Below are 127432 nucleotides of genomic sequence, written 5' to 3' on the forward strand. Positions count from 1 at the left end.
AACTGATTGGCTCAAACGCATTAAGACGGAAAGAAATTCCACAAATTAAATTTTAACAAGGCACACCTGTTAACTGAAATACATTCCAGGTGACTACCTCATGAAGCTGGTTGAGAGAATGCCAAAAGTGTGCAAAGCTGTCATCAAGGCAAAAGGTGGCAACTTTTTGAATCTCAAATATAAAATATATTTTGATTTGTTTATCACTTTTTTGGTTATTACATGATGCCATATGTGTTATTTCATAGTTTTGATGTCTTCACTATTATTAGACATTATAGAAAATAGTCAAATAAAGAAAAACCCTTGAATGAGAACGTGTCCCCAAACTTTTGACTGGTACTGTATATATACACTACCGTTCAAAAGTTTGGGGTCACTTAGAAATGTCCTTGTTTTTTAAAGAAAAGCAAATTTTTTGTCCATTAAAATAACATGAAATTGATCAGAAGTACAGTGTAGACATGGTTAATGTTGTAAATGACTATTGTAGCTGGAGACGGCTTGTTTGGGTGTTTGTATTCTGTCTGTGTTAGAGCCAGGCTGACAAGCAGCAGCATCACTGGTTAGGTCAGCCATGACAGCTTGAACCAATTATGACAGCTGAGTCCGAGGCGCTGAGCATCTACAAAAGGCGGACGTCTGCAGTTTATGTTCACTTTGACAATAATAGACATTATGTGATTAATAACTGCCCCAACTAGTTCTTATATTTTATGCTGTTTTCACCACTTACTGTTTTTCTCAGTGACACTTGGTCGCTTGCTCATATTTGACTCAGTCAATCTATATTAGCTGCAAAAAAATATAGAGTTTGCAATATAAAAGTTTAAGGAATAAATATAGTTATTTATTTTATGTTGAAGACGTGAAGTATCTGGTATTAAAATTCAGGAACACAGTAGGTCAAAATAACTAATTGGATGCATCTTTGGGGCTGTTTCAGTGAAAAGTGCATGCATCTTTGGGGCTGTTTCAGTGAAGAGTGCATGCATCTATCTAATGGTTATAATCATTTCAACCTCCTCCAAAATATGCCAGTGACTCAAGGTGAACTTGTTTCTGTAGGCTTTGTGAGAACAAGTAAGGATTTCTTTAGCCAGAAGAATGACTGCCTTGTGTCTTGCTAGGAGTGGTTGACAGCACAGGAAAACTGAGGGAGGGAGAATGAGAGAGATGGAGGGGGGGGGCAGACCGTGTCAGCAGAGCAGAGCACAAGACACATTGCTTTGTCACTCTTTTTGTCATGACAGTGTGATGTTAGAGAGTGTGTTTAGGACAGGGAGAGCCTCTCAAACATCGGAGCGACTGACCACAAAAAAAAAACTCCTGCTGCACCTCTCGCTCTCCCCCTTTTGGATTCCATCCAGGCTTTTTTGTTTGGGTTTTGCTGTACATGAAGAAGACCGACAGTGGTGCCCTCTTTGTGACAAGCTGTGTGTTTGCTCAGTCCTGCCATTTTTCTCTCATTGTTACTGGAAACTTGCCCTCAGGTAAAGTAAACTTCCATTATGCTTTGTTACAAGGGTTGACTTTTTCAGACTGACAATCAGCTGGGAGAGTAGTGGTGTCTGAAAGACTCCAGGTGAGACACAATACTCACTTTGTGTTGGCTGCATGTGTACATCTGTCATTGTTCTAAAGGTTCCTTGACGAGAGTTGGTCTATTGGCATGTTATTCAATATAGTTTATTCTTTATTTGCTGTTGCTGGTTTAAAAGAAGGAGAATCATGAATGAATGAACAAATTAGTGGATCATATGCTTGTTTATCTTGGGATACTTTATTATTGAATTATAAAGGGTTTAAACAAACTTAACTAAATCTATAACAAAATGTTGTAATTCATAGAGATTGTGGGGGAATTTGTATAGTCACTCTTGGTTGGATATCATTGTTCCTTATTTGGACACCATCTGGTTGTTTGTGTCAATGCCAACCTCCAGGAGTGGGTCCTCTGACTGTCCTTGGTTTATCAGAGCCCCAGACAGACACAATACAAGCCTAGGTTGTCCTCCCCTGAGTCTGCACACTGGAAGCTGAGATCTACAGGGCAGATTAACTAGGTAATGCTTTGCTAGTTGGCTACGATGGAGACCAACAGACAATGATCATGTCTGTGTACCTCTGCCTCTTCTAACTGTTCTCTCATAGTCTCTTTGCAGCTTCTCTTTTCAGAGTGGGGAGAAGGAGAGGAGGATAGAGGGAGGTGGAGAGAGAAAGACAGAGAGAGGGAGACATGGGATAGAGACAGGGAGAGAAAGAGAGGGAGAGGGCAGGCACAAACCCGTTACAGAGGCAACAGTCATTGCCACGTTTAGTCCCTTCTTCTTCCCACTCCTTAAACAGTGGATGCTATTGAGAGAAATAGAGAGAGGGAGGGAGTGAGAGAATTGTTTTGCAGTGGGTCAGACACATTGTGGGGGCCTTGCAGAGAGAGAAATGCTCCCTAGAAACGGACTTAAACTGCAATAATAACTCCTTTGTTATGAAAGCTTGTTCTGTTCTGTTCTCACAGAAATCAGGGCCATGTTGTAATCACTCAGCCAGTCTTTCAGTGTGTCCTCTGTACTGTGTCAAATGTTACTGTGTTGTTCCACCAGTCCCACTTCTGCTGTGGGTACTGTGCACTGGCCTGTTAATTACTGCTGCTGGCTACCTTGAATGGGATCATACACTCAGAGTTTCCTGGAAAGAACCTTTTTGATACTCAATATTGGTCTAATAAGATGCATGATCCCCTTTACACCGTTAGAGAAATGCACAGTATTGACAGAACAGAAATAAGTGGTCTACTATGGTGTGCTCAAGCGGTTCATGGCGCTTCCTTCAGGGCATATGTATGCTGGTGTTGGTGTGAGGTCAAATCTGGCCAATGCCCTTCTAACACAGTAACACACTTTCTCCTCCTTACGTCCATGTCTTTCCTCACTGTCTCTTAAATAAACATGAAATGGGAAGTACATAAACCAGATGAAATAGGTAATTTTTTTACATATATATCTTATATATTGTATACAATAGAGCACTAGCTGTCATATACACTGAACAAAAATATAAACACAACATGCATCATTTTACAAAGATTTTACTGAGTTACAGTCAATTGAAATACATTCATTAGCCCCTAATCTATGGATTTCACATGACTGGGAATACCATTAAAAAAAGGTAGAGGCATGGATAAAGAAAATCTGTCAGTATCTGGTGTGACCCCCATTTGCCTCATGCAGCGCAACACATCTCCTTCGCACAGAGTTGATCAGGCTGTTGATTGTGGGCTGTGGAACGTTGTCCCACTCCTCTTCAATGGCTGTACGAAGTTGCTGTATATTGGCCGGAACTGGAACACACTGTCGTACACGTCGATCCAGAGCATCCCAAACATGCTCAGTGGGTGACATGTCTGGTGAGTACGCAGGCCATGGAAGAACATTTTCAGCTTCCAGGAATTGTGTCCAGATCCTTGCGACATGGGGCTGTGAATTATCATGCTGAAACATGAGGTGATGGCAGCGGATGAATGGCACAACAATGGGCCTCAGGATCTCGTCACGGTATCTCTGCACATTTAAATTGTCATTGATAAAATGCAATTGTGTCCGTTGTCCATAGATTATGCCTGCCCATACCATAACTCCACCATGGGGCACTCTGTTCACAACATTGACATCAGCAAACCGCTCGCCCACACTACGCCGTACACGCTGTCTGCCATCTGCCCAGTACAGTTGAAACCGGGATTCATCCATGAAGAGCACACTTCTCCAGCGTGCGAGGAGCCATCGAAGGTGAGCATTTGCTCACTGAAGTCGGTTATGCCACCGAACTGCAGTCAGGTCAAGACCCTGGTGAGGATGACGAGCACTCAGATGAGCTTCCCTGAGACGGTTTCTGACAGTTTGTGCAGAAATTATTTGGTTGTGCAGACCCACAGTTTTATTAGCTGTCCGGTGGCTGGTCTCAGACCACCACGCAGATGAAGGAGCCGGATGTGGAGGTCTTGAGCTGGCGTGGTTCCGCGTGGACTGTGGATGTGAAGCCGGTTGGACGTACTGCCAAATTCTCTGAAACGGCTTATGGTAGAGAAATTAACATTAAAGTCTAGCAAAAGTTCTGGTGGACATTCCTGAAGTCAGCATACCGATTCCATACTCCCTCAAAACATCTGTGGCATTGTGTTGTGTGAAATAACTGCACATTTTAGAGTGGCATTTTATTGTCCCTAGCACAAGGTGCACCTGTGTAATGATCGTGCCGTAATTAGCTTCTTGATATGCCACGTCTATCAGGTGGATGGATTGTCTTGGCAATGGAGAAATGCTAACTAACAGGGATGTAAGCAAATTTGTGCACAACATTTGAGAGAAATAAGCTAATTAATTTTATCCCCTTTTCTCCCCAATTTTCGTGGTATCCAATCGCTAGTAATTACTATCTTGTCTCATCGCTACAACTCCCGTACGGGCTCGGGAGAGACGAAGGTCGAAAGCCATGCGTCCTCCGAAGCACAACCCAACCAAGCCGCACTGCTTCTTTAACACAGCGCGCCTCCAACCCGGAAGCCAGCCGCACCAATGTGTCGGAGGAAACACCGTGCACCTGGCCCCCTTGGTTAGCGCGCACTGCGCCCGGCCCGCCACAGGAGTCGCTGGAGCGCGATGAGACAAGGATATCCCTACCGGCCAAACCCACCCTAACCCGGACGACGCTAGCCCAATTGTGCGTCGCCCCACGGACCTCCCGGTCGCGGCCGGCTGCGACAGAGCCTGGGCGCGAACCCAGAGACTCTGGTGGCGCAGTTAGCACTGCGATGCAGTGCCCTAGACCACTGCGCCACCCGGGAGGCCCTAGAAATAAGCTTTTTGTGCCTATGAAATATTTCTGGGATCTTTTATTTCACCTCATGAAACACGGGACCGACACTTTACATGTTGCGTTTATATTTTTGTTCAGTATAGTATATTTGTCTTCCTTTTATCTAATGAGTAGTTTCCCAAGCTGTGAGGATACCTGTCTGTGAGAGAGTGTTATTGTTATAAACAGCTGTGTGTTCCGGGGACCTCAGGCCTTTCCAACAGCTGCAACATCTGGGCTTCACACACTACCAGGCGATATCTATCTGTATAGATACTGCAGACTGGATGACCTTTCCTGAAGGTCTTTCCTCATGTGATTTCCTTTCCTCAGTCTTGGTCTTTTTTTCCTCGCCTCGAGGCAAGCCCTTCATCCAAAACAAAGACATTCTCAGTTTCAGACTGAATCGTCCTTTGAAATCTTTTTTCTATTTCATAGTCGGTTATTTCCTTTTTTGCAAGGACTTGGGAAGTGAGCTGATCTTAAGTCTTCACAACGATATCTTCGAATTGGTGGTTCCAATGGGTCAGAGGGGTAGAGGATGGGGCTAGCAACACCAGGGTTGTGGGTTCCATTCCTTCTTGGTCCAGATATACACACACTGTCAAAATTGACAGTTATATAAGTTGCTTTAGATAAAAGCCTCTGCTAACCATATTAAGATTCACAGATTTGTTTGGTGGTAGTTAGTTCACAATCAATGAAACCCAACATTAGCTGGTCATCATTATTACTGGTGCAATATCTGAGAACACGCAAGACTGATCGTTGGGGTGTTTTCCAGATGTGTTGTCACGGTAACACATGGTTGGCGGTCCAAACGAGATGTCATCATGTAAGTCACTGGTAACATTTACCGCAGTTGAACAGGGAACCTGTTGTCACTTTGTCCAAAGAAACCACTCTCTCTCTGGCTACTTGTCTGGAAAATGTCTCATTATAGGCCACATCATTTGACTACATATGAACACAAGATGCTTGTCCAAAACAAGAGCTAGAGTACTTTGATATATTGCAGCCTTTCAATTCATATTCACCAGGTTGGAATCTGTGATTTCACTCTGCATGTTGTCTGAACATGAACAATTCAAAATTGTAATGAATACTCAGGGAGAAAAGGGTGTAGAGTCACACACAGAGCATGGCAGATGTTTATTAAGCCTTCGCAGAAGGCAGGAATCGTGGTCGCAGGCAAACAATGGTCAAACACAGGTAGGCAGTCAAAAACAAACAATACCTCACAACCATACAAACAGAAAGAACTGAACTAAATATGGAGCTGATGAGACCAGGTGAGAAACAAACACAGGTGAAATCAATTAACAAAAATGAAAGACAGGGCTACGTTCCAGAACACAAAGAAACAGGGCTACGTTCAAGAACACAAAGAAAAAGAAGACATGGTTGACTGAGAAAAGAAAAGAACAACCTTACAGAAATAGAGTTGTTTTGGGAAGGAGATTCTTGAATGTAGTGGAGGGGGAGAAGAGGATGGCTGTCCGTCCATCCAGAGGAGCAGTTTCCATTACTCAAAGGGATATATCCCACACCGTCGTTTCCTCCCCCCACCCTGCTTCCACCTCTTCCTTGTTACTCCGTCTTCTCATAGTGCTGTCCTTAGCAACAACAACAGCCAACACTTTTCCCCTTTTCCTTTATAGACCAGACTGGGTTTCTGAACTAATTTGTGAAGACCTCTCTCTTGTAACTGACTGACATTTGCCACTTGATGATGAGGAGGACAAAGTGAGAGTCAAAGGGAGAGAGGGGAGGGTGGGTCTGTGACACTCTTGACAAGCAGCATATTGTGTGAAAGGGCTGCCTTTCAACTCCAAAAAGGAGGGAGGGTGGCTGCTGTTTTGTTGCCCTGACACACAGGGCCTTGTGTACTTGTTACTCAGCTTATTCTGGCAACACCACATTCAAATTCCTGGCTCGCCACACCTCTTTGTCTGTTTTTATTTCTTAAGAGGGACTGCAAGATTAATGAATAGACCAATACGTCAGTCAAAATACTGTTGGAGAGGCACAGCCTGGTACCAAAGAGTTTGGCAGCGGTTGGCACTCCAGCCAAACGTCACCTGGCTGGTATCGAGTTACAGACTTTTGACTCACTTAGAGAGAGGAAAGTGCTACATTTGCCTGCTGTCGTTTCCATTTGGAGAATTTTCAGTTGAAGAAAGAGGAACTCTGTGTACACCGAGCAAGTCCTGGGACAGCCTGTTTTGAGGATCCAGAAAGCCATGGCACTGGTGTTTCTGCCCACTGACCAGCTGAGGACACTGACCTGAGAGATGGAGCATTATCTCTGTCCAGCTAACATTGGGGTCAGAGTACTCCTGGCGTCAAAGCTCCATACTAAAATCCAGGTTGTACCAAAGGTAAGAGGGAGCATAGAGCTGTAAACATGGAAATGTATAGATGGATAAAAGAGTTAAGAAAGAATTGGATACTTTAGTGAGATTCATAGTTGGCATGTTGTAAGACATGCTCAGAAGCTTAGATTAAAGTAGTGTAACTGATTGTCATTTTATTTCTCATTGTATAACAAAAACAGTTGGGGGCCTCCCGAGTGGTGCAGTGGTCTAAGGCACTGCATCACAGTGCTAGAGGCGTCTGAGTTTCGATCCCAGGCTGTATCACAACCGGCTGTGATTGGGAGTCCCATAGGGCGGCGCACAATTGGCCCAGCGTTGTCCGGGTTAGGGGAGGGTTTGGCTGGGGGGCTTTACTTACGCCCTAGCAACTCCATGTGGCGGGCCGGGTGCTTGCAGGCGGATCTCGGTTGTCACTTGAACGATGTTTCCTCCGACCCATTGGTGCGGCTGGCTTCCGGGGTTAAGCTGGCTGGTGTTAAGAAGCGTGGTTTGGCGGGTCATGGTTCGGAGAACGCATGACTCTACCTTTGCCTACCGAGCCCGTTGGGGAGTTGCAGCGATGAGACAAGACCAAAATTGGGGAGAAAAATAAAAAAAGGTTTAAAGAAGGTTTAAGGAAAAAAATAATTCATTAAAACATAATTCTTTACAAAAACAGTTGGACTGTGGAAATGGAAAGTAGAAATTTTACATTTGGAGACCAGCTATGTATACTAATCAACATGGTTTCCCCTCACTCTATCTCTCTCGATTATTCTCTATTTACATCATGTGGCTAGGATATCTGTTTCCCAAAGGCTGTCGGTCAGCTCTGTTCTCACACACATTGTCCAATAATTCCCTGGGGGTTTCCCTGGCCATGTGCTGTCTGTATCAGCATGTGTGGTGGGGCAACGGTGTGGGACGGCTGGGCCCTGTAACCTAGTGGAGTGGAGGAGGGTCCAGTCGCCTAGTCCATTCCCTCTCTCCTCTGGGGGATTATGGACATTGAAAATAGCTTTTTGTGCCGACCAGCACTGAAATTCCTGTAGAGCTCTGTGTCTTTGGGAAACAAACAGCCAAAATCAACGGAACTTTTGAGCAATGACCCGCATTTGGAGTACCATGGTACCACTCTAACTCTCAAACTCCCCCTGCCCTATCCCCTAATGGTAGTAAGGAAATATCGGAGCCGGAGAAAGAATGACTCACTCCCTAACGGTTGACCTGGCATCTAAGCCAGGGGTTTAGTTTTAGTCAACCTTGCCTTGCTGGTCGTGCATGTATTAGATAGCGCTTTGTGTTTTGCATGTGAAGGACATATTTTTGTATGGAAACGTTAATCCAATAATTATAGCGTTCCTCTTCTATCCACTGAGCTACATCACTGTAGTTCCAGTATTTGCTGGTATGAGTTGTTCAGTGATGTCAGTGCAGTGGTGAGGAATCAGTCACACAGCATAACATATCCCATATCGTAATGACCAACAGGGATTATGAAGAGGCTATAATGCATTGTAAGACTTGTCATAAGAATGTATGACCCATTATACAGTCTTATCATCGCATAATGATCACAATTAACTGAATAATGGCCATTTTAAATCAATTGAAAATGTATAAATAAGTTATAAAGCATTATGACACATGTATGCGTCTTTCACAAAGGGTATGACGATCTGTGAGTCTGTGTTCTGTAGCTCTGCTGTTCCCCACAGTGGAGCAGGTGGTGTGTTTAGCCTGCAGCAGAGAGTGGCTGTGGTCCAAAACGGATAGCTCTGGGCCAAGGCCCTGAGCCTGTGTGTTTTGAGCACACCATCAGCTGAGGAAGGAATGACAAAAACTCTTCCAGGTCATGCAGACCATGTCAATATTGATATCATTGCTTTATCTTCGTTTTGACCAGTGTTTTTATTTCTGCTGCTTGCGGAACATGTGGTCGGTTGGTTTGACACTCCTATTATTCCTACAGAATGATTCATTGTAAATCAGAAATAGTTGCACTTGTAACATCAGCATCAGAAGCGTAAGTGACCATTTAGTTGAGAGATCATTGTACATATCAAATCTCTAATTTAATGTTTAAAACATCTGCATCTGTTCTTAGTAAATGTTAAAAGTCCCGTTTGCATTTTAGTCAGTTGCATCCTGATCTTTTGGACGGGTTTCCCGAACTACACACAAAGATCATTGTGCTGTCCCTTATATCCTTCGGTTCCTTATATGAAAGTGACAGAGGCCACTATCGGACCCTGGCCTTGGCCTCAGCCCTACAGGAAATGCTTCCTCTGTCGGCCACACAGGATGTCCACATATAGTGACACTCAGAACCGTCGTGGTCAACCTCTTCTAGCTGTCCTTCTTTGTTTGTCATCTTTTTCCTCTTGCTGTCACTCTGTCTTTCCGGAATCCTTCCATGAAGAGATGCAGTCTCTTATATGGTTCACAGTTCACACAACACGTCCATCTGTTGACTTTCTCAAGCCCTATTTTCCTCAAGCTTGTTTTAAAATCAGACAATAACTTTTCATAGGTGCTTTTGCTTATGTTATTTGGAGAGTTTGATGAGAAAGTACCATCGTACTAGCCCGTTTTAGCTGTACATGTCAACCATAACTTTAGTTAAATAAACAACACTTTTAGCCATGTGCAAAAACAAAAGTGGAAACCTTTTATTCTGTCTGGGAGGCCACATCCATTGGCTGTATCCCATTTACCAATGCTGTTCATTAATCTATTCTTAAATTTCTGTTATGATTTGAAAGCTTTGAATGGTTTTTACAATGATTCGTGAAAATTCTAAATAAATCCAAACTTGTGGGGCCAGTTATCTAGTTAAGTAGATAATCTCAGTTTAGACAAATTAAATGTACTGTTTCTCATTCTCTTTGTTACTAGGTTAGACTGACCAACCTCAACCACTGACCCTGACTGTCATTGTACCCTGCCTATTGCAGATTCCCTTTGTTCTATGTGGCCTATAATAAACAGTCATATATCTCACTGGTGTTAGAGAGAAGGAGAGTAGGGAGGGAAGCCTTTGATGCTGCTCACTGTTTAGCCCCCTGTACGGTGTACATGTTAGGACATATACCCCTCCTGCTTGTCCCAGGTACAAATGTTTTGACGTTTTGAAATGGAGAGGTACTTACCTGAGTTTGTCCAATGAAAACTGTGTGTTCTACTGAACATGACCCAGATGGAAACAATGACAATCATATTTTGTGATTATCAATGGAACTATTTGCATTAAAGGAAAACAGCCGGTATGATGCATTTTACATCATATGAGGCTGTGTTTTGCATCATATGAGGCTGCGTTTTGCATCATATGATGCAAATGCATCATACCGGATGTATTTAAGTATTTTGAAAGTTATATATCTTGAAAACTTGATTGCTGACATGCATAACACTTTAGGACTATATCAACAACTATTTAAATATATTGCTCTCTCTTCAGAGACAGATTTTAAATGAACCCTTCAACATGCTTTATGTTGTATGTTATTAAGAGTTTACCAGCAGTTTACTAGTCCACCGAGTGGAAACCAGACCAAGTTAAACAGCCACGTGCAGCAGGACTTTTCATCGCATGTTGTAACTGTGGAAATGATTTGTGTTGTATTCTTATCATTGGCGACGGGTTGTGTCTCAACTCCTAGATCTGTAGTATCACTTTGTTTCAGTAGGTTGTGTGCTTTCTTGTGATGCAATGGCTGTAGTAACCCTCAATATATCACTTGGTTCTATCACATAAAGAAGTATGTCAATCAATCAATACAATTTATTTATAAAGACCTTTTAACATCAGCAGATGTCACAACGTGCTTATACAGACACCCAGCCTAAAACCCCAAACAGCAAGCAATGCAGATGTAGAAGCACGGTGGGTAGGAAAAACTCCCTAGAAAGGCAGGAACCTAAGAAGAAACCTAGAGAGGAACCAGGCTCTGGGGGGTGGCCAGTCCTCTTCTGGCTGTGCAGGTTGAAGATTATGAGAGTTGTTCAAATGTTCATAGATGACCTGAAGGGTCAAATAATGAGAGAGAGAGAGACTTAAAGATGTTGATGTCATCATTCTGCAGGAGACATGGTGTCACTCACTGTCTCATAGGCTACAGAGATGTAATTGTGCCATCACAGAAACACAGCTCTGTCAATAGAGGCAGAGACTCTGGAGGACTGATCATTTGGTACAAATCCGAAATACAAAATCTAAATGATCCCCTCAAATTTGGTAAATATCACATTTGGTTAAAACTGAAAAAAGAACTTGTACTGACAGAAAAATATATGTTCCTTTGCGCAAAATATCCAAACACTCTTAGATAACTTTCTGAATAGCACATTCACTCAAAGTAAAGAAGGCATCAATCTAGCAGTAAAAAACATCAACTATATATTCAGGCAAATGGCAAAAGAAGCACAAATGAAATTGATAAAAAACTAAACAAAAAAGACCACAGATGACAACTGGTTTGATGCAGATTGTAAAATTATAAGGAAAAAAATTAGAACACTATCCAACCAAAAGCACAGAGACCCAAATAATAGTGAATTACGCCTTCATTACTGTGAGACTTTAAAACTCTATAAACGTACACTCAGAACCAAACAAGCACAGTACAACAGCAAGCAGCTGACACTATTTGAGGAGTCCATAAACACAAAAAACTTCTGGCAAAATTGGAGAAAAAAAAATAGAAACAAGAGGAATTAGCAATAAAAAATGGTGACATATGGACAACCCATTTTAAAACACTCTACAACACCGTTCAAATTGACACAAATGCAGAACAATGCAAAATTCATGAGAAGTTTAATGGATTAGAAAAAGTTATAAAGGACAATCAAAATCCATTGGACTCCCCAATTACTGACCAGGAGCTCTATAAGAAACTTCAGTCCCTCAAATTTAAAAAAGCATGCAGACCTGATGGCATCCTAATTGAGATGCTCAAACTCACGAGTGCAAAATTTTAATTGGCTATATCAAAACTGTTTAATTTGGTCGTGCGTGTAGGTTATTTCCATGACATCTGGAATCAAGGACTCATAAGCCCAATCTTTAACAACGGAGACAAATTTGACCCTAACAATTACAGAGGCATTTGTGTGAACAGTAACCTGGGGAAGGTTTTCTGTAGTATTATAAATGTAAGAGTTCTAAACTTCCTTAATAAGCACAATGTCTTGAGTAAAAGCCAAATTGGATTTATACCAAAACATCGCACGACTGATCATATTACACCTTACACACCCTGATAGATAAACATGTACACCAAAATAATACCGAAATATGCGCTTGCTTTATCGACTTCCAAAAAGCATTTGATTCTATTTGGCATACAGGACTGTTCTACAAAGTTATTGAAAGTGGTGTAGGGGGTAAAACATATGACATAATTAAATCAATGTATACTGGCAATATGTGCAGCATTAAAATTGGCAAGAAAATAACATAATTCTTTAACCAGGTGCGGGGCCTTTGCCAGGGTTGCAATCTGAGCCCTGTACTCTTCAATATTTACTTCAACGAATTGGCCACTATTCTAGAAAAATCCTCAGCCCCTGGTGTTAGGCTCCACAATTCAGAGGTTAAATGCCTACTTTTCGCAGATGATACCCACAGCACATGGCCTACAGCAGAGCCTGGACCTGCTAGAGCAATACTGCCAGACCTGGGCCCTGTCAGTAAACCACAAAAAAACGAAAATAATGATTTTCCAGAGAATATTCAGATCTCTGGGAATTAGACCAAAGTTCTAATTTGGTACAAAATATATAGAGTACTGCACACACTACAATTATTTAGGTTTAAAAATAAGCTCAACTGGACACCTTAATGGGGCAGTGAATGAACTGAGAGAGAAAGCACGCAGGGCATTCTACGCCATTAAAAAAACGAATTCAAATTGAAATACCTAATTGAATGGGTCATTGAACCAATTGCACTTTATGGCAGCGAGGTGTGGAGTCCACTTGTAAAACAAGATTTCAGCAAATGGGACAAACACCACATTGAAACCCTGCATGCAGAGTTCTGTAAGATTCTCCTACATGTCCAGAGGAAAACTACAAACAATGCATGCAGGGCAGAATTAGGCCAATATCCACTAATAATAAAAACTCCAAAAAGAGCAATTAAGTTTTGGAAACATCTAAAATACAGTGACCCCCTCTCATATCATTACCAAGCCCTGCAATGCCAAGAGCTGAGCAAAGAAAAAAGTCCCCTCATCCAGCTGGTCCTGGGGCTGAGTTCACAAACCTGTTCTACTAACACACTGAAGCCCCAGGACCAGAACATCCAATCAATCAGAATAAACCAAATTACAACACAATCAAAACAAAACTACATTGCTTATTGGGAAACACAAGCACAAGCAAAATGCAGTGCTATCTGGCCCTAAATTGACAGTACACCATAGCAAACTATTTGACCATGGTTGTAACGGTCGTCGTAATCCTCCTCCTCGGACGAGGAGGAGAGGCGAGAAGGATCAGACCAATATGCGGAGTGGTTTGTGTCCATGATTATTTATTAACAAAAATAACCGGAACACTAATGAAACAAAATGACAAAAGAGAAACGAACCGACAAACAGTCCCGTGTGGCACGAATACAGACACGAGATACAAACACCCACAAAACACACGTGAATCACAGGCTGCCTAAGTATGATTCTCAATCAGGGACAACGATTGACAGCTGTCTCTGATTGAGAATCATACCCGGCCGAACACAGAAAATAACACATCGACAACCCACCCCAACTCACGCCCTGACCAACTAAATAAATACAAGAAAAAGGAAAAACAGGTCAGGAACGTGACATAACCCCCCCCTTAAGGTGCGAACTCCGGGCGCACCAGCATAAAGTCTAGGGGAGGGTCTGGGTGGGCGTCTGTCCACGGTGGCGGCTCTGGCGCTTGTCGTGGTCCCCACCCCACCATAGTCAAACCCCGCTTCCTTGGCCTCCTCCCAATGGCCACCCTCCAAATTAACCCCACCGGACTGAGGGGCAACACCGGAATGAGGGGCAACACCGGAATGAGGGGCAACACCGGAATGAGGGGCGGATCCTGGCTGGCTGGCTCTGGCGGATCCTGGCTGGCTGGCTCTGGCGGATCCTGGCTGGCTGGCTCTGGCGGATCCTGGCTGGCTGGCTCTGGTGGATCCTGGCTGGCTGGCTCTGGCGGATCCTGGCTGGCTGGCTCTGGCAGCTCCTGACTGGCTGGCTCTGGCAGCTCCTGACTGGCTGGCTCTGGCAGCTCCTGACTGGCTGGCTCTGGCAGCTCCTGGCTGGACGGCTCTGGCTGGTCCTGGCTGGACGGCTCTGGCTGGTCCTGGCTGAACGGCTCTGGCTGGTCCTGGCTGGACGGCTCTGGCTGGTCCTGGCTGGACGGCTCTGGCTGGTCCTGGCTGGACGGCTCTGGCTGGTCCTGGCTGGACGGCTCTGGCTGATCCTGGCTGGACGGCTCTGAAGGCTCAGTACAGACGGGCAGCTCTGACGGCTCGGAACAGACGGACAGCGCTGGGAAGGCAGGCAGTTCAGACAGCGCTGGGAAGCCAGGCAGTTCAGACAGCGCTGGGAAGCCAGGCAGTTCAGACACTGGCTGCGCTGGAGAGGAGGAAGGCTCTGACAGCGCTGGACAGGTGGGAGCAGCTGGAGAGAGAACCCGGAGAGACAGCCTGGTGCGGGGGGCTGCCACCGGTGGACTGGTACGTGGAGGTGGCACCGGGTATACCGGACCGTGAAGGAGGATACGTGCTCTTGAGCACCGAGCCTCCCCAACCCTACCAGGTTGAATGGTCCCCGTAGCCCTGCCAGTGCGGCGAGGTGGAATAGCCCGCACTGGGCTATGCTGGCGAACCGGGGACACCATCTGTAAGGCTGGTGCCATGTATGCCGGCCCGAGGAGACGTACTGGAGGCCAGATGCGTTGGGCCGGCTTCATGACATCCGGCTCGATGCCCAACCTAGCCCTACCAGTGCGGCGAGGTGGAATAGCCCGCACTGGACTAAGCACGCGTACTGGGGACACCGTGCGCTTTACCGCATAACACGGTGTCTGACCAGTACGACGCCCTCTCACTCCACAGTAAGCACGGGGAGTTGGCTCAGGTATCCTACCCGGCTTTGCCACACTCCTCGTGTGCCCCCCCCCAAGAAATTTTTGGGTCTGACTCTCGGGCTCCCAACCGCGTCGCCGCGCTGCCTCCTCATACCAGCGCCTCTCTGCCTTCGCTGCCTCCAGCTCCGCCTTGGGACGGCGATATTCCCCTGGCTGAGCCCAGGGTCCTTTGCCGTCCAGGATCTCCTCCCAAGTCCACGAGTCCTGTGTTTTCTTCCACTGCTGTTGCCGCCCTTCTCCACTCCGCTTGGTCCTTTGGTGGTGGGTGTTTCTGTAACGGTCGTCGTAATCCTCCTCCTCGGACGAGGAGGAGAGGCGAGAAGGATCAGACCAATATGCGGAGTGGTTTGTGTCCATGATTATTTATTGACAAAAATAACCGGAACACTAATGAAACAAAATGACAAAAGAGAAACGGACCGACAAACAGTCCCGTGTGGCACGAATACAGACACGAGATACAAACACCCACAAAACACACGTGAATCACAGGCTGCCTAAGTATGATTCTCAATCAGGGACAACGATTGACAGCTGTCTCTGATTGAGAATCATACCCGGCCGAACACAGAAAATAACACATCGACAACCCACCCCAACTCACGCCCTGACCAACTAAATAAATACAAGAAAAAGGAAAAACAGGTCAGGAACGTGACAATGGTTACTGATCAAAACCTTAGAAAAACATTGACAAAGTACAAGCTCAGTGAGCACAGCCTTGCCATTGAGACGGGTAGACACAGGAAAACCTGGCTCCCTGTAGAGGAAAGGCTGCACAACCACTGCACAACAGCAGAACCTGAGACGGAGCTGCATTTCCTGACAAAATGTCAAAAATATAAAACAATTAGAGACTGTCATTTCCCCAAATTTGAAACCCTCATTCAAGGTTTCAAAGACCTCTCTGATGAGAGTAGGCTACCCATCCTGTTGGGGGAGGACGCAGAGAGCTGTGGGTTGGCAGCGCACTACATTGCTGCCTGCCATAAGATGAGGGACAGTGTCTGACAGACCAATCAACCTGCACATGTCCTCTACTGTATGCTTATTGTTATTGTTCAATGTATGGTTATTTTTGACCCTTGGTTATTGTTGTTACTGTTGTCCTGCTGACAATTTTGATTCTTATTATTTTCATATTGTAAATATCAAAAGTAAGCTTTGGCAATATGTACATTGTTACGTCATGCCAATAAAGCAAATTGAATTGAATTTTTAAAAAATTGAAAGAGAGAGAGACAAACACAGCAGGTCAGGGACAAGGTAGCACATCTGGTGAACAGGTAATGGTTCCATATGTAAGGGGTGAGTAACTGGTGGCAGTGAAGTCAAACGCAGGAGAGCAGAACTTGGTAAATAGCCGGAGCCGTTTAATTAACATAACTACCGGCATACAAAAAACAACAAACGCATGGGCACAAAACCCGTATCGCACCTGGTACACAATGCACACGTACTTACAATAAACAGTTCCCGACGAGGACATGGGGGAAACAGAGGGAACATATACAACATGTAATTAGGGAATTGAATTGAGTGTGAAAACAAGACAAAACAAATGGAACATGAAAAATGGATCGGCGATGGCTAGAAGACCGGTGACGTCGACCGCCGAACACCGCCCGAACAAGGAGAGGAACCGACTTCGGCAGAAGTCGTGACACCATAGCCACAGGCAGAACAGTTGAAATTGGAGCACGACCAGGTGGACTGGGTCCAGACAGGAATCATCAGGCCAGGTAGTCCTGAGGCATGGTCCTAGGGTTCAGATCCATCCGGGAGGGGAGGGAGAGAGAGAGAATTTTAGGGAGCATACTTCCACACAGGACACCAGATAAGACAGAAGAATTATACTGGATATAACAAACTGACCCTAGCTCCTCGGTACGTAGACTATTGCAACTTCTTGACTGTCCCCCACAATGAAATCGGGGAGGGGCCTGTGGCTCTGTCTCCACGCGTTAGTAAGTGCATATGTTCATCACATCACATATGTCAGACAGCACTGGCCTGATTTTGACTAAACTTGGGTGAATGATGCGTCTTGCCATAGAGATCTGGCGTTTACAAAAATACACTGATTGGCCAGATGGCGATTGAAAATGCAAACTTTTAAAGGTCATGCCCCTAACCCCGCTATTGACCAATAAACATTCACATGGGCGTGGTATGGCACATAAATGCATATAAATCAGTCAAGTATATTCGTATTGTAACAACATTTGGTACACATGTTGCAAACACTGTCAAGACTCAACATATGCAAGAACATTCATATCGACCACACAGTGGAGTTATAACAGGTAGATGTTCATATCTCTTGATCTGTTTGACTCGGAGTGCATCATTCATAGGGGACGACATTTTTACCTTTGCCTTCTTGAATTGAATTGTTGTAGGCATATCCTTGCATTGTGGATATTGCGCAAGTATCATGAATCTTCTTTATATCATCTGATTTAAGGTATCTGGTAAAGGCTGCCTAAAAGATACATGCTGAAACTCTTCCCATGGTAGTTTGCTACATTTCTGTGGCCTCGCTCTAAAAACAGAAGGTGCTGTTTGGCTGTAGCCACATCCAGTTGTGAAGCGCTAAGGGACATTGCAGAGTACAATTGTTGCCATAAATATATGTTCCCTGAAATGCCAAGTATTTATGTGCAGCCACTTGGTTTCCTATAGTAGGCTGTACATGGTGCCTACTACTAGAACTACTGTCCTGTCCTCTCTACCCTGTTCCCTGACATGTAGGCTACGTTCCAATGTCCATACTAACATACCACTTAGCTAGAATATGTGCCCAATACATTGCTTCATTCTAGGTAGTATGCTAGTGTGAATATTAGAACAGATGATTACTCTGTTTTCTCAGAGTGAAACATCTCCGGGTGAGAAACACATCAGGTCTCAGGCAGAGACTGCTTACATTTTATGGAGAGAGTGAATATTTTATTACAAGAATCATAAACTACAAGGAGTAGGATGCTATAGTAAATCTGTCATGTGAGCAGATATGGCATTTGTAAGAGAATTGATGGATTGTTCAGCAACACCAGGGTATTTGTGTGTGTGTCTTTTTGTCTCTCTTTCTCTCTCCAGCCCACCTCAGTTCTAATGCCAGTTTTGAGTAATCCTCTGGGTAGGAAGGAACAGGCAGCCAATCATTACCTTACTCCATACGAGACTATTCATTTCTATTCTAATTGCTATTTATTTCCGACGCATTAGCATTTTGGAAGCGTACCAAGCGTCTCTTCATTGGAAATTCATGCCCATGGGTAGAGAATCTGTGGAGAATATTGTGTTTTCATATGCATGATGAAACCTCCAAATGGTATGTTTGGACAGTAGTGAGATTATATTTTTACATAAGCTACCATAGGATGTCTACGGAGGTAATATCTTGTTGTTGTGTCAAGGAAGTTTGTACTACACTACAGCTGATGTTTAGGAGTTTCTCTGTCTTGACTAGGGGAAGAAAATAGGGAAGAAATTCCCAAATTCACCAATTCTCCCAGATTGTCATCAACGTGTTTGAGTGACGGATTTGTTTGTCTCCTGGGACAGTCGTGGGACTTCGGGTTTGGAAACAATATGCCCCGCTATTGCCCATACTCGCATGCCTTCAGCAAGCCACAAGCTCCCTCCCTCCCTCCAACATTTCTGCTATTCAACTCGATGGCTCCCCTCCCATATCCCCATCAAAAAAGATTCCTTCATGTGTGAGGGAAAGATCCATGCATGCTCGATGGAACACAATGCCTGCCTTTATAGCAGCCACTCCAGTTTGAAAAAAAAGAAAAGTGCCATGCTTTGCATTGTTTCTCCTTTAATCTCTGTGTGTGTAGTTAGCAGTGGGCTGGTTCTGTAGAGCGCATCTTTAGAGAAAAGGTTGTCAACAGTTTTGAGAGAGAGAGAGAGAGAGGGAGAGAGAGAGAGAGAGAGAGAGAGAGAGAGAGAGAGAGAGAGAGAGAGAGAGAGAGAGAGAGAGAGAGAGAGAGAGAGAGAGAGAGAAAGAGAGAGAGAGAGAGAGAGAGAGAGAGAGAGAGAGAGAGATGAGGCTTTGATGAATGTGATGGCATGTGGTGGGAACTGGCTGAGAATAGGGGCTGGAATCAGATCAAACCAGACTAGATCACAGAGATATATTGGATTAGACAGAGTTTGATGATGGCCTATTGTATGTTCTTTATCCAGCTCTCCAGATGACCTACATTGCCTTCATGCAGTTACACTCTCTGAGTTATTGCATGTTTATATTTCCCTAATAGTGTTAATAATACCGTATAATCACTCTAAAGGCTATTTCTACCCCTCACCTCTCACCCTCTCTCAATTTTCTCTTCCTTTTTTGTCTCTGTCCTTCTCTCCATCCCTCTCTCCTTCTGTTATCAGGGCTTGTGGCTGCCAGGCAAGATTGCGGGCTTAGTTCAGCGTAGCAAGCACAGACAGGTCCGTGCAGTGAATGGGAGCATGTAACAAATCAGGGGTGATTGTTGAGGTAGGTGATACCTCAACAATAGGTAGAGCTGCTGGCAAGTAGCAGGTACTGTAGCAGCTTTGAAGGAAGCTCTAATTTGCTCACTCTGTAGTTGAGAGTAAGAATCTTTTTGCAATGGAGGCCATATAATTGCTGTACAACTGGTGAAAGGTAATTACCGGAGAGCCCTACAACTGCACTGTAAGATATGACAAGGGACGTGATGGCTATATCATGAGGTTACTCGGTCTCACACACACAGTAGTTTCTTAGTAGGTATAGTCATGTGAAATATAACTTTGATTGAAGTGTTTTGTTCTGATCATAGTGTTTTTTTAACTGTTTGTTGACATATCCATTTTTGTCATTTCTATAGGTAATATCAGACATTTTAGTGCATTTTTTGGCAGAGTTCTATCACGTTAACAGGATAAACTTGATGATAAAGAACATTTGAATCTATGTTGTGGATTGGGATACATCAGAAACATACACTATGTGGAGACCTGCTCGTCGAACATCTCTTTACAAAATCATGGGCATAAATATGGAGTTGGTCCCCCCCTTTGCAGCTATAACGGCCTCCACTCTTCTTTGAAGGCTTTCCACTAGATGTTGGAAAGTTGCTGCAGGGACTTGCTTCCATTCAGCCACAAGAGCATTAGTGAGATCGGGGACTGATGTTGGGCGATTAGGCCTGGCTCGCAGTCGGCGTTCCAATTCATCCAGAAGGTGTTCGATGGGGTTGAGGTCAGGGCTCTGTGCAGGCCAGTCAAATTCTTCCACACCGATCTCGACAAACCATTTCTGTATGGAACTCGCTTTGTGCATGGGGGCATTGTCATGCTGAAACAGGAAAGTGCCTTCCCCAAACTGATGCCACAAAGTTGGAAGCATAGAATCGTCTAGAATATCTTTGTATGCTGTAGCGCTAAGATTTCCCTTCATGGGAACTAAGGGGCATAGCCTGAACCATGAAAAACATTATTCGTCCTCCACTAAACTTTACAGTTGGCACTATGCATTCGGGCAGGTAGTGTTTTCCTGGCATCCGACAAACCCAGATTAGTCCGTCGGACTGCCAGATGGTGAGGTATGATTCATCACTGCAGAGAACGTATTTCCACTGCTCCAGAGTCCAATGGCGGCAAGCTTTACACAACTCCAGCCAATGCTTGGCATTGCGCATGGTGATCTTAGGCTTGCTCAGTCATCGAGACCCATTTCATGAAGCTCCCGACGAACAGTTCTTGTGTTGACGTTGCTTCCAGAGGTAGTTTGGAACTTGGTAGTAAATATTGCAATCGAGTACAGACAATTTTTACGTGCTACGCACTTCAGCACTCGAAGGTCCCGTTCTGTGAGCTTTTGTGGCCTACCACTTCACAGCCGAGCCGTTGTTGCTCCTAGATGTTTCCACTTCACAATAACAGCACTTAGTTGATTGGGGCACCTCTAGTAGGGCAGAAATTTGATGAACTGACTTGTTGGAAAGGTGGCATCCTATGACGGTGCCACGTTGAAAGTCACTGAGCTCTTCAGTAAGGCCATTCTACTGCCAACGTTTGTCTATGGAGATTGCATGGCGGTGTGCTCGATTTTATAAACCTGTCAGTAACGGGTGTGGCTGAAATAGCCTAATCCACTAATTTGAAGGGGCGTCCACATACCTTTGGCCATGTAGTGTATTTACCAACCCTGCACATCATTTTAGTGGTCCAAGGCACTTAAATGTACAAAGATGACTATAATTTTGTGTTGGATAACCTTACTTGTGGTTTTCTTAACTTAATTTTCCCACAATGGGTGCATAAGTATTGTCTTAGTCTCACATACGCTCACTCTCAAATCTGGTCATTTATGACACGTACAAATACAGACCTGGAAAAGTATGTATAGCAATCTGTTCTGGGCTGACTCGGTGGAAAAGCCAAAAATAAATGAATAAGAGAGAAGGAATTTGTGGGATAAGGGGAGTGGGGGAGAGGGTGGGTGCAGTAGAGACTAAGGGGAGGGCAGACAGACAGACGCAAGAAGGCTGCAATGCATTCCTGTGTTAGGTCTCAGGGGAGATCACCCTGTGTCTCTGTCTGTTGGCTCAGTGAGGTAATATGGGATATCAGCAGAATCTGTACACTGTCTGTCTCCCTGTGTGTGGTGTATTCTCATCTAATGAATCACATTACTGACTCATCCTGGCTGAGAGGGGCTGAAGGGGGAATCCCAATCAGCAGGGTCTGCCTTTCTCTGAGAGTACTCATTGATCACTTGTAAGGTCTGACATTTCACAGTCCCTTTGGCCATGGCTAGTTAACACATTCTGGACCATTCTCTTTCACCTGTAATGTATAGACCCATGTGAATGACCGTGCATGTACAGTATAAACGCCACATAAGACGAGACTAAAGACAGAGACACAAAAAGTAGATTAAAAAGTATGATTCATGTTGCCTTTTGTAAACAGCAGGAGTCAGTAACGGCAGAAGGCCTTTGAATCCTTCACAATCCTTTCTTCTCTGTTTGTTAGATGATCCTCTCACAGGTGTGTTGTGTTTTGTTCCATAGGATCTTCATGTGTCAGAGGGGGTGATTGACAACGCAGTAGATATGGACAGTCTGAACAGGAACCTGCCTGAGTGTGGAAGGCAAACCCATCAGGTGTTACAGGTGAGTGTGTGTGTGTGTGTGTGTGTGTGTGTTTATGGGGCGGTGCATGTGTGTGTGTGTGTGTGTGTGTGTGTGTGTGTGTGTGTGTGTGTGTGTGTGTGTGTGTGTGTGTGTGTGTGTGTGTGTGTGTGTGTGTGTGTGTGTGTGTGTGTGTGTGTGTATGCACTGAGTGTACAAAGCATTAAAAACACCTGCTCTTTCCATGACATAGCCTGACCAGGTGAAAGCTATGATACCTTATTGATTTCACTTGATAAATCCACTTCAATCATTTGAGGGGACAGGTTAAATAATTTTTAAGCGTTTAGACAACTGAGACATGGATTGTGTATGTGTGCCATTCAGAGGGTGAATGGGCATGACAAAAGATGTAAGTGTCTTTGAATTAGGTATGGTAGTAGGTGCCAGGCGCACCGGTTTGTGCCAAGAACTGCAACACTGCTGGATTTTTCACGCTGGTCCACCACCCAAAGGACATCCAGCTAACGTGACACAACCGTGAGAAGCATTGGAGTCAACATGGGCCAGCATCCCTGTGGAACGCTTTCGACACCTTGTAGAGTCCATGCCCCGCTAATTGAGGCCAAATTGGGTGCAACTTAATATTAGGAAGTTGTTCCTAACATTTGGTATACTCAGTGTGTGTGTGTGTGTGTGTGTGTGTGTGTGTGTGTGTGTGTGTGTGTGTGTGTGTGTGTGTGTGTGTGTGTGTGTGTGTGTGTGTGTGTGTGTGTGTGTGTGTGTGTGTGTGTGTGTGTGTGTGTATTCTGCAGTCCCATCTCTCTAACCACAGCCTGCCCTTCACTACCACTCTGTGAGGAGTGTTCTCTTAATGGGGAGGGGTACTTGGACTGTGAGGCCATTGTGTGAGTGATGCTAAAAACTTGGCAAGCAACGTTGGAAATTTCAAATTTTGTTGAATTTTCCCAATGTCAAACCATACCCGCGGCATTTTCTCCTCTCCTCTTGATTACTGTATCCACTGACGTGACATGTCAAGGCTCCCTGAAGACTATCTAGATAGGAGAACAATGGGTCTGTAACAACAAGCTGCCTCTGTAGCCACCTGGGGTTGGTATGGCTCTGTATTGTTGAAACCTGGGTTCAAATACTATTTTAAATCATTTAAAATAATTTAGCTGGGCTTGATTGAGCTTGCCTGGCGCAATGGAACCAATAGAATAGTCAAAAAGTGCAAACTCCGCCCATCTGGCACTCCAAGCAGGCTAAAGCAAACGCTTAAGGTATTTGAAAGATGTAAAATAGTCAGTGACTTGGACTTGGACTGAAATAGGTGGCGATACTTATTTTTGATCCCGGTACCGTTTATATTTAGGTGCAGGAACTCCTCAAAACTTTTGAGCTAATATTTTAAAGAAGGTGCAGAAACTCAAGAAGAAGAACATTTTAGGTGGCGGTACTCAGTTCCAGTGAGCTCCTGCCCATGTCAAGTACTGCTAATAGTATTTGAATCCAGGTGTGATATGATGCAGTGTATCTACAGATCACTGCTTTTTAAAAGTAGACATCAAAGTCTGAGTCTCCTAATGTGTGTTACAACTTTATAGCACAATGGGCTGGTAGTCTTCTCCTGAAAACCCCTGCTATAGATAAATATAGATTGAAACAACCTACCAATCAAGGTAAAGGTGAAGGAACAGCTATAATGGGCATGGAGAGCAAATGGCAGCGCTTGGCAAACTGCCAGACATTTGGGTTTGTAATTAAAGGGACACTGACATTGAATGTCTTCTTCCTGTCTGGGTAATATAGTCCTACACCAGCTGTACATCAAGTCAGGTGGTCCACAATGCAATTTGCAATTTGTAGTTTGAAAGGGGGGAGGGAGGGGGAGGGAAGAGAGAGGAGAGAGGAGAGAGGAAAGAGGAGAGAGAGAGAGAGCAGGGAGGGAGGAAGATAATAGAAACGTGAAGTAGGAGAAAGATGAGGTGGAGAGAGGGAGAGGGGCTGGAGAGTTAGAGAGGGATGAATATAGAGAGGGAGCGGGAGGCAGGAGGATAGGCTCAGGGCTTAAAGCAGTAGACAGAGTTTCAGAGCTCTGGAGTGCCACAGGGGAGCAGTAGCACACAGGAAACTGCAGCTGGCTGCCACTAATACAGTAACCTATACTGACATGCAGAGAGAGACAATGACTAAACCAGCATAAGAGATCAAAGTGAAAAATATCAAAGGGAGGCTGATAGAAGAGATTGAACTTGTTACAGTAGGCCTTTGGCCTATCAAGCAGGAAACACTTGTTTTTTTCAGAGACGTCTCAGTAAGGTTTAATGAGGATTTTTTGGGGTTGTGTTCAGTAGGGCACACTGTAGCAAAAACAAATTGGCAATGGAATATGGTTATTTCTATTGGACAGGTTTGGGTAGCATCTCTGTTTCACTCCGTTTTAAAACATTTTGTGCCTACTGAACACCACCCTGATGAGAGCCAGTAGACAGTGACAAAGAGGCCATGTGGGATTTCAACATTTCATCACCTACTACAAAATGGGGGCATCGTGATTAGGCCTATTACTAGTCCAAAATGTGATTACGCTATCTCCCACAGCACTCCTAGGCCCTCATCTACTGCATCTGGTCACTACTGCTAGCTGGCCTACGCGTTAAAGCTATTATCATCTATCACCCCAATCCTCTTCACCCGGGCCCAGCTTTAACTGATCGATCTAATTGAAAGTAGATCATCCTATTTGGACAGCCATGGGTGGCCACCCAACAGTGAGGCTGACTTCATGTACTGTCACACCGCTGCTTGCTGTGCACGGGTTGATTGGAAAGCGGGTGAACGAGAAAGATTATCAGCAAGGATATGCAACAGACTCAAAGTAGCATGCCATACATTGGGCTAATGATAACTGGGCTCAACCATTTTACTCCCTCTAGTCTTCTGCAGTACAATGTTAGAGTAGCCTAGGCATCAAATGAATTAATTTGGACTAAAATTAAATGCAAACCCCACGTGTGCTATACATTCAGAGAGATGTTATGATGATGATGACAAAGAGGTTCTTCACAACTTAGCTCATATGAAATGTCTTCCAGGAAGTAATGTCTCTTAATTGCAGCTCTCAGTGCTTCAGCGGTTTCCAGTGAGTGCTGTTACCATGACAACTCCTCCTTCTCCCAAAGCACAAAACCCCATGCTGGTGTTTTTGCTCTGCGGGCATAACTAGGCTCCCTCACAGCTCACACTCTCTCTGTATAAAGCGATATGTAAACAGCACCAGCAGTCAGCTAGAGCAATGCCACCACACAGAGGAGACATTCATACAGGCTGGATGTCCCTGGGCTATGAAATGAACCGTAATGTAGGCCTGTGATCCAGTGTAGCTGCTAAAACAGTGTTGAAACATATTGTGCTTATGAATAGAGAAATAATGAAAGGGATCATTCTGAATAGCCAACATGGTCATATAATGTCGTGTTATGTCCTGACTGTTTGTCTGGGTAGTGAACATGTATTGTGTGACTGTCTTTTGCAGTGTAAGGGAGCATCCGTCCATTGGGGTGCGTTAATGGTTAGTCAAAAGGCCAACTGTAGCTTGAGGGTAGTTGTCTAAAGGTCTATTCTCTATCCCATTTAGCTTTTCCAAAATATTTGATGATATTAAGTCTGCTTCCAATCATTAACATACAACTTAATCCCTTCCCTTTTCCACATTTTGTTATGTTACAGTCTTATTCTAAAATGGATTTAAAAAAGAGTTGTCCTCATAAATCTACACACAATACCCCATAACGACAAAGCAAAAACAGTTTTTTAGAAATTTTTGCAAGTGTATTAAAAATAGAAAACAGAAATACATTATTGACATAAGTATTCAGACCCTTTGCTATGAGACTCGAAATTGAGCTCAGGTGCATCCTGTTTCCATTGATCATCCTTGAGATGTTTCTACAACTTGATTGGAGTCCACCTGTAGTAAATTCAATTGATTGGACATGATTTGGAAAGGCACACACCTGTCTATATAAGGTCCCACAGTTGACAGTGCATGTCACAGCAAAAACCAAGCCATGAGGTCGAAAGAATTGTCTGTACAGCTCCGAGACAGGATTGTGTCGAGGCAAAGATCTGGGGAAGGATACCAAAAAATGTCTGCAGCATTGAAGATCCCCAAGAACACAGAGCCCTCTATCATTCTTTAATTGAAAAAGTTACACCAAGACTCTTCCTAGAGCTGGCCCGGCCAAACCGAGCAATCGGGAAAGAAGGGCCTTGGTCAGGGAGGTGACCACTCTGACAGAGCTCCAGAGTTCCTCTGGGGAGATGGGAGAACCTTCCAGAAGGACAACCATCTCTGCAGCACTCCACCAATCAGGCCTTTATGGTTGAGTGGCCAGACGGAAGCCACTCCTCAGTAAAAGGCACATGACAGCCCGTTTGGAGTTTGCCAAAAGGCACCTAAAGGACTCTCAGACCATGATAAACAAGATTCTCTGGTCTGACGAAACCAAGATTGAACTATTTGGCCTGAATGCCAAGCGTCACATGTGGAGGAAACCAGGCACCATTCCTACGGTGGAGCATTGTGGTGGCAGCATCATGCTGTGGGGATGTTTTTCAGAGGCAGGGACTGGGAGACTAGTCAGGATCAAGAAAAAGATGAAGGGAGCAAAGTAAATAGAGATCCTTGATGAAAACCTGCTCCAGAGCGCGCAGAACCTCTGACTGGGGCGAAGGTTCACCTTCCAACAGGACAACGACCCTAAGCACACACCCAAGACAACGCAGAAGTGGCTTCGGGACAAGTCTCTGAATGTCCTTGAGTGGCCCAGCCAGAGCCCGGACTTGAACCTGATCGAACATCTCTGGAGAGACCTGAAAATAGCTGTGCAGCGACGCTCCCCATCCAACCTGACAGAGCTTGAGAGGATCTGCAGAGAAAAATGGGAGAAACTCCCCAAATACAGGTGTGCCAAGCTTGTGCTTTGTTATTATGGGGTATTGTGTGTAGATTGAAGAAAAAAAACTATTTAATCAATTTTAGAATAAGGCTGTAACGTAACAAAATGTGGAAAAAGTCAAGGGGTCTGAATACTTTCCGAATGCACTGTAGACTGCCATGTGAGGCCAAATGGAGTTAATAGACTGATAATTGAGTCTGTGACCTTTCTGTTCATAGAGCACACCACTGGATCTGTTTGAGAGCGGCAAGGGGCTGAAGGTCCAGGCAGAGCGCCCCCATCTGGTCAGTCTGGGCAGTGGCCGTCTCAGTACGGCCATCACACTGCTGCCCCTTCCTGAAGGTGAGCTAATATTTCTTCTATCCAAATGTCAATAGTGAAATGTAAAGGAATTGAGTTACTCTGAGGCGTGAGCATTTGGTTGGTTCTTATACTTCTTTTGATCTTTCATGTGTGCTTTTGAATAGTGAGGATTTGCGTGCACACACTTAATGGAGCGTATAATACAGGAACATGCATATGCTCACACATCAGCCCCAGGATCGTAAAACTGACAGTGGCCTGTCCTTCACCCTGCAGTGTTGACTTCAGTACCACTATAACCTCTATTGGCTATACCCCACACACACACACACACACACACACACACACACACACACACACACACACACACACACACACACACACACACACACACACACACACACACACACACACACACACACACACACACACACACACACACACACACACACACACCTCAGTCCCAGCAGGATTGAATAGGCTGTGCTCTGACCCTGTTGTCACCTCTATTTCGGAACCATGTGACAGCAGGGGGAGGGGGCAGCACTCTGAAAGCCCCCACCATAACCCCTCAACCCATAGGTGAAATTGCCCGAAGGCAGAACAGGTTGATTCGTCCCCCCCAATAATTAATTTTAAAAAATGGGGGCGCCCCCAGATATCATACGTCATAAGCAATGGCAAAATGTGTAGAATTGCAGGAAATGTTCTTTAATTGTCGACTTTGGGCACAAAAAACTGTCCAATTCCTCCTCTTTCTCAATTTTCAAACAGAAATGGGGTGTGCCCTTGGAGGTTTATCGATGTGTCATTCTGGTCATGCACACCGCAACCGATGTAGCTTGGTCATTAGCTAAGCTAGCCACTTGTAGGTAGCCAGTAACTTCTCCAGTATGTGTTGAGGTAATTTCACAGGATTTGTTTTTGGACGGAGTAAGTAGAGACCAGTAAGAAATGGCACTTCTGTAGCTAAATATCTTATTCACTCATTATTTTTTTTTAAATACATGAAATGACCTGGTATGATCAATGCATCATACCAGGTCATTTCATGCATTTTTTTTAAATAATACATAAAAAATGTAATAAATACAAATTGTAAATAAAACCGTTATTTTTGCATTTTTGCCCAAAGTCGACCTTTAATGTAACTGTCCAATGTTTCCAGATTTCTGTGAAATATTACCAATAATTAAGTTAAATAGTTTTCCTTCCTTTCACCAGTTGTCCAGCAAAATGGTAATTAATGATACTAAAACACTCCTGGGGCGGCAGCGTAGCCTAGTGGTTAGAGCGTTGGAGTAACCGAAAGGTTGCAAGTTCGAATTCCCGAGCTGACAAGGTACAAATCTGTCATTCTGCCCCTGAACAAGGCAGTTAACCCACTGTTTCTAGGCTGTCATTGTAAATAAGAATTTGTTCTTAATTAACTGACTTGCCTAGTTAAATAAAGGTTAAAAAAATGTTTTTTTATTTAAAGCAACTTTCTGTGTTGGAATGGTGTGGGCGTTCCCCAACAACAACAAAATATTAATGTGAGTAGACCACTGATTGGCCTGCTCTTCCTCCTTAGGAGGATGACATCATCCTCTATGAGAAAATAGCAAGCATTTTTTAAATAGTCTGTTTGAGATACAAGTTTGAGGTGGGGTTTTTGAAGTGTTTTTCTCTCCAATTTATGCTTTGGACACAAATACGAGTATGGGATGAGTCAACAACATTACTTGGGTATGAGTTAACAGAAAATTAACTTTTAAAAGTGAGATTTTCACTGGCCAGATGCGGCTACCCAATATACACAGGGTCCATTGTAGGATCTGTCAGATCCATAGTGACGAATTACTATGTGGCTACGTTTGCATCAACTATGGGTAGCTACCGCAAGAGTTTGAACTTCTGTTAACATTGCGACGATGGAAGTAGCTAGCTAGCTAGGACACCGGTACACAATGTCCTTCGCCCCCATCTCGGAAGTAGTTCATTACTTTGGGTAACATGATCACGGGCTACCCAATTTGCACAGGGTCCATTGTTAGCAAGGACATAATGTCGTAACGTTAACAGAAGTTCATACCTTCGCGGTAGCTACCCATATTTGATGCTAATGTAGCCATCTTGAGCAACGTAGCTATCAAAACAATGTCATTCATCACTATGGGGCCGACGGAACCTTGCTAACAATGGACCCGGTGCATATTGGGTAGCCCATGCTCATTGGGTAGCCACACAGTTACTTTAAAACAGCAGCATTTTCTTTCAGCCTCATGGCAAAATATGTAGAATTGCAGGAAAATAGCTTTAAAACTGCAACATTTTCTCTCAGGCTCATTACAAAATGTGTAGAATAGCATTATAAAACTGCACATTTTTCTTTCTGTCCCGTGGCAAAATGGGTTGAAATGCAGGTTAGCTGTCCCCCCCTCCAAAGATTGGGGGGAGGCCTTTCAGTTATCCTTCCACTTATACTGTGTGTTCAAAATACCCCTCCATATACCCCGCAAAAAACCCAAGAGATGCATAATAAGTCATATCAAGCTGTGTAGAATTGCAGGAAATGTGTTTTAATATATCCCAAAAAATGTCCCCAGTGGCCGTGGACCCTCTGTCTACTATTCGTCCCCCCCAATATCTACACCACAATTTGGCCCTGACCTCAACCCCCACCACCATCCCTCCCTAACACCCCTTTAGTACCCCCACCCCACCTCATGCAATGTCCACCACTGCTACCCATTCATCTGGGGAATTCCTTTCTCCAAGCCCCTCTCGGTTTGTCTGGAGTTCTGCGGGGAGTTGGGTATGGAATGCACTGAAAAGGCTGCATCCCAAATGACACCAGATACCCTATATAATGGCAGCTTATTCCCTATGGGCCTTGGTTAAAAGTAATGCACGTTATAGGGATTAAGGTGCTATTTGGGAGGAAGCCTTGGTCCAGAGGGGAGAGGATGAGAATGCGTGTTGCACTGTGATGTGACATTCCACTGGGTTTTCTCCTCTTATCTGGAGCCCCAGTAGAGATGAGGCTGGACAGGGTCCGTGTTGGGCGGAAGGAGGGGGTTGTGGAGGGTGGAATGTGATTTAGCAACAAAGCATTTCTATTTAGCATGTCTGCCTAGTTTAATGAATGACTGCTGGATATGACATTGACTCTCGCCATGAGTTACAAAGACTTGTACAACGGATTAAACCAGAATGAAACAAGATTACGTAATCATTCACTTATTTTCAGGGTTTCACTTCTCTTGCAAGTTATTCTGTCACTTAATTAATAGGTAACTTTGTCATTATACAGTAACAACATGGACGTTGTACACAATAAGTAAAACACTGTAGTTGAGGGTCAATTTACAGCCACAAACAGCCACAGTCAACATACAGCCACATTCTTCTCTTTGCAACATAGTTTGATGAGACTGCTTCTATGAACATTGAGGGATCATTCTAGCCTGGCAGTAATATTTGAGTACTTCTTTAGCCAACTCCTTTTATTGTATGAACAGATCAGGCTACCTACCACCAGGCTAGAATCTCTCAGTTACAGTGTCCATATTTTGCTCATACTCTTCTGGGTGTTGCTCCTAAAGGCAGGACAACGTTGGGCCATGGGGCGATGGACATCAGCATCCAGGGCCCAGGAGTTGCCGCCCAGCACTGCTACATAGAGAACCGGGCAGGGATCATCACTCTCCACCCCTGTGGGAACCAGTGTGCCGCAGACGGGCTTCCTGTCACCAAACCGGTCCGCCTGTCACAAGGTATGGCTCCTTACAAACAAACTGACTCGCTGAAATGAACCTCAATGGCAAGGAGTATTTGTTTACTATATACTGTATATACATTACCAGTCAAACATTGGAACACCCCTACTCATTTAAGGGTTTTTCTTTATTTGTACTATTTTCTACATTGTAGAATAATAGTGAAGACATCAAACAATGCAATAATGCGTAGGAAAAAAATAGGAGGAAGGGAAACTGGGCAAAATGCCAAGAATAGGAGAGCCATCTATTCCATAGTACACTAGAACACAGTAAACATGGACAACAACAGTCTAAACATAGCTGAGGGCAATGGAGCAAAATGTCCACTAGATGACAATAAATAGACCTATCACAACCCTACAGGAAAGGTGAGAAATCCATATCTTCATTTAAACCAGGGTACTTAGTTGCCTGTAGTTTGTAAATCCAAGTACTTTCCCTCTGGTTTAGCTGTTCAAGACGGCCCCCATTTCTAATTGAGGCCGGAACATGATCAATACGCCATTGCTTGTAGGGAGGCAAGGTTGCCATGGTGTAAGGACTCGTAGTGCCTTGCCATGGGGTAGTCTTCATTGCCTACCCGTATGGCGTACTTGTGTTCCGCTAAGCGGTCTTGAAGGCGTCTCTTTGTTCGTCCAATGTAGAACACCTTGCACTGTGGACATTCCAATCTCTAGATGACATGAGTGGTTTTGCAGTTAATGAAATGCTTGATGTGATACTCCATTTTAGAAGCTGTGTCAACAAAATGTTTTTTCTGTGCAATATTTCTGAAATGGTTGCACTTAAAAGAGCCCCTGGGTTTGTGGTATAGTTTTTTGAGAGTCACCAGGAAGATAGCTGTGAGCTAATTTGTCATTTACGGTAGGACATCTATTAAAGCTCAAGACTGGTGGCTCTGGGAAGACTTGGCGTAGTAGAGTATCACTTTGGATGATTCCCCAATTGTTTTTAATGATTATTTTAATGTTATCTGCTTCAGTGCTGTATTTTGTAACAAAGTACACTCTCTCTGATGTATCACGAGTCACTCCCCTTCGCAACAAGTTCTCTCTGTCAAGTCAAAATAACGCATATAGAATCATGTAGTAACCAAAAAGTGTTAAACAAATCAAACTATATTTTGTATTTGAGGTTCTTCAAAGTAGCCACCCTTTGCATTGACGACAGCTTTGCACACTCTTGGCATCCTCTCAACCAGCTTCACCTGGAATGCTTTTCCAACAGTCTTGAAGGAGTTCCCACATATGCTGAGCACTTGTTCACTGCTTTTCGCTCACTCTGCGGTCCAACTCATCCCAAACTATCTCAATTGGGTTGATGTCAGGTGATTGTTGAGACCAGGTCATCTAATGCAGCACTCCATCACTCTCCTTCTTGGTCAAATAACCCTAACACAGCTTGGAGGTGTTTTGGGTCATTGTCCTGTTGAAAAACAAATGATAGTCCCACTAACTAAGCGCAAACCAGATGGGATGGCGTATCGCTGCAGAATGCTGTGGTAGCAATGCTGGTTAAGTGTGCCTTGAACTCTAAATAAATCACGACAGTGTCACCAGCAAAGCACCCCCACATCATCACAATTCCTCTGTCACGTCCTGACCATAGTTCTTATGTGTGTTGCTTGTTTTAGTGTTCGTCAGGACATGAGCTGGGTGGGCATTCTATGTTGTGTGTCTAGTTTGTCTGTTTCTGTGTTCAGCCTAATATGGTTCTCAATCAGAGGCAGCTGTCAATCGTTGTCCCTGATTGAGAATCATATATAGGTGGCTTGTTTTCTGTTGGGGATTGTGGGTGGTTGTCTTCTGTCTTTGTGTTCTGCACCAGATAGGACTGTCTCGGTTTTCACATTTGTTATTTTGTATTTTGTATAGTGTTCACGTTATTGTCTCTTCTTTATTTAATCATGTTGAACACTAGCCGTGCTGCATTTTGGTCCTCTCCTTCACCCCAGGAAGAAAGCCGTTACAGAACCACCCACCAAACTCGGACCAAGCAGCGTGGCTACGGGAAGCAGCGGCAGCAGCAGCAGCAGCAGGAGCTAGCAAGGCAGAGTGGCTGGAAGCCCGAGAGGCTCCCCCAAAAATTTCTTGGGGGGGGGGGGGGGGCACACGGGGAGGGTGGCCGGGTCAAGTGGGAGACTTGAGCCAGTTCCCCGTGCTTACCATAAGGAGCAGTTGGCTAAATTGAGGTACGAGTCGGAGAATGTGGAGGAGTTATTGGACAGATTGGAGGAAAGTGAAAGGATGGGAGATTATGAGACATTTGATGAGTTGTTGGTGATATTGGAGGAGAGCGAAGAGAGAGAGATGTTGGTTTGGCGTAGTATACACGGTACTCGCCCTGAGGTGTGTGATTACCGTGGAGAGCGGGAGTACGGGCAGACACCGTGTTATGCGGAAGAGCGCACGGTGTCTCCTGTACGTGTGCTTAGCCCGGTGCGGGTTATTCCACCTCCCCGCACTGGTAGGGCTAGATTGGGCATTGAGCCAGGTGCCATGAAGCCGGCTCAACGCGTCTGGTCTCCAATGCGTCTCCTCGGGCTGGCATACATGGCATCAGCCTTACGCATGGTGTCCCCGGTTCGCCAACACAGCCCAGTGCGGGTTATTCCACCTCCCCGCACTGGTCGGGCTACGGGGAGCATACAACCAGGTAAGGTTGGACAGGCTCGGTGCTCAAGGGAGCCAGTACGCCTGCACGGTCCGGTATATCCGGCGCCACCTTCCAGCCCCAGCCCAGTACCTCCAGTTCCGGCACCACGCACCAAGCCTCCAGTGCGTCTCCAGAGCCCTGTTCCTCCTCCACGCACTCTCCCTGTGGTGCGTGTCTCCAGCCCAGTACCATCAGTGCCTACACCACGCACCAGGCTTCCAGTGTGTCTCCAGAGCCCTGTTCCTCCTCCACGCACTCTCCCTGTGGTGCGTGTCTCCAGCCCAGTACCTCCAGTTCCGGCACCACGCATCAAGCCTCCTGTGCGTCTCCAGAGTCCTGTACGCACTGTTCCTTCTCCCCGCACTCGCCCTGAGGTGCATGCCCTCAGCCCGGTACCACCAGTTCCGGTACCACGCACCAGGCCTATAGTGCGCCTTGAGATTCCAGTGTGCCCTGTTCCTGCTCCCCTCACTAGCCTTGAGGTGCGTGTCTCCAGTCCGATACCACCAGTTCCGGCACCACGCACCAGGCCTACTGTGCGCCTCAGCAGGTCAGAGCCGGTCGTCTGCCCAGCGCCATCTGAGCCATCCGTCTGCCCAGCGCCATCTGAGCCATCCGTCTGCCCAGCGCCATCTGAGCCATCCGTCTGCCCAGCGCCATCTGAGCCATCCGTCTGCCCAGCGCCATCTGAGCCATCCGTCTGCCCAGCGCCATCTGAGCCATCCGTCTGCCCAGCGCCATCTGAGCCATCCGTCTGCCCAGCGCCATCTGAGCCATCCGTCTGCCCAGCGCCATCTGAGCCGTCCGTCTGCCCCGAGCCATCTGAGCCGCCCGTCTGCCCGGAGCCGTCAGAGCCGTTCGTCAGTCAGGAGCCGCTAGAGCCGTCCGTCAGTCAGGAGCCGCTAGAGCCGTCCGTCAGTCAGGAGCCGCCAGAGCCGCCCGCCAGTCAGGAGCCGCCAGAGCCGCCGGCCAGTCAGGAGCCGCCAGAGCCGCCAGCCAGTCAGGAGCCGCCAGAGCCGCCAGCCAGTCAGGAGCCGCCAGAGCCGCCAGCCAGTCAGGAGCCGCCAGAGCCGCCAGCCAGTCAGGAGCCGCCAGAGCCGCCAGCCAGTCAGGAGCCGCCAGCCAGTCAGGAGCCGCCAGAGCCGCCAGCCAGTCAGGAGCCGCCAGAGCCGCCAGCCAGTCAGGAGCTGCCCTCCAGTCAGGAGCTGCCCTCCAGTCAGGAGCTGCCCTCCAGTCATGAGCTGCCCTCCAGTCATGAGCTGCCCTCCAGTCATGAGCTGCCCTCCAGTCATGAGCTGCCCTTCAGTCATGAGCTGCCCTTCAGTCATGAGCTGCCTTCCAGTCATGAGCTGCCTTCCAGTCATGAGCTGCCTTCCAGTCATGAGCTGCCCGCCAGTCATGAGCTGCCCGCCAGTCATGAGCTGCCCTCCAGTCATGAGCTGCCCTCCAGTCATGAGCTGCCCTCCAGTCATGAGCTGCCCTTCAGTCCGGAGCTGCCTCTCTGTCCGGAGCTGCCCTTCAGTCCGGAGTTGCCCCTCTGTCCTGAGCTACCTCTCTGTCCTGAGCTACCTCTCTGTCCTGAGCTACCTCTCTGTCCTGAGCTGTCTCCTCTATCTAGGGGGGACTTTTGTGAAGGTTCCTAGACCAGGGTCGGGGGCGAGGGTCGCCACTCAAAGGACGCTAAGGAGGGGGACAAAGACAATGGTGGAGTGGTGTCCTCGTCCTGCGCCGGAGCCGCCACCGCGGACAGATGCCCACCCAGACCCTCCCCTTGAGATTTAGGGGTGCGTTCGGAGTCCGCACCTCAGGAGGGGGGTACTGTCACGTCCTGACCATAGTTCTTATGTGTGTTGCTTGTTTTAGTGTTGGTCAGGACGTGAGCTGGGTGGGCATTCTATGTTTGTCTGTTTCTGTGTTCAGCCTAATATGGTTCTCAATCAGAGGCAGCTGTCAATCGTTGTCCCTGATTGAGAATCATATATAGGTGGCTTGTTTTCTGTTGGGGATTGTGGGTGGTTGTCTTCTGTCTTTGTGTTCTGCACCAGATAGGACTGTCTCGGTTTTCACATTTGTTATTTTGTATTTTGTATAGTGTTCACGTTATTGTCTCTTATTTATTTAATCATGTTGAACACTAGCCGCGCTGCATTTTGGTCCTCCTTCACCCCAGGAAGAAAGCCGTTACATCCTCCTCCAATCTCAAATTTGGACTCATCAGACCAAAGGACAGATGTCCACCGGTCTAATGTTCATTGCTCATGTTTCTTGGCCTAAGCAAGTCTCTACTTATTATTGGTGTCCTTTAGTAGTGGTTCCTTTGCAGCAATTTGACCATTTTAAGGCCTAATTCACGCAGTCTCCTCTGAACAGTTGATGTTGAGATGCGTCTGTTACTTGAATTCTGTGAAGCATTTATTTGGGCAGCAATTTCTGAGGCTGGTAACTCTAATGAACTTATCCTCTGCAGCAGAGGTAACTCTGGCTCTTCCTTTCCCGTGGCGGTCCTCATGAGAGCCAGTTTCATCATAGCGCTTAATGGTTTTTGCAAATGCACTTGAAGAAACTTTCAAAGGTCTTGTAATTTTCCTGATTAACTGACCTTAATGTCTTAAAGTAATGATGGACTGTCATTTCTATTTGCTTATTTGAGCAGTTCTTGCCATAATATGGACTTGTTCTTTTACCAAATAGGGCTATCTTCTGTGTACCTCCCCTAACTTGTCACAAAACAACTGATTGGCTGAAATACATTAAGAAGGAAAGAAATTCCAATAATTAACTTTTAACCATGCACACCTGTTAATTGAAATGCATTCCAGATGACTACCTCATGAAGCTGGTTGAGAGAATGCCAAGAGTGTGTAAAGCTGTCATGAAGGCAAAGGATGACTACTTTGAATAATCTCAAATATAAAATATATTCTGATTTGTTTAACACTTTTTTGGTTAGTACATGATGTCTTAGGTCTCTCTTTATGTAGTGTTGTGTGATCTCTCTTGTCGTGATGTGTGTTTTGTCCTATATTTTTTTTAAATGTATTTTTATTCCTAGCCCCGTCCCCGCAGGAGGCCTTTTGGCATTGTAAATAAGAACTGACTTGCCTAGTTAAATAAAATAATAATAGTTATTTCATAGTTTTGATGTCTTCACTATTATTCCACAATGTAGAAAATAGTAAAAAATAAAGAAAAACCCTTTAATGAGTAGGTGTGTCAACTTTTGACTGGTACCTTATATATATATATATATATATACGTATATACATGGACGGATGGTGCTGGGCTCACAATTGGCCCAGCATCGTTGTAACGGTTCTCCTCTTCCTCTTCATCCGAAGAGGAGGAGCATGGATTGAACCAAGACGCAGCGTGATACTTCGACATGATATTTATTAGACACGACAAAACAACGAAGACAAAAAACGAACTATACTTGAATTAACTAACAAAATAACAAAACGCATGTAGACAAAACCTGGACGTAAGAACTTACATGTAACACGAAAAACGCACGCACAAGGAAATGAATACATAAAAACCGAACAAACAAAATGAACAAACAAACCGAAACAGTCCCGTATGGTGCAACATAGACAGACACTAACACAGGAGACAACCACCCACAAACAAACAGTGTGAAAACACCTACCTTAATATGACTCTCAATCAGAGGAAATGAAAACCACCTGCCTCTAATTGAGAGCCATATTAGGTCACCCTTTAAACCAACATAGAAACAGAAAACATAGACTGCCCACCCAAACTCACGTCCTGACCAACTAACACATACAAAACTAACAGAAAACAGGTCAGGAACGTGACATAACCCCCCCCTTAAGGTGCGAACTCCGGGCGCACCAGCACAAAGTCTAGGGTAGGGTCAGGGTGGGCATATGACCACGGTGGTGGCTCAGGCTCTGGGCGAGGTCCCCACCCCACCATAGTCAATCCCAGCTTACGTCTCTCCCTCAGAATGACCACCCTCTTACTCCACCCACCTAATATACCGGGTAACATCAAAATAAGGGACAGCTCCGGGACAAGGTAGCTCAGGACAGATAGGTAGTTCAGGATAGAGAGGTAGCTCAGGATAGAGAGGTAGCTCAGGATAGAGAGGTAGCTCAGGATAGAGGGGCAACTCCGGACTGAAGGGCAGCTCCGGACAGAGAGACAGCTCTGGACTGAGGGGCAGTTCTGGATACATGGCAGCTCTGGACTGAGGGACAGCTCATGGTTGGCTGACGGCTCTGGACGCTCATGGCTAGCTGACGGCTCTGGACGCTCATGGCTGGCTGACGGCTCTGGACGCTCATGGCTGGCTGACGGCTCTGGACGCTCATGGCTGGCTGACGGCTCTGGACGCTCATGGCTCGCTGACGGCTCTGGACGCTCATGGCTAGCTGACGGCTCTGGCTGATCCGGTCTGGCGGAAGGCTCTGGCTGATCCGGTCTGGCGGAAGGCTCTGGCTGATCCGGTCTGGCGGAAGGCTCTGGCTGATCCGGTCTGGCGGAAGGCTCTGGCTGATCCGGTCTGGCGGAAGGCTCTGGCTGATCCGGTCTGGCGGAAGGCTCTAGCGGCTCCTGTCTGGCGGAAGGCTCTAGCGGCTCCTGTCTGGCGGACGGCTCTGTAGGCTCATGGCAGACGGGCGGCTTTGCAGGCTCATGGCAGACGGGCGGCTTTGAAGGCTCAATACAGACGGGCAGTTCAGGCGCCGCTTGACAGACGGGCAGTTCAGGCGCCGCTTGGCAGACGGGCAGTTCAGGCGCCGCTTGGCAGACGGGCAGTTCAGGCGCTGCTTGGCAGACGGGCAGTTCAGGCGCTGCTTGGCAGACGGGCAGTTCAGGCGCCGCTGGACAGACGGCAGACTCTGACCGGCTGAGACGCACTGTAGGCCTGGTGCGTGGTACCGGAACTGGTGGTACCGGACTGGAGACACGCACCTCAAGGCTAGTGCGGGGAGCGGTAACATGACACACTGAGTTCTCAAAGCGCACTATAGGACTGGTGCGTGGTACCGGGACTGGTGGTACCGGGCTGAGAGCACGCACCTCAGAATGAGTGCGGGGAGAAGGAACAGTGCGTACAGGACTCTGGAGACGCACAGGTGGCTTAGTGCGTGGTGCCGGAACTGGAGGCACTGGGCTGGAGACACGCACCATAGGAAGAGTGCGTGGAGGAGGAACAGGGCTCTGAAAACGCACTGGAAGCCTGGTGCGTGGTGTAGGCACTGGTGGTACTGGGCTGGGGCGGGGAGGTAGCGCCGGTAATACCGGACCGTGCAAGCGTACTGGCTCCCTTGAGAATTGAGCCTGTCCAACCTTACCTGGTTGTATGCTCCCCGTAGCCCGACCAGTGCGGGGAGGTGGAATAACCCGAACCGGGCTATGTAGGCGAACCGGGGACACCATGCGTAAGGCTGGTGCCATGTAAGCCGGCCCGAGGAGACGCACTGGAGACCAGACGCGTTGAGCCGGCATCATGGCACCTGGCTCAATGCCCAATCTAGCCCTACCAGTGCGGGGAGGTGGAATAACCCGCACCGGGCTATGAACACGTACAGGAGACACCGTGCGCTCTACTGCGTAACACGGTGTCTGCCCGTACTCCCGCTCTCCACGGTTAGCCTGGGAAGTGGGCGCAGGTCTCCTACCTGCCCTCGGCCCACTACCTCTTAGCCCCCCCCCAAGAAATTTTTGGGGTTTCTTCTCGGGCTTCCTTGCTAGCCGCGTACCTTCATATCTCCGGTCTTTGGCTTGATTCTCCGGCCTCCAGCCTTGCTTCCTTGCTGCCTCCTCATATCGCCTCCTCTCAGCTTTAGCTGCCTCCAGCTCCTCTTTGGGGCGGCGATATTCTCCTGGCTGCGCCCAGGGTCCTTTGCCTTCTAGGTCTTCCTCCCATGTCCATTTCTCCAAATAATTCAGCCTCTCCTGTTGCGTGTTCCACTGCTCGAACTCACGCTGCTTGGTTCTGGTTCGGTGGGTGGTTCTGTAACGGTTCTCCTCTTCCTCTTCATCCGAAGAGGAGGAGCATGGATTGAACCAAGACGCAGCGTGATACTTCGACATGATATTTATTAGACACGACAAAACAACGAAGACAAAAAACGAACTATACTTGAATTAACTAACAAAATAACAAAACGCATGTAGACAAAACCTGGACGTAAGAACTTACATGTAACACGAAGAACGCATGCACAGGGAAATGACTACATAAAAACCGAACGAACAAAATGAACAAACAAACCGAAACAGTCCCGTATGGTGCAACATAGACAGACACTAACACAGGAGACAACCACCCACAAACAAACAGTGTGAAAACACCTACCTTAATATGACTCTCAATCAGAGGAAATGAAAACCACCTGCCTCTAATTGAGAGCCATATTAGGTCACCCTTTAAACCAACATAGAAACAGAAAACATAGACTGCCCACCCAAACTCACGTCCTGACCAACTAACACATACAAAACTAACAGAAAACAGGCCAGGAACGTGACAATCGTTAGGGTTTGGCCGGGGTAGGCCGTCAATGTAAATAAGATTTTGTAAAAAGAGGAGGAAGGGAAGCGCTACTAAGGTACACAATAGTACATTCAATTTTCTGACAGTAGCGAGAGAGCTAACAGTTGGAGGCTAATGATGACACTGGCTATCTCCTGGTGTCCCCCAACCTGGATTGTCTTGTAAATCTGAGCGGGGATATAGCTATTTTTATTCCACACCTCTTACTCCAACAGATGCCTTTTTACCCCTGGGGGTGAAAGGTGAAATAATGATTTGAGGGAATAATTTTATTTCTATATTATATCTATATATATATATAATTTATTGTACTGGTGAAGAATAACTTTAAGATCAGGGTGGTGTCATTGATTAAGCTGACTCCAAATCTGTGTAATACTATGTAGAGATGAGTTGATAGTCGATATCTTTGACACAGTGTGTCGGTCATATGTAACAAGCATCGTTGAAAAGTGTAGGGGAAGCTATGTCCGCATTGCTATTGTCATTCCGGATGCAGAAACTCCTTGTTTTTTCTGGGTGAGTGGTAGGCTATAAAAAAAATTGACTGAATCCAGTCATTTTCATCTCAGAAGGTACAGTGTATACATTTTTCTCTGACAAAGCAGTTGTCCTGTGAAGAGAATAGAGACTTTGCTTTAAGTTGAGTGTATGATATTAAAATGTGAACTACAAATTCATTGAGTCCTTACCCAGATTTAAATACACTACATGGTATGTGGACACCCCTTCAAATTAGTGGATTTGGTTATTTCAACCACACCCATTGCTGACATGTGTATAAAATCGACACACAGCCATGCAATCGCCATAGACAAACATTGGCAGTAGAAGGCCCGTACTGAAGAGCTCAGTGACTTTCACCGTGGCACCGTCATAGGACGCCACCTTTCCAACAAGTCAGTTCATCAAATTTCTGCCCTGCTAGAGGTGCCCCGGTCAATTGTAAGTGCTGTTATTGTGAAGTGGAAACATCTAGGAGCAACAACGGCACAGCCGCAAAGTGGTAGGCCACACAAGCTCACAGAACAGGACTTAGCACGTAGCGAGTAAAAATCATCTGTCTTCGGTTGCAACACTCACTACCGAGTTTCAAACTGCCTCTGGAAGCAACGTCAGCACAAGAACTGTTTGTCGGGAGTTCATGAAATGGGTTTCCATGTCCGAGCAGCCACCAGGGGACTATGGAGCGGTGGAAATGCGTTCTCTGAAGTGATGAATCCCGCTTCACCATCTGGCAGTCCGACGGACGAATCTGGGTTTGGCGGATGCCAGGAGAATGCTACCTGCCCTAATGCATAGTGCCAGCTGTAAAGTTTGGTGGAGGAGGAATAATGGTCTGGGGCTGTTTTTCATGGTTCGGGGTAGGCCCCTTAATTCCTGGGAAGGGAAATCTTAACGCTACAGCATACAATGACATTCTAGACGATTCTGTGCTTCCAATTTTGTTGGAAGGCCCTTTCCTGTTTCAGCATGACAATGCCCCCATGCACAAAGCGAGGTCCATACAGAAATGGTTTGTTGAGATCGGTGTGGAAGAACTTGTCTGGCCTGCACAGAGACCTGACATCAACCCAACCGAACACCTTTGGGATGAATTGGAACGCCGACTGCGAGCCAGGCCTAATCGCCCAACATTAGTGCCCGACCTCCCTAGTGCTCTTGTGGCTGAATGGAAGTAGGTCCCAACAGCTATGTTCCAACATCTCCATCTTAATGGCCATGATTTTGGAATGAGAAGATTGTCAAGCAGGTGTCCACATACTTTTGGCCATACTCATGCCATGACTAACCTGGTAGTCAGACAGACTCAGAGGATACACAACTACTATTGGAGGAAATGGGTGAGGTTGATTCAGAGACACAGATTTGGGATAGCACAAAGGAGCTCTGACTCAGGGTTACTGCCCCCCCCCCCCACACTACACCAACCCCTTTTCTCTTTCTCTCTGGTGTGGATATTAGTTTGAGCCTGTTTCGGAGACAGCTGCGGTTTCAACACCAACCATCTCTCCCGCTGCCAGGAGTCACCGTGAAACAATCATGCGCGTGTAGCTTACTGCGATAGTTAGTGACTGACTGTGAAATAGGGCAATACACGAGGCTGCGTTGGAAGGAACAATAGACAACAACGAATTGTAACGCAAAATATTTAACTGAAATGGATTGCATCTCTACGCGTTGGATTAACTAACTTTTCTGCTGGCTCCACTACAAGGCAGGTGGAGAGCGCTCTTTGTGAAAACATAACGTAACCTATGTGAGTAGCCTGCGGAAGAATACTGATAAATATTATCATAACAAAAGAGTCGTCAAGACAAGCACTCATTAAAGCTTTCTCGTTCAACAATTATTTGCCATTAAGGAAAAACACGTGGCTCATTTTAAAGGAGCAGCTGCGATGTTAACAGCGGAGGGCAAGAGGACTTTCATTTGGATTTAAAGTAAGTTTTTTTTCTTCAGAATTAAAGGTAATGTGTATGCTGTAGAGTATTTCAAATGTGTGTTGTATCTACCAATTTTTTGCAATTGCTTAATCATCAATTGTGGCCCACAAACCGAAAGCGAGTCCCTTGATTCGCTATAGTAGATGGATGACGTTATACAGTAGGTATAACATTGTAACATTCAAAGTATACATTTTACCCTAATCTTGAATCATGCAAATATGATACAAAGTATTCTCAATAACGTATATTGATATTGTAAAAAATATGATGTACCTGCACCATTGCACCAGTAAAATAACATTGATCTTTTGTATTAATATTGAGTAATGGCAATACATCACGCTGGTTCCGCACAAAATATGTGATTGTTTTGTTTGTAATTTATATATATATTTATATTTGTCAACTTTTAAGATGACTTTTATCTCATATTTCTGCAATATTATTGTTAATTCCACTGAACTTCCTCATCCACTTGAGTTCAATTTACAGACAGAAAACCATACAAGGGTGAAATCTCCAGCCAGATCCCCCACTATGACACTGCAGTGATCCCTTTTCATTTTGTCATGGTCACCGGATGCCTGTTTACGGGATACATTTCTATTCCTGGTCGATGTGACCTAAGCATGCTGTTAACCCTGTGTAGAATCTAGATGCAGTCTATTCTCATATTAGCAAGCCCACTCAAAACTCCCCCGTCCAACATTCTGTCATTTCTGACACATTGCATTGACCCCCATTGTATGCATAGGAAGTAAAGAGACATGAGGTGCACCCCCTCTGCAAACAAGCATCAGGCTGTCATACAATTCCCTCCTTTTTTTCAGCTCGGTGAGCCCCATATCCTCCTGCTCATGTTTGGTGGGACCTGGACTCCTCTGTTTGTGAGGCCACGTACACATAGCATGGATAGAGAAATAACCCATAGCCATCTGTTTCACTGACATGACCAGCAGGAGTATTTATTGTCTTATGATGTTCTGGCAAAAGGAGGTGAGGGGGAGAGTGCGTTCAGTGCACATCTGTTACTAGACTCCCTCACACCTCATTATGCCACTCACAGAAGGTGGCAGATAGTTTCAAGATATTGTATCTGGGATAAATGTTAATGAATACATTTCTCAATGATGAAAGTATATGAAGAGGAAGCCTGAAATCCGTATCGGTGGTGTCAAATGCCACATGATATACTGTAGATGGTTGACTGTGTTATACTTATTTTAGCACCAAATTAACAGCAGTGTATCTTACCAAAATACTGACGCCATCATTCATTTTATTATTCACAAGCTTAAAATGTACTTTCTCATCGGGTATTGCTGTATAGGCTACCTTTACCCTCTTTAAAAAGTAGGCTGACATCCTACTTCTGACATCCAACTCAGTTATGTTGGTGAAAATAGAATGGACATATGAGAACTTGTTCTTCTCAGATGAACTTCCATTGCTGTCCTGTGAATCTCCTCTCTATCTTTTGGTATGTGTGGCTGCACTTTATGTCCTCTGCATTGGCTAAAGCATTGAGTGATTAACTGGTGAGCTTGAAAGTGTCTGGCCTTTCCTTAAGCAGTAAAACACAACAATGCCATAGCAACTGTCTTGCTTACTTTTTAGGCATCCCTTTGTCCAGTATGTCCTCTGCTTTAGAGATGTCTGACACTCTAGGTTTAGTGTCGGGTCTTCTGTGTTTTATGATGAAACAGTAAAACGTGAAATTTTCAAAGCTTAAATGGTTAACTAATAGTAAAGGAATGTAAATACATGTGATCTTATAGAAGTTCAGGTTAGTCACAGATGGAGGGTCAAAGGGAGTCTTTCTTTGTTGAAGCCAACTGGAACTCAGTTGATCTCTATTCTTCATACATGCCCTCACGTTATCACAATTCCAAGTATTTGCTATCAGCCAAGTTTCCTAGATCTTATTTCAGTGGTCCCAATGGCTCACTTTCCAGGGCTTAATAATGAAGATATTTTTGGCTAGCTATACTACATTAAAATGATGATATGAAAATGCTTTCATATTGTTGCTTGACAAGGTTCAAGCAAGGGTTTAACTCCAGGGAATGTGGTCTAAATGTGACACTACCGTGATATAAGACAATGTAGTACCCCTCAGGTATGCCAACCCAACCTTCTCCTATGGTTACTTTCATCTACCAGTTTTTCATGAAATAATATCTTGAGGTGATGCTGTTGTCCTTGTAGAACAGGGTCTGTAATTTCCTGGAGATTTGAATCCCTGCCAGTTCCAAGGTGTTTTCAGGGAATGATGCTCTGTGCTCTTTGGTGTCACTTCTAGTTGTGTCAAAGTGCCCTTGAAGTAAAGACATATCCACACCCATCTCAGACAACCTCATCTGTGCTTTTCGGTTTAGATTATGGAAAATATAGTAATGTCAAATCACCCGTTGACTTCTCTTAAGTCTTATTCTTGAGTAGGCTACATGGTTCCCTTTTTGGTTGTAATTGAATAACATGAATATGGTAACTTGCAGAGACAGCCCCATACGAGATAAGAAAGATGTACGTTGGAGCCATTCCCAAAGTGCACTCACTGTGATGAGAACCCAATGACTTCTGCCATTAATGGAGTGGTAAAGGAGAACTCTGCCTCGCGATGTTGAGAGAATCAATCTCGCTGATTAACTGTGAGGATCTTGGCTGCTCAGCCGCCAGTCCCGTTCTCTTCCAACAGCCCCAATTCATTATTTTCTGTGAAGGTTTTTTTTCATTTACCATTGAACCGTGTCCTCTCCCAAATGACGTCATGAATTTTAATTATAAAAATGGCAACGTGTGTAACGTAACTCTAGCTCTTCCTCCTCCTCGGACGAGGAGAGGAGAGAGGGATCGGAAGACCAATGTGCAGCGAGGTATGATGACATAATGATTTAATTTATTAAACAAGACGAAAAAACGAACTACACTTGATAATTAACAAAATAACAAAACAACGTAGACAGACCTGGACATGAGAACTTACATACAACGAAGAACGCACGAACAGGTACAGACTACAAAACAAACGAACGAACGATACAGTCCCATGTGGTACCAACATACAAACACAGGAGACAACCACCCACAACAAACAATGTGAAACAACCTACCTTAATATGGCTCTCAATCAGAGGAAACGTAAACCACCTGCCTCTAATTGAGAACCATATCAGGTAACCCATTAACCAACATAGATACACATAACATAGAATGCCCACCCCAACTCACGCCCTGACCGACTACACACATACAAAACAACAGAAAACAGGTCAGGAACGTGACAACGTGTCATATTTTACTGTCAGGTCGCTTTAGCAAAGAACTTGAATAAACGTTGCACTCTCTTGCTGCTTGGAGATCAGAGGTGAGTTTTTTTTAAGCTCAGCCTTCGCCAGAACAGAAATATGAAATATTGCTCTTAATCCCAGCTCTTATTGGAATCCATGAGATGCTTGTCTCTGGTGAAAGGGTTCTTCACTTCAAGTCTGAGGAGAGCTGAAGAAATATGGAGGGATTACATGTTTTATTTATTTTATTAATTGAACCTTTATTTAACTAGGCATGTCAGTTAAGAACAAACTCTTATTTACAATGACAGCCTACCCCGGCCAAACCCTAACCCGGACGACACTGGGCCAATTGTGCGCTGCCCTATGGGACTCCCTGACTTCTATTTTAGCGCTTGGCAATACAGACGCTCATTGGCGCGCGTGAGCGGTGTGGGTGCAATGATTGAATGACATGTATGTGTAAATTTATTTTGCAACGCGCACGCACGCGACGCGAGTGGTGTGGTCAGCATGTAACACACCTGCCCATTATTTTCCTTGAGGCCCCCACACCGGCCCATTTTTAGCCAGCTAATGATATCCCCCCCCAAAAAATGTTAGGCAGACCAACTGGTCTAAAAATGGACCAGCCCAACTGGCATTTGCCAGAAGTACCAGATGGCCAGTCTGCCCCTGGAGTGGAGATCCCTATAGGGGAACATGATCACCCAAGGATCTATTCTACAACCCTGTCACTGGTTTAGTGCCCACGCTGCCTATACTCTGTCCTCTCCTATGATTAACCAAAGGTGATTGACTAGGGAATGTCCAATGGGAATGTGACCCCTACAATGTTATGGAAGTGCTCTAGTGGAGATCTCCACGGACCACCTAGGGAGTTGGGTTAGGTATCTCTGTGTTCTGATTTGGTATAATCGTGGTCTGGTCTCAGTAGAAATAAGCTGAGGGGAGCCCCTAGACATACGCATGGTGGGACAGCATGAAAAGGGCATGGAGGTGAAGGGGGGTGCTGCAGTGAGGAGCTCACAACCTGAGGGTTTTTACATAGGGGAGGCCTCTCACACTTCAGTGTTGTGATGCCAAAATATTAGCAGCATCCACACAATCACTTATCATATCAATAATTTATACTCAGGACTTAGTAGGTTGCTCATTACTTAGTGCCCTGAGTATTCCCCGGTCAGGTCAAATGGTTTGGAAATACTCTGGGCCCTACTCTTAATACAGAGAAATTGTGAATGAAGAGATTAAGTTAAGTATGGAAGCCTCCAGTCTCCAGACACATGTTCACATCCAGGTAAGTCTGATGACAAGATGCAAATGATTCATGCTCAATGTGTTACCACCATCGATCAATCTTTATGTCTCTAAAGACGTTCTCCATTAATCTATTCCTCTGTACAGTAGCTATATCTGCAACAGATGACTGCTAGATTTATTGAATTCCAGCATAGTGATTGCCTGGGGATCTTGCTAATGGTATTGACTCACTCAATTACTATTTGTTGTGAAAGATAGTTAATTATGAAAACAAGGCACGAGAATCACAGCATGCTATTCTATGTGTCCCGTATTCTGATTAGACCTGCGTGCTTAATCTAATTTATGATTCCAGTCAGGGAATTTCCCCGGGCTTAGGCAGTGGTAGGACTGAGAACCAGGCCCACCCACTGGGGAGCCAGGTCCACCCAATCAGATTGAGCAAAAAAAAAGGTAACACACCTACAGCACCAGTCAAAAGTTTGGACACACCTACTCATTCCAGGGTTTTTCTTTATTTTTACTATTTTCTACATTATAGAATAATAGTGAAGACATCAAAACTATGAAATAACAAATATGGAGTCATGTAGTAGCCAAAAAAGTGTTAAACAAATCAAAATGTATTTTATATTTCAGATTCTTCAAAGTAGCCACCCTTTGCCTTGATGACAGCTTCGCACACTCTTGGCATTCTCTCAACCAGCTTCCTGAGGTAGTCACCTGGAATGCATTTCAAATAACAGGTGTGCCTTGTTAAAAGTTAATTTGTGGAATTTCTTTCCTTCTTAATGCGTTTGTGACAAGGTAGGGGTGGTATACAGAAGATAGCCCAATTTGGTAAAAGACCAAGTCCATATTATGGCAAGAACAGCTCAAATAAGCAAAGAGAAATGACAGTCCATCATTACTTTAAGACATGAAGGTCAGTCAATCTGGAACATTTCAAGAACTTCAAGTGCAGTCGGAAAAAACGTCAAGCACTATGATGAAACTGGCTCTCATGCTGCGGAGGATAAGTTCATTAGAGTTAACTGCACCTCAGATTGCAGCCCAAATAAATGCTTCACAGAGTTCAAGTATCCGACACACCTCAACATCAACTGTTCAGAGGAGACTGCGAGAATCAGGCCTTCATGGTCAAATTGATGCAAAGAAACCACTACTAAAGGACACCAAAAAGAAGAAGAGACTTGCTTGGGCCAAGCAACACATGCAATGGATATTAGCTCGGTGGAAATCTGTCCTTTGGTCTGATGAGTCCAAATTTGAGATTTTTCAACCGCCGTGTCGTTGTAAGACGCAGAGTAGGTGAATGGATGATCTCCGCATGTGTGGTTCCCACCGTGAAGCATGGAGGAGGAGGTGTGATGGTGTGGAGGTGCTTTGCTGGTGACAATGTCTGTGATTTATTTAGAATTCGAGGCACACTTAACCAGCATGGCTACCACAGCATTCTACAGCAATACGCCATCCCATCTGGTTTGCGCTTAGTGGAACTATCATTTGTTTTTCAACAGGAAAATAACCCAAAACACACCTCCAGGCTGTGTAAGGGCTATTTGACCAAGAAGGAGAGTGATGGAGTGCTGCATCAGTTGACCTAGCCTCTACAATCACCCAACCTCAACCCAATTGAGATGGTTTGGGATGAGTTGGACCGCAGAGTGAAGGAAAAACAGCCAACAATTGCTCAGCATATGTGGGAACTCCTTCAAGACTGTTGAAGCTGGTTGAGAGAATGCCAAGAGTGTGCAAAGCTGTCATCAAGGCAAAGGGCGGCTACTTTGAAGAATCTCAAATATACATTTGTTTAACACTTTCATAGTTTTGATGTCTTACTATTATTCTACAATGTATAAAATAGTAAAAATAAAGAAAAAGCCTTGAATGAGTAGGTGTGTCCAAATTTTTGACTGGTACTGGATATTTTACCTCTAATCTTTAAAAATGCTAAATCTCTCAGCCTCATGGCAAAATGTATAGAATAGCATGATAAGCTATAAAATGCACATTTTCCTCTCTGCCCCATGGCAAAATGTGCAGAATTGCAGGAAATTAGCTTTAAAATAGGAAAATTTTCTCTTAGCCTCAAAATCTGTGGAATAGCATGAGATTACCTATAAAACTATATATTTTTCTCTTTGCCCCATGGCAAATTGTGTTAAATCCATAGTCACATACTGTTGATTAGTGTTTCCCTATACCAAGGGATCCATCACTATAATTAGGTCTGTAATGGCTGAATTGATGAGTCTTAATTGACATTTATGTGGTTCACAGATAATGACCCTGTCACTGCAGGTGGCTACTGACTAGCCATTTATGCAGCTGTTGTATTGTAGGAAGATCTTCAGAATGTTTTTGTCTGTACACTAACTCACACTCAACAAATCATACGGTTATTTTGCAATATTTTCCTTGCATTGATATGATCAACCACCAGTCCATGGCTAGATGTAATGGTTTTGCTCTCCTCCCTCTGAGGAAAGAAAAACGATCAGAAATGAATTAATCTTATGAGTCATATTTCAAGGTTCGCCCTAGCTAGCTATTCAATGGTTGTTAGTTGAGAGAGATTGGAAATTCTTGAACTTGTCATGTCCTTGACTCAGACCCAGTTTGATGCCTGTGCTTGTCCAGTGTGTTGTCTCACTCTGTTGTCCACTCCTGGTTATAGGCTTATGAGCACACACGCACACGCACGCACGCACGCACGCACGCACGCACGCGCACACACACACACACACACACACACACACACACACACACACACACACACACACACTGCTGTAGCTTGGAAATGGTGTAAACGAGCAGCTCTTTGTGTGGTTTGCTGTCTCATCCTGCCTGTCTGGTCCCTGATGGCCTGTCGTGTCACTGCTCAGCTGTAGAGGCAGCAGGATGGGGCACCGTTACCCCTTTGCCCTGGGCCTGTGGTGTGTGCGCAGGCGTGTGTATGTAATGTGTGTGTGTATCGTTACTCATTGTGTATTTATTCCTTGTGTTATTATTTTTTTAGTATTTCTCTTTTTTTTAATCTCTGCATTGCCGGGAAGGGCCCGTATGTAAGCATTTCACCTATTTAGTGAAGCATGTGACAAATCAAATTTGATCTGATTTTAATGTATGTCCGTTTGTGGGTGCGTGTGTGCTTTTTTCTGGTGCAGCAGACACTTTTAGTTAACCCTCACCAGAAGCCACAGACAGAGGCACACAAGGTCCTTCGGTTGCCGAGATCTTTGGATCAGTCCCTAAGGGGAAAAGAAAAAGGGCAGAACAGAGGCAAACAGTCAGTGAATGGCAAGTTCAGCGTGTGATGAAAACAACAGGAGAACCAGTCTCCTTCTTCTAACATCAGCAACCAAGTATAATGCTTCTTCGTCCACTGCCTGTATTCCAATAGAGCTGTACAGCTGTATTGGGGAAAGTTAACAAGGCCATGTCAGCCTGACAATATTTTTCTGCTGTGGCTGACCGATACAGTTCTGCATTCTGCACAGACTACATACTTTTAAAGAGTTGATTTTATTTTCCCGTATGGAACTTCATTTGTGGTGTCAGATACAACCACATACAAGTAATTGCAATCACACATAACAGTGCGTTTTTCTTCCTCGCGTTGCAATTTTTACATGTTTTCCTGCTATTATATGACCCTGATGGTATGATATGCAACATCTATGCTATTAATACTTTGGATCAAGTCTGTACAGCGCGTGTGTGCTGTCTGAATAGCCAATGAGTTGTGATGTTGAGTTGGCTTACAGTGTGTGAGGGCTGTAGCCCGGGGATATGTCATTTGAAGGGTGGGTCTGACACTGGGCGTGATTGAGTTTTCCCTCCCTCTAATCGTGTTGATACAGGTCAAAGCCATGCCTCTGTTCTCCTTGGCTGTGACTCAGGCCTGCCAAAACGCACAACCTCTGTCTCCTGAAGAAGAACAGAGAGCATGTACAGACAGATATTCAGCTGATGTGGCGCTCTCCTCTACAATCTTAAGTAATACTGTTATAAAATGTAATACGTCTCAGTACTACCCATCACATCACTTGATTTTATGTTTGTCTCCCCAGAGACATTAATTTCATATATTTTATTACCAAATGTGGACATAAACATCATATATAATAGAAAGGACATGCAACTTTTCAAATTTTCCCATTAGTCAAACAATTAAAGCTAAGCTCAACTCTGTCAACATAATTTTTAAAAATCTGCTTCTCCGCTGCATTGGCGTCATCTCGTCTCCCTACACTGATGTGATAGTTACCACGGTAATTCAGCTGTGCCTGTGTTTGTGTCCTAATCACGTCCTGTCCAGTCAGAGCCTGTGAAGTAATCAACTGTTTTTCCCCACTGCCATGGAATAAAAAGGCACCTGGCTACATTGTACACACTGTATGCATCCCAAGTGAAACCCTATTCCCTATATAGTGCACTACTTCTGAACAGGGCCCTATGGGCCCTGGTTAAAAGTAGTACACTCTAAAGGGAATAGGGTGCATCTGGATCTCACCCAATGATGGTGCTCTGAAAAGTTTCCATGAAAGCCTTTTTACCCCAGGTTCTCTGGTTGCTGATGACAGGTATCAGTTAACAGACCACCCTCTATCTCAATCTAAAATATATTTTCAGCTATTCACTGTACAATGGGACTATATTTGGACAGTACAGTAGCAATCTTTGCTTTCTCCTGATTACTTTTAGTTAGTAGCATACAGGACTGAATTAGAATGTTTCAGATTTTTCAAACAAGGCTTTAAGTGGATCAGAATAGGCACTACGAGCACAGGGTCTTTTCCATAGAGATCAAACTAAATATATGGTCTTCACTCACAAGACAATGCGCAATGCTTACATAGAAGTGAGTTACAGGCCATGCCTGCCTTTTCATATCCTGTTGTTATGCAATGTCTATCAAACCCTTCACCACCTTATCAATCTGCCAGACCCCAGTGACTTGCAATAACTGATGCTGAAAAGATCAAGTATATTTCCAGTAACGTTGTCCAGACTTATATTTGATGTGTTTCACTCATATATTACAGAGGCAACATCAGTTGAAGCTAAAGCTGATGAACTGAAGATACAGATGACAGATATCAATGTGACAAGCCTGGCCTTGGGGAGTTAATGCAAGTCTTTAGGTCTCAGGCAAAGTTACTCATCATGCAAGCATGGTTCACAGAACCACCTCCCTTACAAATGCTGCTTTCTCAACCTCCCATGTTTTCTTTTACAGGCTGTATGCTGTGTTTTGGACAGTCAGTATTTTTCCGCTTCAACCACCCAGAGGAGGCGTTCAGGATGAAGAGCATGATGCCAGGGGGAAGCAAGGGCTCCGGTGGGAACTACAGAATCCACTCAGGTAATATAGTACTGTCACAGGTAATATAGCACTGTCACAGGTAATATAGTACTGTCATGACACACTCAAGGTATAGGCCCTACCGGTGTATGAACTAGCCAAAAATATTTGCTGAAAAAATAAGCAGAAAATCTAATGTAGATGTCTATCTGGATGTTACAAGATACATTTTGTGAGCACTTCACTTGAACCATCTCAAATACAAAGCTTGCGTAATACTCCGAATACATGGCCGATGTCAGCTTATAGCGACCAACGTTAGAGTGCAATGACACACGTTGAATATAAACTACTGGGGTAAATCTAAAGGTAAGCAAAGGGTTAAAAGCAAGGTATTTTAAAGACATTTTTAATACCCCTTCAAATGAAATTACACTGAATAAACTACACTTCCTCCACCAAGGTCCTTGTTTCTGTGTCTCCACACAGCTTAATGGCTCAGATTGTTACCGTGGCTAAAGAGGCAGCTCCCTTACAGGTGCTGAGTTTCACACGCCACAGAAGGCCCCTTATTGCCTTTCCATTTCCGGCCTTGGAGAAGACAGGGTGCAACAGAACCCTGGTTGCCTAGCCTGCTGGCCCTGGTTTCACACCATGCATGATTTATGAGCATCTCATTCCTCTCTGGGTCTCTAGGCAGAAGTGTTCAGCTGCCTAGCCCTGCCCTATTCTCTCCTCGCAGGCACGGTGGAGTGTGTTTCCCCTTCTTGGCCGCCTATGGGGGATCTTGACTAACCGGTGTCTGTATGTAGCCTCGCTACTTTTATAGCCTGTCTTTTTACTGTTGTTTTATTTCTTTACCTACTTATTGTTCACCTAATACCCTTTTTGCATTATTGGTTAGAGCCTGTAAGTAAGCATTTCACTGTAAGGTCTACCTACACCTGTTGTATTCGGCGCACGTGACAAATAAACTTTGATTTGATTCTTGGGGATCTGTCCCAGCATCTTGTTATTTCCTTATTTTTTTTGAGCGTTGACGATGTGCCACCGGTGATAAGTATGGAGCATTATACATATTGGGTGTTGAACTTCCTGGTTTGTTAATGAATGCTTTCCGCTGTTGTTAAAAAGGCTTGATTTCTCCTTAGATGTGCATTCTTTGGTGTGGTCGCTGGGGAGGGTCTGTTCTTACCTTTGACGTACTTAAACTGTGTATTATTGTGTGTCACATTAAGGTTGCTAGATCTGATTTATGAGTATAATTTCTAGTGCTTGGTAACCCATCTCACATATCGTACATTGCAGTAGGCCTATAGAGTAGTTAGAGTTCAGACAGGCACTAGTCTCTTCAGCCACCCTCAGTGAGCAGCTCTGACACATTTCCTACCAGGCTCATTCATATGCCAGCCAGGCAGACAGCTTTGTTGGCTACGCACTGCTTATTTTAAGTTGAGGGGTATCTTTTACTGTTTCTATTTTTAAACCTCTACCCTATTCTACTATCTTCCATCTCCACTTCCTGTGTGTTTCCTCAAACTTTCCTGCACCGCACCATTTCCCTGTGTAGTTTAGGTTAACAGGGGATTTAAATGCCTTCTCTATCTTAATTATCTCCTGGCCACATCGCATCCATCTTAATATCCCATCGTTTCAAATGGTTGGGCTCTGCCTAAAAAGTCTGATATAGCTTACACATTCCACAACTGTTATTTGATGTAGTCAAAATCCATTGATTCATTGTCTATGCAGTAAAAATGACATTAGACAAGGAAATATATCACCTTTTAGATAACCTAGAAGACTCACTACTATATAGCCTAGGCATATTATTAAATTAAGTATGAATGACAGTATGATTTCACACTAGTTTCAAGTTTTAATATCACATGCACAAGTACAGTGAAATGCCTTTCTTGCTAGCTCTAACCCCAATAATGCAGTAATTAGGGATGCACAATATATCGGTGAACATAGCTAAAAATGCCAACATCGGTATCGGCCGATGTCTAGTTTAACGCCGATGTGCAAAACCGATGTCAAAGCTGACGTGTATACCTATATAACGTAGGTACATGCCGTAATGACGCCACGTAAAATTTTGCGCTACACGTGCAACACAGCATTCATAACCTAGCCCACAATGTCTGCTGTGTGGATCGAGCAGTCAACAAGTCGAGCAGTCATTTGAAAGAACAAGAACATTTCAGCGAGACAACTCAAAAGGTGAAATCCATTAAAGCCAAGATAATGCAATTAATTCATTGCCCTTGACAATCAACCGTTCTCTGTCGTGGGTGATGTTGGCTTTCGCCGACTGGTCGAGCACCGGTACACACTACCAAGTGCGCTATTTTTCAGATGTTGCCCTACTGGAGTTACACAGTAATAGCGTCACTGCTATTAGCTTCAAGACATACATACTATGGAACGCCGTTTGTGTCTTCGCATGTCAAAAAAGGTAAAGTAGCATTGTCAAAGCTGTACAAAAAAGTCTGCAAACAAGCAAACACCGGCCACTAACGATGTGTTTACAATACTGCGTTGGTAATAAACCATCTGTTCGACCGCAACTTCTGGGGTAGCTAGCTTTAGCTTGGTACCTAGCTAGCACCAATACAACCAGCCTGAAAACAATGACCAGTAGAAACTGCAGTCATTTTCATTATTCTTAGCAATGATTAGTATTAGCTAGGTTGCCACTTGTTGTTCGCCTATTGAAAATTAACTTCAGTTTATGAAAATAAATAGCTAGCCAGATACTTAACCCGGTTGCCCAAGATAACGTTATAAGCAGTCAGCTAGCTTCATCTGGCTAGTGTGGCTCGACCGGACTTGGTTATGTGTTGTGACGCTAGCCACAAGGATTAGGAACAATATTGGAATTTGTGGATTGCCTTCAAAATGAAAGTATGTCATTGACAGTGATGCAAATAAATACAAATAGAATTATGCAATACGTTTATTTTGAAGGCTAACCGCAAAGTCCACTATTGTGGCTAATCCTTATTGTGACTAGCGTCACATAGATGGGTCCGACCACCATTAATCAAATAAAAACATTTATTTTTAGGGTTATTTTAGAGGATTACACCTAGCTATATAGTTAGCTAGCTAACTATTGCTACTGATACAGATTATGTCGTTTTGCTATGTTTCTGGGGAAGAACTGTCACGCCCTGGCCTTAGTATTCTTTGTTTTCTTTATTATTTTAGTTAGGTCAGGGTGTGACATGGGTAATTTATGTGGGTTTTGTAGTGTCTAGGGTGGTTGTAAGGTTTAGGGGGTTTATTTAGAGTAGTTGGGTTTATGTTTAGTATAGTTGTCTAGCTGTGTCTATGGTTGAGTGTAGGTGTTTAGGAAAGTCTATGGTTGCCTGAATTGGGTCTCAATTAGAGACAGCTGGTTATTGTTGTCTCTGATTGGGAGCCATATTTAAGGTAACCATAGGCTTTAGCTGTTTGTGGGGAATTGTCTATGTTGAACGTTTGTAGCCTGTGTGTGTGCACTACGTTTATTAGCTTCACGGTCGTTTGTTGTTTTTGTATAGGTTGGAATAGTGTTTCGTTTCATGTTCATCTTCGTAGTAAAAATAAAAGAAGATGGCTTATTTTCCACATGCTGCGTTTTGGTCCGTCTCTCCTCCACACGATCGTGACAGAATTCCCCACCAATCTACGACCAAGCGGCGTGTCAAGCGGCAACAGGATCCACCTACACAGGATTCATGGACATGGGAGGAGATACTGGATGGTAAGGGGCCTTGGGCACAACCGGGAGAATATCGCCTCCCTCGTGAAGAGCTGGAGGCAGCTAAAGCCGAGAGGAGGCGATATGAGGAGGCAGCAAGGCTGGAAGCCCGTGAGTACAACCCAAAAATTTCTTGGGGGGGGCCTTAAAGGGAGTGTGGCGAAGTCAGGTAGGAGACCTGCGCCTACTCCCTGTACTTACCGTGGAGAGCGAGAGTATGGGCAGACACCGTGTTACGCAGTAGAGCGCATGGTGTCTCCTGTACGCGTGCATAGCCCGGTTCGGTACATTCCAGCTCCACGTATCGGCCGGGCTAGATTGAGCGTTGAGCCGGATGTCATGAAGCCGGTCCAACGTATCTGGTCACCAGTGCGTCTCCTCGGGCCGGCGTACATGGCACCAGCCTTACGCATGGTGTCCCCGGTTCGCCTACATAGCCCGGTGCGGGTTATTCCACCTCCCCGCACTGGTCGGGCGACGGGGAGCATACAACCAGGTAAGGTTGGGCAGGCTCAGTGCTCAAGGGAGCCAGTACGCCTGCACGGTCCGGTATTTCCGGCGCCACCTCCCCGCCCCGACCCAGTACCACCAGTGCCTCCTCCACGCACTAGCCCTATGGTGCGTGTCTCCAGCCCTTTGCCACCGGTGCCTACACCACGCACCAAGCCTCCTGTGTCCCCAGAGTCCTGTGCGTCCTGTTGCTGCTCCCCGCACTAGCCCTGAGATGCGTGTCCCCAGTCCGGTACCACCAGTTCCGGCACCACGCACTAGTCCTAATGTGCGCTCCCAGGGTCCAGTATGCCCTGTTCCTTCTCCCCGCACTAGCCTGAAGGTGCGTGTCTTTAGCCCGGTGCCTCCAGTCCCGGCACCACGCACCAGGCCTACAGTGCGCCTCATCCGGCCAGAGCCATCCGTCTGCCCAGCGCCATCTGAGCCATCCGTCTCCCCAGCGCCATCTGAGCCATCCGTCTCCCCAGCGCCGTCTGAGCCATCCGTCTGTCCAGAGCCATTAGAGCCGCCCGTCTGTCCCGAGCCGTCAGAGCCGTTAGTCAGTCAGGAGCCGCTAGAGCCATTCGTCAGTCAGGATCTGCCAGAGCCGCCAACCAGACAGGATCTGCCAGAGCCGCCAACCAGACAGGATCTGCCAGAGCCGCCAACCAGACAGGATCTGCCAGAGCCGCCAACCAGACAGGATCTGCCAGAGCCGCCAACCAGACAGGATCTGCCAGAGCCGCCAACCAGACAGGATCTGCCAGAGCCGCCAACCAGACAGGATCTGCCAGATCCGTCAGCCAGCCATGAGCGTCCAGATCCGTCAGCCAGCCATGAGCGTCCAGATCCGTCAGCCAGCCATGAGCGTCCAGATCCGTCAGCCAGCCATGAGCGTCCAGATCCGTCAGCCAGCCATGAGCGTCCAGATCCGTCAGCCAGCCATGAGCGTCCAGATCCGTCAGCCAGCCATGAGCGTCCAGATCCGTCAGCCAGCCATGAGCGTCCAGATCCGTCAGCCAGCCATGAGCGTCCAGATCCGTCAGCCAGCCATGAGCGTCCAGATCCGTCAGCCAGCCATGAGCAGCCAGATCCGTCAGCCAGCCATGAGCAGCCAGATCCGTCAGCCAGCCATGAGCAGCCAGATCCGTCAGCCAGCCATGAGCCGTCCAGCCAGGATCCGCCAGAGCCGTCCAGCCAAGATCCGCCAGAGCAGTCATCCAGCCAGGATCCGTCCCTCAGTCCGGAGCTGCCGTCCCTCAGTCCGGAGCTGCCGTCCCTCAGTCCGGAGCTGCCCCTTATCCCGGTGCTGCCCCTTAGTCCGGTGCTGCCCCTTAGTCCGGTGCTGCCCCTTAGTCCGGTGCTGCCCCTTAGTCCGGTGCTGCCCCTTAGTCCGGTGCTGCCCCTTAGTCCGGTGCTGCCCCTTAGTCCGGTGCTGCCCCTTAGTCCGGTGCTGCCCCTTAATCCAGTGGGGTTAATGGGGAGGGTGGCCATTTGGAGGCTACGTAAGCAGGTAGTGACTATGGTGGGGTGGGGACCACGACCAGTACCGGAGCCGCCGCCGTGAAAGGACGCCCACCCAGACCCTCCCCTAGACTATGTGCTGGTGCGCCCGGAGTTCGCACCTTAAGGGGGGGGTTATGTCACGCCCTGGCCTTAGTATTCTTTGTTTTCTTTATTATTTTAGTTAGGTCAGGGTGTGACATGGGTAATTTATGTGGGTTTTGTAGTGTCTAGGGTGGTTGTAAGGTTTAGGGGGTTTATTTAGAGTAGTTGGGTTTATGTTTAGTATAGTTGTCTAGCTGTGTCTATGGTTGAGTGTAGGTGTTTAGGAAAGTCTATGGTTGCCTGAATTGGGTCTCAATTAGAGACAGCTGGTTATTGTTGTCTCTGATTGGGAGCCATATTTAAGGTAACCATAGGCTTTAGCTGTTTGTGGGGAATTGTCTATGTTGAACGTTTGTAGCCTGTGTGTGTGTGCACTACGTTTATTAGCTTCACGGTCGTTTGTTGTTTTTGTATAGGTTGGAATAGTGTTTCGTTTCATGTTCATCTTCGTAGTAAAAATAAAAGAAGATGGCTTATTTTCCACATGCTGCGTTTTGGTCCGTCTCTCCTCCACACGATCGTGACAAGAACATTGTTTGCCTCCATGAGCTAACTGGCTTTTTTTTAATGACCAGCACTGTAGGTGCGCGAAACAACTTTACCAGCATCATAGCATACGTATAGATGAATCTTTGTGACATGAAATACAAGTGATAGTGTAATAAATACGTAAAAAATGAATGGACGCGTTAAATTATTATGTGACGTGCAGTCATATTCAGGTCCTGATTGGTCAACAAGCTTATTTGACACATCAAATAGTGTTATCTACTGGTCATTGTTTTCTTTTTTGACACGCAAAGACCCAAACGGCGTTCCATAGAATCCTGGTTGAGAATGAAAGTAAGTGAAAGAAATAGGTTTTGATTATGTTTTACTGGTAATGGGGACATACTTAAATGCCAACAAAATAACATTTTGGCCAGTGTGGTGTGTGTGTATTAGAGGTCGACCGATTAATTGGAATGGCTGATTAATTAGGGCCGATTTCAAGTTCTCATAACAATCGGTAATTTTGGACACCGATTTTGCCGATTAAAAAAAACATTTTTTTTACACCTTTATTTATCTAGGCAAGTCAGTTAAGAACACATTCTTATTTTCAATGACAGCCTAGGAACGGTGGGTTAACTGCCTTGTTCAGGGGCAGAACGACAGATTTTTACCTTGTAAGCTCAGGGATTCAGTCTTGCAACCTTACGGTTAACTAGTCCAACGCTCTAACCACCTGCCTCACGAGGAGCCCGCCTGTTACGCGAATGCAGTAAGAAGCCAAGGTAAGTTGCTAGCTAGCATTAACTTATCTTATAAAAAACAATCAATCAATCATAATCACTAGTTAACTACACATGGTTGATGATATTACTAGTTTATCTAGCGTGTCCTGCGTTGCATATAATCGATGCAGTGCGCATTTGTGAAAAAGGACTGTCGTTGCTCCAACGTGTACCTAACCATAAACATCAATGCCTTTCTTAAAATCATATATTTTTTTAAACATGCATATTTAGCTGAAAGAAATCCAGGTTAGCAGGCAATATTAACCAGGTGGAATTGTGTCACTTCTCTTGCATTCATTGCACGCAGAGTCAGGGTATATGCAACAGTTTGGGCCGCCTGGCTCATTGCGAACTAATTTGCCAGAATTTAACGTAATTATGACATAACATTGAAGGTTGTGCAATGTAACAGGAATATTTAGACTTATGGATGCCACCCGTTAGATAAAATACGGAACGGTTCCGTATTTCACTGAAAGAATAAACGTTTTGTTTTCGAGATGATAGTTTCCGGATTCGACCATATTAATGACCAAAGGCTCGTATTTCTGTGTGTTATTATGTTAGAATTAAGTCTATGATTTGATAGAGCAGTCTGACTGAGTGATGGTAGGCACCAGCAGGCTCGTAAGCATTCATTCAAACAGCACTTTCGTGCGTTTTGCCAGCAGCTCGTCGCTGTCCTTCAAGCATTGCTCCGTTTATGACTTCAAGCCTATCAACTCCCGAGATTAGGCCGATGTGAAATGGCTAGCTAGTTAGCGGGGTGCGCGCTAATAGCGTTTCAAACGTCACTCGCTCTGAGACTTGGAGTAGTTGTTCCCCTTGCACTGCATGGGTAACGCTGCTTCGAGTGTGGCTGTTGTCGATGTGTTCCTGGTTCGAGCCCAGGTAGCGGCGAGGAGAGGGATGGAAGCTATACTGTTACACTGGCAATACTAAAGTGCCTATAAGAACATCCAATAGTCAAAGGTATCATATAGAGAGAAATAGTCCTATAATTCCTATAATAACTACAACCTAAAACTTCTTACCTGGGAATATTGAAGACTCATGTTAAAAGGAACCACCAGCTTTCATATGTTCTCATGTTCTGAGCAAGGAACTTTAACATTAGCTTTCTTACATGGCACATATTGCACTTTTACTTTCTTCTCCAACACTTTGTTTTTGCATTATTTAAACCAATTGAACATGTTTCATTATTTATTTGAGGCTAAATTGATTTTATTGATGTTTTATATTAAGTTAAAATAAGTGTTCATTCAGTATTGTTGTAATTGTCATTATTACAAATCAAAACATTTAAAATCGGCCGATTAATCGGTATCGGCTTTTTTTGGTCCTCCAATAATCGGTATCGGTATCGGCGTTGAAAAATCATTATCGGTCGACCTCTAGTGTGTGTGTGTGTGTGTAACCTTTATTTAACTAGGCAAGTCAGTTATTCTTATTTACAATGACGGCCTACCCCGGCCAAACCCGGACACCCGGTACGATGTTGGTATTGTCAAGGCGTGCATAGATTGCATAGAGTTTGTCTGGTAGAGAGGCATCGTTGGGGACATCACGGCTGGGTCTTCCTTTGTAATCTGTAATCGCTCTTATCCATAATCTCATGTAGACTGGCCTACCCGCACTGTATCTGCAAGTTGTGGGCTAGAGCGCAGGTTCCCAGACCAGAGTAGGCATGTTTGCTAAAGGAACAGTTTTTGTGACAACTATCTGTAGAGTTGAAAATGTGATGGAAACACATCACAACACATTTATTTGGTACATGAAAATGTAAGCGAAAAAATACATTATGTGTGCACTGTCATCACACACTGATTTTTATCCGCAACAAATCTGTTTGGTGGAAACAGCACTGGTGGGAAAATTTGCATATTTTCTTTACAGGAACCCTTTTCTTTACAGGAACCCTTTGTTATTGGTCTATTAATTTACTAATTTACTTGCTTTGGCAACGTTAACTTATGTTTTCCATGCCAATAAAGCCCCTTGAATTGAATGAATTTATACTGCCTAATTTATACAAAATGAGTTGAAATTTCAGGTAGTCTTTTCAAACTGCTCTTACACTCAAAAGGTATTATAAGAATGTAGACAATTTCACAGTAATAATCCAAGCTCATAGTGTGGAAATATATATAAAATACGTTTTTGACTGCACTGCCCCTTTAAGAAGAAAAACAGACGCCGTAGTTCCCGCCCCCGTAAACTACCAGGCCGTCACATCAGCACGGTGGACAGGGAAGGGAGGGGGAGCGAGCTAGCAGGGTAGCGGCGCCTGGCACACGAAACCCGGCTGGAATATCACTCTGTCAACCTTCCCGGGTGCGGAGAGCCGGGTAGGCTACGACAGGCTTCGGTAAATGCAGCTTTATTGAGGTAGAAATGCCGGCTCCAGCGTTTGGGTTTTAGCTGGGTTATAAGTCATTATGTCTTAGTCGCAGGCTTACCCATTCATGTAAGTACTTATAATTATTATTATTTACCGCTTTGGTGTAGTGACAGAGGGACAGAGACTAATGTATTTTCACGGTCATTCTCTACGTTTTTGACATTGTGGGTCTATTCATCTTCAGAGACGTTTGACAATCGAAATGCTGGCGACATCCTACGACCATGTGGCCTGTTCTGAGCTGACAAAATAACGGGGAAAATGAATAACCAAGTAACCGACAAATATCCATATAATTGTAATTTACACCAACATGTATTGGGGCCATATGGTGGTCGTGCTGTCACTCAAAATGACATGATGCTTGAATAGTTTTTCTGCTTGGCAGATGAAGAACTCTGGTTGAGTCATTGTAGACAGACCAGGCAGATAGCCTACTCCCAGCTCTTTGCTGAACAAATAGTGCTTATGCATTATTTGTAAAGCCTCTTCATCATCCAGGGCTATGAGGTCATATTTATGAATAGAAAGCAAAATGAAGGTGGTTATTTACTGCAGTGATACACAATAACTTGTTTATTCTAGACTGAAAGTACCCTATTTGAAACAGAGCTGTATTTGGAATGGCTTTCATATTTGACATGTGCATGATATCGATGTTACAGAAATATGTTCATATACATATTCACATGCATACAGTACATATTTCCACATACAAGAGTTGCCAAAGATGCATGATCTCACTAATTTGTTTATATATACTGAGTATACCAAACATAAAAAAAAAAAATGTAATATTGAGTCGCACACCCCCCACCCCTTTGCCCTCAGAACAGCCTCAATTTGTCAGGTCGACATGGTGTCGAAAGTGTTCCACAGGGATGCTGGCCCATGTTGACTCCAATGCTTCCCATAGTTGTGTCAAGTTGGCTGGATGTCCTTTGGGTGGTGGACCATTCTTGATACACACAGGAACCGTTGCACATGAAAACCCAGCAGTGTTATTTTCACATACATCGGATAGGTGCAGTGAAATGTTGTTTTACAGGGTCAGCCATAGTAGTACGGTGCCCCTGGAGCAAATTAGGGGTAAGTGCCTTTCGGCTCAGGTATTCGAACCAGCGACCTTTCGGTTACTGGCCCAACGCTCTAACCGCTAGGCTTACCTGCCATCATACAAATGATCACATTGCTTATTCCTGGTTGCAGCCTATTAGCATATCATATTAATACCATAGATTACACCTGGATGTCCCCTTGTGCTCCCTAATCTACAACGTTGACATTATGGGGAGGCTGCGGGTTGCCTGCGATTTCAATTGAATTACCACTGTGCCCTGGCCTGCGCTGCTCTCTAGCCACACAGTAATTGGGTTATACTGGCACATTTTCCCCTCAATCTTTCCAAAGACTGTCTTTTGCTGCCTTTGTCTCTCTCTCTCGCTCTCTCAATCTCTCTCCCCCTGTTTCTCTCACTCTTTCTTGGTCTCTGTCGCTGCTCTGTATCTTTCTCTCTCTTTTTCCTTTTTCTCATTAGAATTTCTTCATGCAAATTGTGAATTAAGTTGGGCAGTGGGCAGGTTTAAATTTAGAAGCGCTCTAAGATAATTGATGGCTTGAAGTGTGGCCAACCTATAAAACATAGAAGCCAATTGAAGGTACTTGTGCTAAAGGCTTAGGTTCTATAATAAAAGTAACAAGGCACTTTATATAAATGAGTGGTGGTGCAACCGTAAGATACAGTCCATTTATGAACTTTACGGTCCATTCAATTCTCTCAACATCATCTCATTATCTATTCAGCTCTTAGAGCCTATGTCTGTTTCTATTTGTCATGTTTTCAGGGATATACCATACTGTAAATTTTGCACATTTTGGTATCTATAATGTATAATATATGCACAATATATAACTGTATATATTGCAGTGGTCATAGTCTTCTCTCATAGTATAGCCTAGTGAGTGATATTAGTTCTGTTTTCCCTACAGACTCAAAGAGCCTGGTCAATGGGAACCATCAATCAGGAGCATCCCAGTCGCACCACCCAGCCCCCGGTGAGAGAGTCCCACGCTCCGAGCATAGTGCCATCGTCAGCTCCATCGAAAAGGACCTCCAGGACATCATGGACTCCCTAGTCATGGATGATCCCCAGCCTTCCTCTTCAGACTCAAAAAAGCCAGACTACCCCATCCCCCACTCCCCGCTGTCCCCCATGGTCAACGGAGGAGGCCGCTACCTCCTCTCCCCTCCCACCAGCCCGGGGGCCATGTCAGTGGGCTCCAGCTATGAGAACACCTCCCCGCCCTTCTCCCCCCTGTCCTCTCCCTCGGCGGCCAGCAGCGCAGGCAGCTACACCAGCCCTTCTCCCAGCGGCTGCCTGGACCCCCAGGACCTATCCCTGCCCCCCGTGCCAGTCCGCTCATCCAGCTACAACTACACAACTACACCACCCATCCCCCAGCCAAGGACCATCATGACAAACTACAGCCCCGGCGGTGGGGTGCAGAGGGTCCCTGAGAGCCCCAGGCTCCAGAGGAAATGTCTCCTGGAGGCCCCCCAGAGCCCCAAGCTGGCCCGCAGAGGCCAGAGCCTGGACAGCCCAGGGGTGATGGGTTCCGAGAGCCCCAGACTGACCCACCTATCTGTTGCATCAGCCGATGCCGGGTACATGGGCATGGGCAGGAACGCAGTGCCAAGTAGCCCCAGACTCACCTCCAATTTCCCCTACGCCGCCACGTCCTCCCCATCCAGCCCCAGGACGAAAGCGGGCACCATCCTCCAGGAGCGTCCGGCTAGCCCCTTCAGAGAGCAGGCGGACCGCTCCCTCACCTCCAGCTCTTCCAGACAGCTGCTATCCCAGCCCAGCAGGGCCTTCCAGCCTCCCCTGGACCCCATCGTCCACATAATCCAGGGGGGCTCTCCACTCCAGCAGCACCACCCCTTCCCCCACCCTCTCACGCTGCAGCCCCCAGAGAGCCCTCGGCTGTCCCGCAGGAACCTCGACCTCAGCGGCGGTGGTGGCAGCAGCATGAGGGAGCTCCCCCCTCTCAGCCCCTCCATGGCTCGCAGAGGGGTGCCTGTTCTCCCGGGTGCTCTCCCTGGAAGTATCCCCATGTTGAGAACGCCTGAGAGCCCATCATCATTGGGGAAGCTGGGAGTCCCGGAGAGCCCCAGGCTCCTACGCAAGGCCTGCTCCCCCCCGGAGGACCAGTTTGGCGGCAGTGTGGTCCGAGCCCGCAGCCCCTCCCCTACCTTGGGGCTGATGATGATGGAGAGCGGGGGAGGGGGAAGGAAGGCCAGCTTTGGGAATGCCCTCTCCCCTGCTTACAGCCTGGGCTCCCTACCTGGCTCTTCGCCTCTTGCCAGCCCCAGGGGCCATAGGAAGATGTCCGGGGGCCCCCGGGATCAGAGGGGCCCCCACCCGGGCATGCGGGAACGGAAAAACAGCATCTCTGAGATCAGCGACAACGAGGACGAGCTGTTGGAGTACCACCGGCGCCAGAGAGAGGAGAGGCTCAGGGAGCAGGAGATGGAGAGACTGGTAAGTGGAGTAGCCTACTGTTAGCTTTGAGTTAGGTCAATGATGAATTGTGTGAATAGCTAGCCTATGTGGTACAGGGTAATAGCAAACTAGAAGTTATTCGAAGTAATACTATACATTAAATTACCATTCATTTTGATACTGGTCCTCAAGGAGATAACTCAGCTGCCTGGGAAATATGCCCTTTATCCAGCTCCTGACGTTGACACAAAAATCTTTCTCTGTCTTTCTGTCTCCGTCTCTCACGCCACTATCTATCAAATAAAAATAAAATATGTAAGGGTGTGAATTCCCACCCTAAAAAACAACAACAAAACCTGAAGTTTCTTAGCAACTGGATCTGCGGAGCTGTAGTTCGGCTTATAGCCTTTTTTAACCAACATGTTTAGTCTGTCTCCACTCAAGTATTCCTCCACATTACTAGATAACCATTTGTTTAACCTAAAATGATGGGAGTGGAGAGCACAGTGAAGTCCACATTTGTGAGGAAAAGCGAGCAGTGAAACTATCTTAACTGCTGACGTGTGGTGACGGAGCGGCCATGTTTTTCCAATGCAACCCCATTGTTTGTTGTCCCTTTTTGCACTAAAGAGAGGGAGGGAGCAGTAGACTTGGACTTATGTCCCTAATGAAGCGCCTGAGACAATGACCTTTAAAATACTTTTATATGCTTAGGCCTCTGTGTGATAAACTCTTGTCTGCCTCCTTGTAGGTACACCATAGTAATAGAATGGGAAACCCCCTTCAAAACATGGCAATATGAAGGTACAGTCACAGTCATGGGTACATTCTATTTCTATGAGTAGGGTGCCGCTGACGTGCCCTAGCCTCTCTGTGTATACTGGGCTACGCTCTGGTTCCCAACAGGAGCATTACTTCCATTACACAGCAGTAAAACCATCTCTGGCAATCACAGAATGGACACAATCTGTCTTTGTCTCCTCTGTCACCCCCATGTGTTGGAATAGGCTGTAGCCCTAAATGTTAGAGAAATGTCTTTCTCAATTCAAGGAGAAAAGCAATTGCCAGGATTGTCAGGAAGAAGGCAATTTTCGAATCTAGATCAAGTTAATAATAGTTCCTTTTTGATTAAGGACAACAAGATCCCCCAACCTTTAGGCCTATCAGTTAAATTGTATTTGCAATTCTCTCTGTATGGATGGGGTTTCAATTGAAAGGATGGTTATTACAGCAAACCATAATGACCTATGATCTTAACCTTGTGCCATTAGACTGGGAAATATTGACAAAGGACAGAATGTAAATAGCAGAAGAAATAACAGGGAATGTACATACTGTAAGCAGTGGTGTAAAAATACTTGAATGTACTACTTAAGGAGTTTTTTTATGGTATCTTTACTTTACTATTTATATTTTTGACAACTTTTACTTCACTACGTTCCTAAAGAATATCATGTACTTTTTACTCCATACATTTGACCTGACACTCAAAACTATTTGCTACATTTTCAATGCTTAGCAAGACAGGAAAATGGTCAAATTCACACCCTTATCAAGAGAACATCCCTGGTCATCCCTATTGCCTCTGATCTGGCCGACTCACTGAACATGCATGCTTCTTTTGCAAATGATGGCTGAGTGTTGGAGTGTGCCCCTGGCTATCTGTAAAAACAAGAAAATGGTGTCTGGCTTGCTTAATATAAGGAATTTGAAACAATTTATACCTTTACTTTTGATACTTAAGTATATTTTAGTAATTACATTTACTTTTAATACTTATTTAAAACCAAATTTATAAACCTCCCTTATAAAGGGAGGTACTACGAATGCGGACAGATTGTAGAGACTTACGTTTTCTTTGTCACCTGCCGGTCGGACTTTCAAAATGTAAGAGGGGTGGTTTGGTGAATTACGTAATGCCTGCGTGATTAGTAACCTAGTCTGAAGCCAGAAGGTTTGCATTAGCTCCCTGAGCAAATGCCTAGGCTTTAGCTTAGTGCCTAGGCTTTAGCTTAGTGAGCTAGCTATCCCAGTTATAACAAGATTAAGCCCCTGGCATATGAGCTTTGCAACTGGTATGCTAGTATTTTCATTGTGAGGAGGGATCAAGAGGGGTGTACGAGTATTATATGCACTCATTGTGAACCCAGGTGTGCTCAGCTCATGCAGCACTGAATTAAGGATTTGGATCCCGTAACCATTATTACCATGAGGTATTTCTGCATCCGTTTAAATCCACCCAAAGATTCTGTTCTGTCCGGGTCTTTAAGATCCAGCAACAAGACCCAGACTGAACTGTGCAGAGCTAAGCATGACATAAGGTCCTTGTAAGTGGAAGGCGTTAGACTCCTGCCGTGGTGAGAGACGGCGAGAGGCAGTGCAGCGAGCCAAGCGTGACACAGGTCCTCAGTGTCTCTCACTGGAGCTGCCAGTGGGGGTGGATGGGGACGTTGCCATGTGACTGGCACAGTAATTTCTTTTGGAGGGGCATGGGGGGAGGGGAGGTGGGGGGCAGTGTACAGTCCATTCATCAAGGCTATATTTGCTACACTTTCTGTACCCAAGGACCGTCTGTCTGTCTGCCTGCTCGCCGTCTGTCCATCTGTCTGTCAGTCTGTCAGTCTCCCAGCAACATGCTGTAGGTCCGGCCAGGCCAGGGGTAACTAACTGCTCTTTGTCGCCAAGTTATTTCCGGATGCAGTCAGTCAGACCCTGGGGATCAGTGTCATGCCTGAAGCAAAGGGGTATGCTGGGTACAGCTATCTATCCCTACAGGCTCTCTGGCATCCTGATAAACTAACAGCACTGTTTATACATAGGACTTGTTTACTGTACCAACGATACTCAATTATTTCTGTGATCTGGAAAGACATTTATGTGTTCTGTGGCCCGAGAAAACATAAGTGTTCACCAGGGACGACGTCATTCATACCATCTGTTTACAATGTTTATACAGCGCCTTTATTCTCTTTCATCCAAGTAGCATGTGTCACATAAACCAGTGAAACAGTATTTTAAGATGTTATTTTTGCCAGCCAATCAGAGGTGAGCTCTATGTCATGTCGGAGTCCAGGCAGTTAAGGAGATAATTTCTCACGTCTGAGCTGCCTTTGAGTTGTAGTGCTATACATGGTTGCTTAGTGAAGCGCTGCCTTGGCAAACACACTAGGCATATGGCGTTAGTCACTGGCTGGCTGCTCTGACTGTCAGACAGATAGGGTTGTGAAAACGGCAGTCTACTGAAGATGACCTCAATGTTGTAACGAGTGGTCCAAGGATGATGACATCACATATTCCATTACTTTATAATCCTGACGTTTCGTCATGCTCACAGGGACATTTCTAAACGTAGCTAAACAAAAATAACCACATTTTTCAGCTGACTGTCTCAAAATGTGCATGGATACAATTTAGACTATTATCGCTAGTTCTCTCTAGCTCGAGGGACATATGTTGTCCTGAAGAGTTTAAGACCTTCATTGAAGTTTCTATACTGCTTTACCTGGAGAGCATTATTTTCTCTCTACGTTGGTGTCTTTCGGCCCCTCTCTTTCCCGGTCTCTTGTGCATGCAATTCTGTCCGGGAAGTATTTCCATCGAAGGGAAAGACTTTTCAGAGTCGGTGAGAATGTCAGCGAGAACGGTCGGCTCTTTACGGGAGAGAGCGAGGTCTTCTCTGCGTGACTGGCATGTTTGTCAGTGTTCACATGGATTAGCACACCAAATATACCCAGCGCACCAAACATATTCTCGCCTGTATCGTCCTGTCATCGGGCAGCATGGCCTAGGTTTAGACCTAGAACAATGCCCTCTCTGTCACTGGTCTAATTCTGTGGTCAAGCAGCTAGGGTTGATTTTAATGGTGTTTTTATATTTTGTAGTTCTACCAGTATACGACTTTATAATTCTAACTACCATTAGGCCTAGAATATGAACCATCCATGACGGTTTATACGTGCGTGTGTGTGGGGGGGTTTAAAGCACGGTGGGTATCGAGTTTACTAGCCAGGGCAGATTATAGTGATCCCCACAGCTGGATTGAGAAAAGAGAGTGAGTGAGAGAAAGGGTGGGGGGAGACACTGTCTACTCACTTCACAGATAATCTGGGTCAGTGGCAAATCTCTCACTCAGACTCCTTTTGAAGGGATGCTGTTTTCATCTAGTCTGTAAATTTGCTCCATGTCTGTTTTTAGTTTCTCTGTGTCAGTTCTACCGTCCCATTGTCACGATTTTCCAAATACGACACGCTACCATGCTGTTTGAAAGCAGTCGTTGGTTGTTTAAGACGGCATGTGATAGCCTAACATATCTCCATGCCCTATCTGCATTCAGAGAACATTCAGAGAGGGGGGACGTCATAGGGCTGTCACAATTATCGTGTGACTGACAATTATGGGCATAGCCGTGAACTGAAATTTGTTTTCGTCATAACCGTCTTAATACATTCATTTTAGTTGAAGGGGGATTCAACTTTATATTCAAGTATTTTTCGTTTAATTGGGTAAATTATTTTACATGCAGATCGGCACGGTCGAGAGGAGAACCTTCATTTCCAAAAGTTGCAAGCGATCAAAACATTTGTTTTTGAGACGGGTGTCACCAAAGCTGTTGTATTCACTCGTAGCGAATTTTCAAAGATGCACTATGATGCATTACAAGGAACCGCAGCCATTTTCATGACAATTAATTGTTACCAAAAATTCCATAATTGTCACAGCCCTAGGAGAGGACACCTCTGTCTGGAAAAAAAGGAAAGAACAGCAATTTGTTTCTTAACAAAAAAAAACGTTGTCTAAGAAAGGCTAGTCTTTCCACTAGAGTTGGTATCCTCACCTTACTCTATTTTAGTAGAGCTCCATCTCTACAGTCTCCCAAGGGAGTGCAGAAACAAGTCTCAAGACCAGAGCATTGTAAACATACCTCTGGCCCCTCCCCCTAGTGTATAAGCCCCTCCCCCTTGGCCTGAGGACAGAGGAAGGATCTCCATCCGAGCTCTTTTCAAACGTGAGGTGAATGACTGAACAAGCCAGCACTGAGAACAGAACCTAGCAATAGAACCACAGTACAGCCACAGTTTACTGTACATACTACACTGATCTAGGACCAGTAATAGATTGACGTAAAGTCTTCAATGGAAGCGGATCGGAAGCACACAGAGCGGAACAGAGCAGGGCCGTGCTGTACTTACTCTCTCTGGCTCAGGAGGACCCAGCTTTCCTCACCAATGTGACTGCACTTACTGTTTAATGCAATTACTGTTTGTCGTTCCAGAATGGATATGGAATTGGGAGAACTAGGGGTGCGTACGTGCATGTCTGCTTGAGTTAGAGTGTGTGTGTGTGTGTGTTCCTGCGTGTGCTGAAGTTGGTGGGTGTGTTTTGTTCAGGGCTTTTTACGGTTTCAAACAGTTTTTAGACTTTGGACATTTGTGCAACATGCACAGCTAGATTACATGTGTATTTGTATTAGTAGAAGAAACGTTTTACATTAGGCCTGATCTCCAAGTCTGTACTGTTGAATTACCAATGGTTGTGCTAAAATGATCTTACTTGAGTTGATTCAATTCTCCCAGAGAAACATACCATGAAACTCTTACGCTTCCTTTCTTACTTAATAACATATAAGATGCATCTTATTCACTCACTGTCAAACACCCTCAGCTTCAAGACACCTGCGTCTGTCACTGAGAGATTGTCTTGCCTCTAGAGTCGTGTTCATTAGGAACCAAACAGACTGAAACGGGGGAATAATTTCCATTGTAAGGTAACCAATATGTGATTTTGTTATTTGAGTGAAATTACCCTTTTAATGAACACAACCTAGGCCACGGTGAACTCCAACCTGAGGGTGTAAATGCTTGGAGGTCAGGGGTCATTCTTTGGCTGTGAGGTCTGAGCTTAGCTAGTCGACATCCAGCCGTGGCAGTGGGTTCTGTCTTCTCAGACGGGCCCAGCTGAGAGAGGGAGGAAGAGAGAGCGAGAGAGAGACCGTCGTTCAACCTCACCTGGCCAAACCTGGTCTAATGAAGATCATATAAAGCATGCTGCAGTATCAGACAGGCTGTTCTAGTTGTATGGTGGTGTAGACTTGGTGCTTCCATGGACTCTCATTGTTTTGCCTTTTAGATGTTGTGGAGTGGATGTTGGGCACAACACACATTTGCTGCCCTATAGAACTAGCCTATAGGCTAGCACATATCTATTTGTAAAGCTTATGCAGTACCCAGGGTTTGGAAAGGTTTGTCAAGCTAGTTAGCTTCTAAAATGGCACCCTATTTTACCCTATGGGGCCTGGTCAAAAGTAGTGTACTACAGAATATAGGGAATGGGGTACCTTTTGGGACACAGTCACCAGCACAACATGCTGCTGGAGGGCTAGTCTTCCATGTGGCTGTTTGAAGCTGCCGCTCCAGTTAGTGCCCGCTAGCGACTAGCGTCACTGAAACCGCCGTGTTTTTCCTCAGTCTCCCCGGAACTGTGCCTGATAAAGAAGAGGTGAATGTGGTTGTTTTCCCAGCATTCACTGCACTAAGGAGAGTGTGGGGTTCTTTTATCTCTTGGTTTATGAGTTGTGAAGAATGCCATTGTATCAGTGGTACTCTCTGAATTTGTTCTTGGTAACTCGCCGGCTGTCCTTGTTGCGTGTCTACAGTGCAACATTTAAGCAATACCAAAACATGTTCCAATCCAACCCCTGATGAGAGGCTTACAATTAGGGCATTCCCCACAGGGGTGTTTGGTATTTTCTTCTGGTTGTTGAGCAGACGCCCGAAAAATACATCATATTTAGGTTGTTTTCTGCTCAGTATATACACTGAGTGTACAAAACATTCCATGACATAGACTGACCAGGTGAAAGCTATGATCCCTTATTGATGTCATTTGTTCAATCCACTTCAATCAGTGTAGATGAAGGGGAGGAGACAGGTTAAAGATCATGGATTGTGTGTGTGTGCCATTCAGAGGGTGAACGGGCAAGACAAAATAATGAAGTGTCTTTGAACGGGGTATGCTTAAGTTTCCCGCGTGTATCAAGAATGGTCCACCATCCAAAGGACATCCAGCCAACTTGACACAACTGTGGGAAGCGTTGGAGTCAACATGGGCCAGCATCCCTGTGGAACGCTTTCATTGCCTTGTGGAGTCTATGCACTGACACATTGAGGCTGTTCTGAGGGCAAAAGGGTGGAGTTTAACTCAATATTAGGAAGGTGTTGTTTTGTACACTCGGTGTAATTTGACCATGCCATCAGAAAAGACGTCATAATGATGTCATTGTAACTAGTTTTGCTCACTGGGAAAAGGATGCAGAAGTGCATAGCAAGAAGGACAGAAGACGGCGAGAAAGAGGAACAGAAAAAAAAGGAGAAAGAAGAACGAGAGACTGACACATCACTGATTCACATTGGAAAGAAGGCAAAAATGAGGAAGAGATGCTTGGATTCAAAGAATAGGCCTAGTCGTTAATTGTTAGGGAGAGTGGTACGGTGGGAAAGATACTGACTTACTCAAAGAAAGAGGATGTTGCGAGAGTGAGGGAAAGACAGAGTCCCGGTGCTCGGGGAATACCTGGAAATAGCTGGCTAGAAATGAGTGTGCCTGAATGTCCCAACGAGGAGACTGTAAGATGCCGAATCCATGCCATTTATCCTCACTCCAGACTCTTCTCCAGATCTCTCACATGCCAAGCAATTACCCTGACATTTTACTGTAGCGGTATCTTTCTTAACTGTCATTTACTCGTTTTAATCACTTCCACTCGGTTAGCTTAACAGGCTAAGTACATTCTGCTAATATGATAAGGAAAGCTAATGATGCTTAGAGAGCTCGCTACGAGTTTGTGTTGTGCGGTCACATTTTGTCTGATGACTTGTAAATGGCGGTGGGAGGAAGAATGACTCAGTAAACATCGCAGAACAACATGAAATATCCAGGAATGAGTCATGGCTAATTGGAACGTGGGTGGGTTAGTTGGTGGAAAGAACTGCCATCTCATGAATTGCAACCAGTTTGACTATAGAGCAGTACTGTCAACCCGGACCTTGGCTTTTCTGGGTCTGTGGGTTCAAATCCCAGGTAGGCCATAGTAGGGATGGACCATGCTATGGGTCAGTATTTTACTTCTCATAAAGGATTTTCCTATGGAGCAGACAGACTCTGGATGTGGCTTAGACTTGTGGTTGAGCTTATCCCTTGAGTCACGCTTTAGCAGATAAGGAAAGAGGCCCATATGGAATAAGTCTCTAGCTTGGCTGGGAAATCCAGTCAGTGTTCCTCCTATTAGCAAGCTGGGTCTGCTACTACTGCACAATGCTACCTCAACGCTGAAGCAACATCAAATTCAACTCTTCCATCTGAATAGGTTGGAAATGAGAACATGCATTATGTACACTAGGTAGGAATGTGAGTCAGAGGCTTGTTGTTTATTGAGGGCACTAAAGGTCTTTCATTGTAAGCCCAACACCTCCCTGTGTACACAGGTCTGGAGACAGTGGAAGGGTTTGGGGGTGGGACTCTGTAGAAGGGTTGTGTTTGTTCATCTGTCTCAGGGAGGGAGTTTGAGTGTGACTTCAATGAGCCTCACTGTCCTCCTAGAGCTGTGCCTTTTCACATGTCCACAATGAGAGTAAGTATCCCACTTGGATTTGCTGACTTTTATTTGCTGTACTGTAGATAATAAAATTGAATTTTCATTGGTTGATTTCATAATTGATAGTTGTTTTTATACTCTTGAACATGGTGAACTTTGCACAACTAAATAAACAACTTAGTTATGAGGGAGACTAATTGAATAATCAAAATCTATAACACAATCTTTGAAATCGGTTGACCAGTTGTCTCTATTCAGATTTATGTAGCTTTTAACCAGTTTCTGATTATTCTCACTGCTTATACTATATAACACGTTGCAGACGTTGTTTAGTATTAGGTCTGTGTCCTACATATACTGAAAAAATATATACATTTGTGCACAAAATGAGAGAAATTAGCTTTTAGTGCGTATTGAACATTTCTGGGATCTTTTATTTCAGCTCATGAAACAGGAGACCAGCACTTTACATGTTGCGTTTTATATTTTTGTTCAGTGTAGTATTTTACCTACATAGTGTTGTATGCATGCTGCCATGCTGGTTGTGGAACTCAAGGAAACTCTTGGAATTATATGTGTCACATAATGAGTGTCAAAGCACTAGACTAGTGGGAGCTAGACCATAAACAGCCATGTGTTTAATAGACAGTGGATTGGAAGCCATATGCTACAGTATGCTGTGATTGGAACCAGTCAGTAACTTAGACCTACAGGGAGCGGAAGCTGCAGGATCAGAGTGAGACTCCGTGTGGGCCAACTTGGAGATCCAATGAGTCGCCCTCCCCTCGCCTCCTCTCCACGGGTTCCGACTATGCCACCAGGTTTTTGTATCATGTGCATTAAAGGTTCTAGGAAATCTCTAGTAACACCTTGCCTCAGTCGTGCCTCTACCCCGGGGGAGCCAGTTAATGACATCTACGGAGACCGTTTGAGGCTCATAAACTGAGGGAATTTATATTTTTTTAAGGTTGCACCATGCAGAAATCGCTCCGCCGTTTTCTAATCGTTTGCCTAATTTCAATTTGTGATAAAATTAGCTAGTATAGTGTAGAGAATCATTGTACCATCTAAACCGCTGTTCGATGTATTTTCCATAACCAAAAATATTGTTTCAGCTGTGGTACAAAACCGAAAGTAAAAGACGCAAAAACAAAACTTAATAACGTGAAGCATAGAAATAGCTCAAAACAAAAGAGGGTACTTCATGCTCAAAGAAGAGTAGAGGTGCTGAAACTGCATTAGAAGGTGGGGTGCTGAAACGGTGCATTAGAAGGTGGGGTGCTGAAAGTGCATTAGAAGGTGGGGTGCTGAGACGGTGCATTAGAAGGTGGGGTGCTGAGACGGTGCATTAGAAGGTGGGGTGCTGAGACGGTGCATTAGAAGGTGGGGTGCTGAGACGGTGCATTAGAAGGTGGGGTGCTGAGACGGTGCATTAGAAGGTGGGGTGCTGAGACGGTGCATTAGAAGGTATTTTTAGGCACTAGCTCTGCTTCCAAAAAACGTACTAGCAATTTGCTGGAGTAAGCAAAGTTCTGGCAACCAGTCACTGAACATAAGATCAGAATATCCCATAATGTGCAGGTTTCAAAACACTGTCATGCTGATTTATGTACAGAGAAACACATGGGTATTTTTTATTTATTTAACTAGGCAAGTCAGTTAAGAACAAATTCTTATTTACAATGAAGGCCTAAGAACAGTGGGTTAACTCTGCCTTGTTCAGGGGCAGAACAACAGATTTTTACCTTGGCACCTCTGGGATTCGATCTAGCAACCTTTCGGTTACTAGTCCAACGCTCTAACCACTAGGCTACCTGCCGCCCCCGAGCTATTACAGCAACATAAATCTGTCTAGGCTCTTTGAACCTAGCCAGACAGTAGGCCTACTATGTTCAGTCTGGTGGAATGACACAGCGATTATGTTGACTATCGTTTAACTTCTAACAGTATCAAAGAGACAGTCTGCAAAAAAGTAAACATGCCCGAAGTGAGATGGTGGGAATAGAGAGAACATACAGTATGCTTTCTCTGCAGACATGGGTTCAAATAGTATTTTCATCCAAATATTTCAGCAGCACTGTCTGGCAATGGTATAGTCCCAAAAGTGCAAACTTGCCGGTATGGCACTCCAGGCTGGGTCGATCAAATGCTCAAAGTATTTGAAAACCAAAACAAATGGTATTTGAACCCAGTTGTGATTCTCTATAGCCCAGGGCCTTGCACTGCCAGCCAGGTCCTGTTACATGGTATGAGAGAAAAGGAGAAAAGCTGCTGGATTTGTTGTGCCATTCAAACTTTAAAGCCTCAGGAATGCCTGCTGTCTGTATACTTTGTCCCTTAGTAGACTACATTCTTAGCAAACAAAAAATGCAAGGAACAGGAGACGCCACATTTCCTATGTTTGCGTCAGCTGTTGGTGTTGTCAGGCCTGCATTTTCTAGACTTAATTCCATAATGTGAATCCAGAGAGGGAAGGCACGGTGGCATTTTCAGATGAAAGCCAGTAAGATGTGGGTGTTGTGCATTGCAAATGGAGGCTCCACTGTTGTTGTGCTTCCCCCTCATATCTCTAGTGAACATATTGTAGCCCAGGGCTTGTTCTTCTAACCTTCTGTTAGTAAAGCTGGCTGACTCCGATTACAGGTTAAGCTAATGTAGGGGGTTCTACACACCAAACCCATCAGAGTACCCCACTTACCTAAATCACAGGGAATCACTGTCTGAGGGCACATCAAACAGGTCTAGAGCCTGCCTCCCCCTGACAACATTAGTCATGTACTGCATGTATCTCTAGTTAGTTAGGTGTTAACTCGTTTGTTTTGGTTGAGTAATGTGGTGCTGTTTTTATTTCCACGAGATCAACAAAGTTGATCAAAACGTCTCCTTCGTCTGAAAGTACAAAACATACCTCATCTGAAAAAAAAAAAATACATTTGTGATTACGTTTTATAATATTATTTGTCTGTGTTTCTGTCCGATCATTGTATTCTACTGATTGCCTAATACCCCTTTCACACTGCTTAGTCGAGCCGAGCTGTACTGAGCTGGCCCGGTTACCTTAACTGTGCTGGAATGAATAATGTAAAAAGAAAATCCAAGTCAGTACAGTTGGTTTCGACACAATAGAGTATAAAGGCTACTAGTGTCTCTGTCAGACCAGAGTCGCTGCGTCTGCAGCCCGGGGTTTACAGCAGGGGCCAGGTGACCTTTAGGGGTTAGAGGTCACCTGGTGATTCAGCAGTCCATCACTGCTCAGAGGTGGGCCAGCACTGATCTTAGAATGACACCTGTTTCTACAATCACTGTGTTTGTGAGACCCCTGAGAAGGAGCTCTGGAGATTGGCAAGCTGTTGTTTCAGGGGTGCATGGGCAGCCTATATGTCTGCTCATTGGGATCAAGACATGGTCGTAGGATAGTACCTACTGTTAAACTGCTAACTTCCATTGACTTTGATTTGGGTTTTTCCCTGACCACGTGACCTGGATCTTGGCGTCAGTTATAGACAATGACACATTAACTATGAACACACTAACATCCACAAACATGTCGGTTAATGGAGTTTTGTTATGTTTGGTAGGAGTGTGCTCTGTACTGCATATTAGACAGGCTTGGCCTGGCCTAGCCATGGCTGGAGCTAGATCTGTCCCTGATAAGACCTGGTTCCTCCACACAGGAAAGATGCCATCACTGAGGGGGAAGGTGGGTTCTGGGGAAGGGTCCTTTTAATCTCCACCCACCTCTGAATTGCTCATTTCCAGATTGGCATCAGTGGCAGCCACACACACAGGAAATGAGATTTGGGGCGAGGAGGAGGACATATTTGCCTTTGCAGCAGAGGCTTGATGTAATCAGTTCCTCTGTTTCTGTCTGTCCACAGGAGAGGCAGAGGCTAGAGACCATCCTGAACCTGTGCGCCGAGTACAACAAGGGCGACGGGCCCTTTGGGGGCGAGGCAGAGGGGAGGATGGGCTTCCCTGGGGGCCTGGGACCGGGGGAGGGGGCGGCCAGGAGACCCTCTATGGACAGCTTGGCAGGGTCCAGCTCACTTCATCGTAGCATGGCCCATAGACAGCAGAGGGAGAGCGACGAGGAGAACCTCAAGGAGGAGTGCAGCAGTACAGAGAGCACCCATCAGGAGGTGAGGACGCCACTTCCACCACAGGCTCTCCACAATGGAGACCGATACCAGGTCAGACGCAGGGCCGTCTTATCACTTTCATCATTTCTACTACTTACTATGAGAACTACAGGCATGACATACTAGTACTTACTATGAGAACTACAGGCATGACATACTAGTACTTACTATGAGAACTACAGGCATGACATACTAGTACTTACTATGAGAACTACAGGCATGACATACTAGTACTTACTATGAGAACTACAGGCATGACATACTAGTACTTACTATGAGAACTACAGGCATGACATACTAGTACTTACTATGAGAACTACAGGCATGACATACTAGTACTTACTATGAGAACTACAGGCATGACATACTAGTACTTACTATGAGAACTACAGGCATGACATACTAGTACTTACTATGAGAACTACAGGCATGACATACTAGTACTTACTATGAGAACTACAGGCATGCCGTTGATATAACAGCATGAAAGCACTTACTGCATGCATTTAAAGTGGAAATTGCTAGACACGGCCTGACCTAGACACGGCCTGACCTAGACACGGCCTGACCTAGACACGGCCTGACCTAGATTGATGGTCGAAATGACACAGCATGAAGATAATGACATTTGTTTGCCAAGCAACAGTGTTTAACATGGAGACATGTGATGTATATAGTCGCTCCCTAATGTGTGGATCAGTGTGTGTTTGCAACATAGTCTGAAACGGTTAACTACTGCACATGGGCCATGCTCTTTGCACTTATATGTAACAATGTGCCTGCCTCTTCTGTCTCGCTCCCCCTTCAGCACGAGGAACAGCCTGTTTCTGGCGGCCCGGGGCGGGCAGAGCTGGGTTACCTGGAGGACGAGAGGGTCAGAGTGCTGGCACGAGTCGACGAGCTCAAATCACGAATCACAGAGCTGGAGCAGCAGCTACAGGAGTCCAAGCAGGAGGTAAGAAATTCAATCACTTCAATTTCCAGATAGTAGGCTGCTTCTAATATAAGGAATGATATGTGGGGAAGATAAATTGAAACTATTGTGTGTGTGTGTGTGTGTGCTTCATGCACGTTTAGTGACACAAACAAGCAGAAAGTGATAGAATGAGCACTGGGTGGTGTCACACGCACCGCTAGGCTGTGATTGGTCTGCTGTCTGTGGGGAAGCTCTGTGATTGGAGCAGGGGGGCTCATGTGTGACGGGTGTGTCCCGTTCCCAGGCAGAGATGGAGCGGGCCCTGCTGCAGGGGGAGAGGCAGGCGGAACTGGACCAGGTAGAGGCAGAGACGGAGATCATCGGACAGCTGCAACACAAGCTCAACGAGCTGGAGAACGCCATCCAGAGGGAGAAAGACAAGGTAGGACCCTGTGGGAAAACACACACACACACCAAGCATACTGTCTTGTACACATTAAGCAGTCTTACCACCTGCAGATGAGTTCTTGCTCCACTTATAAACTTCTCATTCCAATGTTACGGTGTTGTATTTTAATGGAGAAAACCAATAGAAAAAGTACTTTTGTTAGTGAGCTGTTTTTGTTGTCCTAGCACTCTGAGAGAGTCCTTATTGGAAAGATGGTGGGTATGTAGACAGGGAGGTGAGATTTGTGAGATCTCAACATTGTGTTGTTTAAACACAACAGACACAACCCAACCCGCCTTTCCCTGCGCGGGACTGTCTGTTATAGGGCCTGTTCAGGTGGATGGAACGTTACAGAACGTTCACATAGAAATGTATCCTGTAGAACAGATATACGATTTTCTGCCGGATAGAAAAGGGATTCATGGCAGTTCTGTTCGTGATATTTCTATCTGCAGCGTTCCGAACGTTTCACATCACTGAATATACATCTTGTAAGCCTCAAAGGGACTGAACAGCCTTTCTGGTCTCTTGACATTCCTTAAAGGCATTAAATCCTAGATGGCCTCCCAAGACCGTATCTAGTTGGTTTTGCCATCCCAAGGTAAATTCACCCAGCCATAGCACTCGCTCTTCAACCCCCCCCCCCCCCCCCCCCCCCAGCGGGGAATGCTTCAACCTTTCACCTGTTATATGCATTGATGTTTTACCTTAAGAGCTGTGGACGATGGTGCTTAGACTTAAGTATGGGTGTTTTTTTCTGTATTTTTTTTCTTTATTTTCCTTGGTGGTTTCTCTCTCTCCAGGGCTTTTTCTTCTTCTGCAGCTCGGCTCCACTAACCAGCCTCCATTAACTTCTAATCCTCTCACTGCTTCACTCAGCAACCTCCTCTCCTCCCCCACTGTCAGCCTGAAATCAATGTAGGTTATTAGCACTTGTCTTAAATGTGTCTCAAATGGCACTATATTCCCTATATAGTGCACTACTTTTGACCAGGGCTCTGTAGGTAATCGGGTGCCATTTGGGACATAGGTATGAATCGGTCCTTTGGGTTTCTACTTGGCTGAAGCTGGGACTGGATGCAGAGTGGGTATGAGTGGCTGGCTACTAAAAGTATATCTGTCCACCACATAGTTCACAACATTACAGAGGGTCTCTATTTGAAGGCTTTACACAACTCTGTTGTTTCAGCTAGTCATGTCACTCCACTCTTATAGGCTTTATGTAGACACTTAAACTGACAACCTGAAATGGGGAATTTTCTTGGCTTTCCTTAAGGCTCTTTTTAAATGTTGTGATTTGTATATTACAGACCATTTCGGAGAGTGTCTCGCTTCCTGTGTTCAGGTTAGACCGTCAGGGTCTCACGGTTCTGTCTCGGTTCTGTCTAAAACTACAAATTAAAACCAAAGCTTCAACTAGGAAAACGAACTTGTATTGTCGCCTTCTCTACTTTTATTGCCATTGGTCACAGACAGAGGTGGAGCCCGAGCAGGGTGACAGTTAGGCAGATTTGAGAAAAGGAGTGCCACTCCAACCCCAAAGCACCGCCCACACCCCTCTCCCACCCAGTGACTTTAGAGAATGCAGTAATGATAAAAAAGATTCTCGGTCTGCAGAACGTTTCCCTCTCTCTCCTGAATGGTCTAGTCTACTGGTTATACAGTGGTGGCCCTCTAGAGGTAGTTTACAAGGCGCTTTCACTACAATCAGACCCAAACTCTATCTCTCCTTATTCCACACATCCTCTCTTTTTCTCAAAACATATTGGAGGAAAAGATCCAAGGTTTTTCCATTTTGACCATCCATTGCGTTTCGAAGGAGGCGAGGAGAGCCGGTGTGGGGAGCCTATTGCGCGCTTCTATTCCCTCCAGGGGTTTTGATATCACAGCCTGGGTGCCAGTAGGGCAGTGGTGCAGAGCACTAGAGTTACCCATGCTTACACCGCCTGCACTCAAATGCAATAACAACAAAGATCGTTCAGGCATGCCAACACATCCAGTTATAAACCTGTTCAAAACTAACTGGACTGACCTAAAGTATTCATACCAAAGAAACATGAAAATCTGGATGGGCTAATAATAATAATTTTTAAAGCCACATGAAAATCTCCTTTTCAATCGCAGACCAGTGTTTTCATGAGCATCGAACCCTGCAACTTAGAAATGTCTGTGAACAAGAAGTCTGTTCAGACCTGTTTGAGGCATGGGACATGTTTATTAGGCACCGAATGGGGGGTGGAAACTGACTTAAACAAGGAGGACATTTTTGCTTTCTGTTGCAAAACATTTTTAAAGGTTTTCAGCGTTGTGCCCTAATGAACACGGCCCTGCAGTCCAGCACTTTTAAAGCTAGTCACTGGGGGATTGATTTCACAGTATTATAAACTCCATAGATGCCCCATGTCCCTCTGGCTTATCCACTGTTGTGACCTCTAACATCGGAAGCTTTTTGCATGGCGTGGATTTGAGCAAGTGTGTTTTTTTGTTGCTTTCTCTCTGTTGTCCCCCACTTCCTCTCCTCCCTCCCACCCCGGACGGTGTGTTCTCTTTCTAGGAGAGGGCAAATGTTGACGCAGAGCGCCGAGACCTGGAGAGCCTCCAGGAGGGCTACAGTGAGCTGAAGAACCAGCTTCATAACTGTCCCGAGTCACTGAGGGAGCAGTTAAAGGAACAGCTCAAAAGGGTCAGTCGTCAATCCATCACCAAGACCATCAGCCCAACCACTCCTGAGACCCACCTCCAGAGACAGCAAGCGTACCACACCCCCACCCACTCCCTCCACCCTTGTCTCGGAGCTACACCTATCCACCATTATGAAGGGAAATTCCAGCAGCACCACATCGCAATTAGAGTATACTTACCTCCAGATTATTAAAGTACCCAGTAAGAGAATTACATGTTCAGGAGAAGCTGAAGTTGTGCACTTACGGATTTACAAGTATAATGTCTACTGAGCTGGATATAGTGCATAGAATGCTGCACTTAACTGTCAAAGATACTGAACTGGAATTCTAATTCTATGATGATAACTGATGTAAAACAGTCTTAACATCCAAGAAGATGGCATACCAATTTAGGGTAGGTTTCCTGGACACAGATTAAACCTAGACCTGGACTAAAAAGTATGCTCAATGGAGATTCTACATTGAAAGTGCTTTATAGCTCTGGACAAGGCTTAATCTGTGTCCGGGAAACCTGCCCTTAATGTTTATGCCAGATGCCAGTTGGTGATTGCTGCATAGTAGGCTACACTATCTTAGTATGATAAGACCTGGTGCATATCTCCTCAGATACAGTTACTGAGACCTTTACCCCTTTAGCCCCTCGCCTACGTGCTAATGCCACAAGCTGCTGGAATTTCCCCTCTCCCCGCCACACCTATGTGCTATGCCTCTGAGCAAACGGGAGGAGTGTCAAAATGGCGTCTGGTGATGTCGGGGCGAGGTGCTGCATTGTGGTGATTTCTGGGTCATATGTGCGTTGCATGCATTTCACACAGGAGTGTGTGTTGTCCGTCTGGTTGATACAGTCTCTTAGTCTGGAAGCATCCCTCTCTTCTTGATTTGTGATGGCTTATAACCCCTTAACTGCTTACTAATCTATTAATGTAGACACTTACCACCTCCACTTCCTGTCCTATTCTCTTTTCATATCTTTCCTCTGAATGGAAATGTGTGTTTTTGTGTCTGAATAATGTTTTATATCGTCAGCTCTCTGAAAACTCAGTCCATAGAAAGTGAATCTTGCATTTTCAGGCAGTGCAACTATTTATCAGCCAATTACATTTAGCACGTTAGCTCTATTCACTTTGCTGTCCTATCCACGTAGAGTAGCATGACACATTGGCTGACTGACTTGACATGAGAAAAAATGGGGGGAGCACATGGACAAAAATACATGTAAAAATGTTCTCCGTTGCGTGCACTGATGGACACGTCCCAAGTTTGCTGAAGACATCCTTCAGAAGTGCGACAGAGGCCCATGAGTGGCCTGCTCTCCAAACACGAGGGTCTGGAGATGTCAGTGATGACATGAGTGTTCTGACGCCCCGAGCCTTCACTCGTTATTGTCAGTAACGCTCCGATGAACTGACAGCAAGGGCAGGCCCTCGTCTTTCCCCCTCCAAAGCATAAGTGGCCCTCTCTCACAAATATGTGTGTGTGTTTCTTGGGTTTATGGATCTAAAGGGTCAAGACATTCAGTTGGGTTCTCACATTCAAATCAGCTATAAAATGCAGTATAGAAGATAGTACTTAAGTATTACTACAGTAAAAGCACAGTTATCTTTCGTAACATATAGATAGTGGCCCTTTTGGTTTCTCATTTTTGGGATTAGTATTGGTGCAGCAGAGAAGACTGCTTGTCACCAATTAATCAAACTACTGGGCTATAAAATTTTCCAACTTATTAGACTCACATGAGCAGAAATGCCTGTAATATTGATAGCTGTGTATACCACATCATTTTCACAAGGGTATGGTGCTTCTGTATTGGTGCCATAGTGAAGTACAAACCTAGAACACAATAAAGAGTCTAATATAGTAAAGTTAACCCAAACAACATAATATTAAAGTCTATCAAAGTAGTCATAGTGCTAAACAGAACTCTACCAATCGTTAGATAGAACCTCCGTGCAGCTTAGTCTCTGTCTAAAATGACAACGCAGTAGTCTTTTGAAGCTCGTTCTTTCTGTGGCCTACCGCCCCTGGTTGTGCTGGGCTTGGCTTGGGCCTTGACCGCCGCGGCTCAGGAGCATGGTCATTGGAGAGAGCCAGGGGGGTGGAGGGGGTGGCCCTGTGGTGACCTTGTGGGTCTGTCTGTCTCTTGGGGTTGGTAGTTGTTGGTACTTTAGAACCCTTTTCACACTATCGTGCCAACCACACCAGACTGTGCTGGCTCGGGTACTTTCTCCACACATTGTGCTTTCTAGCACAATTCTAGCAACTATGGTGAATGGATGAATACGTTACCAGGCCAGCCAAATACAGCTTGGCTCGGCTTTGCTTGGCTCAGCAGTGTGAAAACGGTATATTATAGGAGGCTGAGGCCTGGTGTGGTTGTAACCCATTGTGATGGGCTCTGTGTGGGGTTCGACAGGAGGGCGAGACCCTGGAGTCAGAGACAAAACAGTTTGAGGACCTGGAGTTCCAGCAGCTAGAGAGGGAGAGCAGCCTGGAGGAGGAGAGGGAGACCATCAGCCAGCAGCTGCTGCAGGAGAGGGCCGAGTACCACACCAGCGTGGCCAAGAGGAAGGTAATGGACTGGACCACAATGGCTGCTCCTATCTATTCTGGCAACCCTTCATCATATCTGGAGCTGTGAATATAAATGTCTGTCAGAGAAACTTCCTAATTTCTGATGATGGCCTGATGATTCACGTCAAGAATGGTGTTGGTGGGGGATACCTGACGACAAAGACATGATAGATGATTACTGCTTTGTTTTTGGTGTAGTGTATATTTTCTCAGTTTGTCATCTTGTTGAGTACCCCTTTAATTCAGCAATAACGCTCTAAACATGTTGTCTTCCAGGACAAGGTGGCAGCTCTGGAAGGCCAGGCCAGTCAGCTGGGACAGCAGGCGTCTCAGGAGTGTGACAGGTTGGCTAAGGACAGGAACCTTACCCTGCAGATTCTCCATAAGGTAACATTACAATACAGTTCATATCTGTCCCAGCAGCCACTCTACAATCTACACATATACAGTAATGACATTGTTGGTTATTACTACGTTTTTTGTCATTGGACTGGTGATTCCCATGAAACCACTTTTGAAAATAATTCATTTGAATCATTATCTCTCTCTGGTCTTGTTTGACAATGTGAGAATCACACACAAAGGCATTACCACATGAAGGGCAATGTGCCATGCCAGCCACCTCATATTAAGTCAATTAATTAAGAGCTTGTTGGCAGATTTCCCATATGTTGACATTTCACTTCATGACTCGGCACATGTGCTGCCTTGTCCCCGGCTTTTCTGCAGTGGCACATTTTCTAATTTGGTAAAGAAACTATGGCAATCCATAATCAGGACAGAGTCAGATACTTAGATACTTTCAGTAATGTAAGGTACAAGAAGCTATGTCTTAATACGAGCACACTGTAACCAGGGCATCATGATGGGTGAGGTAAGCTGTCATTTGGTCTTGTCACAGTCTCATGTGTTTCTGGTGTCTGTGTGTTCCAGGAGAAAGAGAGGCTATCGGCCCTAGAGAAGAGGTACCTCAGCCTTACTGGAGGAAGGTCTTTCCCTAAGTGTTCCAGCACCATGAAAGAGGTGAGGGGGGTTTATCTTACTAAGAGGTCACTCCTACAGTTATCTATCATGACCCAGACGGATGAACGGACCTCCACTCTGATCACTTGTCTAAAAGCCACACTCCTTAATTTGTGAAAGACCAACAAAGACTACCAACCAAAAATTTTAACAATGGAGAAAATGCACTCCTAGACATTTTCATACTAGATTTCTATGATACATCTGTTGTCCTCAATGAATTATTTCCCATGAGTGCAACGTTACTTCAAGTACAAAATGACAGACTGTGGCTTTAAGAGAAATGTTATGGTTTTCATAGTTGAGGTTGTTTAACTGGTCAATAGGACTTTTTACCTCAGGTGTAGGTCTGTCGTGTGCTTGTTCTACTGCTTGTGTGCCAGAGTAACCATTTATTTACTGTGTTAAACACGATGTAGTGTCGGCTTGTGAAGTATGACCTTGTTTTACATTGTGGTCGGATACAGCTGATAACATCAGTCAAACTGGTTTGATCGGATAATTCAGATCCGACGGACATATTTTTGGGATTGGAAACATCTGCAATTTGATGGTGGATTGCACATAATATCTCAACTCAGGTCAGCGAGATATAAATCTGGCCTGAATCCCTGGGCTGCGTTGTTTATTAAGAAAACATGAACGAATTAGTCTCGTGCTTAACTCCAATTCGGACATAACCTATCAACCTGCGTTCTCATGCATTTAGAGCAAATTCATTACATGAGATGACTATCAGTTTCATTGTTGAATTGGATATAATGGACTCTTTTAGACCACTGTAAACTAGCCCTATTAAACTGAGTATAACCCATACAGGGGCACTCAATGTGCATAACACCTATGTTTTTGTGATTGACACTTATTATCCCAGTACTGTATTGACACCTAGTGTATGTTAGAGGGACATACACCGTAACTGTACACTACAGCAACAGGAGCTGAAACCAGTGTCCCTGACTTCCTATTGAAACAGGAATTGCACCATATCAGCCAGACTGACCTGTTAGAGGACTCCCACTCCCAGCATCCTCTCTGCCGTCCCGCTGCTTCCTATTTAAGCGCCTCCTCTCAATTATACCCAGGGGGCAGCCCGACAGAGGTAACCAGACTGTCAGTGTAAATGTCACTGCATGACACCTGAGCATACTCACTGTAACCCCCATATGCAGAGTCTGTTTGTCTAAAACTTAAAGGCCCACTCTGATATTTACAGCTTTATAGGAAACCAAGTTCCGAGGCTGGCGTTTTTATTGTTGGTTTTTCATTAAGGAGTGGGCCTTTAAGAAGTCTGTGTGAGTTATGTCTTGTTACCCCCAATCACTCCCAGCAAATTGCACCCCGCCCCCCATATGTAGCTGAAAAACACATTTGGTCATCCTGTGAGGCCCTGGAAGTACAATACTGATTTGAATGTCATCATTGTTTGTCTTTAGGAAATACTTGGTCTGTTGGATGAACTATGGCCATTTTAATTGATGTTGTCTCGTCAACTTTTAGAATGGGGAAAAGCATAAACAGCTCTTGCTACAACTGGGATGTTAAGATGCTGTTTGTGTGAAGGTTTAGCCAGAGGCTCACAGGCACAGTGCTTTGTCTCTCATTGAAGTGTACTACTCTGTTTGGTTTGTGTAGTGCACTTCTCTCTATTAGCATTTTGCTATCTTTTGAAGATGGGTATAGCTTGTTGACATCTCTGTTATTGTGTTCTTTTGCCACGTGTTTTCACTTCTCCAGCTCGATGTGAGCCTTGGGAAATTATAGGGTAGAGAAATGCTGTGCTCTTTATTTTTTCCGTTCATATAGTTGTTCATGCTTTTCACACAAGCTTATGTGTTTAGGTTATAAAAACAAGATAAAGCAGCAGCTTGTCTTGGAAGGTTGTATGTGCACATTTTTGATATGGGTGCACATCCGTGTGTGTGTGTGTGAGTATTCATATTATGAAAAGGACGTGTCATGGAGTGAGCTCATGGCCTCATGTCCTGTTTGGTTTGCGTTGCTTTGCGTTGGCTCTCAGGAGTACATGAAGCTCTCGGATGTCTATAAGATGTTTGGGAGTGATTGCCATGACACCCAACTCATCACCTCTGCTCAGCACGGCCTCTCGCTCACCTTAGACGCAGCTGTCCCCTGCGAGGTACCATTGCCCTCTCTCTCTCTCACTATGTCTCACTCTCTTTCTCTCCTTATCACTTGCCCTCGGTTTCTGTTTCTCTCTCACTCCATCTTTTCATTCTTTCACCTGTTGCTCCTCTCTCTCTCTAGCTGTCTGCTTCTAGGTAGCTTACTGTAGTGTATTGGCTTTCTGCTAAATGGCCCTGTCCTTGATATAATCAGCTCAACTAACTTCTGCATTACTGAATGAGAATTTTGAGGATAATGGTACCAGACCTGGATCAAATGCATACAGTGCATTCGGAAAGTATTCAGACCCCTTGACTTTTCCCACATTTTGTTACGTTACAACCTTATTCTAAAATGGATGAAATAGTTTTCCCTTATCAATACCCCATAATGACATTTGGGGAGTTTCTCCCATTCTTCTCTGAAGATCCTCTCAAGCTCTGTCAGGTTGGATGGGGAGCATCGCTGCACAGCTTTTTGATGTTAGATCGGGTTCGTTCGGGCTCTGGCTGGGCCACTCAAGGACATTTAGAGACTTGTCCCGAAGCCAGTCCTGCGTTTTCTTGGCTGTGTGCTTAGGGTCGTTGTCCTGTTGGAAGGTGAACCTTTGCCCCAGTCTGAGTTCCTGAGTGCTCTGGAGCAGGTTTTCATCAAGGATCTCTCTGTACTTTGATCCGTTCATATTTCCCTCGATCCTGACTAGTCTCCCAAAAATGTAAAAAAAAACTGTTTTCGCTTTGTCATCCATTTTAGAATAAGGCTGTAACGTAATAAAATGTGGAAAAAGGGAAGTGGTCTGAACACTTTCCGAATGCACTGGATGTCATATGCATTCAAATACTTGCCAGTATTTTAGGTGAACTTGATTTAGCTTGGGGATTGCACTTTTGGAACTTTGTCATTGGTTCCATTGTACCAGGCAAAATGAATCAAGCACAGCTCAAGTATTTGACATATGTATTTGACCCAGGTCTGGATGGTACGATGGGTTGATATTATAGAAAGACTATCCATGTGTGAGTCAGATTTACTGGCATCTATTTCACATGCTGTCCTTGTTGCTGCTGTTTTCCTCCCTGTTGACGTGTGTCCTCTGCCGTTGTTTCCCTCTTTCCTTCTTTGCCCTTTGACCTCCTGTCTGCCTTACTATCTGTGGCTCCCTGAATGAAAGGAGTACGTGACTGTGGACCAGTTAACTCAGTTCTTTGGGATGCCGAAGGTCGAGTCCTCCCCTACCTCTCCTCTCCGGCCCCTCCAGTCAGGAGCTGGAGACCCCGCCTTTTCCTGCCTCTCCTTTCGTCACGGCTCCTCCCTCTCTCTCTCTGTTGAGGTGTGTGTCTGGTCTCTCGCTCTGTTCCTTCTCACCCACCTCTACTCCACCTCTCGTTTGAAGATGCCCTGAATGCCCCCTCTACCCCAGTGGCCAAAGCTGGTTGGAATGACGTCATTACAACCAATTTTCAATCATGTTTGTAATTGGTTGTAAACTGGTTCTATTGACGTAATTTCAACCAGTGTTTCCCCATTGAGACACTTTTATGTTAGCATTTGCTGATATTTCAAGAAGATGAACATTGACACACACAAAAAACATAACATTTAGAAAAAATATTTATATTTCCGTCACTTTAACAGATCCTCTTATTTGCTCATTAATGCTCTATTTTCTTAATTATCTTCCTCCTCCACTCCCTTGCTCTGTCCACTCTGTCCTTTGCCTCTCTGCTGCCTCTTACTGTGGACTCTTAACTGCGGCCCTCCAGTATCAGCCTGAGTGCAGTAGGCCTCAAATCCCCACTCTCGATTTAGAGCAGTGGTACCAGGAGGTGATGGCTGCTGGGGAGAGCAGCCAGCTCTGCCTCCCTCCCCCTCTCCCAGCTAAACCTCTCTCCGCTCGCAGGCCTATGCAGGTAATTCTCAGAGGTGCTGCCTTCTCCTCTTTTCTCTTCCTCCCCTCTTCCATTGTTTCTGTTCTGTCTTCATGTTCTGTCTTCCCATGAAAATGGCTTTTCAAGTGCATTGTGCTTTGTTGATTGATTAATATATCAATGATGGTCTGTCTGGGCTTGCTGTCACTCATGTGTTTTTTAATTCTTTAAGCATCTCCACATGCTTTACGGTAATCTGTTAGTATGTTTTGTCAGTATTCAATCAAGCAGTAGTACCACTCATTGATGTCAATACATTGCAAATGGAATATAAAATGTTCTGCAAATGGAATATAAAATGTTCAACCTGGTTGAATCTTCAAAAATGATTCTGTATTATGTGCATTGTATTACATTTACTACCAGGTTATACTACAGTACACACAAGCACAGCCAAAGGGTTGAGGTCAATTCCAAGTACTAAATTGACCCTAACCTGGGTATAGCCTAGACAGCAATCAATCTCTGATGATTTACTGGCACAATGAAAAGCCATAAGACCTCATACTGTATGGCCAACTGAGGTTGTGGGACAAACCACCTGAAGGTTGTGGCTACAAACAGGGTGTGTGTCTTCACCCTGGCATTTGCCAGTAAAAAACTTTGACACAGACTCTGTCATTACACCTGTGGGAGGAATCAAAGGACCACCAATAAAAGGGATGCTGCTGGTGCTGCCATAATAATCACTGTCTCTGGCTGTGTCTGATGACAGTAGTAGCAGTAGTAGCAGCAGTAGTAGTAGCAGTAATAGCAGCAGTAGGAGTAGTAGCAGCAATTAAAGTTCACTCACCAAAAGTAGGCTGCTTTAGCATTTCAAAGATGTCAATCAATATGTTGGTTGAATTGAAATGTCAATAAATGTGCCTTTTGAAATTTGTACTCTACTCTCTACTTCTCACAGCATCTCCCACCAGACAAGTTTGGAATAAGCACCACAGTTTATATTCCTCATTCCATTTAATGTAATACATGTTTTACTATGTGCGGGGTAACCTCAAAAAAGTCTACTGTGTTTGATAGCTGATCCTGGTCCGTCTTCACTCCTCCCAGGTGTTCCGCTCCAAGCTGGACAGTGATGCTGGACAGACGGTACATCAACCCAAAGCAGGCTCCGGATCCCATCTGCAGTACGTAGCCACTACACTGGGACGCAACACAACCTCCAAGGTAAACCTCATCACCTCCGCTCCATCACTACTGGTTGGCTAGTAGGGTCTTCAGGGGATTATGTAGTAATCAACTATTATTATTTAAGGTTAATTTGAATAGTACACATTTGCTGCTAAAATTTGAATAGCAGATTACTCAGGCCTAAATACATACAACCAAATGAAAATAGAAGGTACTGGTGTTGGAGGGTGGTCAAGTCCGTGGCTGGATTGTGTAGTACTCTTCTGAGGCAGGCATTTGCTGTAATCCTGCGATTTAGCTAGCTTCATCATAATAGTTAAGTTTCCATGAGAAAGGCTACAAGCTCATAGGGCCCTTGTACACAATCAATCACTACATGACCAAATGTATGTGGACACCTGCTCGTTGAACATCTCATTCCAAAATCATGGGCATTATTATGGAGTTGGTCCCCCCTTTGCTGCTATAACAGCCTCCATTCTTCTGGGAAGGCTTTTCACTAGATGTTGGAACTTTGCTGCGGGGACTTGCTTCCAGTCATCCACAAGAGCATTAGTGAGGTCGGGCACTGATGTTGGGCGATGAGGCCTGGCTCGCATTCAGAGTTCCAATTCATCCCAAAGGTGTTTGATGGGGTTGAGGTCAGGGTTCTGTGCATGCCAGTCAAGTTCTTCCACACCGATCTCGACAAACCATTTCTGTATGGACCTCGCTTTGTGCACGGGGGCATTGTCATGCTGAAACAGGAAAGGGCCTTCCCCAAACTGATGCCACAAAGTTGGAAGCACAGAATCGTCTAGAATGTCATTGCTGTAGCGCTATGACTTTTTTTTAAAGGGGGGTATAGCCCGAACCATGAAAACAGCCCCAGACCATTATTCCTCCTCCACCAAACTTTACAGTTGGCACTATGCATTCAGGCAGGTAGCGCTCTCCTGGCATCCGCCAAACCTATATTTTGTCTGTCGGACTGCCAGATGCTAAAGCGTGATTCATCACTCCAGAGAATGCATTTCCACTGCTGCAGAGTCCAATGGCGGCACACATTACACCACTCCAGCCGACGCTTGGCATTGCGCATGGTGATGTTAGGCTTGTACGTGGCTATGCTCGGCCATGAAAACCCATTTCATGAAGCTCCCGACGAACAGTTATTGTGCTGACGTTGCTTCCAGAGGCAATTTGGAACTCAGTAGTGAGTGTTGCAACCGAGGACAGACGATTTTTACGCGCTTCAGCACTCGGCGGTCCCGTTCTGTGAGCTTGTGTGGCCAACCACTTCGCGGCTGAGCCGTTAGGGTCGCCGTTTCCACTTCACAATAATGGCTCTTACAGTTGACCAGAGCACCTCTAGCAGGGCAGAAATTTGACGAACTGACTTGTTGGAAAGATGGCATCTTATGACGGTGCCACGTTGAAAGTCACTGAGCTCTTCATTAAGGCCATTCTACTGCCAATGTTTGTCTATGGAGATTGCATGGCTGTGTGCTCGAAATAGCCGAATCCACTAATTTGAAGGGGTGTCCAGATACTTTTGTGTATATCGTGTATGTATCCTGCTCCGGTCACCTGGTGATTGATTAGACCTAGCATATGGTTACATACTGGTAAACAACGGCAGGCGGTTATGTGTTACATGGTAGTATCAGATTACATTTGATAGTATTAGATTATATTGCTCACAAGAACGAGAGCTTGATTTTTTATCTGTAGCTGTTGTCATGCGTCAAAGGTTAATGCATAGCATATTCCATGTGTAACTCTGTTGTTGTTTGTCGCACTGCTTTGCTTTATCTTGGCCAGGTCGCAGTTGTAAATGAGAACTTGTTCTCAACTAGCCTACCTGGTTAAATAAAGGTGAAATAAAAAAAATTAAATGATGTTTTATGTAAGTCCCATTCACTGGATGTGTCAGTGGATGTCTTCTTGGCCAGTCAGTGACGACCACGTTGGAAGTAAGTATTTTTGTGTAAACCTTGATGGTTTTTAATATGTGTACTGCCATTGCATTGATATGTTGTTGTATGTGTTTTTCATTGTTGTTTGAATTTAATCAATCACTCTCCTTCTTTTGTGTCCTTCCAGAGCCCACTGATGGTTCCCAACAGTACAGGCAGTTTGCCACGGAACTTGGCTGCCACCATGCAGGACATAGAGACCAAGAGAGCGCTAGCCTTACAGCAGAAAGGTAACCGCCTTTTGGGAGGTTTACACAAGGCAACTCTGTCCCATGTTCTGGTCTGAGGAAAGAGTTTCCTTCTAGGGTTCCAGCAGTAAACATCAACATGGAACTAGTATAGTTATAATGTGTTTAAGATGGTCCTCTCCAGGTTTCTATTAACGACATTTGTTGTCTGTCATTTCAAGATTTCCTGTCATGCTTCAGAGAAACCACACCACGTCCCTGTCCCTGTCTCCATCACCCCACTTCCCCCTCACCCAGTCTCTTCCTCCATGGTTGTGACCCCTCCCTCGCTTGCCTCCTCCAGCTCCTATTTAACCACCATGTTGTCCTCCTGTCTGTCTCTCTGTCACCCTGTCCTTCCGTCCCTCCATCCCAACCATCCCTCTCTCCATTACTGTCCTCCACTCTGTCACAGAGTCCTCCTTGCCTTCCACGTCTGAGTCTCCCTGCTCCACCATGGACAATCCCACAGACAGACAGATAGACAGACAGACCACTCAACCTGGGAGTGGGTTTGGACTCGTGTTCAACTCATATAAACTCTCCCTTCTCCATGTTTTTGTCTGTCTCCATCCTCCTGCTGAGAATCAACAATGCATGCGTTTGGTAGAAGCAGTGCTTTTCATCTGTCGGGCCAACTTTTGTTCCCCTTTTAACTTTGCGGCTGTTTTTAGATGTATCTGTCAGTTATATGATGGATAGCGAGCATGGGTTTGAATTGAAGATGACTTCCTTGGGTTACTTGATCATGTAGTATTTGTATTTTTGCTGCTTACTGTACTTACGGAAGCTTTGGTGATGAAGAAACATGTTGCTGGTTGAATTGAGCTTGGGCTTTTGATAATGCCAAGCACATATATGTTGTATGTTTGATGTATGTGTGGGGCCTGGTTTCATCTGTCGCTGACCTGTGGTATCCTACTTTACATGGACTCACAGGCAATCTTTAGGTTTACTGTCCCTTCATAGCTGGGTGATGCTGATGATCATGACTTTTTGCTTGGCAAGTGGATATGAATCGTGTGTGTGTGTGAGAGAGTTGGTTAGGGGGTGAGTATGTGTGTCTGCATGCTGAGAGCGCTGCCATACATTCTAGAACTGACATGATAGGGTATCCCTGGATGTGATCAACCCACAGACCAGCTCTCTCCCTCCACCCTCAGGCCACCAGGTGATCGAGGAGCAGCGGCGTCGATTGGCTGAGCTGAAGCAGCGGGCTGCAGTGGAGGCCCAGTGCCAGTGGGATGCGCTCCACGGCTCTCAGACCCACCTCTACGCCCCCTCACACGCCCACGGCCCTCCCATGGTGCACCACTCCATCCTGCACCACCAGCCGCCGTCGGCGGGCGAGCAGCCGTACGACACACTGAGCCTGGAGAGCTCTGACAGCATGGACACCAGTGTCTCCACAGGCAACAACTCGGCCTGCTCCCCCGACAACATGTCCAGGTCAGAGAAACACACACATGCATATCCTGGAACACACTCACGCTGGCTCATTTCTGCCAAGGGATCTCCGACAAGTAACCACATGGGTCAAATGACTCCTCCCCACGTCCTGTCTGACTGTGAATTGTGCACCATCTGTTAAGCTGTGTCGTGTATCATTAGTCTGTCTACTAGTGACAAAAGAAGCCTGTGTGTCTGCTCAGCTGTTGTCCATCCACTGTTATCACTATTCTAGTGGATATTTAACGTACAATATAGGGCTTCTTACACTACTGAGCAGAACTAACCCAGGTCGTCTGTCCTGAGCTGGTGTGCTGGAACCATGCGGAAAAGGTCGATGTGTAAAGTATCCGAGGCAGCACAGTTTGGTTTCAGTCGGCATGGTAGTGTGAAAAATTGAAAATATTTCTCTAAATCTAGTTCAAACATGCCGTCTTTATCATTAGTCTGTCTAAAAGGGATTCCCAGAAGGGATTCCCAGTTCATTCCCAGTTCATACAGAACTCGTCAAGTTTGTTGTCGTGCATGAATTATCGCCGACCATAATGAGGCCTACAAAAATAAACAGTGAAACGCTCTTCCGTAAACACATGCCAGAGACTGTGTTGCTGAACACTGCCTTCCTCCCAAATCATTTTTTCACCATATTTTATGATCCTGGCCTGGGTGAACACACTGGGTTGTGCCCAAATGGCTCCCTATTCCTTATACAGTGCACTACTTTTGACCAGAGCCTATGAGCTTTGGTCAAAAGTAGTGCACTATATAGGGAATAGGGTGCTATTTGGGATGCAGCCCTGGATACATGTGTAGGCTACAGCAGAAGGGATGTCCCCTTTACTGTCTATGATTGGTTAAAAGTCAACATTTGTATTTTGGCCAGTTAAACATTTGGATGAGTGACTGCTGAAATATAGTCAAATTACTAGTTAAATAGTCTTAAAACTAGTGAAAGACACTGCACAGATAGTGGTTGCTCTGAGCCAGTTGATATGAAAGGTAGGGTGTGTGTGGTCGCACACAGACAAGTGTGTCCATTCCCTTTGCACCTGGTGAAAGCACAGCTGTTTCTCCACTTTAAACAGGACATCAAAGATTGCTTGTAATCATCAGGCCTAAGCACTCATTAGCGTTGTGTTCAGTAGGCAGGAAATGGAAAATAAACTGTCCAAAGCGGAGTGAAGAGGGGAGGTTACTATCTGGACATGTCCAATGAGAAACAGTCATTCGTCTTCTGTTGCAAAACGTTTTAGAATGTTGACCTTAATGAACACAACCTTGCACCACCTGGCCATACGCTGTCTAAGACGGGACATTTCCAGTGTATGCAGCATTGAATCTCTAAACAGTTACACATTTCATCACCCGTTTTATAACAGTCGGTGATAGTTAACTGTTTGTGGTAGTTAGTGTCCACATAGTAAGTTACTGTTTTTATGACCAGTGATGAATGGTGTTTTAGGACTTACTTACTTAATCCTCTTTGTTCCTATGTAAGAAGCTTGACGATCTTTAGCCATTTTGGGGGTGGTTTTTCAGGACGGGACACAGTTTTAGGACTTAAGAGTATTAATACACTGTAACCCATAAATATATTGAATGATGGATGTCATTGCTATTTGAGATGTATCTCTGACTGTGTCTGGTTTGCAGTGCCAGTGGGATGGATGCGCTGAAGATCGAGGAGATGGAGAAGATGCTGAAGGAAGCCCACCTAGAGAAGGCCAGGCTCATAGAATCCAGAGTAAGACACTACCTCACATGCCATGGCTAACTTCCTATCAGATCCCATACTGACGTATTACTTCAGTGTTACAGCCAGATTAGGACTGGCCACCCCTCGGAGCCTGGTTCCTCTGTTTCTTTCCAGTTTCCTGCATTCTAAGGAGTTTTTCCTGTGCTTCTGCCTCTGCATTGCCTGGTCTTTGAGGTTTTGGGCTGGGTTTCTGTAAAGTACTTTGTGACAACTGCTGATGTAAAGAGGGCCTATGTTCATGATCTTTTTCCACCTTCTCTCCAGGAGCGAGAGAGCCATGCCCGTAGGCAGATGCTGGAGGAGGAGAGGAGGCGGCGCGAGGAGGCTGAGAAGAGGCTGCAGGACGAGACGGTGCACAGGCAGCAGCTGGTGGACAAGGAGGTGAAGATGAGGAGCAAGAACTTCTCCCAGGTGAGCCTGAGGCCCAATAACAAAAATCCAAACAAAAAGAATATACAGTTTGAGATCTCTCTCTCTCATCCTGTTAGTCATACAGGCTTTTGAAAAACTTGTTACAAGTTTGTTTCCTCCTTTCCTCAGGCCCGTCCTATGACTCGTTACCTGCCCATCCGCAAGGAGGAGTTTGACCTGCGCTCCCACATCGAGTCATCCGGCCACAACGTGGAGACCTCTTACCACGTGATCCTCACAGACAAGATGTGTAAGGGTTACCTGGTCAAGATGGGCGGCAAGATCAAGTCGTGGAAGAAACGCTGGTTTGTCTTCGACCGCCTCAAAAGGACCTTCTCCTATTACGTTGGTAAGGAAAATGCTGCCATTTATATACAAACACATTAGTGCTCGGATCGAGCCAATGGGAGATACAGTAGATGGCATATTCATACCCTTTGACCTTAATGTAGACTGTTTGTGAAAGGTGGTGTAAATGAGTTTGATAGAGATGAACATTAGGATACACAAGGGAAATACACATTTGTAGGTAGCGCTTTGGAAGCAGGCTTTAAATACAGTAATATGCAAATGCTTGAATGATAAAACGGCAAATTATAAAATAATTATTCCATTTAAAATTGCAACTACTTTTCCTAGAAAGTGACGGTTTTATTATTTTTATGTAGCAAGGATCTAGTGCAGTTTATGCCTGGAGGTAAAAGGGTCATAAAGTTACCCCTGGTTGTGTTTTTGCAGTGGTTGATGAAATAAGCTGCTATATTGTACCATAAGTGTAGAATGTAGAAATCAGGGACTCTATTCAATCTGCAACGCTGAAGCGTTACAGATTCTGCGATTTTAAAAATTAAAGGTAATTTCCGATTTGAGCAGACATTCAGCGTTTACTGTGAATGCAGTCTCCACTAAAGGGGGAACATTGCCTTTAAATTTCAATCGTGCCGTAAAACGGAACTTCTGCGTTGGGGATTGAATAGAGCCCCAAGTCTAAAATGCAATAGTAGTCAGAGACACTGCAACCTATTTAAAACAAAAAATATATTTTTGAGGAACTTTTTTGGTTGCAATAAGCTTCAAATGGACATGATGATACAGTATGTTACTTTTAGGACACTGGCTTAGGAAATACTGTACTGTCCTTAGCTACATATAGTATATTCCATGACACTCTCTCTCTCTCTCTCTCTCTCCCTCTCCCTCTCCCTCTCCCTCTCCCTCTCCCTCTCCCTCTGTCATCAAAGAAACTACTGTAGGAATCGCAAATGTGTGATATTTTTATCCAAGCATTTTGTCATGTTAATTTACTCAACAGACAAGCACGAGACCAAACTGAAAGGCGTCATCTACTTCCAGGCCATTGAAGAGGTCTATTACGATCACCTGCGTAGTGCCACGAAGGTACGTTCTACCTATGTTATCTACCCAACACTCGGAGAACAATCTTTATATAGAACAAAATTAAATCTTCTTTAATCACTTTTCTTTTTATACTTTCACTGTACTGATGCAATATTTCTCTTTAAGATCTTTGGTTTTATACACATTCTGCTTCTTCCACGCTTTCATTTCTCTTCTCACTCTTTTGCTTTTACTGGCTGGTTTCACAGAAAGGATTTTTCAACCTCAATTTGACCAATGTATGTACCACTTTTGTCTCAGTGAACTCACAGACCCACCCATTGCTTGTTCTCTGCCCTCCTTACCCAAGTGTGTGTTTGGTTGTTTACACAGAATGTTCAGACAGAAGTGTGTCATGTGGAATAAGGATTTGTGTCAGCTCTACATATTCCATTGCTATCTGCAACTTTCAGTTGAATACCCAACAGGGGTGTGATCATGCATGATTAATACAAGACAGAATGAAAACCCACAGCCATTACAGAACAGTGCATCTCTGGATCCTCAATTTCCCCCCGACCTCTTGGTTTCATATGTCTTTAGTTCCTGCATTGGAGTTGTTTGCCAAAGCCAGCCTTATTAGAGTGATAATTCCCTTGTATGTTCCTCTGTGGAATTGGTTGTTTGAATCTGTCCCTTCAATTGAAACGGACTAAATACGGGTGGATTATCCATCCAGGTGTGTGTATGCATATCAGTGTTGTATTTCATATACTGTATATAGCTTATGAACTCTAAGAAGTGCCTGTGTGCAACTGTAAAATATGTGCATTGGGCATCTTATGGTGTGTGTGTGTGTGTACTGTCCTGCTGGCAGTCTAGCTGCTGCAGTGTATCCTGTTTTGACTCTGTCTCCTTCAGCACTTTTCTGAGCTCCTGTCTCCTCGGTTTCGAAGAGAGGTGTGTGTGTGATTTAACTGTGTGTTGTGGATAAACACGTGGTAGAGCAGCATAAGGCTGAATTCTTTTTAACAGGTTCAGTAGACAGAAGTGTGACTGTCGGCATAGACGCCCCATTGTCCATCAACGAGACAATCAGTTGTTGAAATATATACACTGCTCAAAAAAATAAAGGGAACACTTAAACAACACAATGTAACTCCAAGTCAATCACACTTCTGTGAAATCAAACTGTCCACTTAGGAAGCAACACTGATTGACAATAAATTTCACATGCTGTTGTGCAAATGGAATAGACAAAAGGTGGAAATTATAGGCAATTAGCAAGACACCCCCCATAAAGGAGTGGTTCTGCAGGTGGTGACCACAGACCACTTCTCAGTTCCTATGCTTCCTGGCTGATGTTTTGGTCACTTTTGAATGCTGGCGGTGCTTTCACTCTAGTGGTAGCATGAGACGGAGTCTACAACCCACACAATGGCTCAGGTAGTGCAGCTCATCCAGGATGGCACATCAATGCGAGCTGTGGCAAGAAGGTTTGCTGTGTCTGTCAGCGTAGTGTCCAGAGCATGGAGGGGCTACCAGGAGACAGGCCAGTACATCAGGAGACGTGGAGGAGGCCGTAGGAGGGCAACAACCCAGCAGCAGGACCGCTACCTCCGCCTTTGTGCAAGGAGGAGCAGGAGGAGCACTGCCAGAGCCCTGCAAAATGACCTCCAGCAGGCCACAAATGTGCATGTGTCTGCTCAAACAGTCAGAAACAGACTCCATGAGGGTGGTATGAGGGCCCGACGTCCACAGGTGGGGGTTGTGCTTACAGCCCAACACCGTGCAGGACGTTTGGCATTTGCCAGAGAACACCAAGATTGGCAAATTCGCCACTGGCGCCCTGTGCTCTTCACAGATGAAAGCAGGTTCACACTGAGCACATGTGACAGACGTGACAGAGTCTGGAGACGCAGTGGAGAACGTTCTGCTGCCTGCAACATCCTCCAGCATGACCGGTTTGGCGGTGGGTCAGTCATGGTGTGGGGTGGCATTTCTTTGGGGGGCCGCACAGCCCTCCATGTGCTCGCCAGAGGTAGCCTGACTGCCATTAGGTACCGAGATGAGATCCTCAGACCCCTTGTGAGACCATATGCTGGTGCGGTTGGCCCTGGGTTCCTCCTAATGCAAGACCTCATGTGGCTGGAGTGTGTCAGCAGTTCCTGCAAGAGGAAGGCATTGATGCTATGGACTGGCCCGCCCGTTCCCCAGACCTGAATCCAATTGAGTACATCTGGGACATCATGTCTCGCTCCATCCACCAACGCCACGTTGCACCACAGACTGTCCAGGTCTGGGAGGAGATCCCTCAGGAGACCATCTGCCACCTCATCAGGAGCATGCCCAGGCGTTGTAGAGAGGTCATACAGGCACGTGGAGGCCACGCACACTACTGAGCCTCATTTTGACTTGTTTTAAGGACATTACATCAAAGTTGGATCAGCCTGTAGTGTGGTTTTCCACTTTAATTTTGAGTGTGACTCCAAATCCAGACCTCCATGGGTTGATACATTTGATTTCCATTGATAATTTTTGTGTGATTTTGTTGTCAGCACATTCAACTATGTAAAGAAAAAAGTATTTAATAAGAATATTTCATTCATTCAGATCTAAGATGTGTTATTTTAGTGTTCCCTTTATTTTTTTGAGCAGTGTATATGGGCAAATGTGTAGCAACTCTAACACACAGGTTTTGGGTTGTTTAATATATTTGATTGTAGTGCACCCATTGTACTTTAAATAAAAATCTGTACAGACAGAATATATTGGTTCATTTATTTTATAACCAAGCTCTAGTACTGTAGTTGAATCAGAGACAATAGGAGGTGCGTAGGAAAAACTCGCCGCCCACAGATTCTGCATTCAATCACCCCTTAACACCGAGTGCTGTTTGGGATAAATCTGTCATCTCCATATTACTGACCTTTCTCTCCCCTGCAATCCCAGAGCCCCAATCCCTCGTTGACCTTCTGTGTGAAGACTCACGACAGACTCTACTACATGGTGGCCTCTGCCCCGGAGGCCATGAGGATATGGATGGATGTTATAGTAACCGGAGCCGAGGGCTACACGCAGTTCATGAACTAATAGGGGAGACTTGTGTACGGAGGCCTAGCAGTGACACACTTCAATAGACTCAGGCCTTATCCTCTCCCCAGTATTGGGAAATTGCCTTTTTATTTTGTATCTATTTTTAAATCACTTTACAATAGACATTTTTCTCCACCTGCTCCTGCCCACGGATTGAAAAAGGGAGTCCTGGAAAAGACACTGTATATAACCAAAATGACAACTGTCAGATTTTCTGCTCAAAAGCCTTTCTATTTTGTCAAATTGAGATATTGTTTGTTACAGGTTCTTGCTTGTGAGACCTGTGTGTATCAGTGTCGTAACTTTTTTTTTTTTTTTTTTACACTATGGAATATTGCTAAATTACATTATACCAATGGTTTCAGATGGTTGTTTTATACAAAAGGCATTTCCCGACTACCTATTTAGTTCAAACTTAAGTGAAGACAACTCAATTTGTTCCATCGGACTTTAGCTTACTGCTGAACTAGATTCCACTAATGTTGACTTGACCACTTGCACATGTCATTATAATAATGCTAATCATTCTGTGCCTTGTCAGTCTAATGTCACTGAACAGTAACCTCCTATGCACTTCTGTAGATCTGATTGGGTAGGTTGAATTATTGCTTACACTTTCCAATTCTTTCAGATCAAGAATGTCATGATCTGGTAGCTTGACATGGTACATGAAAATCTTTAGGTTTTTTAAGCCTTGTGAAATTGAGGTACTATAAACATCAGAATATATTAAGATATTTTTTCCCCACACCGAAATGGGTGTAGCCAGAGGTATGTGTTAGAAAAAGGTTTACTGTAAAATGTCACTCATTCAACCAGTATTGTACAATAATTCTAATGGTCAGAATACACTTCAGTTAACAGTATACCACTCTGCTCCCTCAACACTGTAGAACATTGCTCCCATATGTTGACTGTACACTTTCATGTATGGATTCTCAATACAGATCTATTAAAACAGAAATGTTACAGAGTCTGGTTTGAATCCATAGCATGGTTTTATTAACGTAGAAACACGACAATCACTTTAATAGCAGGATTAGAGTTAACCTTAAGGCCCATCTATTAAATTGTGTTCACTTAATGTTAAACGGATTACAAGTTGGACAATGTGTAAGCACCAAATAGAACCCCTCCATTCTAGGAGCTCTTCCTAAATAGGAAAGCAATTGGTTGAGCCCAAGTCCAGTCAGCTTGATTGGCTGTGTCACCTGTGAAAATGACAAACATCAATAAAATATTCCATGCTTTGCCTAGGATTTTACTCCCTATAAAAAACAATGAACATACATCGCTTAACTGACAAATTTAGATGTGAAAATGAAGTATTAGAAAGGTTGTACTTACTCTGCACACGGGGAGCTGTATTCACTCACAGCTTCATCACCTGAAAACAGAAAAGAGGAGAATGCAGAGGTCAGTTCCTTTATAATGATAACTACTTCCCTGTCAGTCATTAAATTCCCACTGCAGGGGTGAACCAATGGGCCCATACTGGTGACGTCTGGTTTCCTTTCAATGAACTGGAGTTATTTACGTAACCTTGACGGGTATGCCAGTGGCCAATATTTCAGAGAATGGGGTGGTTTGGAAACTGGTATTCCATGAGAGGGGAGATAAAAAAGCTACACACACGAGGAAAAAAGAAAAACATCCCTTTGTCTTTCAAAGATAAGTAAAAATCCACAGATCATTGTAAAGGTTTTAAACACTGTTTCCTATGCTTGTTAAATGAACATGCACCTGTGGAATGGTCATTAAGACACTAACAGCTTACAGACAGTAGGCAATTAAGGTCACAGTTATGAAAAACTTGACACTAGAGGCCTTTCTACCAACTCTGAAAAAGACCAAAGAAAGATGCCCAGGGTCCCTGCTCCTCTGCGTGAACGTGCCTTAGGCATGAGGACTGCAGATGTGGCCAAGGCAATAAATTGCAATGTCCGTACTGTAAGACGCCTGAGACAGACGGACAGCTGATTATCCACAGTGGCACACCACGTGTAACACCTGCACAGGATGGCAACAACTGCCCAAGTTACACCAGCAACGCACAATCCCTCCATCAGTGCTCAGACAGGCTGAACTGAGGTCTTGTAGGCCTGTTGTAAGGCAGGTCGTCAGACATCACTGGCAACGTCGCCTATGGGCGCAAACCATCGCTGGACCGGCAAAAAGTGCTCTTCACTGACAAGTAGCGGTTCTGTCTCACCAGGGGTGATGGTCGGATTCGCATTTATCGTCGAAAGAATGAGCGTTACGCCAAGGCCTGTACTCTGGAGCAGGATCGATTTGGAGGGTCCGTCGTGGTCTGGGGGCGGTGGGTCACAGCATTATCGGACATTGCCTGCAATGACAAGCTCTCTCAACAACGCTGTGCGTTACAGGGAAGACAGCCTCCTCCCTCATGTGGTACCCTTCCTGCAGGCTCATCCTGACATGACCCTCCAGCATGACAATGCCATACTGCTCGTTCTGTGCGTGATTTCCTGCAACACAGGAATGTCAGTGTTCTACCATGGCCAGCGAAGAGCCCAGATCTCAATCCCATTGAGGACCTGTTGGATCGAAGGGTGAAGGCTAGGGCCATTCCCCCCCAGAAGTGTCCGGGAACTTGCAGGTGCCTTGGTGGAAAAGTGGGGTAACATCTCACGTCTTAGTTGTTCATACAAATATTTAAACATGTTAAGTTTGCTGAAAACAAATGCAGTTGACAGTGAGAGGACTTTTTTTTTTAATGAGTTTATATATTACATCACACGGTGCACTTTTGGTAAAAGCTAACAAGTTGACACTTAAGGTCACATCCAAGGGGTGTCACTCATTTAATGGAGGGCCTCTTCTGCTGGATTTTTTTTTCTTTCTCTCAATTAAGTCCTAGACAACCAGGTGAGGGGAGTTCCTTACTAATCAGTGACCTTAATTCAATCAAACATTTACAAGGGAGGAACAAAAACTCCCACTCGGCCCTCGAATGAGTTTGACACGGTCTAATATCTAGTTGAGTGTTTATCTTTTTCCATTTGAGAAAGAGTATCAGTTTTTCATGATAACCCTTGGGGAGCACAGTGTTTTCTGCAAATGAAATCACTTTTAAGGTTGCAGAATTTCAGGAAACTTAAATACCCTGGTATTCCATAAATCCTGGATGGAGGATAATGGATATCCTGCTTATTCTCCCTTTTCTGTGAATCCGCCAGTCGGGATTTTGGGAAAACCACAGAATTTATTTAAAGTTCTTGGCAACCCTACACATTTCACTGTTAGATGGAATTCTTACTTGTCTGGTAGTAGTCATACACTTTCACCACAGCTGGTTTCAGATTCCTCACAGGCACATCCTCCTCTATGGCCAGGCTGTATGTCTTCGTTTCCTTCTGCTTGAGCTGGAAGAAAAGGAATAATACATTTGACATTGCAGTTCAATGTTATAGATTCACATAGTGTTACTGTATAAAACATCCACTACAGTCTTACTTTGATGTTACTGTTCAAGTTAAATCCAGTGTGTAGATGCAGATGAGACCACATCCAACTAAGTTCTGTAACCGATAAAGACAGCCCCGTTTAGATGCAACAGTCATGTTCCTACCCCATCTAGGTAGATGATGACATGTCCTTCCTCCAGGTCAACACGTTTGACAGTGGGGTCATTTTTCAACTGGAAGAACAGAACACAGGATAAGATTGTGTCATAGTACAACTGATACATTCAAAGGACAACTACTGGCATTGACAAAACGATAATACTTACAATTAGAACAGATGCCATTATCATTTTATACATTAACTAAATCCTCAAGGGGATTATACCTAGGGCCAGGAGTGTTCCCCAAACTGGTAAAACTCCTGGCCTTGATTAACTGAGGTTCTCTTATTGACTCACAGGCCCGAGGGAGGACTTGTCCAGGACGAAGCCGGAGAGAAGCTTGACATTGATGATCACCATGTTGGTCTCCTCTCGCCGACCATTGTACCTGTCAGTCACACAGAGTCAGATGGATATTATCTTAAAGGTGCAAATATGCAGAAATCGCTCCACCATTTCCTGATTGCTAAAATTCTACTAGTTAATGACAAAACAAGCAAGAAAATCATTGCACCATCTAAACCGCTTTGAAATATATTTTCAGTAACCAAACATTTTTTATTTTATGCTGTTCAAAACCGAAAGTAAGACGCAAAAACAATACTTAAGAATGGGAAGCATAAAAAGAGATCTAACATTTGTTAGACTTGCAGTCAATGAGGATGATAGATCTATAACTCATATTTCCACATGAATTGTCAGGTCGCCCAAAAAGTTGTGCAGCATTAAAGATGCATTTTAAAATGCATCTACACACTGGTGGTCGTCATTTTTTTCAGCTGCTATTTCAAGGGTAAAAGGAATACCACTGTACCTGACAGCCACAGACACTATCAGAGATTTCTTGGTGCCGTCACATTTCCCAAGCGTCTGTGTTGAGATGTTGAAAGCAGAGAAGTCAGGAGGAGGGGGAATATTGTAGTGCATGGCGATCTGAAAAGACAGACAATACTATTGAGATGCATGAAATCAACATAGACATTTCAATGTACAGTAGCACACATGCATTTCCATTAATGCTGAAATTCTAGGGATGAAACGTTAGTTTTTGTGCAACAGTGTGCTCTACTGAACACAAACCAGATACTCAGTACATGCAGTACTGAGAGGCAGCAAAGGAAAATGACTGGAGCCTGACCTGCACAAACACGCAGCTCTTGCCCTTTGCCTTGATGTTGTAGTCTCCAGGGACCTCTCTCAGCTGCTCCTCCTGATAGAGCAGCCTGTTGTTCTGATTCACAGTGAACTCCATCTTCAGGCCTCTGGCCGAGCTCACACTGACTGTACTGGCGCCCTCTGGACTGAAGGTGGCAGCACCGTACTTGGCCAGGGCCTGCAGTGCTACTACTGTGTCCTGGTGACAGTGGGGAGGGGGGGGGAGAAAAGTACTGTTGCAAAATCAAATCTGGATCAACTATAGTTTGGGTATGGATGGAGAGAATCAATAAAATTAAGCACAATTCAAGGAAATCCATGTGTTGTGTTATGAAATGATTGTAAGGCTTTAATACAATGTCCAATTTGCTACATTTCATATACAAATAAGGATTTGGTGTGATCCATGTTTGGCCATGTACTAACAGTAGGATCGACAGGCAGATGAGGTGCTAGAGTGAATGAAAGTCTACCAGACCAACAAAGTACCTGTGTGGAGGCAAAGCCTCCGTAGGGGTTCTGCTGCTGGGCCAGCCAGCGGACGATGCCAGTGGAGTAGTCCAGCCCAAAGCCTGGCATGGTGGGACCGGAGAGCAGCGCCAGCAGCACATAGGATGTCATCTCCACCTCCAGAGAGTCCGTCTTTGTCCCAGAAGCCTCTGGTCTCTCCCAGTGACGATTGCCACCTGTGGGAATTTTCATTGTCAGTGGTCGGCAGTGACCGTTTTACGGCAGACAGAAAGGTAGAAAGAGACATTTTCACCAAGAGACAAGACATACCTGAGGTAGCAGCTATCTTGTCCAGGTGGGTGATGAGCTTGGCCCTCATGACCTGGTTTTGGGCCAGGGTGAAGGTGTAGGACAGCAGGGCCATGGTGTAGGTGTTCTCCAGCTGGTCAGACACTGCTGCCTTCAGACACGTCAGACTCTTCTCCACCATGGGGTCCTGACACACTCACATACAACAGGATTGTGTTTATTAGGCACCAAACAGAGGAACACTGAATGATCCAGATATTCCCTCCCAGTTTCAATAAGAAACATGCACATTGTTGCAAAATGTTCATGGCTTTTCCATTGCGCTCCCTAATGAACACAACCCAGACCTTTTATCAGGTTTTTAATACGGGTATGAGTACCGAATAATGTTAGCAATATAAATAAATTAACTAGTGTATATACTGTGTACAGTGACAGAGCTTGAGAGAATCTGCAGAGAAGAATTGGACAAAATCCCTAATATATACACTTTTCAAAAAAATAAAGGGAACACTTAAACAACACAATGTAACTCCAAGTCAATCACACTTCTGTGAAATCAAACTGTCCACTTAGGAAGCAACACTGATTGACAATAAATTTCACATGCTGTTGTGCAAATGGAATAGACAAAAGGTGGAAATTATAGGCAATTAGCAAGACACCCCCCATAAAGGAGTGGTTCTGCAGGTGGTGACCACAGACCACTTCTCAGTTCCTATGCTTCCTGGCTGATGTTTTGGTCACTTTTGAATGCTGGCGGTGCTTTCACTCTAGTGGTAGCATGAGACGGAGTCTACAACCCACACAATGGCTCAGGTAGTGCAGCTCATCCAGGATGGCACATCAATGCGAGCTGTGGCAAGAAGGTTTGCTGTGTCTGTCAGCGTAGTGTCCAGAGCATGGAGGGGCTACCAGGAGACAGGCCAGTACATCAGGAGACGTGGAGGAGGCCGTAGGAGGGCAACAACCCAGCAGCAGGACCGCTACCTCCGCCTTTGTGCAAGGAGGAGCAGGAGGAGCACTGCCAGAGCCCTGCAAAATGACCTCCAGCAGGCCACAAATGTGCATGTGTCTGCTCAAACAGTCAGAAACAGACTCCATGAGGGTGGTATGAGGGCCCGACGTCCACAGGTGGGGGTTGTGCTTACAGCCCAACACCGTGCAGGACGTTTGGCATTTGCCAGAGAACACCAAGATTGGCAAATTCGCCACTGGCGCCCTGTGCTCTTCACAGATGAAAGCAGGTTCACACTGAGCACATGTGACAGACGTGACAGAGTCTGGAGACGCAGTGGAGAACGTTCTGCTGCCTGCAACATCCTCCAGCATGACCGGTTTGGCGGTGGGTCAGTCATGGTGTGGGGTGGCATTTCTTTGGGGGGCCGCACAGCCCTCCATGTGCTCGCCAGAGGTAGCCTGACTGCCATTAGGTACCGAGATGAGATCCTCAGACCCCTTGTGAGACCATATGCTGGTGCGGTTGGCCCTGGGTTCCTCCTAATGCAAGACCTCATGTGGCTGGAGTGTGTCAGCAGTTCCTGCAAGAGGAAGGCATTGATGCTATGGACTGGCCCGCCCGTTCCCCAGACCTGAATCCAATTGAGTACATCTGGGACATCATGTCTCGCTCCATCCACCAACGCCACGTTGCACCACAGACTGTCCAGGAATTGGCGGATGCTTTAGTCCAGGTCTGGGAGGAGATCCCTCAGGAGACCATCCGCCACCTCATCAGGAGCATGCCCAGGCGTTGTAGAGAGGTCATACAGGCACGTGGAGGCCACGCACACTACTGAGCCTCATTTTGACTTGTTTTAAGGACATTACATCAAAGTTGGATCAGCCTGTAGTGTGGTTTTCCACTTTAATTTTGAGTGTGACTCCAAATCCAGACCTCCATGGGTTGATACATTTGATTTCCATTGATAATTTTTGTGTGATTTTGTTGTCAGCACATTCAACTATGTAAAGAAAAAAGTATTTAATAAGAATATTTCATTCATTCAGATCTAAGATGTGTTATTTTAGTGTTCCCTTTATTTTTTTGAGCAGTGTATATGGGCAAATGTGTAGCAACTCTAACACACAGGTTTTGGGTTGTTTAATATATTTGATTGTAGTGCACCCATTGTACTTTAAATAAAAATCTGTACAGACAGAATATATTGGTTCATTTATTTTATAACCAAGCTCTAGTACTGTAGTTGAATCAGAGACAATAGGAGGTGCGTAGGAAAAACTCGCCGCCCACAGATTCTGCATTCAATCACCCCTTAACACCGAGTGCTGTTTGGGATAAATCTGTCATCTCCATATTACTGACCTTTCTCTCCCCTGCAATCCCAGAGCCCCAATCCCTCGTTGACCTTCTGTGTGAAGACTCACGACAGACTCTACTACATGGTGGCCTCTGCCCCGGAGGCCATGAGGATATGGATGGATGTTATAGTAACCGGAGCCGAGGGCTACACGCAGTTCATGAACTAATAGGGGAGACTTGTGTACGGAGGCCTAGCAGTGACACACTTCAATAGACTCAGGCCTTATCCTCTCCCCAGTATTGGGAAATTGCCTTTTTATTTTGTATCTATTTTTAAATCACTTTACAATAGACATTTTTCTCCACCTGCTCCTGCCCACGGATTGAAAAAGGGAGTCCTGGAAAAGACACTGTATATAACCAAAATGACAACTGTCAGATTTTCTGCTCAAAAGCCTTTCTATTTTGTCAAATTGAGATATTGTTTGTTACAGGTTCTTGCTTGTGAGACCTGTGTGTATCAGTGTCGTAACTTTTTTTTTTTTTTTTTTACACTATGGAATATTGCTAAATTACATTATACCAATGGTTTCAGATGGTTGTTTTATACAAAAGGCATTTCCCGACTACCTATTTAGTTCAAACTTAAGTGAAGACAACTCAATTTGTTCCATCGGACTTTAGCTTACTGCTGAACTAGATTCCACTAATGTTGACTTGACCACTTGCACATGTCATTATAATAATGCTAATCATTCTGTGCCTTGTCAGTCTAATGTCACTGAACAGTAACCTCCTATGCACTTCTGTAGATCTGATTGGGTAGGTTGAATTATTGCTTACACTTTCCAATTCTTTCAGATCAAGAATGTCATGATCTGGTAGCTTGACATGGTACATGAAAATCTTTAGGTTTTTTAAGCCTTGTGAAATTGAGGTACTATAAACATCAGAATATATTAAGATATTTTTTCCCCACACCGAAATGGGTGTAGCCAGAGGTATGTGTTAGAAAAAGGTTTACTGTAAAATGTCACTCATTCAACCAGTATTGTACAATAATTCTAATGGTCAGAATACACTTCAGTTAACAGTATACCACTCTGCTCCCTCAACACTGTAGAACATTGCTCCCATATGTTGACTGTACACTTTCATGTATGGATTCTCAATACAGATCTATTAAAACAGAAATGTTACAGAGTCTGGTTTGAATCCATAGCATGGTTTTATTAACGTAGAAACACGACAATCACTTTAATAGCAGGATTAGAGTTAACCTTAAGGCCCATCTATTAAATTGTGTTCACTTAATGTTAAACGGATTACAAGTTGGACAATGTGTAAGCACCAAATAGAACCCCTCCATTCTAGGAGCTCTTCCTAAATAGGAAAGCAATTGGTTGAGCCCAAGTCCAGTCAGCTTGATTGGCTGTGTCACCTGTGAAAATGACAAACATCAATAAAATATTCCATGCTTTGCCTAGGATTTTACTCCCTATAAAAAACAATGAACATACATCGCTTAACTGACAAATTTAGATGTGAAAATGAAGTATTAGAAAGGTTGTACTTACTCTGCACACGGGGAGCTGTATTCACTCACAGCTTCATCACCTGAAAACAGAAAAGAGGAGAATGCAGAGGTCAGTTCCTTTATAATGATAACTACTTCCCTGTCAGTCATTAAATTCCCACTGCAGGGGTGAACCAATGGGCCCATACTGGTGACGTCTGGTTTCCTTTCAATGAACTGGAGTTATTTACGTAACCTTGACGGGTATGCCAGTGGCCAATATTTCAGAGAATGGGGTGGTTTGGAAACTGGTATTCCATGAGAGGGGAGATAAAAAAGCTACACACACGAGGAAAAAAGAAAAACATCCCTTTGTCTTTCAAAGATAAGTAAAAATCCACAGATCATTGTAAAGGTTTTAAACACTGTTTCCTATGCTTGTTAAATGAACATGCACCTGTGGAATGGTCATTAAGACACTAACAGCTTACAGACAGTAGGCAATTAAGGTCACAGTTATGAAAAACTTGACACTAGAGGCCTTTCTACCAACTCTGAAAAAGACCAAAGAAAGATGCCCAGGGTCCCTGCTCCTCTGCGTGAACGTGCCTTAGGCATGAGGACTGCAGATGTGGCCAAGGCAATAAATTGCAATGTCCGTACTGTAAGACGCCTGAGACAGACGGACAGCTGATTATCCACAGTGGCACACCACGTGTAACACCTGCACAGGATGGCAACAACTGCCCAAGTTACACCAGCAACGCACAATCCCTCCATCAGTGCTCAGACAGGCTGAACTGAGGTCTTGTAGGCCTGTTGTAAGGCAGGTCGTCAGACATCACTGGCAACGTCGCCTATGGGCGCAAACCATCGCTGGACCGGCAAAAAGTGCTCTTCACTGACAAGTAGCGGTTCTGTCTCACCAGGGGTGATGGTCGGATTCGCATTTATCGTCGAAAGAATGAGCGTTACGCCAAGGCCTGTACTCTGGAGCAGGATCGATTTGGAGGGTCCGTCGTGGTCTGGGGGCGGTGGGTCACAGCATTATCGGACATTGCCTGCAATGACAAGCTCTCTCAACAACGCTGTGCGTTACAGGGAAGACAGCCTCCTCCCTCATGTGGTACCCTTCCTGCAGGCTCATCCTGACATGACCCTCCAGCATGACAATGCCATACTGCTCGTTCTGTGCGTGATTTCCTGCAACACAGGAATGTCAGTGTTCTACCATGGCCAGCGAAGAGCCCAGATCTCAATCCCATTGAGGACCTGTTGGATCGAAGGGTGAAGGCTAGGGCCATTCCCCCCCAGAAGTGTCCGGGAACTTGCAGGTGCCTTGGTGGAAAAGTGGGGTAACATCTCACGTCTTAGTTGTTCATACAAATATTTAAACATGTTAAGTTTGCTGAAAACAAATGCAGTTGACAGTGAGAGGACTTTTTTTTTTAATGAGTTTATATATTACATCACACGGTGCACTTTTGGTAAAAGCTAACAAGTTGACACTTAAGGTCACATCCAAGGGGTGTCACTCATTTAATGGAGGGCCTCTTCTGCTGGATTTTTTTTTCTTTCTCTCAATTAAGTCCTAGACAACCAGGTGAGGGGAGTTCCTTACTAATCAGTGACCTTAATTCAATCAAACATTTACAAGGGAGGAACAAAAACTCCCACTCGGCCCTCGAATGAGTTTGACACGGTCTAATATCTAGTTGAGTGTTTATCTTTTTCCATTTGAGAAAGAGTATCAGTTTTTCATGATAACCCTTGGGGAGCACAGTGTTTTCTGCAAATGAAATCACTTTTAAGGTTGCAGAATTTCAGGAAACTTAAATACCCTGGTATTCCATAAATCCTGGATGGAGGATAATGGATATCCTGCTTATTCTCCCTTTTCTGTGAATCCGCCAGTCGGGATTTTGGGAAAACCACAGAATTTATTTAAAGTTCTTGGCAACCCTACACATTTCACTGTTAGATGGAATTCTTACTTGTCTGGTAGTAGTCATACACTTTCACCACAGCTGGTTTCAGATTCCTCACAGGCACATCCTCCTCTATGGCCAGGCTGTATGTCTTCGTTTCCTTCTGCTTGAGCTGGAAGAAAAGGAATAATACATTTGACATTGCAGTTCAATGTTATAGATTCACATAGTGTTACTGTATAAAACATCCACTACAGTCTTACTTTGATGTTACTGTTCAAGTTAAATCCAGTGTGTAGATGCAGATGAGACCACATCCAACTAAGTTCTGTAACCGATAAAGACAGCCCCGTTTAGATGCAACAGTCATGTTCCTACCCCATCTAGGTAGATGATGACATGTCCTTCCTCCAGGTCAACACGTTTGACAGTGGGGTCATTTTTCAACTGGAAGAACAGAACACAGGATAAGATTGTGTCATAGTACAACTGATACATTCAAAGGACAACTACTGGCATTGACAAAACGATAATACTTACAATTAGAACAGATGCCATTATCATTTTATACATTAACTAAATCCTCAAGGGGATTATACCTAGGGCCAGGAGTGTTCCCCAAACTGGTAAAACTCCTGGCCTTGATTAACTGAGGTTCTCTTATTGACTCACAGGCCCGAGGGAGGACTTGTCCAGGACGAAGCCGGAGAGAAGCTTGACATTGATGATCACCATGTTGGTCTCCTCTCGCCGACCATTGTACCTGTCAGTCACACAGAGTCAGATGGATATTATCTTAAAGGTGCAAATATGCAGAAATCGCTCCACCATTTCCTGATTGCTAAAATTCTACTAGTTAATGACAAAACAAGCAAGAAAATCATTGCACCATCTAAACCGCTTTGAAATATATTTTCAGTAACCAAACATTTTTTATTTTATGCTGTTCAAAACCGAAAGTAAGACGCAAAAACAATACTTAAGAATGGGAAGCATAAAAAGAGATCTAACATTTGTTAGACTTGCAGTCAATGAGGATGATAGATCTATAACTCATATTTCCACATGAATTGTCAGGTCGCCCAAAAAGTTGTGCAGCATTAAAGATGCATTTTAAAATGCATCTACACACTGGTGGTCGTCATTTTTTTCAGCTGCTATTTCAAGGGTAAAAGGAATACCACTGTACCTGACAGCCACAGACACTATCAGAGATTTCTTGGTGCCGTCACATTTCCCAAGCGTCTGTGTTGAGATGTTGAAAGCAGAGAAGTCAGGAGGAGGGGGAATATTGTAGTGCATGGCGATCTGAAAAGACAGACAATACTATTGAGATGCATGAAATCAACATAGACATTTCAATGTACAGTAGCACACATGCATTTCCATTAATGCTGAAATTCTAGGGATGAAACGTTAGTTTTTGTGCAACAGTGTGCTCTACTGAACACAAACCAGATACTCAGTACATGCAGTACTGAGAGGCAGCAAAGGAAAATGACTGGAGCCTGACCTGCACAAACACGCAGCTCTTGCCCTTTGCCTTGATGTTGTAGTCTCCAGGGACCTCTCTCAGCTGCTCCTCCTGATAGAGCAGCCTGTTGTTCTGATTCACAGTGAACTCCATCTTCAGGCCTCTGGCCGAGCTCACACTGACTGTACTGGCGCCCTCTGGACTGAAGGTGGCAGCACCGTACTTGGCCAGGGCCTGCAGTGCTACTACTGTGTCCTGGTGACAGTGGGGAGGGGGGGGGAGAAAAGTACTGTTGCAAAATCAAATCTGGATCAACTATAGTTTGGGTATGGATGGAGAGAATCAATAAAATTAAGCACAATTCAAGGAAATCCATGTGTTGTGTTATGAAATGATTGTAAGGCTTTAATACAATGTCCAATTTGCTACATTTCATATACAAATAAGGATTTGGTGTGATCCATGTTTGGCCATGTACTAACAGTAGGATCGACAGGCAGATGAGGTGCTAGAGTGAATGAAAGTCTACCAGACCAACAAAGTACCTGTGTGGAGGCAAAGCCTCCGTAGGGGTTCTGCTGCTGGGCCAGCCAGCGGACGATGCCAGTGGAGTAGTCCAGCCCAAAGCCTGGCATGGTGGGACCGGAGAGCAGCGCCAGCAGCACATAGGATGTCATCTCCACCTCCAGAGAGTCCGTCTTTGTCCCAGAAGCCTCTGGTCTCTCCCAGTGACGATTGCCACCTGTGGGAATTTTCATTGTCAGTGGTCGGCAGTGACCGTTTTTACGGCAGACAGAAAGGTAGAAAGAGACATTTTCACCAAGAGACAAGACATACCTGAGGTAGCAGCTATCTTGTCCAGGTGGGTGATGAGCTTGGCCCTCATGACCTGGTTTTGGGCCAGGGTGAAGGTGTAGGACAGCAGGGCCATGGTGTAGGTGTTCTCCAGCTGGTCAGACACTGCTGCCTTCAGACACGTCAGACTCTTCTCCACCATGGGGTCCTGACACACTCACATACAACAGGATTGTGTTTATTAGGCACCAAACAGAGGAACACTGAATGATCCAGATATTCCCTCCCAGTTTCAATAAGAAACATGCACATTGTTGCAAAATGTTCATGGCTTTTCCATTGCGCTCCCTAATGAACACAACCCAGACCTTTTATCAGGTTTTTAATACGGGTATGAGTACCGAATAATGTTAGCAATATAAATAAATTAACTAGTGTATATACTGTGTACAGTGACAGAGCTTGAGAGAATCTGCAGAGAAGAATTGGACAAAATCCCTAATATATACACTTTTCAAAAAAATAAAGGGAACACTTAAACAACACAATGTAACTCCAAGTCAATCACACTTCTGTGAAATCAAACTGTCCACTTAGGAAGCAACACTGATTGACAATAAATTTCACATGCTGTTGTGCAAATGGAATAGACAAAAGGTGGAAATTATAGGCAATTAGCAAGACACCCCCCATAAAGGAGTGGTTCTGCAGGTGGTGACCACAGACCACTTCTCAGTTCCTATGCTTCCTGGCTGATGTTTTGGTCACTTTTGAATGCTGGCGGTGCTTTCACTCTAGTGGTAGCATGAGACGGAGTCTACAACCCACACAATGGCTCAGGTAGTGCAGCTCATCCAGGATGGCACATCAATGCGAGCTGTGGCAAGAAGGTTTGCTGTGTCTGTCAGCGTAGTGTCCAGAGCATGGAGGGGCTACCAGGAGACAGGCCAGTACATCAGGAGACGTGGAGGAGGCCGTAGGAGGGCAACAACCCAGCAGCAGGACCGCTACCTCCGCCTTTGTGCAAGGAGGAGCAGGAGGAGCACTGCCAGAGCCCTGCAAAATGACCTCCAGCAGGCCACAAATGTGCATGTGTCTGCTCAAACAGTCAGAAACAGACTCCATGAGGGTGGTATGAGGGCCCGACGTCCACAGGTGGGGGTTGTGCTTACAGCCCAACACCGTGCAGGACGTTTGGCATTTGCCAGAGAACACCAAGATTGGCAAATTCGCCACTGGCGCCCTGTGCTCTTCACAGATGAAAGCAGGTTCACACTGAGCACATGTGACAGACGTGACAGAGTCTGGAGACGCAGTGGAGAACGTTCTGCTGCCTGCAACATCCTCCAGCATGACCGGTTTGGCGGTGGGTCAGTCATGGTGTGGGGTGGCATTTCTTTGGGGGGCCGCACAGCCCTCCATGTGCTCGCCAGAGGTAGCCTGACTGCCATTAGGTACCGAGATGAGATCCTCAGACCCCTTGTGAGACCATATGCTGGTGCGGTTGGCCCTGGGTTCCTCCTAATGCAAGACCTCATGTGGCTGGAGTGTGTCAGCAGTTCCTGCAAGAGGAAGGCATTGATGCTATGGACTGGCCCGCCCGTTCCCCAGACCTGAATCCAATTGAGTACATCTGGGACATCATGTCTCGCTCCATCCACCAACGCCACGTTGCACCACAGACTGTCCAGGAATTGGCGGATGCTTTAGTCCAGGTCTGGGAGGAGATCCCTCAGGAGACCATCCGCCACCTCATCAGGAGCATGCCCAGGCGTTGTAGAGAGGTCATACAGGCACGTGGAGGCCACGCACACTACTGAGCCTCATTTTGACTTGTTTTAAGGACATTACATCAAAGTTGGATCAGCCTGTAGTGTGGTTTTCCACTTTAATTTTGAGTGTGACTCCAAATCCAGACCTCCATGGGTTGATACATTTGATTTCCATTGATAATTTTTGTGTGATTTTGTTGTCAGCACATTCAACTATGTAAAGAAAAAAGTATTTAATAAGAATATTTCATTCATTCAGATCTAAGATGTGTTATTTTAGTGTTCCCTTTATTTTTTTGAGCAGTGTATATGGGCAAATGTGTAGCAACTCTAACACACAGGTTTTGGGTTGTTTAATATATTTGATTGTAGTGCACCCATTGTACTTTAAATAAAAATCTGTACAGACAGAATATATTGGTTCATTTATTTTATAACCAAGCTCTAGTACTGTAGTTGAATCAGAGACAATAGGAGGTGCGTAGGAAAAACTCGCCGCCCACAGATTCTGCATTCAATCACCCCTTAACACCGAGTGCTGTTTGGGATAAATCTGTCATCTCCATATTACTGACCTTTCTCTCCCCTGCAATCCCAGAGCCCCAATCCCTCGTTGACCTTCTGTGTGAAGACTCACGACAGACTCTACTACATGGTGGCCTCTGCCCCGGAGGCCATGAGGATATGGATGGATGTTATAGTAACCGGAGCCGAGGGCTACACGCAGTTCATGAACTAATAGGGGAGACTTGTGTACGGAGGCCTAGCAGTGACACACTTCAATAGACTCAGGCCTTATCCTCTCCCCAGTATTGGGAAATTGCCTTTTTATTTTGTATCTATTTTTAAATCACTTTACAATAGACATTTTTCTCCACCTGCTCCTGCCCACGGATTGAAAAAGGGAGTCCTGGAAAAGACACTGTATATAACCAAAATGACAACTGTCAGATTTTCTGCTCAAAAGCCTTTCTATTTTGTCAAATTGAGATATTGTTTGTTACAGGTTCTTGCTTGTGAGACCTGTGTGTATCAGTGTCGTAACTTTTTTTTTTTTTTTTTTTACACTATGGAATATTGCTAAATTACATTATACCAATGGTTTCAGATGGTTGTTTTATACAAAAGGCATTTCCCGACTACCTATTTAGTTCAAACTTAAGTGAAGACAACTCAATTTGTTCCATCGGACTTTAGCTTACTGCTGAACTAGATTCCACTAATGTTGACTTGACCACTTGCACATGTCATTATAATAATGCTAATCATTCTGTGCCTTGTCAGTCTAATGTCACTGAACAGTAACCTCCTATGCACTTCTGTAGATCTGATTGGGTAGGTTGAATTATTGCTTACACTTTCCAATTCTTTCAGATCAAGAATGTCATGATCTGGTAGCTTGACATGGTACATGAAAATCTTTAGGTTTTTTAAGCCTTGTGAAATTGAGGTACTATAAACATCAGAATATATTAAGATATTTTTTCCCCACACCGAAATGGGTGTAGCCAGAGGTATGTGTTAGAAAAAGGTTTACTGTAAAATGTCACTCATTCAACCAGTATTGTACAATAATTCTAATGGTCAGAATACACTTCAGTTAACAGTATACCACTCTGCTCCCTCAACACTGTAGAACATTGCTCCCATATGTTGACTGTACACTTTCATGTATGGATTCTCAATACAGATCTATTAAAACAGAAATGTTACAGAGTCTGGTTTGAATCCATAGCATGGTTTTATTAACGTAGAAACACGACAATCACTTTAATAGCAGGATTAGAGTTAACCTTAAGGCCCATCTATTAAATTGTGTTCACTTAATGTTAAACGGATTACAAGTTGGACAATGTGTAAGCACCAAATAGAACCCCTCCATTCTAGGAGCTCTTCCTAAATAGGAAAGCAATTGGTTGAGCCCAAGTCCAGTCAGCTTGATTGGCTGTGTCACCTGTGAAAATGACAAACATCAATAAAATATTCCATGCTTTGCCTAGGATTTTACTCCCTATAAAAAACAATGAACATACATCGCTTAACTGACAAATTTAGATGTGAAAATGAAGTATTAGAAAGGTTGTACTTACTCTGCACACGGGGAGCTGTATTCACTCACAGCTTCATCACCTGAAAACAGAAAAGAGGAGAATGCAGAGGTCAGTTCCTTTATAATGATAACTACTTCCCTGTCAGTCATTAAATTCCCACTGCAGGGGTGAACCAATGGGCCCATACTGGTGACGTCTGGTTTCCTTTCAATGAACTGGAGTTATTTACGTAACCTTGACGGGTATGCCAGTGGCCAATATTTCAGAGAATGGGGTGGTTTGGAAACTGGTATTCCATGAGAGGGGAGATAAAAAAGCTACACACACGAGGAAAAAAGAAAAACATCCCTTTGTCTTTCAAAGATAAGTAAAAATCCACAGATCATTGTAAAGGTTTTAAACACTGTTTCCTATGCTTGTTAAATGAACATGCACCTGTGGAATGGTCATTAAGACACTAACAGCTTACAGACAGTAGGCAATTAAGGTCACAGTTATGAAAAACTTGACACTAGAGGCCTTTCTACCAACTCTGAAAAAGACCAAAGAAAGATGCCCAGGGTCCCTGCTCCTCTGCGTGAACGTGCCTTAGGCATGAGGACTGCAGATGTGGCCAAGGCAATAAATTGCAATGTCCGTACTGTAAGACGCCTGAGACAGACGGACAGCTGATTATCCACAGTGGCACACCACGTGTAACACCTGCACAGGATGGCAACAACTGCCCAAGTTACACCAGCAACGCACAATCCCTCCATCAGTGCTCAGACAGGCTGAACTGAGGTCTTGTAGGCCTGTTGTAAGGCAGGTCGTCAGACATCACTGGCAACGTCGCCTATGGGCGCAAACCATCGCTGGACCGGCAAAAAGTGCTCTTCACTGACAAGTAGCGGTTCTGTCTCACCAGGGGTGATGGTCGGATTCGCATTTATCGTCGAAAGAATGAGCGTTACGCCAAGGCCTGTACTCTGGAGCAGGATCGATTTGGAGGGTCCGTCGTGGTCTGGGGGCGGTGGGTCACAGCATTATCGGACATTGCCTGCAATGACAAGCTCTCTCAACAACGCTGTGCGTTACAGGGAAGACAGCCTCCTCCCTCATGTGGTACCCTTCCTGCAGGCTCATCCTGACATGACCCTCCAGCATGACAATGCCATACTGCTCGTTCTGTGCGTGATTTCCTGCAACACAGGAATGTCAGTGTTCTACCATGGCCAGCGAAGAGCCCAGATCTCAATCCCATTGAGGACCTGTTGGATCGAAGGGTGAAGGCTAGGGCCATTCCCCCCCAGAAGTGTCCGGGAACTTGCAGGTGCCTTGGTGGAAAAGTGGGGTAACATCTCACGTCTTAGTTGTTCATACAAATATTTAAACATGTTAAGTTTGCTGAAAACAAATGCAGTTGACAGTGAGAGGACTTTTTTTTTAATGAGTTTATATATTACATCACACAGTGCACTTTTGGTAAAAGCTAACAAGTTGACACTTAAGGTCACATCCAAGGGGTGTCACTCATTTAATGGAGGGCCTCTTCTGCTGGATTTTTTTTTCTTTCTCTCAATTAAGTCCTAGACAACCAGGTGAGGGGAGTTCCTTACTAATCAGTGACCTTAATTCAATCAAACATTTACAAGGGAGGAACAAAAACTCCCACTCGGCCCTCGAATGAGTTTGACACGGTCTAATATCTAGTTGAGTGTTTATCTTTTTCCATTTGAGAAAGAGTATCAGTTTTTCATGATAACCCTTGGGGAGCACAGTGTTTTCTGCAAATGAAATCACTTTTAAGGTTGCAGAATTTCAGGAAACTTAAATACCCTGGTATTCCATAAATCCTGGATGGAGGATAATGGATATCCTGCTTATTCTCCCTTTTCTGTGAATCCGCCAGTCGGGATTTTGGGAAAACCACAGAATTTATTTAAAGTTCTTGGCAACCCTACACATTTCACTGTTAGATGGAATTCTTACTTGTCTGGTAGTAGTCATACACTTTCACCACAGCTGGTTTCAGATTCCTCACAGGCACATCCTCCTCTATGGCCAGGCTGTATGTCTTCGTTTCCTTCTGCTTGAGCTGGAAGAAAAGGAATAATACATTTGACATTGCAGTTCAATGTTATAGATTCACATAGTGTTACTGTATAAAACATCCACTACAGTCTTACTTTGATGTTACTGTTCAAGTTAAATCCAGTGTGTAGATGCAAATGAGACCACATCCAACTAGGTTCTGTAACCGATAAAGACAGCCCCGTTTAGATGCAACAGTCATGTTCCTACCCCATCTAGGTAGATGATGACATGTCCTTCCTCCAGGTCAACACGTTTGACAGTGGGGTCATTTTTCAACTGGAAGAACAGAACACAGGATAAGATTGTGTCATAGTACAACTGATACATTCAAAGGACAACTACTGGCATTGACAAAACGATAATACTTACAATTAGAACAGATGCCATTATCATTTTATACATTAACTAAATCCTCAAGGGGATTATACCTAGGGCCAGGAGTGTTCCCCAAACTGGTAAAACTCCTGGCCCTGATTAACTGAGGTTCTCTTATTGACTCACAGGCCCGAGGGAGGACTTGTCCAGGACGAAGCCGGAGAGAAGCTTGACATTGATGATCACCATGTTGGTCTCCTCTCGCCGACCATTGTACCTGTCAGTCACACAGAGTCAGATGGATATTATCTTAAAGGTGCAAATATGCAGAAATCGCTCCACCATTTCCTGATTGCTAAAATTCTACTAGTTAATGACAAAACAAGCAAGAAAATCATTGCACCATCTAAACCGCTTTGAAATATATTTTCAGTAACCAAACATTTTTTTATTTTATGCTGTTCAAAACCGAAAGTAAGACGCAAAAACAATACTTAAGAATGGGAAGCATAAAAAGAGATCTAACATTTGTTAGACTTGCAGTCAATGAGGATGATAGATCTATAACTCATATTTCCACATGAATTGTCAGGTCGCCCAAAAAGTTGTGCAGCATTAAAGATGCATTTTAAAATGCATCTACACACTGGTGGTCGTCATTTTTTTCAGCTGCTATTTCAAGGGTAAAAGGAATACCACTGTACCTGACAGCCACAGACACTATCAGAGATTTCTTGGTGCCGTCACATTTCCCAAGCGTCTGTGTTGAGATGTTGAAAGCAGAGAAGTCAGGAGGAGGGGGAATATTGTAGTGCATGGCGATCTGAAAAGACAGACAATACTATTGAGATGCATGAAATCAACATAGACATTTCAATGTACAGTAGCACACATGCATTTCCATTAATGCTGAAATTCTAGGGATGAAACGTTAGTTTTTGTGCAACAGTGTGCTCTACTGAACACAAACCAGATACTCAGTACATGCAGTACTGAGAGGCAGCAAAGGAAAATGACTGGAGCCTGACCTGCACAAACACGCAGCTCTTGCCCTTTGCCTTGATGTTGTAGTCTCCAGGGACCTCTCTCAGCTGCTCCTCCTGATAGAGCAGCCTGTTGTTCTGATTCACAGTGAACTCCATCTTCAGGCCTCTGGCCGAGCTCACACTGACTGTACTGGCGCCCTCTGGACTGAAGGTGGCAGCACCGTACTTGGCCAGGGCCTGCAGTGCTACTACTGTGTCCTGGTGACAGTGGGGAGGGGGGGGGAGAAAAGTACTGTTGCAAAATCAAATCTGGATCAACTATAGTTTGGGTATGGATGGAGAGAATCAATAAAATTAAGCACAATTCAAGGAAATCCATGTGTTGTGTTATGAAATGATTGTAAGGCTTTAATACAATGTCCAATTTGCTACATTTCATATACAAATAAGGATTTGGTGTGATCCATGTTTGGCCATGTACTAACAGTAGGATCGACAGGCAGATGAGGTGCTAGAGTGAATGAAAGTCTACCAGACCAACAAAGTACCTGTGTGGAGGCAAAGCCTCCGTAGGGGTTCTGCTGCTGGGCCAGCCAGCGGACGATGCCAGTGGAGTAGTCCAGCCCAAAGCCTGGCATGGTGGGACCGGAGAGCAGCGCCAGCAGCACATAGGATGTCATCTCCACCTCCAGAGAGTCAGTCTTCGTCCCTGAAGCCTCTGCTCTCTCCCAGTGACGATTGCCACCTGTGGGAATTTTCATTGTCAGTTTCCCAGCAGTCAGAAAGGTAGAGACATTTTCACAAAGAGACAAGACATACCTGAGGTAGCAGCTATCTTGTCCAGGTGGGTGATGAGCTTGGCCCTCATGACCTGGTTTTGGGCCAGGGTGAAGGTGTAGGACAGCAGGGCAATGGTGTAGGTGTTCTCCAGCTGGTCAGACACTGCTGCCTTCAGACACGTCAGACTCTTCTCCACCATGGGGTCCTGACACACCCACATACAACAGGATCGTGTTTATTAGGCACCAAGCAGAGGAACACTGATTGATCCAGATATTCCCTCCCAGTTTCAATAAGAAACATGCACATTGTTGCAAAATGTTCATGGCTTTTCCATTGCGCTCCCTAATGAACACCCAGACCTTTTATCAGGTTAATACGGGTATGAGTACCGAATAATGTTAGCAATATAAATAAACTAGTGTATACTGTGTACAGTGACAGAGCTTGAGGATCTGCAGAGAAGAATGGGACAAAAACATTATGGATTTTCTCCCATTCTTCTCTGCAGATCCTCTCAAGCTCTGTCATGTTAGATGGGGAGCGTTGCTGCACAGCTATTTTCAGGTCTCTCCAGAGGCAAAACAGTCAGGGGTCCTGAGCGCTCTGGAGCAGGTTTATCAAGGACATCTGTACTTTGCTCCGTTCATCTTTGCCTTGATCCTGACTAGTCTCCCAGTCCCTGCTACTGAAAAACACCCCCACAGCACGCTGCCACCGCCACCATGCTTCACCGTAGGGATGTTGCCAGGTTTCTTCCAGACGTGGCCCTTGGCATTCAGGCCAAAGAGTTCAATCTTGGTTTCATCAGACCAGAGAATCTTGTTTCTTTAGGTGCCTTTTGGCAAACCCCAAGTGGGCTGTCATGTGCCTTTTACTGGAGGAGTGGCTTCCGCCTGGCACTCTACCATAAAGGCCTGATTGGTGGAGTGCTGCAGAGATGGTTTTCCTTCTGGAAGGTTCTCCCATCTCCACAGAGGAACTCCAGAGCTCTGTCAGACTGACCGTCAGGATCTTGGTCACCTCTGACCAAGGCCCATCTCCCCCGATTTCTCAGTTTGGCCGGCCAGCTCTAGGAAGAGACTTGGTGGTTCCAAACTTTTTCCATTTAAGAATGATGGCAGCCACTGTGTTCTTGGGGACCTTCAATGCTGCAGAAATGTTGGTACCCTTCCCCAGATCTGTGCCTCGACAATCTGTCTCGGAGCTCAACGGACAATTCCTTCAACCTCATGGCTTGGTTTTTGCTCTGGCATTCACTGTCAACTGTGGGACCTTATATAGACAGGTGTGTGCCTTTCCAAATCAAGTCCAATCAATTGAATTTACCACAAGTGGACTCCAATCAACTTGTATAAACACCTCAAGGATGATCAATGGAAACAGGATGCACCTGAGCTCAATCTCATTGCAGAAGATCTGAGGAATCTGTTTTATTTTCAATACATGTGCAAACATTTCTACAAACCGGTTCTCGCTTTGTCATGTGTATAGATCGCTGAGGATTTTAAAAATGGTATAAGGCTAACGTAACAAAATGTGGAAATAATCAAGGGGTCTGAATACTTTTCCAGAAGGAACTGTATATTGGGATGTTGTTTAACAAATTTGAATACATGGCAAGTGAGGCGTTCTGTGGGGGATATCGTCTTGTTTAAAATTGTGTTAAGTAGTTGGACGGCTAAGCAGAAATATCCACTAAGGCCGTTCATGTTTTGATAAAAGCACCAAATGTGGCCTTCTTGTTTATCAATAATATTTCTTTTTAAATACTTGGATATGGAAAGAGGTGATAACTCACAGAAGTGTTGCCATCCAGCTCCAGCAGTGCAGCGGTGATGTAGGCAGTGAGCGACACTTGATCCCCGACCCCTCCCTATGACAACAAAGGATGCCAGTAAACGTCATACAGTACTCCAAGGTGTTACAGTTTCAAAGTCACTGATGTCAGGTAAAACATTGCAGTGTTTAAAACATTCAAATGATAATGGTGCAAAGATAAAGAACAGGTGGGTAATAACTTTAAGAGTACTGTTTTGGAGATGCAAAAGCTGTCGGGACTAGTCAGTCAGACTGAGGTCCCTTTAGGGAGGTGGTATGTTCTCAGGACTGGCTAAAACATGCTTGGGATTCTTGTTGTGCTCAGTATGTGCTCCTTTAGGGCACACGTGGGGTTCTAAGGTCCTGCTGAACAGTACATTATCCTATATGTCAGTGCAATATGAAGTATGTTAAGTACTCATATTTGATGTTAGACTATGTATTATTATCAAGTCTTTTGTTTGCTAGTTATCTAGCATTTTATGCAGACTCCACCATTGCACTCTAAATAGAAATGGGACACTTGCACCAGAACCTCCTGCTGAATCTCTGCCCTTAACGTTACCTTGTCACATTTGGTGGCTGCAGTATAATACTCCTCTTATTACCCACTGAGCTCTGACTCCCCTTTACCTTCATGCCGTTATGGAAGAGTTTCCCCACTGACGCGATTGCAGCCATCCGTCTGCTGGTGACTGGCCAACCAGGCCTTGGCCTGGGCAATGTGGGCGGGGTCCACAAAGATGTAGGGCTTGGCCCCTCCAAAGGACTTCAGCACAAAGGAGGTGAGCCTGAGAGGACACAGGTCAGATGTCACTGGAGTTACACGGACTAGATGTCGTGAGCCTAAACTATGGATCAGACTCTAGATAACAGTAGCCATACTGTATGTGCTGAAGCCAGCTCTATATTTGCCATAGCACATGCTAGTATGGTTTGAGACCATCACATTCCTACCTTGATTACATACTGCAACCCCCTATAATCTAATGTCATCTTCATGACAAACAAATGTAAATTGAGGAATCTAAGAGAAGGTATTATGACTGTGTGGACAACTGAACTGACCACGTGTTTCCAGACTCATCGCTCTTCCCAAAGGCACTGTAGGAGCCATCGTCATGCTTGTAGTTGAGCTCCCTCTGGTAGCCTGCAACACAAATGGCCAATGAACAAAGACACTCCTAGGGACTTGTACTGTATGTGGAAGGTGACGTTAACTGGTTCAGAGCCAAATATATACAACAGGTTGTTGCTAGTCAGAGATGCACACAGGATCAGACAACTCATTTAAAAAGTACAAGGCTTACTACAAATATTGTCATATACAGGGCATGCGATGTATGCCATTAAACGTTGCAGTCCATTTCACAAGGGTTGTGTCCAGTAGGAAGATTGTTATTTTTAGGCTGTAACTGAACATGTCTGATAATAATTGCTTGATTTTCGTTGCAACATGTTGTGCCTTACTGAACTGGACCCAGCTCACTCACCACTGTCTAGGAAGCCTGTGGCCCTGGTCTGGATCTCCATGGTGAGCTGCCTGGTGCTCTGCAGGTAGTTGAGGATGTAGATGTTGGGAGCAAACAGCACCATGTTCTGCTCTCCACAGCCATAGGGCATCTGCAACAGGCTCTGTCCCAGGTTCTTTATGGCCGACCCATCAGGTCACCTGGTGAAAGAGGACCAACCATTGAGACAATCGCAGTGGATAGTTGACCAGCAGAGCCCTCATTTCTTAGCTTAACCCTAAATAACCAATGCTTATCCTGATCAGCCATAACCTTAAGGCAATCATAGATCTGCAGGTGGAAATCCCATCCATGAATAGAGGGATGAAAATCCTTGCCTACACTTCATCTGCACAAAATGGAAAACATATCCTGAAAATGTTATGAAACTTAAATAATTAGGTGTGAAAACTCAGCCAAAACAGATGAAGAATTCTCACCCAGTACTGAGAGGGAGGCCTTGGCAGAGCCCTCCACAAACACCTCAGGCAGCTTCAGAGAGATGTCCTTCTCCACTGGGCCCTCTGGTGATGCGAGACAGATAAACGAGACAGACTGAGTGACTTGAGAACCAATTAAAAAGTATCTGTCATCTAAACCACAACAAATGCACGTCAACTTAATCGTCGGGGTAGTTATGAGAAAGTATGACTGATAGAGGTCAGGAGATTACCTGCAGGGCAGAGCAGAGCGTTGTGGCTGACCGTCTCCTGGGTTCCCTCGGCCTGACAGAGAAAGTGAAACAGCACCAAAATTTAAATGTTTAAAAAGTCAATGATGACAAGTAAATGCTACCATAGAATTTATATGGTAA

The 127432-nt window shown here is 44.9% G+C and overlaps 3 protein-coding genes, 1 long non-coding RNA gene and 1 pseudogene across 4 annotated transcripts; 1 reads left to right on the top strand and 4 right to left on the bottom strand.

Moving 5' to 3' along the window:
• Nucleotides 1-42766: 42766 nt before the first annotated feature.
• On the top strand, nt 42767-102800 carry LOC120028722 (pleckstrin homology-like domain family B member 1). Its single transcript, XM_038973945.1, has 18 exons — nt 42767-43127; nt 52932-53057; nt 64519-66071; nt 78501-78812; nt 79570-79716; nt 79982-80119; nt 82680-82808; nt 85223-85378; nt 85657-85767; nt 86314-86403; nt 91512-91628; nt 93678-93780; nt 94941-95226; nt 96880-96970; nt 97247-97393; nt 97523-97742; nt 98706-98791; nt 101684-102800. Exons 2-18 carry the CDS (start codon nt 52937-52939, stop codon nt 101822-101824), a joined length of 3948 nt encoding a protein of 1315 aa, XP_038829873.1. The 5' UTR covers nt 42767-43127; nt 52932-52936; the 3' UTR covers nt 101825-102800.
• Nucleotides 102801-103147: 347 nt separating this feature from the next.
• Nucleotides 103148-107526, bottom strand: LOC120028723 (alpha-2-macroglobulin-like). The gene is made up of 8 exons (XM_038973946.1): nt 107352-107526; nt 107061-107257; nt 106555-106770; nt 106231-106349; nt 105714-105804; nt 105420-105488; nt 105108-105213; nt 103148-103214 (listed from the first exon to the last, which is right to left on the bottom strand). Exons 1-8 carry the CDS (start codon nt 107509-107511, stop codon nt 103171-103173), a joined length of 1002 nt encoding a protein of 333 aa, XP_038829874.1. The 5' UTR covers nt 107512-107526; the 3' UTR covers nt 103148-103170.
• Nucleotides 107527-111141: 3615 nt separating this feature from the next.
• LOC120029012 (alpha-2-macroglobulin-like) lies at nt 111142-115523 on the bottom strand. Its single transcript, XM_038974298.1, has 8 exons — nt 115349-115523; nt 115057-115253; nt 114551-114766; nt 114227-114345; nt 113710-113800; nt 113416-113484; nt 113104-113209; nt 111142-111210 (listed from the first exon to the last, which is right to left on the bottom strand). Exons 1-8 carry the CDS (start codon nt 115506-115508, stop codon nt 111167-111169), a joined length of 1002 nt encoding a protein of 333 aa, XP_038830226.1. The 5' UTR covers nt 115509-115523; the 3' UTR covers nt 111142-111166.
• A 3616-nt stretch (nt 115524-119139) lies between these two features.
• LOC120029238 overlaps nt 119140-127432 on the bottom strand; it is a 61405-nt pseudogene continuing 53112 nt past the window's right edge.
• LOC120028912 lies at nt 126746-127375 on the bottom strand. The gene is made up of 3 exons (XR_005473545.1): nt 127292-127375; nt 127059-127142; nt 126746-126779 (listed from the first exon to the last, which is right to left on the bottom strand). It is a non-coding gene; the product is annotated as an uncharacterized LOC120028912 (long non-coding RNA).

The sequence above is a fragment of the Salvelinus namaycush genome, chromosome 34 (assembly GCF_016432855.1).
Source record: "Salvelinus namaycush isolate Seneca chromosome 34, SaNama_1.0, whole genome shotgun sequence".
NCBI lineage: Eukaryota > Metazoa > Chordata > Actinopteri > Salmoniformes > Salmonidae > Salvelinus > Salvelinus namaycush.

What these genes read in the sequence shown, in the direction of transcription:
- LOC120028722 (XM_038973945.1), top strand. Translation starts at nt 52,937, where the DNA reads ATGCTGTGTTTTGGACAGTCAGTATTTTTCCGCTTCAACCACCCAGAG. An exon ending in TACAGGAGTCCAAGCAGGAG is followed by an intron (nt 79,717 to 79,981) that starts GTAAGAAATTCA and finishes TCCCGTTCCCAG; the next exon opens with GCAGAGATGGAGCGGGCCCT. An exon ending in CCAGCGTGGCCAAGAGGAAG is followed by an intron (nt 85,379 to 85,656) that starts GTAATGGACTGG and finishes GTTGTCTTCCAG; the next exon opens with GACAAGGTGGCAGCTCTGGA.
- LOC120028723 (XM_038973946.1), bottom strand. Translation starts at nt 107,511, where the DNA reads ATGGTGGAGAAGAGTCTGACGTGTCTGAAGGCAGCAGTGTCTGACCAG. An exon ending in ATAGTGTCTGTGGCTGTCAG is followed by an intron (nt 105,805 to 106,230) that starts GTACAGTGGTAT and finishes TGTGACTGACAG; the next exon opens with GTACAATGGTCGGCGAGAGG. An exon ending in TCATCATCTACCTAGATGGG is followed by an intron (nt 105,214 to 105,419) that starts GTAGGAACATGA and finishes CTTTTCTTCCAG; the next exon opens with CTCAAGCAGAAGGAAACGAA.
- LOC120029012 (XM_038974298.1), bottom strand. Translation starts at nt 115,508, where the DNA reads ATGGTGGAGAAGAGTCTGACGTGTCTGAAGGCAGCAGTGTCTGACCAG. An exon ending in CAAGATAGCTGCTACCTCAG is followed by an intron (nt 115,254 to 115,348) that starts GTATGTCTTGTC and finishes AAATTCCCACAG; the next exon opens with GTGGCAATCGTCACTGGGAG. An exon ending in ACAAGTCCTCCCTCGGGCCT is followed by an intron (nt 113,485 to 113,709) that starts GTGAGTCAATAA and finishes CTGTTCTTCCAG; the next exon opens with TTGAAAAATGACCCCACTGT.